This window comes from Mobula hypostoma, chromosome 24 (genome assembly GCF_963921235.1).
Source record: "Mobula hypostoma chromosome 24, sMobHyp1.1, whole genome shotgun sequence".
In the NCBI taxonomy this organism is placed as follows: domain Eukaryota; kingdom Metazoa; phylum Chordata; class Chondrichthyes; order Myliobatiformes; family Myliobatidae; genus Mobula; species Mobula hypostoma.
Window position 1 is genome coordinate 6,436,714 of NC_086120.1, and position 143,197 is coordinate 6,579,910.

The 143,197-nt window shown below is 43.3% G+C and overlaps 2 protein-coding genes, 1 long non-coding RNA gene and 1 other non-coding gene across 5 annotated transcripts; 3 read left to right on the top strand and 1 right to left on the bottom strand.

The window, feature by feature from the left end:
* Positions 1-233: 233 nt before the first annotated feature.
* Positions 234-9,673, top strand: LOC134337374 (elongation factor 2). Its single transcript, XM_063032332.1, has 15 exons — positions 234-370; positions 1,313-1,527; positions 2,059-2,240; positions 3,022-3,233; positions 4,506-4,684; positions 5,037-5,142; positions 5,395-5,508; positions 5,723-5,861; positions 6,834-7,029; positions 7,303-7,561; positions 7,641-7,748; positions 7,832-8,185; positions 8,325-8,507; positions 8,826-8,958; positions 9,300-9,673. Exons 1-15 carry the CDS (start codon positions 368-370, stop codon positions 9,491-9,493), a joined length of 2,577 nt encoding a protein of 858 aa, XP_062888402.1. The 5' UTR covers positions 234-367; the 3' UTR covers positions 9,494-9,673.
* A 10,571-nt stretch (positions 9,674-20,244) lies between these two features.
* Positions 20,245-36,853, bottom strand: LOC134337385 (uncharacterized). Its single transcript, XR_010015978.1, has 3 exons — positions 36,703-36,853; positions 25,769-25,949; positions 20,245-20,902 (listed from the first exon to the last, which is right to left on the bottom strand). It is a non-coding gene; the product is annotated as an uncharacterized LOC134337385 (long non-coding RNA).
* Positions 36,854-37,097: 244 nt separating this feature from the next.
* dapk3 (death-associated protein kinase 3) lies at positions 37,098-72,103 on the top strand. Of its 2 annotated transcripts, none has more exons than XM_063032742.1 (9): positions 37,098-37,159; positions 46,775-46,923; positions 52,168-52,528; positions 57,641-57,770; positions 61,915-61,963; positions 62,577-62,603; positions 65,169-65,321; positions 65,479-65,524; positions 66,763-72,103. In XM_063032742.1, exons 2-9 carry the CDS (start codon positions 46,838-46,840, stop codon positions 67,303-67,305), a joined length of 1,395 nt encoding a protein of 464 aa, XP_062888812.1. In that variant the 5' UTR covers positions 37,098-37,159; positions 46,775-46,837; the 3' UTR covers positions 67,306-72,103. The 2 variants fall into 2 exon arrangements, with proteins under 2 accessions (XP_062888812.1, XP_062888811.1); XM_063032741.1 differs by having other exon boundaries at positions 37,109-37,270; positions 66,763-72,102.
* Positions 72,104-89,812: 17,709 nt separating this feature from the next.
* Positions 89,813-89,884, top strand: trnag-ucc (transfer RNA glycine (anticodon UCC)). The gene has a single exon. It is a non-coding gene; the product is annotated as a tRNA-Gly (tRNA).
* The last annotated feature ends 53,313 nt before the right edge of the window (positions 89,885-143,197 follow it).

Genomic DNA, 143,197 nt, shown 5'->3' on the forward strand with positions numbered 1-143,197 from the left:
TTCAAGAGCAATGCACAATGTCCTAGAGAATCTCAGTAAGGGAATAAACAGTCGACATTTCGGGGTGAGACCTTTCGTCGGGACTGGAAAGGAAGGGGGCAGCAGCCGAGGGTGGGGAGCTATGAAGGAGTAGAAGTTATCAGTGATAATAAACTTGCTCTGATTCCGACAGTGGCAACAACATGCCCTTCCTGCCGGTAGTTGGCGCTACAGCCGGAGGACTGCGCTGGGGGAGGGATCACGTGACGCCGCTGCGGCTGGTAAAAAGCCGGAAGTTGCTGTCAGCGGTCCTTTCTCCATCCGCCGTCCAGCGAGGCGGATAGAAGCCGGAGCTTGACTGCCGCACAATCCACCGCAATCCGGCAAGATGGTGAGTCGCCGGCCGCCCGACCGGCACTGGACGGACTCGGGGCACTGCCTGCGGGGTTTTTACCGGCATATTGTCGGCAGATACGCTGGCCTGGAGCCTCTTCAGCGATGCGGGCCACCGGCGCAGGACAAAGAAGGGCAGGCGGCGGCCCGCCATGACGGTTCCCGGCTCTCCGCACTGCCGGGGCTGTGCGGGTCGGGCCGGGTCCGTCGGCCGCTGGGTGCGGTTGTGCGTCATTGGGAGGCCTCTCTGCCTTATCTCTCTCCCCCCCCCTCCCCATCTCCGACGGACCTCCGGCGCAGCCGCAGTGCCGCCACCGGCGTTGGTCGGAGTCGGTAACGGCGGCGCCGGCCCGCCCGCCACGTGGAGCGCGTTCCGCTCAGGCGTTCGTCCCCCTTGTGATGCCGGGGGGCCCCTCCCGTTCTCCCCGTACCCGCACTGCGGCCGCCGGCTGCACGAAGCGGCGCGGCGCGGCAGGACGTGGCCCCGGCTGCGACACCTAGCCTGACTTCGCTTCCAGTCTGAGTCATCCCCGGGGGGGGGGGGAGGGAATTGATTGCAGCCCGTGACGCTATCAACCTGATCGGGATTGTTGTTCAAACCTGCCGCTTGCCCTCAAATGCGGATCTAATCCCGAGGACTAATCATGGTATGTTATTACTGTCGGAGTGACGCGTGCGACATTTCTGTAACGTGGCCGGTCTGTGGATTAACACTAGCGCATCGCTGTCATTGCAAATTCTCATTTCGGCTCGTATTGAGAATAAATGCTGTTTTGGGATCTTGATTTGGCAGCCTGTCTGCTTTTTGATTACTTCATCATATGGCGAGACACAGCACTGTCCTTGGTTTTGGCTTGAGTATGAAGCAATCTTGTATGCTGGTCTGTGCCTCGGTAACGCGGTTAGTTCAGTTCTGGATGTTTATTTTCTCGTCCTTCAGGTGAACTTCACAGTAGACCAGATCCGTGCGATCATGGACAAAAAGTCCAACATCCGGAACATGTCTGTGATCGCACATGTTGACCACGGCAAATCCACCCTCACTGACTCTCTCGTATCGAAGGCTGGAATCATTGCTTCTGCTCGGGCTGGTGAAACCAGATTCACTGACACACGCAAGGATGAACAAGAAAGATGTATTACCATTAAGTCTACGTGAGTAATTTGGAATTTATTTAGTGAGTCACCGTTTGAGATGGCTGCCTTTTGTCGGTGTTCTGTTTTGGTATTAAGAGTTCTGAAAGCTGGATCAACCTAATCTGGTCATGACCTTGTAATGTCTGGGGGAAAAACATTGTTTTCGATGTTTAATCCTTGTGCTGGTGTACGTGCTAGTTCCACTCTACAAGAATTTGTAGCAATCAGCAGCAAGTTCAAGTCTAATTGTCATTCAACCTTGCGTGAATGCAACCAAACAAAATGGTGTTAGTCTGGGACCAAGGTGTAAAACACGGTCCCAACAGTCACAGAGAGCACAAGGCACCTAACACATAAAGTAGCAAGCACATATCAGTAAAATAGTCATGCTAAAAGTTTAGTTCAGGGTCCTGAGTAGGGCTTGCACCGTTGATTTGGATTGTGGATCAAGCCACAGGCTAATTTATCTCCATTAAGCTGCAGTCATTTTGCAAATTAGTTTCCTACACTAGTACAGAATCTTAACAATTTGACTTTTTGTCTATACAGTGCTATCTCCTTATATTATGAGCTCAAAGATCAAGACTTGGCTTTCATTAAGCAGTGCAAGGATGGCAGTGGCTTTCTTATCAACCTGATTGACTCACCTGGACATGTTGACTTCTCCTCTGAAGTGACAGCTGCTCTGCGTGTAACTGATGGTGCTCTGGTTGTGGTGGACTGTGTGTCTGGTAAGCTATTGCTTTGAGCAGCTGTGTGGTTGAAGTTTTCAACCCTCCACAACAGGAAATCAGTTAAAAGTAAAATTTGTAAATCATCTTGTGGCCAAGGAATTGGGCATATATCTTCTAAATGCAGGGGGTACAGCATGAATGTGGCTGAAAATTCTCAGAAATCACAATTTGACTTGTGGCTCCGTGTAGCCTTTAGTGTTCTGTCACTTGATGGAATAGTTTCAAACTCACCATATTGTAAACACATGCTGAAAATCCATGGTGGGGTGCACAAAATGCTAGAGGGACTTGGGTCGGGCAGAGTCTGTGGAAATGAGTAAGCACTGGAAGTTCTGGGCTGAGACCCTTCAAGACTGGAAAGGGAGGGGGATGAAGCCAGAATAAAAAGGTGTGGGGGGGGTGGGAAGCGGATTAGCTACAAGATGATATGCGAGGGCAAGTGGGTAGGGAAGGTAAAGATCTGAAGAAGGAATCTAGTTGGAGAGTAGAGTGGACTTGAATGAAATGGAAGGGGGGGTGGAAAATTCTTATTGAAAGAAATCAATGTTCCTGCCATCAAGTCAGAGGCTACCTTGCTCCTCCAACCTGGGTGGCTTAGTCATGGCAAAAGAGACGGCCATGGGCTGCCATGTGGAGATGGGAATTAAAATGATTGGCCACTGGGAATATCCATTTGTGATAGATGGAGTGGAGGTGCTCAAAGGTAGATGATTTCTAGATTCAAACTTTGTGTGAATTTGAGCCTGTCATTTAAGTTGGCATGGTTTCTTGTTCCCAGGGGTTTGTGTGCAGACTGAAACTGTACTCCGCCAGGCAATTGCTGAGCGTATCAAACCTGTTCTAATGATGAACAAAATGGACCGTGCCTTGCTGGAGCTGCAGCTTGTCCCGGAGGAACTGTACCAGACTTTCCAGCGCATTGTGGAAAATGTCAATGTCATCATCTCCACCTATGGTGAAGATGAAGGTGGTCCCATGGGCAACATCATGGTAAGAATAATTTACACTATTTTTCTCTTGCTGTTATCTGTAATATGACTGGCAATGAATCATTAGGTGCAATACTAAGTGCCAGCTGCAGTCCTGCTCTATCTTAGCTCCACACTTTGAAAATGTGGTAAAGACTATGCCTTCACTTCCATTTTAGTACTCCTGATTGCTGTCATTCTGACTAGATAATTCTTCTTTAAATATTGACTTTATAGTTCTGACTCTTCCCCATTGAAATTGCCTTTAATAAAATGCCTTCTCAGCTGTATCAGACATTTTGTCTCATTGTTAGTGTCTGAATAAAATCAGCTGAATTGCAGAATACTTTTTGCTCGAGCTGTAACGCAGTAGATTGTACATCTAGCTGCTTCATGCCTTCAATGTCAATGTTCTGCTGTCTTCCTATTTTAGAACTTTCTTTTCTGTTATTTGAAAAGATTGTCCACAGGATTTTGCAACAGAATCTCATCTGTACCTTTCAAGCTGGTTGACAAAATAAAAGCATTTGACTTGGGTTGGGAGCTGGCCAATATGTACATTAACTTCTACACTCTGGTAACTTTCTCACATGTATATACTTTGTACCTTTTACAGTTGTGCATGGCAACTGGTTACACAATGAATGTATTATTCTAGCAGGAACGGCTGTCTACATGAGCAGTGTCTTTGCATCTTAGTTTATTTGGCACTGTTTTGTATTGCACAAGATGGGTGTTTTGGCCTGGCATATTAGTACAACCTCGGCTTATCTAGCTGTTAGTGTGCTGCTGTTTGGAGTTCAATCCCAAACGTAAGGAGCCTCTATGTTCTCCCGTGGAATGCTTGGGTTTTCTGTGGGTTCTCCTGTTTCTTCCCACAGCCCAAAGACGACCAGGTGGGCTAATTGGTCGTTGCAAATTCTTTTGGTTAGGTCGGGGTTGAATCAGGGCTCTCGGTTGTTGCTAGGGTTGTACAGCTTGAAGAACCTGTTCTGCAGTGTATCTCTAACTAAAATAATATGCCTGTGCTGGGTCCATGTTTCAAATCCTTACCTTCCTAAATGCTTATTGAATATAATGATAGCTCCTAACTCCTCCACATCCTGTGGCATAGTTCCATGTAGGACTGTTTAAAAAGTGGTGCTTTAAAACTTACACATCCTTCCTCAGACCAATGCCCTCTTATTTTTGAGGTCCCTACCATCAGGAAAAGGTTTAGATTATCTATCCTATTTGTGCCTCATCTGGTATCTCACTAAAGCAATCTTGAATTTCCATTGCTTTGATTTTCCAGGTAGATCCAATTTTTGGAACAGTTGGGTTTGGTTCTGGACTTCATGGCTGGGCCTTCACTCTGAAGCAGTTTGCAGAAATGTATGTTGCCAAATTTTCTGCCAAGGGTGAGGCTGCCCTCTCTCCAGATGAGCGTGCCAAGAAAGTGGAAGATATGATGAAAAAATTGTGGGGTGACAGGTGAGTTTCTGTGGTTTGGGATTTAGGATTTTGTGTACATTAGGCATTTACAGCTGGAGGTGCTCAATTTGTAAAATAAAATTATAATAAAGTCTGATTGAAATCTCTAGTGAAGCCTGAGATGCAGTGTTGGCGTTTAATGAAGATGGTGTTTTACAGAGACTGGTACATGGTTACTGTGGTCAGATTAGTAGAATTGTGGATGGCGGGGGGGGGAGCATTCTTGTTACCTGTCCTGAGTTCTAAATTTTGCAGTTTCCCTCTATTGTGCCCCTCTGGTATGGGAATTAGTTCTGAAAGCTGAAAGGGTGTACTGTTGGCTGTAGATTAACAAGCTTTATTTCTGTACCAGGTATTTTGATCCTGCTGCTGGTAAATTTAGCAAGTCAGCCAGCAATGCTGATGGCAAGAAGTTGCCCAGAACATTCTGTCAACTAGTCTTGGATCCTATCTTTAAGGTAGGATTGGAAATTAGGGCATGAGAACAAATGGACCGCGCATTGAGCTGTGTGTGATGAATTGTTTGCGTTTTCTTCACTTTGACCTGACTGTTAAGTGATGATAACACATAACTGATGCTCAGTTTCCTAATTGATTATAAGATTTGTAGCCATTTCAATGATATCAAATAATCACTGAACGGAAGCAAGCATTGCACTTTAGACCATAGTAGTATAAATTTCAAGTAACATTGGGTGTTTTCTTTCCAGGTCTTTGATGCAATTATGAATTTCAAGAAGGACGAGACTGAAAAATTGATTCAGAAGCTGGATATTAAACTGGATAATGAAGATAAAGGGAAAGAGGGGAAACCTCTATTAAAGGTGAATAGCTCTTCCACAGATCGCACATTGGCACTTTGGTTTCTGTCTCACTTCACTCCATGCTACGAGTTTGAGATTCATTTTAACTATTATCATTGTTTAGGAAGTATGTTTCATGTTCTGGCTGCTAGTTGTATTTTTAAACTCAAAACATTTGATTTGATTCCTCTTAGCAAAATATTTATCCATTGTTTTGTTATGTTGTCTTGTGTAGGCTGTGATGCGTCGTTGGTTGCCTGCAGGAGATGCTCTCCTGCAGATGATTACCATTCACCTTCCATCCCCAGTCACTGCTCAGAGGTACCGCTGTGACCTTCTCTACGAGGGACCTCCTGATGATGAGGCTGCCATGGGTAAGTAAAATTGTCAAAGATGTCAGAGGCTTGTCAATTGTCCAGTAAGTCAACTGAATAAACAAGTTGTCTATAGCTGGTGTTAAGGTCATGAGGGCACGAAACAAAACGTTCAAATGGTAAGCCAACTGATTCTGAAACTTCTCCAATACCACTGGCTTTCTCTCCTAAGCACCCCCAATTTTTTTTTTTCTTTTGCAAACATCTTTGTAAATCCTCTCAATTTCCTTTTTTTTAATGCACTTGGCAGGTCTGTTTGCAGTTCTTTGTATTGGGTCTTACTTCCCATTTTGTAATGAACCTTTCTCATAATCACTAATTAGTGCTGCCTATGATGTACTGTTAGCTACCTTGTGGTTCCATTCTTGTTTCTAATCTGTAATCAGAGATAATATCAGCAGTTTTGCTTCTACTTGCATTATCAAGGGACGCATCACTGCTTAATTGTTATTTGGCTGCTAGTTCATGAGACTTGAGCTACTAATAATCTCTGCATTGATGAATAGCTTGTCTCTGATCTTGGAGAACAGTGACCACCTAGTTCATGCACATCTTTCAACACCGGGCTTGAAGGTTATTCGGTTCCTCATGTCCAAAATGTGTTCCCCTTGAATTTTAAATTGGTCTCCACCTTGCCTACAATCTCAGTCTTTTTTTGGATTTTATTTCTGTTCCTCATTCTGGTCTCCTTTGTGATTTCTGCTGTGGCCTTGATGGCTGAATCTCTCAACTTGATTTTTTGCCTCTCAAGCCATACTTTTTAAGATATTCCCAAATCCTTTCCATTCGCCCTAATTTCTGTGATTCGCCTCCAATTATGTAAACTTTCTGGAAGCTGGTTGTAAAAGATGACAGCTACATTAATAAGTTGCCTTAACTCTAGCTTCAGTTGTAAAACCTTAGACTTCAGAAGTTGTCAACTTTGCAGATGGCATTTTGGAGTCGAAGGATTAAACTTTTGTTCTTTTGAAGGCATCAAGAACTGTGACGCAAAGGGTCCCTTGATGATGTACATCTCCAAGATGGTGCCCACATCTGACAAGGGCAGGTTCTATGCTTTTGGCCGTGTCTTCTCCGGTGTTGTCTCAACTGGTCTCAAGGTCCGAATCATGGGCCCTAACTACACTCCAGGCAAGAAGGAAGATCTATACCTGAAGCCAATCCAAAGGTTAGTGATTTGGGCTCTCTTTTTCTTGCTTTTAAGTAGTAAAATAAATTCTTTTAGCTTTAAAATTTGGCATGAATTCAGCTGGCAGTCTATATCGTATTAAATTAAATGTAACAATCAGCTGGAGCATGCATTGGCCAAATTAAAAATTACACAATGGGGTAGAGATTAATCAAGAACAAAAACATTAGAGGCTGGAGATGGATCTACCACAATGTGCAGTAATTTTGCAAGTATTAGACATTTACCTAATTATTCTCCCTTGCAAAACAGAACCATTCTGATGATGGGTCGTTATGTAGAGCCTATTGAGGATGTGCCTTGTGGAAACATTGTGGGGCTTGTTGGTGTTGATCAATTCCTGGTGAAGACTGGTACCATTACCACTTACGATCAAGCTCACAACTTAAGAGTGATGAAATTCAGTGTCAGTCCTGTTGTACGGGTTGCAGTTGAAGCCAAGAATCCAGCTGATCTGCCCAAATTGGTTGAAGGCTTGAAGCGTCTTGCCAAGTCTGACCCAATGGTGCAGGTAGGTCCTTCACATAGTTTGTGTTTTTTTTGGTTGAGGATAAATAGGTAATATGCTAAGCCTCTCCTTGTTTGTTCAGTGTATAATTGAAGAATCTGGTGAACACATCATTGCTGGTGCTGGTGAACTTCATTTGGAAATCTGCCTGAAAGATCTTGAAGAGGACCATGCTTGCATTCCTATCAAGGTAATGCCTGTGGATTAACAGTATGATTAATATCTTTTATTTGATAATTTGGACTTCTCTAATGTTGTATCTTTTTGCCGTAGAAATCTGATCCTGTTGTTTCTTACCGTGAGACTGTTACTGAGGAATCCAACGTGATGTGCTTGTCCAAGTCTCCCAACAAACACAACCGGCTGTATATGAAGGCACGGCCATTATCTGAGGGCCTACCAGAAGACATAGATAAGGGTGAGGTCACTGCCCGTCAAGAGCTTAAACAGAGAGCCAGATATCTTGCTGAGAAATATGAGTGGGATGTCACTGAGGCACGCAAGATCTGGTGCTTTGGACCTGATGGCACTGGTCCAAATATCCTGGTTGATGTGACTAAGGGAGTCCAATATCTAAATGAAATCAAGGATAGTGTTGTCGCTGGATTTCAGTGGGCAACCAAAGAGGTGAGCTTATTTCAGACTTGGTACAATACTGTTAGAATTTGTTCATTGTTCTGTGCTCAAGTATGAGGCACGTGCAGATTGTGCAACTGGTATTTTCAATGTGAGTTTTGGTGTTAACAACAATCTTGCTCCTTCCTAGGGTGCTCTGTGTGATGAGAACATGCGTGGGGTACGATTTGATATTCATGATGTAACCCTACATGCTGATGCTATCCACCGTGGTGGTGGTCAGATCATCCCCACTGCCCGGAGATGTTTGTATGCCTGTGTCCTGACTGCCCAACCTAGAATCATGGAACCTGTCTATCTGGTTGAGATTCAGGTACGTTTACAGTTTGATTTGTGGGATGGGCAGGAATCAAAAGTGCAATGTGTTCATTAGTGATCATTTAGACGCTGATATTCATGACGTTAGTGTGCTTAACAGTATTTACTCTTGGTACTAGGCTTTATAGAGGTTCCTTGTGACTTGAGATGCCTGTAAGAACTAAACACCTATAACTGGGTTAAATCTGTTAATTTAGTCTGCCCCTATCCTATGATAATGAAATAGCATGTTCCTTGTTTGATTTGTTAACTAGGTTAGTATTTTCAAATATTGTACACTTGTGGTTTTAGCATGTGATTCCTTTCATTGCAGTGTCCTGAGCAGGTGGTTGGTGGTATCTATGGTGTACTGAACAGAAAACGTGGTCATGTCTTTGAAGAATCCCATGTAGCTGGCACACCCATGTTTGTTGTTAAGGCCTACCTCCCAGTAAATGAATCATTTGGTAAGTTTATTTTGTCTACCTGCAGACATTAAGCATTTGTTGAAAGTGGAAAATAATGGTCTTCAGCACAGCAGGAGTCATCTTGCATTTTGGGATTTGGAAATTTCCCATTTCTTATAATTCTTGGCTAATTTGACCCCATCCCCTTCTCTGTCACGTTGAGAGCTGTTATTAATGAAGAACAGGCAGTTGTTTTAATATGCTACATAAAATTTAAGCTTTCAAGGAAAAGTTTGATTTTTTAAAAAAAAAATTGAACTGGGCTTGGCTAAGCCTGTTTCTGCTATTAAAAAGTGATAATGAATTAATCTAAAATGAGCTGACATTTGTTTCCTGCCCAGGTTTCACTGCTGACCTGAGATCCAATACAGGCGGCCAGGCATTTCCACAATGTGTCTTTGACCACTGGCAGGTTCTACCTGGTGACCCCTTTGAATCAACCAGTCGCCCAGCCCAGGTTGTGGCTGAAACACGCAAACGTAAAGGTTTGAAAGAAGGCATCCCAGCTCTGGACAACTTCCTGGATAAATTGTAAAGTTCAGCTGCACATCATTGGAAATCTGACCAACACACCGTTGAATGGCTTTGAACTAATTAGTGAAGTTAACATTGCCAGATTAGATATGGTGGTGTATTGTATTGTACCTTTGCAATGAGATTCACTTTAAACAGAAAATGGACATAATACCGATAAATTAAAAGAATGTTTACCTCATATCTGGGTTTTTCATTGCATTGCTGTCAGAAATCATCTTGTGCCATGCTAGCTATATATGCATTCATTACTTTTCATTTCATGTGGTAACAACTTGTTACCTGTTCTAATATTTATCCAGTGCTTGAATATTAAGCTCAGTGCTTTGAGTTGGGGTATTCCAATTCAGGGTCTACATCCTGAACACGAAACACTAGGCCAGTATGGTATGCACAGCAAGTTTGTACAGCAGTGGACTTCATTGAAAGTCATTCTCACCAACTGAGACTGGGGCCAATGTGTATGGCGCCTTAGAAGTGAGTTTGACTGTCATTAATATTGTGAAGATGAAAATGCAATAGATTGTATTGGTGGTATGTAAACAATAAACTTTGCTACAATTGCAGTGGTGTACTTGCGAGTCAGCTTTGCCTAACTTTCCTATCTGTATTGCCCAGCTTTTCTTTCTAGTGATCTCATTGAGCTTGTGAACCATTTAAATGTGCTGCTAATGTCTAAGAAATGTCTTTTCTATCACTGTTCTGCTCTGATTTAAAGTTCCCTCCCCTAAACATGATCTAACATTGGGTATTTTGAATTAAATGGTAGTTCAGTGTAACTCTTCTCAGTAATGACATGTTGCATATATTTCTCTTGCTTTAAGCTTTGTTCTTGCTTCTAAGTATGGTATTTGAAATTAATTTCATAGAATGTTTTCTATGGTGCCATATCAGATTTCCCAGTTGGCAATACTTTCACTGTCAGTTATACTTGCACTTCATGCCAGAAATGGGTCTTTATAGTGTTTCCAAGGGTAGCTCTAATCATTGGATAAGGTATTAATGAGTGGAACTCCCATCTCTTGGGGACTTGGCTTAACAATTCCCATAACACTGTTAGTGGGAACTTGCTGTGTGTAAGTTGGCTATTGTTTCCTAAATAAATGTTTCATTGGCTTGAAAAGTGGGGCCTATGTGCAGATGCAAAATGATAAAAGCAGAAGTTCTAATCATCTGAGGAATTCTTCATTAAAGAAGATTTAATTTTATTTTCCCAAGTGAAATTTACTTGTCTACCTCATTTAATACAGGTCTTTGCTGGTCTTAAGAGTGATTTTTTTTTTAAGTTGGGCTCCTGTAAGGATCCCATTCATTACAATGGATAATGGCCATGATCACTTGAATTTACAAATGAGCTAGCATTTTTGCAGTTAGTGTGATAAAATTCACATTTTAACTGTTAAATTGTTCACTCAACTTGCTGTGTGGCAAATTAAATAAAAGCAAATCCAAGTTATATAGCTAATGCTAAATGTCCAGTACATGTTTTTTTAAATTGTAGATTTGGCAGGGATAAATTGAGTATTGCAGAGAATACTGCAGGGCATAGCTGCCTGTACTGGTGCAATTACTGTTCAGAGGGTTGTAGGGTTGCGATGGATGCCAAAAAACCAGGGTGAAACGAAGAGCTTAATTTTTAAGCAACAAACAAAATGCTGGAGTAATGCTTCAGGCCGGGCAGTATCTGGGGAAGTGTCTTGAAGAAGGGTCTTGGCTTGGAGTGTTGATTGTACTCTTCCATAGATGCTGCATAGCTTGCTGAGTTCCCTCCAGCATCTTGTGTGTGTTGCTTGGATTTCCAGCATCTGCAGATGCATTTAAACTCTTAAGCACCTCCAAGGTCCCACTATCCCTGATATGTATCCATACTACTACTTTTTACACTTGTTTCCAGAGGTAGTCTCTCCTTCAAAATAGGGTGCTCAACTTTTATTCACCGTTTCTAAAAATGAGATGGTTGATTCCACAATCATACAACTACTCTAGCACTTGTCAGAGATTGCTCATTCAGGAATGCTTTGGTTTACTTCCTCATACACAACAATAACTACTGGTCATCACTGTCCTGAGCTCTTAACAGGTATAATCTCATCTGTTAGTACCTTCCCATCTTGTAGACAAAATTGAGATTATACTAGTATTTACAATTCCGTGAATCCTAAACTTGTACAGTTTATAGTGTCTGGAAAATCCAATTGCTCAAAAATTTTCAATTCACAAAGACCACAGATTACTAATCACTGATTCTGAGCTGTTTGATGTCTCACACCTTTCCAATAGAGCCAATAGCAAACTAGTCAAGATACATTATATCATGAAAAAAAACTAGATGCTGGTAATATAAAAGAAAATGCTAGAAGTGACGGGCTTGATGTTTTATCGTGCAGAGTACACGCAAACGGCTTCAAGCTATTCAGCTGAACATTATTGACAACACTACAATATGCAAACTCTCATGTGGAAGCAGCATGGGATTAACTACCACATCTCCACATTGGGGGTGGGGGGCGGGAGCCAGCTATGTCGATAGAACTTTATTAACAGTCACTGAAATTGAGTGATTCAGTGTACTTTACCTGTAGCACACAAGAAAAAGCCAGAGCAGCCTCATTAGAATGCTTTAAAAAGCACCAAGTCGAATGAAGATCAGGGTAGACTTCCTGAACGCTGGGAAAGTGAGATGATTATTCTGCCTGTTTGGTGCCTTGCCTATGGCGTACATCTCTGGTGGAACAGATAAACATGTTTGGTATAGGCTCCTGAAAGTGTTGGAACTGATGGAGATTCTTGATAAGATGTGTCCGCTTCAGGTAAGTGGTCCTCGTCATAAGGATCAGGCCACTCTACTTCTTCCTCTACCTTTTGTGGACTTTGAAGGCGTATGAGTGCACCTTGTGATGTTCTGATCACAAACAATCAAGCATGTGGCTATTCCTTTGGTGGATTCATCTGAACCTAAGTGGCAAAAATTTTGCTGTGTCTGAGATCATGCATTATCTTTGTTTTCTTCTGCTGAGAAGGAAAGGAAGAACAGGCAGACTCATTCTCAGTCTCTGGCCCATTGCCAGCTCTGCCGTTCGCAAGATAAGTTAGCGGTGCTTTGTATGGGTCGTTTTCCTTCACTGGGAGAAATTCAATGGTTTGCACTGTTCTTTCCACTTCTTCATTTGCCTGTGGGTACCGTGGATGGCTTTGAATTCTGAGTAGTTGAATTGTGGACAGTTGTCTTGACACAAGTGCCTCTGGTATTCCATTGAGAGTGAATACAGCTTTCAGGTGCTGTGTAATCGCTGCTGAGAATATAGAGGACAGCTTGAACACCTCAACATTCTCTGAGTGGTAACACACAGTGATATTTGTCTCTTTTCAGCTCCAAAATGCCATGGAAAGTCTAGGAATTCAGTAGAACAGAGAGATTCAGCATGATTTTTTGTGCAGTTTTTTGCATGTTTTCACATTACTTTACATGATCTCCCAGCTGTGTGCTCAGACCAGGCCACCACAAGGATTGACTTGCTCTTGAGTGATGTTTTTTGATGCCTTGATGTCCTTGGTGGATTTGACTGATGATTTTGGAGTACATAGAAGCAGGAGTCTGGAGCCCTTCAACAGCAAGCCATCAAGAGTGATGAGTGTGTCTTTTTCAAGCCAGTAAGGTTTGTGAGCTCCTTTTGGAACAGCTGGCCATCCATGTACACAGTATTGCATGACCTTGCTGCAGATTTGATCCTTTTTCAACTCAGTGAATTCTGTCCAGTTTACACCAATGCAGGAAAGCTTTTCCATACCTGAGCTAAGTAGATGTTGGTATCTTCCATGAGGGCAGAATCAGCTTCTGTCCATTCATTTTTTCATGGCATTCTCAACAGAATGTCTGGTGTTGTGAAAAATTTGTTAGCGGCATGTTCAATTTCACAACAGCTTTGCATACGCTGAATTCTGAATCTTTGCAAACTTGGGGGTAAGACATCCAAGTGTTTCAAGCTGAGGAAGCTGACAAGTGGCTTGTGGTCTGTTTCAAGTAGGAATTTAGTACTTATCAAGTAGCAGCAAAAGCATTCATAAACTCACACAAGAGCCAGCTTCTCCTTTTTGATTTGGGCATAATGCAGTTCAGTGGGAGTCAGTGCTCTTGATGCACATGTCACCTGTTTCCATACACCACTGCAGTATTGTATGAGCCAAAGGAAAAAGTGTCTGCTGAGACCTTGGTTGCTTTGCTCAGATCAAAGAATGCCAATGTTGGCAGAAAGATAAGCTCTATAAGTGATGAGAATGGCTATTCCTGTGGTGCATCCAGTTCCAAACATTTCTCCAAGACAGGAGCTCACCTAGTGGCTTTGTTTTCTTTGCCAAATCTGGAACAAACCTCCCCAGCTGGTTTACCATGCCAATGGATCTCTGATACATTCATAAGTTGTTTCTTGTTTCAAACTGCAAGTTGGTCTGAACCAGATTGTACTCCCTCTGAGGTCAGTTGGTGGCTTACGGACTTTACCTCCAACTTTATAAATTCACATTTCTTTTTGTTCAGGGCGATTCCAGCCTGTGTCAGCTTCTCCAAGGCTGCTTCCACATTTTTTTTGTCATTGAGCTTGAGCTTAAGCTTCCAAAGACAAGCATATCATCCTGTGGCAGACTTCCAGTTCCTCCAAAATTTGGTTCATCCTTATCTGAAAGACTTCAGGGGCTGAAGAGATCCCAAAAGGAAGTCCCTTGAAGGAATAGTGTCCACATGGTGTGACAAAGGTTGCGAGCTTCTGTGACTTAGGAGTTAAACGGATCTGCCAGAACCCTGAGTTTGCACCTGGATTGGTGAAGAACTTTGCTCCACCCAGCATACCTAGTGTGTGCTCAGTAGAGGGCAGAATAAACTTCTCCTGCTTCACTGTATTATTCAATTTTGTTAGATCAACATAGATCCTCACCGTGCCATCTGGCTTAGGAACAGGAACAATGCCCGCACACCAGTCAGTAGGTCCATTCACTCTCGTTATGATGTCAAGCGCCCCCCTTCTCTCAAGTTCATCTTTGGGAAGGGTGTCACTCCTGGCCTCGGAACTTTTCTTTCAGTGCCCCCAGGCCTGTGAACAACTCTGAACATTGTTTAGTGAATCCAGCCATGCAATGAGGTTCAGTTTCTCGATGGCATGTCATCCCAGTAGTGGTGAGAAGAGATTCTGAACAACATAGATATCCTCTTTTAACTGCTTCTCATTTTTATGGATGGAAGTAGTAAACATACCTTTTACACTGAACTCACATTTCCCTGGCCCCATGAGCACTGTCTTTGTTGTGTTTAGCATAATGCCTGATTTCTTCACCAGTTTTGAGAACAGACATTTGGGGGTGGCTGTGATATCTGCCCCAGTCCATTTTGAACATCACTGCCTCATTTTGTAACTGAACCATAGTTCACCAGCCTTGTCTATTTGAATCTAGAGCCCCAGGAAAACTCCCTCTTTTTCTGAATCATGGTCTTCTTTGACCTCCTGAAGGACTTTTAATCTGCTCTTTGTTTTGTTTGAGCTGAGTTCTACTGTCACTTTCTGTAGTCTTTCTCATTGCACCTTGTTTGTACCCTTCTTTTCATACAGCTTCTAGCTTTACCTTAGCATTGTTTTTGTGTCTTGAGTCATGTTTGTTGCTGATGAATACTCTCACTCTGCCTGTCCATAGTAATAGCTTTCACTAGTGTGAGATTTGCCTGCAACTGAAGTCTATGACAGTTTGGTACCTAGTAGCCCGACAACAATCCTGTCTCCGATGAGCTCATCTCTCAGATTCCCATATGCACAGGGTATACAATACAGTGATTAAGTCACTTACACTTTCATCTGGCTCCTGTTTTCTGAAGTTGAACCCTCTCATGTATCACATTTTGCTTTCCTGTGAAATATTCTTTGAATTTGTCCTGCACTGTTTTGTACTTTCTTTTTTCTGAGCATCTGTTGGTCTTAACCCATCCATGATGTTGTCCGCTTTGTCACCCATGCAGTATATCAGTGTGCTTACTTGATGCTCCTCTGAAGTCTGAGTGAGATTGCTTGCAACCCTAAATCTCTCAAAGCACCAGAGCCATCTCTCAAAGTTCCCTGCTTTAGAGAAATCAAATGTTTTGCTGGTTATTAGGTAAGCAGATGTAGGTACTGCAGGTATTTTCCTGTTTGTTTCTTATTTTATTTATTTGGACTACAAAAGTCTTCTTGTCTCTCCCTGAGAGTTTGACTAACTTCTCTACTGTGTCTGTGTCTATGTGCACTTCCTCAGGCTAGTGGCCCACAGATTACAATGTATCCACTTTCAGGTGCAGCTTGGAGGCATTTCCTGGCCAGGTCTCAGCTCATGCAGTGCATACATTTTGTAAACTGAAATAGATAAGTCTGTGGATGTTGTTCATAAATTCTTTCTTCTTGGGGATCTCCTTTGGCCTCTAGCACTTCTGACACCATGTTGTGTTTGATATCGAGGGGGAGTGCAGAGAACACCAGGATGCCAGCAGCATGCAGGATATTTATCTGAACTTTATTGACAACACTGCTTGTACAATATGTGAACTCCTCCCATGGGGAAGTGGCCAGCCAAGCCCATTAGCTACCACAAAAGGTTGTATCTGATGTGGCTTGCCCTGTTGATATTAACAGCATTTTCCATTCATGTTATACTCTTCTGGACTTAGAATCGGGTTTAGCATTTTTGTTTTTCTTAACAGTGGTTTATCATTTGTTCTACTTCACCATCTTATCTGCCCAATCCTCTTTCACCATCTCTGATATTTCCATTTATTTCCCTTCAGTGTAACAGTTCCCCATTTTGAATAGTGATTTGATTTTGATGTTCTTCAGCATCTTGGGTTTTCTGTTCAGTAATGAATGTGTGCATTACTGGAATAAACACCATTTACTGACTAATCACCTCTAGGCCACCATTCTCATACAGGGCAAAGGATTGCCGATAAAAATTAATTGTTCCAGAACTTTGATGTAGGCTTCAAAATAAACTTCCAGGCCAGGATGCTTGAGGCGTGCCTCAAAGATGCTCGTTCAGCTGACTGCTCTACACACGCCTGGCTAAGCATAGCTCAAACACCCATAATTTTGCTGGGGACACCACTCCTGCTGCAGGATCTCACAGCAACAAGAGGTGAAGTTATCTGCTGGTTGAGGGTTGTCACAACAACCACCTCACACTCAGCATCAGCAAAACCAACGCATTGATTTTGGGCTTCGGGGGGGAGCGGGTGCAGTCAGAAGAATATACACCAGTCCCCGTCGAGGGGTCAGCTGTGGGAATGACGAGCAGCTTCCAGTTCCTGGCATCAACATATCAGATCTATTTTGGACCCAACACATTGACACAATCACTTCATTCGGAATCCAAGGGGATTTGTAATTGCTACAGATATGCAGTGGACAGCACAGGATCACACTGAGGCAGCCAGCTCTACCGTGGCCACAACCCTTCCCACCAGCAAGGACATCTTCGAAAGGCAGGTGCCTTAAGAAAGCAGCATCCATCATTCAGGACCTTCACCATCCAGAGGTGTTCTCATTACCAACATCAGGGAGGAAGTACAGAGTCTGAAGATCCAAACTCAACATTTTAGCAACAACTTCTTTCCCTCCACCATCAGATCTCGGAATGGTTCACCAATCCATAAACACTACCTCTTTATTCATCTTTTGTACTATTTATTTATTTTTATGGCTTATAGCAATTCTTTTATATTGCAGTGTAGTGCCACAAAACACATTTCATGATTTACGCCTGTGATAATAAACCTGATTCTGATTCTGACTGCAAGGGGAGCCTGCGGGATGGTTCCCTTCACTGCTGGCCTTGATCTTTGACATCAAGAATAAGGGATTGGCCGGTGGTACTGAAACCCTGATTTGTTGCTTCAGTGCATTCGCTAGTTGGTATGTAACGCACACAGTGGCACAATGTGAGGAGTGGTTGTTTATGGTGAAGGATGAGTTGCCAATCAAGCAGGCAGCTTTGTACTTGAAAGTTTGGAGCTTCACTTCTGTAGGCAACTGCAGAATTTTCCTTCACAGTCTGTTGCGGGTTCAGTGAGTGAGGACAGAAGACACTCACTACTGGTAAGTCAGTTAACTATTTATTTACAGGGCAAGACGGACACTAAACAATCAGTAAACCCTCCAAGTTACACTCAGTAATCTAAACTGAGCACCCAAAATGGCAGGACAAACAGACCTCAAATATACACACAGTGCTAAATACGCCAATAAAGTGTGTGCTTGGACCCCTTTTACTGCAGCACAATCCACTGTTTACTGTTTCCATGGCGCCGGCCACCCATGGTGGCCCGGTGAGCAAAAGGAGCGAGCGTGCAGTTTCCGCGAACTAGGTTTAAATCCTACCGGAGCCATGGTGTCATCGGCCAAACAGCAGCGAGGGGCTTCAATGCTCCTTAAACAGGTCAATCCCCAGCTAGCACGGTGGAGTAGCTTTTAATGAACAGGTAAGATGGAGACTTACAGCAACATTCACCTCTCGAAAGACACAACACTATGACCTATGACATCCAGCTTGCGGGCTATAATGATCCCAGTGGACACCCCACTATGTTAATATGAAACATATTATACACTATGATATCCAGAATTATTAGCCCACCAATTGCTGTCCTGTGTGCTACAGTAGTCCACCAGTCTTCAGTGCACCACTCTTTTAACACTTGGCCAAAACATACGCAAACATCTTAAAAGGTGTGCTTTTAATCTCAATTTACTGCCTAAATTCACAATCCACATTAAGAACTGAAGACCGATTCTTGCTTGAATTAGTATCTGCTACATTCACATACTCCCAAGCATACCTTACTCTTGGCCCCTGGACCAAAATCTGTCCCAGAAAGGCCCAAAAACTTTGAGGATTTTTGATTAAGCAGGACAGCAACAAATGCCTTCACTTTGGATCCCTCTCCCAATTCCAAACACATCAAGTCCCTATGTGTACCTACATATGTACAATCTAACATCACGAATTGGATATCTACCAGGCTGAGCAGAGATGGCAATAATGCACTCTAGGAATTTGATCACATCCTCCTGGGCACACTTGTCTTCTCGATTTCAACCAGTCTTGAAACTGCAACTTTGTCATTCCTGTGCTTTTTTGCCACCTTCCTTAATGGCCCATTTCGGTTTACATAGCCTCATCTTTGCCCTCAATCTCTGATAGCTAAAACCCAATAGTGGCTATTCGTAGTTACTCTGTGAGCAGGGGCACCGACAAGGTAACTTTGTTTCAGGTTCACGAGCAACAGTTCATATCCCACGCCACGACAGAAGGTTATCAGAATGATCTGACAACTGCAGTCTCTCTGATTGATCTACAAGAGGGTTTGGGGTCGTCTCTACCTGAATAGCCGCAAGGACCTTGCCCGGCGGTACCCCTTCCGAATTGTGCTTTCACTTGCTGGCACAACCAGTGAAAGGGTGGAGCTCATTTGGGTTCACTCCCCATTCGGGCTGCAGAGGCTGCCTTCAGGCACTCTTCTCCTTCTCAGGATGACTTGTGAAAACGAACGAGGGGTGGAACCTGATGACCCCGCCATAACTCTGATCCCTCCATCTATTTTCCCAATATCTTTCTATTCTGATCTATATAACGAATCACCTTCCTCAAGAAGCAGCCTTCATTACAGAAAACCAATACCATTAAATTCAAAGTGTTATTCACGGCTTGATCCATTCTGTGTCTTCTGCAGTCGCATCCCTGTTCCTTTTCATTCACAGGTCTTCTTCAATAAGCTTGATGGCCATTATTTAAGTTTTCCGAAATGAGATTGTTAGTGGGCTGCCTTCTCCCTCTAGTTCTCTACGGTCTGCAGTGGTGAACTCTTATTTACAAAATACCCGACATATGTTGCACTTCAACCACATTCCCCATGGCGAGGGTGACAGGAATGACCCAAATCTCGGCTACTCCTCTGCATTTTATGAGACACGCTATGACTTTGTCTCAACTTCGCAAAGTTCTTTCCAACCGAAATAAAGCATAACCAGTGTGTTGAGAATATGTATCTTAACTTCATGGAGCATTCTTGTTAAGAAAAGCAATGACTTCACTCCCTAAGTGCTTCCACCTCCAAAAAAACAAATTTCAAATTCCCAATCTGAGTATACATAAATCACCAATTTCCAAAGACCAATTCCAATCACCAATTCCTTCTGGAGTGTGAGATAGCATACGCAGATTTTTTTTTGTGTGCCATACTCTGCCAGAGCCCCGGCAACCACTTTTCGAGTGGTTGTCTTGGAGGAAAGATTCTATGAGTGGTCCACCATGTCCTTTTCATAGCGCAGTTTTTTTAAAACGAGGCCGAGTTGCGAGCTCAACACCTAACCCGGCACCGGTGGAAAGATTCGAACTCGGGAACCTTCGCTCTGGAGTCCGGCGCTGATGTCACTGCGCCACTAGCCGGCCTCCGGAGCGGAATAGAGACACTGATTTCTATTCCTGTTCCCCCTCTCCCTCTCTTTCCAATATCCATTGTGAAGCAAAGAAATAAATATACTGCCCATGAACTTAAAACACAGACAAAAAAAGATGCTTGCCTTCCCTTTCTTCTGAAGTTTTATAAACTGACATTAAAAAAACTTGGATAAAATATCTCATACTCGGCAAACACACATTTTGAAGAACAAAGGAAAAGAAAATATAGACCCCCATTCATGCAAATTCACACAACTTCTTATTTACAGGATGTATCATTTATTTCACATCAAGTAACAAAATCTTACTCTTGGATTAATTCAAACACCCTTCCAATATAGATTTAACAAACACATTACAGACTATTGCTGGTCCCACTGAGGGGAGCACTACTCCCTTTAAATGGGGAGCTGCTGCTCTAACTAAATACCGCACCATGTTCGAGGTTAACCTGTGACCCTCTGGTAAGATGCTGCTGTCATGATACATCTCTGTGATCAGAGCCCACTGGTGAAGGGGTCTGGTCCCTTCCTCCTCCCGGGGCTGCAAAACCCACTCGAAGAGTGAGGAATAGCTAACCTTAAACACCGTTATCACTTTGCCCCTGCGGGCATTTTTTTTTTGTAATTCAAATTTTTATTATTATTTATTCTTATTTTACAAAGCAGCACAGCATGTGATAGCACAGATAGAGTACAGCATATTTACACAGCCATCCCATGACAGGGACACAAGTAAAACTTACAAACGTAGAAACAGAAAGAAGTTCTAATTTAAGTTTAAATGAACATACAACCAAAATTGATCCCACACGTCTTGCACTTTTCCATCACTGTTAATTCTTCCCAACATGTGTTCATATGATGAAATATTAATCATTTCCTCTGGGACATCTGGGTTTTTTCCAGTTTTGCAATATAATTCTTGCAGCTGTGATGAGACCCACCTTTAAAATAGTAAATTTGTCATTGTTTACATTAGGTATCATTGTCCTATCACCCAGGAGACAAAGCCGTGGGCACAAGGGCAGTGTGGAACCCGACCAATTCCCCAATAAATCAAGAACTTCACACCAAAATGGACGAACCATGGAACACTCCCGAATCATGTGAAAATATGTGCCCACCTCATTTTTACATTTCCAGCATAAATTATTATCAACAATCCCCATTTTGTAGAGTCTAGTTGGTGTCCAATAATATCTGTGTACTATCTTATATTGAATAAATTTCCCTCTCACTTCCCTAATATGTCTACCCACATTTGATAAAATATTTGATGACTCATTATCGTCAATATCGCTTCCAAGATCCTTCTGCCAAGCTGCTTTGAGATTGTTACACGATTCACCCACACAGTGCTTGAACATTTTATAAAACACTGATGCTTTATGAACTTCCTGTGGTAATGGAAAGTATTCAGTTAAAGAGTTACTTTGTGGGTCACTGTTCTTGAATATGCTACTAATGCAATGTCTTATTTGTAAATACTTCCAAAAATTCCCTTTATCTACAAAGTTATATTTCCTCTACAAATCGACATATGACATAAAAATCCCATTCTCAGAGATCACCTACTGTATTTACACCTTTAATCTTCCATTCTTTCCAGGACACCATTCTTTTCCCAATGCATATCTCAGGGTTATTCCAGAGCAAGGAGTATAACTGGTTTAAATGCGACATTCTACAGGCTTTATGAATTGTACTCCACACACTTCTTGAGTGAAATAGTATAGGATTTAGATTAGTCTTGTTTTCCACATGTTGTGAGAGGATGTTAAGGGGAGAATGTGGTCCAGCCAGGCTCTGTTCTATAATTACCCAATCTATATCAACATCAGCCCTGACCCAATGTTTAGCTAACTTGGTCATTTCAAAGGATAATTTATATGCTCTGACGTCTGGTAGACTGAGCCCACCCATGTCCCTGGACTTACACATCTTACTCATTTTAATTCTGGGCTGCTTCTTATCCCATAGAAAATCACTGATCATTTTGTTGTATTGCTTGTAGATCAAATCTGATATATTTAAAGGAAGCATCACAGAAAGATAGTTAAACTGAGGTGCTATGACCATTTAACTACATTGACTTTACCCCAGACTGACAGTCTCAGTGAGCCCACTTATCCAGATTATTTCTTATCCTACTCAATAATGGATCATAATTTAAAGTAATTATTTCATCCAAATTCTGACTGAGTTTGACCCCTAGATACTTCATTCCATCTGGCACCCATCTGAAATTAAACTGAGATACTGAATTTAAATAACATAATTTTGACATTGGCATAGCCTCAGATTTATTGCAGTTGATTTTATAACCAGATACCTCAGAGTATAATTGAATTGTTTTCATTATTGGGGGTAAGGAGTTAGAAGGGTCGCTAATCAGTAATAAAATATCGTCAGCATATAACATCAGCTTATGCTCCTTTCTGCCTCCCTTCACTCCTCTGACATTGGATCTCCCTGTGGGCATTGTTAATCGTGTGGTGGGACGACTGCCCACCTCCCTGTTGGATAACCTCACTCCAGTACTCCCCACATTGCAGATCCTCAGCAACCACGTGGCAGAGGCTCCTCTGGCTTCTGCCAATGTCTGTCTCTGTCTCTCACTCTCAACTCCATCAGTTCCTTAGCAGAGAATTCTCTGAGTGTATTCATCTCGTTGAGGTACACTGTATTATCCTCCTCAGGTCCCCCTCCCTCACCCCTGTTCCATGGAGGCTGAAGGAGCTATGTTTTGGCTGCACCACCACACGGCTACGTCTAGCCCGTACTGTTGCGGGTGCATAGGGGGAGGGGCATTCACTTAGAGGGGGATCCCCAAAGCTCTCTTCTAGCCTCTCATCACCATCCTCACTATCTAACCAAGTATCCCCATCCCATATGGGGTCACCTCCTAGCAACATCAGGGCTCAGACCTTAACAGGGTTCGGTTGTCAGTCAGCCCTGCAGGCAGCTTCTAATTGCTGAATCTTCACTAGCCAATAGGGCAGCTCTGCGTCCTTATCATCCAATTCTTTAGCCTGAGTCTGCACTGACCGGGCAGCCTCTACCATGGTAACACATTGCTGGTTTTTCATTTCTCAAGCTATTTATCTCACCTTCTGTGAGATCGTCTTGTACCGCTGCTTTACTATGGCTGCCAGCAGCCAGAAAGCACTTCCCTGGCTCCCCTTCCTCTAGTGAAACCCTACCTCATTTAAGTACAAGGTGTACCATTTTCATCCTGTGGTTGTCCAACTTGTCTGTCCCATGGTCCACCAGTAGTGTTAGTGAGACTCCCAAATCCCTCACTGTTGTTGGTCCTGACCGTTTTATTTTTCCTTCTAAAGTTACTTACCCTCTCTTTAATCACCGAACCCTGCTCGCAGAGCCAATTGTGTGAAATCAGAGTTGTGGGTTCAGTGAGGGAGGACACAAGACACTCACTGCCAGTAAGTTAACTATTTACTTACAGGTCAAGGCAGACACTAAACATTCTGTAAACCCATCAAGTTACACTCAGATATACTGTAAATTCTTCTCTAAACTGGGCACCCGAAGTGACAGCACAAAACGGACAAATGTACACACAGTAGCAAATACTCATCTAAAGTGTATGCTCCGGCCCTCTTTACTGTGGCACATGTCCACTGTTTAGTGTGTCTCTGTTGCCGGACGCCGGTAGTGACCCGGAGAGCAAAACGAGCGAGTGGGTGGTTTCCGTACTCTGCATTTAAACTCTTAAAGCATGTGGCGTCATCAGTTAAACACCAGCTTTCAATGGACAAGTAAAATGGGCACTTAAACAGTCATAATGGGCTCTAAGAGAATGGCGTGGCTTTGGCAAATCGGGTTTCTCATCTTATATCTAACTTGCTCTTGCAGCCAATACCTCTGTACCGTAAGATATCGGAGTGAAACTAGAACACTTGGCCAATCGAGTCTGCTCTGCCATTTCATCATGACGGATCCAATTTCCTCTCAGTCCCAGTCTCCTGCCTTCTCCCCGTATCCCTTCATGGCCTGACCAATCAAGAATCTATCAACCTCTATGTACATTTAAGGTAATGACTTGGCCTCCACAGCAGCCTGTGGCAAAGGAATTCCACAGATTCACCACTCTTGGCTAAAGAAATTCCTCCTCATCTCCATTCCAAAAGGATGCCCCTCTATTCTGGGGCCGTGCCCTCTGGTCTTAGGTTCTCCCACCAAAGGAAACATCCTCTCCACATCCACTCTTACAAGGCCTTTCACCATTCGATAGGTTTCAATAAGGTCAACCCTCATTTTTCTGAATTCTAGTGAATATAGGCCCAGAGCCATCAAATGCTCTTCATATGACAAGCCATTCAATCCTAGAATCATTTTCATGAGTCTCCTTTGAAGATAAAGGATTTGCTCACAATAATCTAAGTGAGGCCTTATCACTGCTTTATAAAGCCTCAGCATTACATCCTTATTTTTAAACTCTAGTCCTCTTGAAATGAATGCCAACATTGTATTTGCCTTCCTCACCATAGATTCAACCTGAAAATTAACCTTTAGGGAATCCTGCACAAGCACTCCTAAGTCCCTTTGTGCCTCAGTTTTTTTTTGTATTTTCTCTCCATTGAGAAATTAGTCAACCCTTTCATTTCTTCTCCCAAAGTGCATAACCATACACCTCTTGATACTGCATGCCATCTGCCACTTCTTTGCCCATTCTCCTAATCTGTCCAAGTCCTTCTGTAGCTTCTCTATTTCGTTAAAGTTACCTGCCCCTCCACCCATCTTCATATCGTCTGCAAACTTGGCCACAAAGCCATTAATTCTATCATCTATATCACTGACATTCAAGGTAAAAACAATTGGTCCCAACACAGACTCCTGTGGAACACCAGTAGTCACTGGCAACCAGCCAGAAAGGGCTCCCTTTATTCCCACTCTTTGCCTCCTGCCAATTAGCCACTGTTTTAACCATGCTAGAATCTTTCCTGTAATACCATGTGCTCGTAGCTTATTAAGTAACCTCATGTGTGGCACTTCATCGAAGGCTTCTGAAAATCCAAGTATAAACATCAACCGATTCTTCTTTGTCTATCCTGCTTGTTATTTCTTCAAAGAATTCCAGCAGATTTGTCAAGCAAGATTTTTCCTTGAGGAAACCATGCTGACTATGGCCTAGTTTATCATGTGCCTCCAAGTACCCCAAAACGACACCCTTGATAATCAACTCCAACATCTTCCCGACCACTGAGGTCAGACTAACTAGCCTATAATTTCCTTTCTTCTGCCTCTCTCCCTTCTTGAAGAGTCAAGTGACATTTGCAATTCTCCAGTCTTCCAGAACCATTCCAGAAGCTAGTGATTCATTAAAGATCTTTACTAATGCCTCCACAATCTCTTCAAAGGTTCAAAAGTTAATTTATAATCAAAGTTTATAACTCTGAAATTCTTTTCCTCTGGGTAGCCAAAAAACCAAGAAAGAAAAGAAAGGCAGCACTATCATCAAACCCCCAATCCCTCCTCCTACACAAAAAAATTAACAAAAACAGAACAGGCACATTGAACCCCAAGTTCTGCGCCTCCCCCCCAACAAAAAAAAAAGGTTGGACGAAAAACACAGAATACAAAAAAAATTATAAGACTGAGAAAAGATCTGTATTCCAAATCCATATTCAAAATGCAGAAAACCTGGGCAACATTCTCTGGGCACAGCAGTAGGGTCTCCCTTCTCCAGTAGCACAGCAGAGCGATCTTCAGCGATCAAAAGGCAGTCTCCCCTCTCCGGCAGCAGAGCGATCGCACCAGCAATCAAAAGGCAGGCAGCCAGCACTCACCTTCTGCAGTCACCTCGATGCTTCAATCTCCCTCATCGCTCTAATCAGTGAACAATGGAAGCTTTAATCCCCGTACTGCAGCCTGCCCACCGTGAATCCTCTCGGACACTGCAGAGTGCTGGGACACCCAAACGATCTCCAAACAGCAAATCACAGACTCCTACAGTTCCAGAATCACATCCTAGACAAAAAACAAACGTAAAAGACACAAAAGTAGTGAAATATATGATTTCATGATCTATCCAGAAGATGTTGACTGAAGGAGCATTGTACACAGGTGCCATCTTCAATCACCTTTTTCAGAAGCCTGGGGTATACACCATCTGTTCTGGGTGACTTATCAACCTTCAGATCATCCAGCTTCCCCAACAGCCTCCTCTCTAGTAATGGTAACTTCACACATCTCATGACCCCGACACCTGGAACTTCTACCAAAACGCTAGTGTTTTCAACAGTGAAATCTGATGAAAAATACTTATTTACAAAATATATCTGTCATTTCTTTGTCCCCCATTTGTCTCTCCAGCATCATTTTCCAGTGGTCCGATATCCACTGTCGCCTCTCTCTTACACTTTGTGTATCTGAAGAAGCTTTTGCTATCCTCTTTCACATTATTGGCTAGCTTACTTTCATATTCCATCTTTACCTTCTCAATGAAGGTTACCTTCTTTATAACTGATCTGCTCTTAAAATTCTTGTGTCCCGTTTTAGGAGAGTAGTCATCAGCCCCGACTGTAGGTTTGCAGCTAGCTGTGTGCTACCTGCTTCGTTGTTCAAGGAGCTGTGAATGTCATTGTCATGAATGTTCACATGTCTAACTAAGATGCTCTTTAATTTATTTACAGTTGTGTGGATCAACCATTGCTGTGAGCAGGACAATTTTCACACGGCCTGAAAACTGCACGGCACCTTAATAGAACATGATATTAAAGGAAATTCCAGCTGCGGGGCGACGAAGGCTATGTGCGCGAGAGGATTTCAGATTCTGCACAGCTTAGAGCGAACAGTGTGTCTGACCTTACCGTAGACGGAGGGAGGGTTGCTGATGGAGCAGCAGAAGCTGACAGACCCTCAATGTTGCCCAGACAAAGTCTGATAATAAATGTAAACACAAGAAAAAACTACCGGAGTAACTTGGTGATCAGGCGGCTTCTGTGGATAAGGATCCTGATGCAGGATCTTGAACTGAAACGTCAAGCATCCCTCTTGCTTCCACAGCTGCTGCCTGACTCACTGAGTTCCTCCAGCAGTGTGTTTCTTGCTCTGGGAACAATATTCGGGGACTGAAGTGACATAGTGCACAAATATTCAAAAGTAGAAAGATGTTGATAAATCTCTAAATATATATCATTATTCTAAACTTTTTGTCCACTTTGGGGATAGATAAACTTGCCAAGACATCTACCGGGATGATGGGAAGATTAGTGTTTTTGACAGGATGGCAGGCAGAGATTTGGAAAGGCTTACGGGATATTGCTTCCTAGCTGCCTGTGTGATACACAAACCAGAGCAGTACGATATGGAGAGCAAGCATGCAGCCGGCCCCCTCTCTCGACGCGGATGATGAACCCAAACGGAATGCCATGGCCCGATACAGTTTGGCACCAGTGCGCTGCAGGAGCTGCCAGTCAGCGTTGGACTCAATGTCGGACCGCTCCAGATTTTTCCCCTCGGGATGTACTCATGAAGCCTTCCCCATAGGTGGGTGTAGCAGCAGAGGTTTGAGGTTGGAGTTCTCTTTCTCCTAGATGAGCTGCCAACCGTGCATGATTAGTCTATTCTGCCCAAGGTGACCGGTTTTAAGGTTCCAGTAACCCACCTTTGCCCCATCTTCAATCAGCAGAAATGGTTCCGCTGGGCTTAGCAGCTAAGCCACAGCTGAAGTCCAGGAGCTGGACTTGGTTGTCAGAGGCTATCTGAGATGCACAGCATTGGCAGCATTTAATACATGGTGAGAGCTTGTCCCCATTACCACCCCCAGCTATGACAACCTTAAGGGGATTATAATTAAATAAACGACAGGAAATTCGGTTACGGGGAAAGGATTTGAGGAGAAAAAACACTAGGGGGTAGAAGGAAGTGGTGCCAGTGTGGCACAGAGCTCTGCGGCCCCAGCACGGTGAAGTGTTGTGTGAACAGATGAGGTTGGTGCAGCACAGGCAGCATTAGAAAGAACTGCTGATATCGAAAGAAGTTGAAAGATTTTGTTTCAGAGAGTGATTGAAGCAGAGATCACATCAATGTTCATAAATGTCAGATGGGTGGTTGAAGGTAAAGGATTCAAAGGTTCAAAGGTCAAACTTAATGTCAGAGAAACGTATACAATATACATCCTGAAATGCTTTTTCTTCATAACCATCCACAAAAACAGAGGAGTTCCCCAAAGAACGAACGACAGTTAAATGTTAGACCCCCAAAGACCCTCCCAGCTCCCTCCTCCCACATGTAAGCGGTAGCGAACAATAATCCCCCCCCCCACCAACAAAAAAAGCATCAGCATTGCCACCGAGCACTCAAGTGTGGGCAAAGCATTAGCAAACACAGAGACTTGCAGTTTCTTCAGTCTTCGCGTTTCACCTGATATTCGACATACCAAAGGTTCTCTCTCTCTCCCCAATAAGGGAGGGACAGATGTCTCCATGTTCCCAGTGAGCGGGGAGACATAACAAACAATTTGCTGGTTTACGATGTTAAAAGTCTGTTACGTCGCTTTTTTCGAGCTCTGTGCCTGAAGGTCGCAAAGATCCCAGGTCTCCAGGCACACAGCAGATACCCTGACTCCCCTGAAGCCACACGGGTCTCCTATCGTGACACCAACCCTCGATCCGCCCGTCTCCAGAGCCCCGAGATCCTGGGCTTCTGAATGCGAGCCCGACTCTTAGGCCGAACAACGGCCAGTTATGGAACCTCGAGAGCGAGTCTCATTCCCGCAAAGAATCGTAGTCAGCTCGTAACTCCAGGTCAGGGTCTTCAAAAGAACCCTGAGAGGGAAAAATAGAGATATTAAAGATGGAAATAGGGTTGTTTCCAAAGAAGCAAGCAAAGGAGTCGTCATTCGGCAGCATTAACCCTCCTAAGCTCTGCCTTCTGTACGAAGATACAGAAATAGAGTTTGAGAGCAAAACAATGATTAGCTGGGGGTGAACGGCCTGTTTTGTTCAGCAATTTCTGTGTTAGACATGTGTTAAACTCCAGACTCAAGGCATCTAATTATATCTGATATTTTCTTTTACTTATGCCATCTGTCACAAGGTTAATTAGCTATTAACTGGTAAGCATTTTGATGATAACTTCTGTTTAAAAACATGCACTCCTGATTGGACATGCAGTCTCTGTTTATCCTTCAGCTAATATCATTAACACAGACAATCTGAGTACTTTTGTGCAAGGCTGCTGTGCATTAACTGATGGGTGTTCAGGAAACCTATTCACATGGTCTGACCTCTCCAAATAAACTAAGGTCAGTCCTTTCAAATACTTTGCGTAAAGGCCAATGTTCAAGCAAGAAAATGACGAAGTCTTGGCTGATAAAGTATCAGCTGTTTCTGGTTTAAGATGATGCTGGTGAGGCACAGTGATGACTTTCTGGAAATAAGCACAACTATTAACTACTTTATTGATTGATAGGTATCTGAGTAGCCAGGGCATCAAAGGTTATGGTGAGAAGGCGGGTGAGTGGGACTAAATGGGAGAATGGATCAGCTCATGATAAAATGGCAGAGCAGACTTGATAGGCTGAATGGCCGACTTCTGCTCCTTTGTCTTATGGTCTTTATTAATCACAATTTTCTCGATAACGATCGCTGCGATCAATTGCCTGTAACTTCCCTTTTGGAATTGAGCTTTTGAACTGCCTGTACGACCTGGCATTTTTGCCATGTGAACTGAAGACTCAAAGGTGCAGGATGGTTGTGGTGTGGCATGAATGGACCGAACTAAAGCGGTAGGGCCCGAGCCCTGGTGCATGAGCCAAGGTTTGGGTGTTGGAGCGGAAATGGATGTGGTTCGAAGCAGCAGCGGCTCCAGCTTGAGATTGAGGATCAAGCAGACATCTGGAAAGATCGGGAATGGGCCGAATGGAGACGGCAGGTTTGAGAGCGTACCGAAGCCGCAGGGCCCAGATCCAAGAGTGAGGACCAGCACCTGTTTGGCAGATATACAACACTGAACTTCAGTTCTGAATCTTATTTGCTTACTTTTATTGTTTGTGAGATTTATTTTCTTTCTGCACCTGGGATGTTTAGATTTTTGATTGTCTTCTTTATTTTAATGGGTTCTATTGTGGCTAACCGTAAGGAGACGAATCGCTGGGTTGTATATATTATACATATTACATGTATTTTGAACTTGAATAGCCTCACCATTATCTTACTGCCTTTTACAGGTGTGTGAATTTTTACCCATGCAGTGACACAGAGGACGTCTAGGGTGAAGTACAATCTGTTAATAGGCAAAACTGCTATAGGCAATGTGCTGTGAAGAATATTCTTTGTTAGGTTAAATAAGAATTTTTTAAAAATGCAGATGCTACACATCTGGAATATAACCAGAATGATGGAAGCACTTGGCAGGTCTGTGGCAGCATCTGTGCAAAGAGAAAGTTAATGTTTCATGGACTCTTCTTCAAAAACTGGGAACAGAGGTCTGAACCCGCGAAGTTGATCGTTCCTCTTTCCATGAATGCTGCCTGATCTTATGAATGTTTCCAGCATTTTCAGTTTTAATTTCTATAATAAAACTCCAGTTTGTACCCCTAAAGAGCAAGAGTTGTAGATGTCAAAAATAAGGGAGATGAGAGTGGACATAGGACTGTCAGAAAATGAGGCTGGAGAAATAATAACAGGGGGACAAGGAGCTGGCAGATGAACGACATGAGTATTTTGCATCAGTCTTTACAGTGGAACACATGAGCAGTATGCCCGATGTTGAAGGGTTTGAGGGAAGAGAGGTGAGTGCAGTTACTATTACAAGGGAGAAGGGGCTCAAAAAGCCGAACGACCTAGGGATACATAAGTCACCCAGGCCCTAGGGATCTGAAAGAGATAGTGGTAGACATTGTGGAGGCATTAGTAATGACCTTTCAAAAATCACTGGACTCTAGCATGGTGCCAGAGGGCTGCAAAATTGCAAATGCCACTCCACTCTTTACGAAAGGAGGAAGGTTATAGACCAGTTAACCTGACCTCAGTGGCTGGGAAGATTGGGGTCAATTGTTAAGCATGACGTTATGGAGTACTTGGTGACACAGGACAAGATAGGACAAAGTCAGCATTGCTTCCTTAAGGAAAAATCTTGCCTGACGAACCCATTGGAATTCTTTGAGGAGATTACATGTAGGATGGATGAAGGGGATGCAGTAGACTTTCAGAAGGCCTTTGACAAGGTGCCATACATGAGGCTGCTTACACAGTTAACAGCCCATGGCATTACAGGAAAGTTACTGGTTAGAGCATTGGCTGATTGGTAGGAGGCAGCGAGTGGGAATAAAAGGATCCTTTTCTAGTTGGCCGTCAGTGACTAATGGTGTTCTGCAGTGGTCAACATTAGGACTGCTACTTTTTAATGGTGTATATTAATGATTTTGATGATAGAATAGATTTGGCTTTGTTGCCAAGTTTGCAGATGATGCGAAGATTGGCGGATAGAGGGGTAGTGTTGTGGGAACAGGTAGGCTGCAGATTGACTTAGATTAGGAGAATGGGCAAGAGAGCGGCAAATGAAATACAATGTTGGAAAATGCATGTTCATGTTTGGTAGTAGAAATATACTGTATGTGCAGAGTATTTTCTAAATGGGGACAAAATCCAAAAATCTGAGATGCAAAGGGTCTTAGGAGTCCTTGTGCAGAACTCCTTAAAGTCTAACTTGCAGGTTGAGTCAGTGGTGAGGAAGGCAAATGCAATGTTAGAATTCATTTCAAGAGGTCTAGAATACAAGAGTAGGGATGTGATGCTGAGGCTTCATAAGGCCCAGGTGAGGCCTCACCTTGAGTATTACAGACATCCCACCCTGCAAAAACTTATTTCAGGGAGGTAGCACCATCAATTGGCGGGAGACTCCTGGAACTTCCGGGAGAGGTGGGATGTCTGCAATAGAGTAGCTCCTTAGCAGCTAGCCAGCTAGTTTAAATAACATTCGCTATGCTAAAGAACGAATGACACCTGTTAAACTCACCTCAACATGTCTTTTACAGTCTTAACCCACCATGGGCAATAGAAAAGTCACTGTTGCAAACAGTGCAGCGAGCAACACTGTCATTGTTTTGACCCCTATTAGGCAGTGGTACACTTTAGGGTAGACTGGGGTGATGTACGTTTTATATTTTCTTTTTTGGAACACTCTGTCATGGCACTCTCTAGCTCTCTCTCTCACACTCTCTCTCTCTCTCTCGTGGTCGCTCTCACGCGCACTCTCTCGCTCTCTTAAAAAAATTGATTTCTGGTATATCGTATGTAATTTGCGGGCATCAGGGAGCCACTATCAATATGCAGGAGACTCCCGGAACTTCCGGGAGAGGTGGGATGTCTGGTGTTATGAACAGTTTTGGGCTCCTCATCGAAGAAAAGATGTGCTGGCATTGGAGAGTGTTCAGAGGAGATTCACAAAGATGATTCCGGGAATGAAAAGGTGATCTCCTCTCAATCTTCCATGTTCTAAAGAATATATTTCTAACCTATTCAATCTTTCTTATAACTCAGGTGCTCCAGGACTGGCAACATCCTTGTAAATTTTCTCTGTACTCTTTCAACCTTATTTACATCTTTCCTGTAGGTAGGTGACCAAAACTGCACCAAATTAGGCCTCACCAGTGTCTTGTACAGCTGCAACATAATATCCCATCTCCTGTCAATACCTTGATTTATGAAGACCAATGTGCCAAAAGCTTTCCTTATGACCGTATCTACCTGTGAAACCACTTTCAATCAACTATGGACCTGAATTCCCAGCTCCCTTTGTTCTCCCACACTCCTCAGTGCCCTACCATTCACCGTGTAAGACCTACCAAAGTGCAAAATTTCACACTTGTCTGCATCAAATTCCATCTGCCATTTTTCAGCCCATCTTTCCAGCTGATCTACATCCCTCTGCAAGCCATGAGAACCTTCCTCACCGTCAACAACACCCTCAATCTTGATGCCATCCGCAAGTTTGCTGACACAGTTAACCGCATTATCATCCAGATCATTGATATAGATGACAAACAACTAAGGACCCTGCAATGATCCTTTCGGCACACCACTAGTCACAGGCCTCCAGTCAGAGAGGCAACCCTCTACTACCACACTCCGGCTTTTCCCACAAAGCCAATGTCTGATCTAATTTACTACCTCATCCTGAATGCCAAGCGACTGAACCTCCTTGACCAACCTCCCATGCGGGACCCTGTCAAATGCCTTACTAAAGTCCACATAGACAACAATTACTTTCCTAGTAACTTCCTCAAAAAACTCTTTAAGATTATTTAGACATGACCTACCACACACTGACAATCCTTAATCAATCTGTGTCTATCCAAATACTTTTATATCTGGTCCCTTGGAATACCTTCCAATAACTTTCCCACAACTCACCATGTCAGACTCACCAGACTATAATTTCCTGGTTTGCAGGTTTTTTTTTTAAAACAGCAGAACAACATTGGCTATTCTCCAATTCTCTGGTACCTCTACTGTTGCTAAGGATGTTTTAAATATCTCTGCTAGGCAATTTCTGTACTTGCCTCCTATGGGGTCTGAGGGAACACCTGGTCAGGCCCTGGGGATTTAGCCACCCTGATTTGCCTCAGGGTAGCAAACATCTCTTCCTCTGTAATCTGCACAGGGTCCACTTTCCCTCACTTCTGCAGACTGTATTCATCTCCCGAGTAAATACAGATACAAAGAATGGCGTTTAAAATCTCCCCCACCTGTTCTGGCTCCAACATGAATTACCGTTCTGGTCTTCCAGAGGGCCGATTTTGTCCCTTGCAGTCCTTTTGCTCTTAACATGTCTGTGGAATCCCTTAGGATTCTCCTTCACCTTGTCTGCTACAGCAACTTAATGCCTTCTTTTGCCCTTCCTGATTTATTTCTTTGTTCTCCGGCATTTCTTGGACTCCGTAAGCACCTCATTTGTTCCTACCTGCCTATACATGCGAAGCACCTCCTTTTTTTCTCTTATCCAGGGCCTCAATATCTTTTGAAAACCAAGGTTCCCTAGACTTGTTATCTTTACCTCTTATTCTGACAAACTTTGAACTCTCAAAATTTCATTTGTGAAGGCCTCCCACATGCCAAGCACACCTTTGCCAGAAAGCAGCCTGTCGCAATCTACACTTGCCAGTTCATTTCTGATCATAATATCAAAGTTTACCTTTCTCCAATTTAGAATCTCCACCCATGCACCCAACCTATCTCTTTGCATATTTACATTGAAATTAATGGCACTGCAAGTCACTGCATGGAGTGTCCCCCTACACAAATTTCTGTCTCATTCCCTAATAGCAGATTCAGTACTGTGCACTCTCTCACTGGTCAATTCCTTTCCCTGATAATCTACTCCAGTCTTCCATTTCCACCAATACCCATTTCCCTTCTCCTGACACCTTCCAGTGTAAAATGACACTTGTCAAACAAGCAACACACACAATGCTGGGGGATCTCAGCAGGCCAGGCAGCATCTATGGAAAAGAGTGGTAGTAGTCCTTCGGATTCGAAGAAGACACGAAACCTGTGTGTGATGGAGTTTTAAGTGGAACAGCCGTTGTACAGGGTCAATCCCACTCTCTGGGCAGAAGAGACCTTGATCCAGCGGCACGGACAACCGTTACGGCTGGAGACCCCTCCTGCTGCAGTGGATGACCAGGACGTCCAAATGTCTTGTCGTGCTCTTAGCGCTCCACAACACCTGCTGGGCCTGCCTTCTTGCCCGTTGGACCACTAATCGGTCTCCTCTGCTCAATCTGCCAGGGCCAGACTTCACACGCTGGGACAGGCAGATCCCCTACCTCACCAAGGGTCAAAGACCCGTCGGCTACCCTCAGCTGGTTTGGCCCGTCTGCCGAGACGGTTTACCGGGGGTGTGGCCACTGCACGTTACAGCTACTTGGAGCCACAGCTGAGAGCTGAACGCCAGGTGGGGACCAAAGGTGGACGAGCTGCCCTGAAAAGAGCGCGGCGGAACCCCCCCCCCCCACCAGAGGTGCTACCCCTCCCTAGACACCCCATGGAAAAAGAGTACAGTCCACGTTTCCGGCTGAGACCCCTCAGCAGGACTGGAGTAACAGGTGGGGGGAGGGGACGGGAGGGGGAAGCACAAAGTGATTGGCGAAACCAGGAGGGGGAGGGGGGAAGTAAAGAGCTGGGTAGTTGGTTGGTGAAAGAAGTACAGGGCTGGAGAAAGGGGGAGTCTGACAGAAGAGGACTGAAGGGGATGGAAGAAAGAAAAGGGGGGGGAGGAGCTCCAGAGGGAGGTGATGGGCAGGCAAGGAGATGAGGTGAGAGAGGGGAATGGGAATGGGGAAGTTCGGGAAATCGATGTTCATGTCATCCAGTTACAGAATACAAGATGTTGCTCCTCCAACCTGAGTGTGGCCCCATCGCGATAGCAGAGGAGCTCATGGTTAGGCATATCAGAATGGGAATGGGAAGTGGAATTAAAATGGGTGGCCACTGGGAGTTCTCGCTTCGTCCACAGGATGGAGCGTAGGTGCTCGGCAAAGCGTCTCCCAATCTACGTCGGGTCTCACCAGTATACAGGAGGCCACACCGAGAGCACCGAACACAGTACGTGACCCCAACAGACTCGCAGGTGAAGGGTCGCCTCACCTGAAAGGACTGTTTGGGGCCCTGAATGGTAGTGAGGGAGTAGGTAGTAGGGAGTGAGGGACTATGACAGGTGTGGCACTTGTTTCGTTTGCAGCAATAAATGCTAGGAGGCAGATCAGTGGGGAGGGTCGAATGAACAAAGGACGCGTAGGGAGTGATCCCTGCGGAAAGCTGAAATTGGGGGGTGGGGGGTGGGAGGATGTAAAGATATGCTTGGTTGCGGGATCCAGCTGGAAATGGCGGAAGTTGTGGAGAATTATGTGCTGGATTCGGAGGCTGGTGGGGTAGCAGGAGGATGTGGTGATAGCAGACTTGTGGGAAATGGAAGAGATGCGATTGACGGCAGCGTTGATGGTGGAGGAAGGAAAGTCTTTGAAGAAGGAGGACATCTCCTTCGTTCTGGAACGAAAAGCCTCACCTTGCGTGCAGATGCGGCTGAGACGGAGGAATTGAGAGAAGGGGATGGCGTTTTTACAAGTAACAGGGTGGGAAGAGGTATAGTCCAGGTATTTGTGAGAGTCCGTGGGTTTATAACAGACATCAGTGGACAATCTGTCTCCGGAGATAGTGACAGTGAGATCGAGAAAGGGGAGGGAAGTGTCGGCAATGGACCAGGTATATTTGAGGGCAGGGGGAAGTTGGGGCAAAGTTGATGAAGTCGACGAGCTCGGCATGGGTGTAGAAAGCAGCACCAGTGCGGTCGTCGATGTAGCGTCCGTCTGAAAAGTGGGGGGTGGGGGTAGTGTTACCAGTGTAGGCTTGGAACATAGACAGACAACGCAGCTTCCAAGGTTCGTTAATCCTAAACACGAGAGATTCTGCAGATGCTGGAAATCTGGATCAAACGCCCTGTTACATCCTTCCCTGTCATCCCAGAATCCAGGCGAAGCATGTTAGTGTACCGCATAGTGAAGTTTCTCGACCTCTTATCTCTGTGGTACGTTCCTTTAGTACCACTAAGTTAGTTTTAAAAATTAAAAAGAAAAAAAACGAAAATGCAGAGTAGCTGGAACAAAAAAAACGAGATGTTCCCTCAGATTTGTTGGCATATAAAGTTTGTACACTTTCACATCCACTCTATATAAATGCAAGAGCAGGTTTTCTGCAAGAGCGTATTCCCACAGTACCTTCGCTTTGATCCTCCTGTTACAGCTCCTGCGACTATCATCCTGACGCCACTCGCGCTCTTCCCCATCCCAGACAAACCCGCTGCACCAGCGGGCAGATTTGATCGATCACCTCAGGCCAGACACATTTCACCCGCGCTGCAACCCTGTGACATCATGGATGTCCAATCAGAGAGCAATCGTCCCTACTGCAGCCAATTATAAAGGAGGAAAGGTCGACCGTCCGCGAACCACTTACGTTAGTCTACTTGATGATTGACATGAGATCAGTCGAATCAGAAGCGTAGAAAGAAGCCGCGTGTGCGTCGCTGTTATTACAATATGCAGTCTAGTTGATTGACGTATAGCGTAGTCTGTAATAAGGCCAATCGCATGCGTAGGTGGGAGGTGCGTCCGTGACGTCGATTCCTCCCGGTTGTTCCGCCGGGTCTGGGTTCCTGACAGCGGTGAGCGAGTGGTGAGGCCCCTCATTCCGTCCCGGGAGAGACCCTGACGGGTTCCTTTCTCAGCCGTGAGCAGGTGGATGGCCGGGCGGTAGGGAGGCTCCGAGCGGCTGTATTATTGTCCGGTAATGCAGGCATTTTCTTCTTCAGGCGAACAATGAAAGTGGAGGCGCAGAGGGTAGCGGAGAGCCGAAGGCGGCCGACCGCTGCCTCACTCTCACCCTCACCCTACCCTACCCTCGCCATTCTCCCTTCCTATACCCTCTCCCCTCTCCTTACATCCTCATCACTCCTTCCTTCCCTCTCTCCCTCGCCACCCACCCTCATTCGCTCTCCCCCCTCACCACCCACCCTCCCTCCCTACCTCATCCCCTCATCACCCACCCTCCCTCCCTACCTCCCTACCTCATCCCCTCATCATCCTCCCCACCTCATCCCCTCCTCATCCCCTCATCATCCCCCCCACCATCCTCCCTGCCTCGTCCCCTCATCGTCCTCCCTGCCTCGTCCCCTCATCGTCCTCCCTGCCTCGTCCCCTCATCGTCCTCCCTGCCTCGTCCCCTCATCGTCCTCCCTGCCTCGTCCCCTCATCGTCCTCCCTGCCTCGTCCCCTCATCGTCCTCCCTGCCTCGTCCCCTCATCGTCCTCCCTGCCTCGTCCCCTCATCGTCCTCCCTGCCTCGTCCCCTCATCGTCCTCCCTGCCTCGTCCCCTCATCGTCCTCCCTGCCTCGTCCCCTCATCGTCCTCCCTGCCTCGTCCCCTCATCGTCCTCCCTGCCTCGTCCCCTCATCGTCCTCCCTGCCTCGTCCCCTCATCGTCCTCCCTGCCTCGTCCCCTCATCGTCCTCCCTGCCTCGTCCCCTCATCGTCCTCCCTGCCTCGTCCCCTCATCGTCCTCCTTCCCTCTTCACCTGTCTTGAGTCTTCCTAAACCTACTATTTGACTCTTCCTTTGCACTTCTGCCCCAACCCTCTTGCTTTAAGGTTAGAGATGTGGGTTCAAACCTGATCTTGGGTGCCCTCTGTGTGGAGTTTGCAAGTTCTTCCTGTGAGTAGCTTTCCTTTCAGGTGCAGGTTGGGAGATTAATGGGCCTCTATAAATTGCACCTACTGTAGGTGATGGGTCGATTCTGGGGGGATTGTAGAAATGTGGGGAAAACAAAACAATGGGATTAATGCAGGATGAATGTGAGTTGTGCTTTGTGCAGACTTTGGGCTGAAGTGCCTGTAACTGCTTTGTTTCTCTGAATTTTTCATTCAATGTTAGCCATGCTTTAGCAGATGTGGATATGTAATGATAGAAGTATTGTTTAAATGTAATTAAATACTTAGTCTTGTATTTCAAAATGCCACCCCTCTGCAGAAATGGACTGGGGAAAATTTGGATTAGGGTGTTGAATTGAGCATTGGTTTAGGGGAGAAGTCAGAGAGTGGCAGTAGGTGGTTGACTCTCTGTCTGGAGGCCTGTGACTAGTAGTTTATTGTTTAGAGAGGCAGTGTGGAATTGTCTCTTCCAGCCCTTTGAGCTGCAGTGCCATCAACTCCTGGTTTAACCCTAGCCGAATTACGGGACAATTTACAATGACCAATTAACCTACTAACCGGTACATCTTTGGATGCTGGGAGGAAACTGCAGGGCCTGGAGAAAATCCCTGCATTTCATGGGAAGGATGTACAGACTCCTCACATAATGTAGAAGTTGAACTCTGAGCTCTCCCATAAGGTCTGATGCTGGGTCTGTTGTTTGTCATCTATGGTCAGCATTCTGGATGGTACTGTGGCGAACTCAATCAGAAAATTTGTGAATAGTGAGGAAGGCTATTGTTGCTTGCAGCAGGATCTGGAAATGGGATGAAAAATGGCAGGTGGAATTTAATGCAGACTAGTGAGGTGTTGCATTTTAGAGGACAAACCAGGGTAGGACTTAGCATTGAGTGTGGTAGAACAAAGGGATCTGGGAATACAGATCCATAATTCCTTGAAAATGGCTTCACAAGTAGAGTTGTAAAAAGACAAAGAAGAAAGCCCTTAACTCCGAGTGGAGTCGTCGGGACGCCGTCATGATAGCTTTTTTTCTGCAGCCTTTCTTACTTTTACAAGGCCGAGTTGATGGCTTGATGCTCAACCCATCACGGATGGAAAGCGTGCAAGGGAGCCGGCTGGATTCAAACTCGGGAGCCTTTGCTCCGAAGTCCAGTGCTGATGCCACTACGCCACCAGCCAGCGTTATAAAAAGAGTTTTAATTATATTGGCTTTCATAATTGGAGTATTTAGTATAGGATTTGGGTGGTTACTTTGAAGTTGTACAGAACATTGGAAGTATTGTGAGCAGTTCTGGTCATTTACTTGCAGGAAAGATATCAATAAAATTGAATGAGTACCAAGAAAATTTAAAAGAATGTTGCTGAGACTTGTGTTATAGGGAAAGGTTGTTTAGATTAGGACTTTATTCCACCAAGCACGGGAGAATAAGCAGAGATTTGATAGAAAAATACAAAGCTCTAGCTGGGCGATGGTGGCATCCACACCGGACTTTGAGACAAGTGGTCCCAGGTTGAAATCCGGCCAGTTCCTTGCAAGCTTTCCATCCATACTGGGTTGAGCGTGGAGCTGGCAACTTGGCCTTGATTTTAAAAAAAGGCAGACAAAAAGCCCTAAGGAAATGGCAAGACTGCTGCTTAATGTGCCACGAGGCACTGAAAGGAACAACAGCAACAATACAAAATTATGAGGGGTATAGATGGGGAAAATGCAAGCAGGCTTTTTCCACTGAGGTTTGGTGAGACTAGAGATTATGGATTAAGGGTGAAAGATTTAAGGGGAACCTGAGGGAGAACTGAACTTGCATTGGTGCAGGTGTGGAATGAGCTGCAGCGAAAGTGGTTGATGTGGGTTTGATTTCAATAGTTAAGAGAGGTTTGGGCAGGGCCTTGAATGGAGGGGAATGGAGGGCTACGGTCCATGTGGAGGTTGATGGGACGAGGCAGAAATGCAGTTTGGCATGGGCTAGGATCTGTTTCTGCACTGTAGTGCTGCAATACTCTTATGACTATTGTTCAAAGAGTTTGAAGGGGAAAGAATTAATATTATTTCTGTAAAATAGAAATATTTCACGTGAGGTATTTGCAAAACCCTGAAAATGCATCCAGAGTCTAGATGTCCCTTACTGGGCTAGTTATGAAATGATGTACCTCTACTGAATATTCCCTTTCACCATTGTTATCAAGTTTTCAGTACAAAAATAACCTGTGTTTATCTCAGCTAAATTTATTTTAATGAAATATGGAAAATGTAACAATACTTTAACAAAACAGAATGTAACAAGTTAAATAGAGATTACTTTTAAATCCAGTACATACCTGTTAGACTTGTATCTATATCTATCTACGGAGTCACTAAATAATTTGTAAATTTTAAGTCCCTTTGGAATACTTTATCTCAGAATTTGACATATGGTACCAGGGCAAATGACCAAAAACATGAAAGAATGACAAATAATAGTACAGAAAGGTGGAGAGAATGTGGGAGGAATTTCAAGAATCTCTGACCCATTAACTGAAGTCTAATAAATGGGGTTGTGTGAAAACCAAATTGGCAGTAGGCCTGGATTGGGGGAGCCTGAAATATCGATGTTGAAGGCAGATGGCTCAGAGGGACTTGAAGTCAGTGATGAGAAAAGTACTTTGATGAACCAGTTTAGCTCACCAAACACGGAGGACTGAGTGAATTAAGTAAAGGACTACAAAGTTTTGGATTGGATCATGGAAAATGAGATTGGACAGGGGGAAATCTAATGTGGTGAGATTTTAGTACCAAGGGATCTGAAATGAGGACAAAGAGTAATGTTAGTATTCAGTGGAGGTAGATTATCATGATGGAGAGCATAGAGTTAAACTCTTCTCGGGGTCAAATAGGACAGTATGATTTCAGATGGTCTAATTCACCATCAAAATATTTTCTAGAGAGAAGTGGCGTTGCATGTTAACACAGTTACTGATAGGATCTATAGAAAACAGTTTTGATCTCAGTATTCAGCTGGAGGCTTGTATCTCAATTCAGATGCAAATGTTTAGGAATACTGATTTGTCAAAGTTCTTCAAGCTTTTATTTTCAACAAGAGACCAAAATAGTGGCATTTACTTAGTTGAACATAACAAAAAATCTACTTTTACCTACCTTCTACAGTAAGATGTACTCCTGTTTCTAGGATCAGGTTGTAGAACCAATAAGTCATTGTGTAGTAATGAAACGGGAGCTTATTTACCCATTATTTCTGTGCTGGTTTGTAAAAAGCCATACCATCGAATCCTACCTTGCAGCTTTGCCTGTAGCCCCCTGTTGCCCGAATGTTGCCTAATCCAATATTATCTAAATGTGATGTAAGCTTCTGCCTCTGTCACTTTTTAAAGGCAATGTGTTCCTGGCACTATTACCATCCTACTTTATTAGAACAACGCGTGGTGTTAATAAACCTGCAACCTTACTTTGCTGCTGTTGCAAACTCAGTGGATTTTGAGGAAAAGAGAACTGTTTCAAGAGTCAGAAGTACTTTCAGTCCTTGGGTTTTCTAATGGCAAGACATATCCCCAAGTTTATTAAACCATGTGCTATACTGCTTCACACAGCTGTTAAAGATCCTGTGCCACAAATAAGTTTGAAAAAGTTCCACAAGTGTCCAGCTAGGGATTCTTTACTCAGTTATTTTCCTTGCTGTAGTTTGTAAAATCTTACAGTACGTAAAAGAACTATGGTGCATATAACAGTAGTCACAGCTTGTAAAATGAGAAAATTCTTGTTAGCCACAGTTGGTGTTGGAGGTGCTACAAAACCTTTATGAATACTTGTATAAAACAGTAATGCATCAAGGAGCAAATGTGTCCTTTCCCAGAAATTCAACAATAAATTCTCATCTCCAAGTTCTGCAAAGCGTGATGAGGGAATTTTTTTGCTAAGGACTATTGGAAAGTGAGGACTAAAGGTGCTATTCAACTCCCTGGCTGTGGCTAAGCTTTGAGATGGAGATCTGTGCTTAGTTTTTTGTTCCTCAGGGGTAATTTACCACCTACTCAGCCCTGCAGTGTGCCTGGCCGGGATCAATTTACCTATCATAGATTAGGGTTTAAAACACTAACCTTTTCTGTCATTGTTCAGCTGACCATTAGGCCAGTGATCCTGTATACTTGCATACACCATTTTAATTTGCTTTCTGGGTCATCACTTATTACTGAGCAGAGAATTACCTGGTCTCCATATCATGTAGCAAAAACACATTCAAAACCTGTTTAGTGTAATGAGATTGTGATCAGCACTATTTCAGATGTTAGAAACTGACATTGTTTGTGTGCAATTAAGTACACATTCAGCTTGAAATGTAAAGGATGATGGTTTCAGTGCTTTCCTTTGTGGTTTTGGTTTGCTAATGGAATGTGTGCATCAAGATTCTACTCTGGAATGCGTTTACTTTGAACATTCTCTACAAATGAGTTATTGGAAGAAAATTGATTCCAGAAATAGTTGGGATGTTCTGTCAGAACTGATCTGAAAAGTGGTCAGAGTATAAGGGATCCATAAATAGCATATCGACAATTCATTACATGTTTCACCCCATACCAGGATGGAGGTAAACACAGATTTGGTTAATAATGAATGAGTAATAGTGGGAAATGACATGCTAAATCTTAATAAATCACTTTGTGTGGTTTATGGGAATTGATTTAATTTGCTTTCAGAGTGTATGGAACAATGAGTTCAGCTACAGTCTTGAAATTATTTAATGACTCAGGAATTTAAATAACATTTTATTGTGTTGGCCATGTGACCAAGTGGTTAAAGCATTCGTCTAGTTCTCAAGGTCGCTAGTTTGAGCCTCAGCTGTGGCAGTGTGTTTGTGCCCTTGAGCAAGGCACTTAACCACACATTGCTCTAGTCTCTGCGAGGAGTGGCGCCCCACACAGACTTCCAATCTGCGCCTTGAAAATGCCCGACGCAGGCCTCTCATGGTCTAAGTCGACGTTCCTTCCCTTCCTTATTACCTTCAAACACAAAGCAGGCAAAAGTGAATCTTGTAGTTCTGCCTAATGTGTTCCACAAGTGTGGGGACATTGGGAGCCATTGGTTAATTATAGGGAATGACTGAAATGTCTTTACTTGTAAATAAGATTGAATCGTAGCTGCATAGAGGAACGGTGTCTAATTGCTGTTCATTGAGCTGCTTTATTGATTACTGGGAACAATCCTTTTGGATAAGGTCAATGAATTTTTGATTCATCAGCTGTCAAGGGATGCTAACTGCAATGTGTAGGATTTGCTTGGAGCATTGAAGTTCGGTTTGTAGAAGAGTATTCAGCTTTGATCCATCATATCATCCACTGTGTGTGGATTACCCATTTTTTTTCTACACTCCAAGAAAACTAGTCAAGAAGTTTGTTACCTTTCTGAATACTAGTTTGGCTCCTGCTTTGCTGCAATTGAATATTGGCTTCTTAACATTTTAGTTTTTATTTTTGTGCAGAATTTTTGCATTGTAGACATGAACCATCGCCGCTGGGTTCCTGTCATTGTTCTATTCTAATACACCAAAGGCTTAGAATCATATGTAAAGTGGGAGCAGATTCAGGGGTTGGTGAGTGAGACAGAAAATACTGACTATGAATACGCATATTAATAACTTGTTTACAAGCAGTAAAAGATTCAATCAAACATTTGTCTCTTTCCCTCCCCCCATCAAGTTACATAAACAACAAGACTAAATATTTGACAAACAGATAACTTTGCTCCACACACGCACTCTTAGCTGACTTTCCCAATGGTTCTGTGAAGCGTGCCCTGGGAACAAAGGAAAGAGAGTAAGCCTCCTGCACGTGTGATTCTTTTACCTGGGGTGTTTGAAACCGGACAGCAGAGTTGTAGCACACGAAGCAACCAATGGGAAAGAGCTGCTACAGGTTTCAAACAGGCTAACCAACAACTGACACAGTGGAAGTGGGTTTTGACTGGAAAATAAGCCACATCCTCACACGACAATACATTATCATAGGAAGTCTAAGATGGGTGCATTACTAAGTCACGCAAACTTAACATTCAAGCTTCTCTGAAAGTTTGGAGCAATAAGCTTTAAGGAACAGTTCAAAGGATGAAAGAGTAGTAGAAGGGCAGAAGTTTATAAACAAGATTTCAAACATGGGATGGTGGTCATTGAGTATGTGGCCTTTGATAGAGGGATTTAACTTAAAATTGGGATAAAGTCCAAAATCAGCACTGTGGAGATATAAGACTGGAGGAGGCTAGAGAAAGTGAGGATAAAGACCATGAAGAAAATGGTAAACAAAATTAAGAAACTTGAATTGAGCAATATGGTCAAGCTGAGCTGAGATGGTGGATTAATCCAATATGGGGCTCTTTCGACTAATAGACTCTGAATTTTTTTTAAAAAATCTGTTTTATAAACAATACAGTGAGAAAGAACGATCAAGATTAGAGGATACAAAATGAAAACCAGACCTGGCACTGCCAATACAAACATTTGAAGTCAGGGAAGCAGCTGTACAGTGGAGTGGTATTAAGAAGAGGAAGTGCTTCCTGTGCTATCTCCTGGCAATTTGTTGGCAGTTAGCCCTATAACATCTTATATTTCTGAGCCTAAGAGTATCTGTTTATAAATAGTTGTCACTGCCAAAACCACAGGGGCTGAGAATATATGGTTTTAATACCCAACTTGTGCAGTCAGATCCCATTGCAAGTTCAGTTTAGGTTGTTGGACTCTGGGCAAGGGTGTGTTGGTATAAAATGTGAATTTCAATCTCTGCTGCATATGTGCCAGGCAATATTGAGGTGGTCCACATAGGCACTCTTGCTTAGAAAATGACAGTACTGTAGTAAGATTTGAAAAGTTTGGTTGAGGAGTAAGGAATAAAGACCAAAGACAGTAGCTTCAATTTTTTTCTTCCCCATTTTGCTGTAGAACTCTAATGTTATCAGACTATTTGGAAATCTCCAATGTTTTAGTATCTAACTTCATGGGGTCTCAGTTCCTGTGTTTCCTTCTATTCACTGTCAGAGGCCTCTGTTGGTCAGGGCTGAGCATGGATATTGTGTCCTAGCTGATTAGATACGCAAGCCAGTGCAGTATGATATGGAGAACAAGTTGTTGCCCATGTAGCAAGCTCCCCTTCTCCATGAATCCGGTGAACCCAAAGGAAAGGCATAGACGGATACAGTTTAGCACCAGCAATACTGCAGAAGATGCCAGTTGGCATTGAGCTCAACGTAGGACTGCCTTAGGGACTCCAGGTCTGGATTTCTCCCTTAGGGTTTAGTCCCGAAGCCTTCTTCATGAGTGATTATAGATGCAAGGCAGTGGAGGTTTGAGAGTAGAGTTTCCCTTCTCCTAGATTAGCTGCTAAACATGGCTGAGAGCTCCCACTTGCTGTAAGTTGCAGTATTAATCAGATCGCATCCAGTAGTCCAGAGAATCTACTTAAAGTACCCAAAGTCCAGAACATACTGGATTCAAAGCACATTTAGTATCAAAGAATGTGTAAGTTATACAACCTTTAGATTTGTTTGCTTGCAGGTAGCCACAAAGCAAGAAACTTGAAAGACAAAAAGACTAACACCCAATGCGCAAGAGAAAGGGAAGTATGCCCGCAACCTATGGACTCACTTTCAAGGACTCTTCATTTCATGTTCTCGATATTTATTGCTTATTTATTATTATTATTTCTTTCATTTTACAATTGCATAGTTTGTTGTCTTTTGCACACTGGTTGGATGCCCAAGTTGGGGTGTCAGTCATTGATTGTTATGATTATTATTCTATAGATATACTGAATATATCAGCAAGAAAATGAATCTCAGGGTTGTATTTGGTGACATATATGTACTTTGATAATACATTTACTTTGAACTTTGAGAAGGAATGCTTCAATTTTGAGGATAGACTGGATTGGCTTGGCTTGTTTTCCTGGGAGGTACCCAACAGAGGTAAACAGTATAAAGGTATAGGTCGGGTACATAATAGTCAACTTTTCCCATGCAATGGTACGTGAAACTGGAGGATACAAGTTTAAGGAAAAATGCAGTTAATTTAGAGATGTTCTGAGGATGTGGTTTTCCAGAGGGTCAGTGAAACCTGGAATGCACTGTTTTAGAGATTGGGGTGAATTGGTGGAGGCAGGGACTCTTTTACTTAAGTAAGCAATTGCATTTCCAAGGCATAGAAGGCAACAGACCAAATGCTGGTTAATGAGATGAGTATAGAAGGTTACACTGTGGTTCGCATAGTTGTGATGGGCCAGAGAACCTATTTCTCTGCCGTTTGACTCGTAGTGAAGAAGGCACTCTGCTTTTAATGGAACCATTTGCTCTTGATATTATAATAGTATAGAAATGTATAGATGATGGATAGCCACATATGGTGCACTGGAGAGCTTGTGTCATGTGTTGTAATTAAGCCTCAGTTACTGCTTAGATTTTAAAGACAACAAGAAAACATCATTCCAAGCTTTTCTTAGACACTAAGAAAATCAATTTTATGTACGTTGAAAGCAAGGCTTTTAATTTCCTGTAAATAAAATCTGAACTGTTCTGCATACTTTGTCTTAACTTCTAATGTATATTTTGTGTTCTAGACCATTGAAATTTGAAGGATTTGCCCAGACAATATCATCTCCGGCTGATAATTCTTGTGGATAATGACATTGGGTCTGACCTGCACTATGGCAGTTTTCAAGCAAGATAACGTAGAGAAGTACTATGAGATGGGTGAGGAGCTGGGAAGGTGAGACATCATTTCTTGTTCACTGTGGTTTTGTTGACATTTTCTTGGCCTGGGTGTCAAGTTTCTAGAATGCATTACTGGGAACACTCAAGTTTCCTTGTAAATTTTTAGTCCTCTAACAAATAATCTGATGGTCACTTTTGTGCCTAATCGCTTGCAGGATTGCGTAGTCTAAAGAGTAAATAAAGGCCATTATTTAATCCGGTGTCTTGCCGTCAGAAACTTCATTCATTGGTCAAAACATCATCTGTGATTCAAGAAACAGACAATGTTTCTGACTGATTAATCTCTCCTATTGAAAGTTTTTATCTGAATTATTAAGTCTTTGCTTTGGGATGTTCCATGTCATGAGTATTTATGAAATTTTCGAGTTTTTTGTTTCAGGATTTCAGTATTCATAATAGTTTGCTTGTGTAATATTGTCACTTGCACTCTTGGATGAGCAATAATTCTTTAGGAAGGAGTATTGATGAAAAAACATCATTGAACATTATGTTTAGTCAGTGAGTAAACCTGGTGGTGATCTCCATTTTGAAGCTTTTCGTTGGACTGCAGCATTGCCTCTGCTTTGAGTTTTAAATGTTTTGGTATTGGAAATCTTTTTGCTCCTTTCCCTAAAAATTGATACTCCACTTTTGAGAGCAATATTACTGAGCTGGCTATTTGATCTTGTCAATGCTTGGGTGGTTTCTTTTGCTTCAGATTGCCCAGTGGAAGCTGGGGCTATCATCTTGTCACCACCCTCTTCCCCCCCGGCTCATAAGATCACACCTCTTGCCTTCACTCCTTTGGAATGGGTATTAATGGAACACATTAAATTCTAGAAAACAAATACATGAATTAATATTTTAATTACTTGGGAGATTACATAGTTTCAGAACTCTTAAAAAGACCACAGCTGCAGGTATTGTTAGTCTTTGACTTCGAGTCTAATTCTGATTTCATGCCTTTTGACGTCAAAAACAGGGTCAATTTCTACTTGTAAGCTGATGACTCACTGCTCTTGACAAGAGGATGGAATAGTCATTTACTTAATTTGACCCTATGCCCAACACAGTTTTGAATGTAAAAAAATTGGAAACGCATCACTTCTCTCCCCTCACTGATCACTGCCTTGGTGTAGCACAAGGCTCCAAGATGAGTAAGATTCAATAAAACCTTTCTTTTTAGCTGTTTCTACCTTTTTAAACATAGGCCATCTCTGCCCCAGGCCTCAGCTGCTCTGTGGTCAAGAGCCTCACACATACTCTTATTGGTCCCAAATTGCCTATTGCAATGCATGTCTGGCTGACGTCACTTTTTCTACTCTTTAACTTTGGGCAATCCTAAATTACCTGCTTGCATCCTGACAATAAATTTGTGCAAAATCCTTGTGCTCCTGAGCACATTGGTTCCTCTTCGTAAAATCTCAGTTTACAAATTACTGATTTTCAAATTGCACTACCATTAACCTTTGGTAATCTCTGTTCCCTCCACAATATGTGATTCACGTCAGGCTTTTGAGCAATCCCAAGTTTAATTAAAGGGAAGCCTTATATAACTAAAACATTTCCCATGCAAACTGACTATGATTATTTAAGTGTTTGAGTCATTCCTAGTCAGTGAGTCATTGTCATTTAGACTAAGTGCAGACTTTTGCCTTTATAAGGATAAGTTTTTTTATTGTATATGCTTGTTCATAATTTTATTTACATTATATATCTCTATATAGGGGTTTTTGTATGAACTGGATATTTTTTGAAAGACTAAAGGCTGCTTGCAACTCTTTACAACTTTTCAGGACTTGAATTAGGTTTAATATCATTGATGTGAAGTGTGTTGCTTTACCGCAGTAGCAATACATAAAAATACTATAAATTTCAATAAAATGCATAAATATTTTAAAATTAAATAAATAGGGAAAAAATAGTGAGGTAGTGGTCACGGGTTGGTTCACTGTCCATTCAGAAATCTGGTGACGGGAAGAAGCTGTTCCTAAACAATGAGTGCATTTGTCTTCAGGCTCTTGTAAATCCTTTTCTGATGATAATAAAATGGGAGTCTGTTCTGGGTAATGGGGGTCCTTAATGATGGATGTCATCTTTTCAGGCATCGCCTGTTGACGATGACTTTAATGCTAGAGAGGCTGGTGCTCATGATGGAGCTGGCCGCGATTGAAACCGGCTTCCGCTTTTTCCAGTCCCCTCCAGTGATGCAGCTGGTTAGAATGCTCTCCACAGTACATCAGTAGACATTTGCTAAGAGTTTTTGGTGATGTACCAAATCTCCTGAAGCTCATGATGAAGTATTGCCACTGGTGTGCCTTCTTCATAATTGCATCAATACATTGGGTCCAGGAACTTGAAACTGCTCCCATATCCAGTGCTGACCTCCAAGAACTTTCGGAATTTGAGCAATTAAATGTTCCTTCCGCCTTCTTGCTTTCCTTTAAGTTGCATAGTTTTACTTTGATTTGGGTTTTGAAAGATAATCAAATGGAAAGTTGCACTAGTCTAATTTGTAGATTAACATGAAATCAAACTTTTTTCATCGGCTGTCAGTTTTCATCAGTCTTATCCTCAACTGAAACACCAATACCCTTGAATGCAAGATCCTACAAAAAGTCGTGGATACAGCCCAGCCCATAACGGGTAAAGCCCTTCCCACCATTCAACACATGTACACAGTGATGTTGCAGGAAAGCAGCATCCATCACCAGGGATCCCCACCACTCGGGTTATGCCCTCTTCTCACTAGTGCAATTAGAAGGAAGGTACAGGAGCCTCAGGACTCACGCCAACAGGTTCAGGACTAGTTATCAGGCTCTTGAAACAGATTTGCACAAATTTGCCTGCCAGAGCAACCGTCCACTGTAGATGCCATCTTACGTGCAACCCTGGAACATCTGGACAGCAGAGATTCGTACATCAGGATGCTCTTTATCAACTACAGCTCGGCATTCAATACCATCATCCTCTCAAAATTAATCAATAAACTGTAAGACCTTGGTCTCTATACCTCCTTGTGCAATTGAGTCCATGATTTCCTCATTTGCAGATACCAGTCAGTTTGAATTGACGGCATCTCCTCCACAACCTCTGTCAGTACAGGTGCACCATAGAGCTGTGCCTAGCCACCTGTTCTACTCACTTTACACTTATGACTGTGTGGCCAAGCACAGCTCCAATGCTATATTCAAGTGTTTTGATGACACCACTATCGTAGGCCAAATCAAAGGTGGTGATTGAAACGAGGGAGATTGAAAATCTGGCTTAGTGAAGCCACAACTTCCCTGTGTCAGCAAGACCAAGGAGCTGATATTGACTTCAGGAGGAGGAAACCAGATGTCCATGAACCATTCCTCATTGGGAGATCAGAGGTGGCAAGAGTCAGCAATTTTAAGTTACTCAGTTGTGTTTCAGAGGAGCTGTCCTGGGCCCAGCATGTAAGTGCAATTACAAAGAAAACACAGCAGTGTCTCTAATTCCTTAGGAGCTTACGAACATTCGGCATGGTGTCTAAAACTCTGACAGACTTCTATAGATGTGTGGTGGAGAGTGTATTGACCCAGCTGCATCATAGCCTGGTATGGAAACATCAATGCTCTCAAACAGAAAATCCTACAAAAAGTGGATATGGCCCAGTCTGTTGTGGGTAAAGCTTTCCCAACCATCTACCTGAAACTCTGTGGCAGGAAGGCAGCATCTATCATCGGGGACCCCCACCACCGGGGGCAAGCTCTCTGCTCGCTGCTGCCATCAAGAAGTACAGGAGCCTCAAGACTCTCACCACCAGGTTCAGGAACAGTTATTACCCTTCAACCGTCAGACTATTGAACCAAAGGGGATAACTTTGCTTGCCCCATCATTGAAATGTTCCCACAACCTATGGACTCACTTTCAAGGGTTCTTCATCTCATGTTCTCACTATTTATTTATTTTTTATTGTTATTATTTCTTTCTCTGTATTTGCACATTTTGTTGTCTTTGCACACTGTTCGAATGCCTAAGTTGGTGGGGTCTTTAATTGATTCTATTTTGGTTATTATGGATTTAGTGAGTATGTTTGCAAGAAAATGAATCTCAGGACTGTATATGGTGACATGTATGTACTTTGATAATAAAATTATTTTGAACTTAAATTATTTGAATTTCTCTGCTTCAGCCTCTCGAGATTCAGGTTTTCAGTATATTTAAAGTTGAGATTGGTGGAGATTCTGCTTGGGTAATTCTGCAGATGACTCTCAAATACACCTAGAATCACATCATAATCCTTAGTATATCACTGCCCCTTTCAGAGACATTGCTTCATAGAGCCAGAGAGCGGGTTCAATCCTGTTCTAGGATGCTGCCTGTGGAGTTTGCACCTTCTCCCGAAGATGATCTTAAACTTCGATTCATCCTGGCAAGTTCAACTTTTGAAAGTTTGGCCTTGAATTACAGTATTGAGAAGTGGGAATTCTGTTTGCAAATTCTTCATTCTTTGCATTGAAAAGCTTGCCCATTCCTTTTCCAGGTGCAGATAGATCTGTTGTATATTTCTAGCTTTGTACTTGAAGGCGGGAGGAGAAGATGGCGGCGCGACACAGCTTGCAGTGGCCACTCCGGTGAATGATATCTGTTATCTGTCAAGTAGGGTGCCGTGCACAATCCTGATTTGATGGAAACAGACGTGAGAGCACGGAGGAACATCTGTGAAACTTCTGAAATGCCTGGTTTGCTGCCGCTGCTACTGTGTGATCCAAACTCTGTGGAGGGGAAGGCCCGGAGTCCTCAGCTTTGCTTGCTGCTCGGAGGCCAGGGCGGGGTTGAAGTGCTCGGCAGAGATGGTGCTCGGTGTCAGAGGCTCAGAGTTTTCGGACGGGCTCGAGTCAGCTGTGGTCCGGTGCTTCCAATGCATCGGCAAGTTTGCGGCGCTTGGGGATTCATGGCAGGGAGAGTTTCTCCCTTCTACCGTCTACGTGAGATGATGGGGCTATCGGGAGTTGAGACTTTTTTTACCGTGCCCATGGTCTGCTCTTTATCAAATTACGGTATTGCTTTGCACTGTTGTAACTATATGTTATAATTATATGGTTTTGTCAGCTTTAGTCTTGGTTTGTTCTGTGTTTTTGTGCTATCACTCCGGAGCAACATTGTATCATTTTTTTAATGCATGCATTTCTAAATGACAATAAATGAGGACTGAGTGTCCTCATAATCTAAAAATACTGTGATCCTCATCTTTTGCAGCTTAATAACCTTTTTCTTTCCCTTATTCCCTTAGTGGCCAGTTTGCCATTGTGAGGAAATGCCGTGAGAAAAGCAGCAATATTGAGTATGCGGCCAAGTTCATCAAGAAACGCCGCCTCTCTTCCAGTCGCCGAGGAGTGAGCCTTGAGGAAATAGAGCGGGAAGTAAACATTCTGAGGGAAATCCAGCACCCAAACATCATTACTCTGCATGATATATTTGAGAACAAGACCGATGTTATTCTCATCCTTGAGCTGGTGTCAGGAGGGGAACTTTTTGATTTCCTGGCTGAGAAAGAATCATTGACTGAGGAGGAGGCAACTGAATTTCTTAAACAGATTTTGGATGGTGTACACTACCTACACTCAAAGAAGATTGCACATTTTGATCTAAAGGTACAGTTTCTATGTCTCTGTTACTGAAAGATGTGTGGATTCTATTTAAATAATTTAGCTATTGTCATTTGGCTTTTAAGGTGCAATCTTACTACACAGTTGTACATTTCTACCAGGATGATGCTGCTTGTCACTTAAGTTCTCCATTCCATTCAAACCTGGTCTTCAATCACAGCTCAAACTCTGATCCAAACTTTCCGAATACAGGCTTCAGCTTCACAATTTCACATGATCAACCAATCCAGTATCTCACTTCCAGTGTGTATTGTGATCTCATTTGATTTCATTTATTTCCTCATATTCACTCTAACTCTGGTTATTCACTTCCACAGCTCCCTTATCTCAAAACTTTAAACTTGATTCATTACTATTTTTCCCCATTTCTGAAGAAAATTCATCAGCTGAAAACATTAACTGTACCTCTCTATAGAATCTGCATAACCTGATATCAGTCTGGAACACTTTCTGTTTTGATTTCATATTTCCACCATTTTGTGGTGTTTTACTTTTGAGCCACAGTTTTGGTTCCATGTAATATTGGTGGTACCTGTAATCTAACAATCTAAAAGGCTTTGAAAAATCACCTACATATTGACTTTTACCAAAAGTTCTTTCCTAAAATGTTCAAATATGGAAGTGGCCATTCTCAAAGTTCAAGGTAAATTTATTATCAAAGAACATGTGTCACCATATTGCCCTGAGATACATTTTCTTCTGGGCATTCACAGCAAATGCAAAGAAGTGCAATATAATCAATGAAAAACTGCACAAAAATAGAAGTGGATAAACAGTCAATATGCAAAAGACAACAAATGTGTAAATATGAAAAGAAATATGTTCTCAGTATTTAGACTTATGAGGTATAGAGTCCGTAAAAATGAGTCCATAGGTTGTAGGATCAGTTCAGTGTTGGGATGAGTGAAGTCATTCACTCTGCCTCAAGAGCCTAATGGTTCAGGGGCAATAACTGTTCCTGAACCTAGTAGTGTGGGACCTAAGGCTCCTGTACCTCCTTCCTGATACCAGCGAGAAGAGATCATGGCCTGGATAACGATAGATGCTGCTTTCTTGCAACAGCATTCTCTATAGATGTGCTCAATGGTGGAGAGGGCTTCACCTGTGTTGGACTGACTGTATCCACTACCTTTTGTTGGCTTTTCTGTTCAAGGGCATTAGTGTTTCCATACCAGGCCATGAAGCAACCAGTCAATATACTCTCTACCACACATTTTTAGAAGTTTGTCAGAGTTTTAGATAACATGCCAAATTTTCATAAACTTCTAAGGAAGTAGAGGTGTTGCTGTGCTGCCTTTGTAATAGCATTTGCATGCTGGACCCAGGACAGATCCTTTGAAACGAAAGTACTGAGGAATTTAAAATTGCTGACCCTCTCCATTTCTGATCCCCTGATGAGGACTGGCTCATGGATGTCTGGTTTCCCTCCTCCTGTAGTTGATAATTAGCTCTTTAGTTTTGCTGAAATTGAGCGAGGTTGTTGTGGGACCATTCAGCCAGATTTTCAGTGTTTCTCTTATGCTCATTCATGTTGGCCTTGATTTGGCCAATAACAGTAGTGTCATCAGCAAACTTAAATATGGTATTGGAGTTGTATATAGCCTCACAGACATAAGGGTTGAGTAGGGAGCGAAGCACATAACTTTGTGGTGCACCTGTGGTGATAGTGAATGTGGAAGAGATGTTGTCACTAGTCTGAACTGACTGGGGTCTGAAAGTGAGGAAATAGAGGATCCAGTTTCAGAAGGAGGTATTGAGGCCAAGGTCTAGGAGTTTATTGATTAGTTTCAAGTGGATGATAGTGTTGAATGAAAATTTGTAGTCAATGAAGAGCATCCTGATGTATGCATCTTCACTGTCCAGTTGCTTCAAGGCTAAGTGAAGAGCAAATGAAATGTCATCTGCTGTGGACCTGTTGTGACGGTAGGCAAATTGGAGTGGATCTAAGTTGCACCTCAGGCAGGAGTTGATATGTTTCATCACCAACCTCTCAAAACACTTCATCACAGTGGATGTAAGTACAATGGATGATAGTCACTGAGGCAACTTATGACATTCTTCTTGGGGATTGGTATGATTTGAAGCCTGCTTGAAACAGTTAGCTATTTCAGACTGCCAAAGCAAGAGGTTTGAAGACATCTGTAAACACTCCAGCCAGTTGATTGGTATAGGTCTTCAGTGTTTGGCCAGATGCTTTCTGTGGGTTTACACTCCTGAAGGAAGCTGTCATGTCCGGATCAGTTTCCTGTTGCTATCTAATCCTCTGAATTTTTTCTTTGGGCTTGGATACTTTATAACAATAACTGTCAACCATCACACAACCATCAATAACTGTCAACATTGCAATTTTAGTAACAGACTAAGACAACTGCGCTGCTCCAGATGAAGTAATTCTTGCCCTTGGCCATTAGGCTCTGTAATGAGTCAACCTATAGGTGGGGAAGTGATGACCCCCTCCGGTTAGACCATTTGTGGTAACTTATTTTTTATTCTTTCTACTTCTCTTCTAATATTTATACCTGTATTTTTTGGAAAAAGTGTGAACCTGTGGGGTAATGCCTTCTACAAAAGCTATTTGGGGTCGGGTGTTCCAGTCAATGAGATGAGATTGGAGGTGTGGGTTGTAGAGATGCTCTGCTCTATTTAAAAGAAGCTGACAGAACTTGCTTTTCTCAAGAAAGATCTGTTTATGGGCACCGTGCCTCAATCACAACGTTTATAGGACCTCAGAAGAAGAATTGTAGAGATGTACGAAGCTGGAAAAGGCTACAAAGACCTGAGTGTTCATCAGTCCACAGTAAGAGAAATTGTCTACAAACGGAGAAAATTCAGCACTGTTGCTGCTGTCCCTAGGAGTGGGCGTCCTGCGAAGATCACACCAAGAGCTCAGCGTGCAATGCTGATGGAGGTGAAAAAGAACCCAAGGGTAACAGCAAAAGACCTGCAGAAAACTCTAGAACTTGCTAAAGTCCCTGTTCATGTCTGCACTATAAGAAAAACACTGAACAAGAATGGTGTTCATGGAAGGACACCACGGAAACCACTGTTCTTCAGGAAAAACATTGTTGCACATCTCAAGTTTGCAAAAGACCAGCTGGATGTTCTGCAATGCTTCAGGGATAATATTCTGTGGACAGATGAAACAAAAGTTGAACTTTTTGGCAGAAATGCACATTGCTATGTTTGGAGAAAAAGGGTACCAGACAGCAACACCAAACTGTCATCCCAACTGTGCAGCATGGTGGAAGGAGCATCATGGTTTGGGGCTGCTTGCTGTCTCAGGGCCAAGGACTGCTTGCAATTGTTGAGGGGACAATGAATTCAAAAATTGTATCAAGACATTTTGCAGGAGAACATCAGGGTAGCAGTCCATCTGAAGCTTTAATAGAAGTTGGATAATACAAGACAATGATCTAAAAGACAAGGGTAAATCAACAACAGAATGTTTTAAAAAGAAGAAAATTTGTGATTTAGAATGGCCGAGTCAAAGCCCTGACCGTAATCCTATAGAAATGTTGTAGAAGGACCTGAAGCAAGCAATTCATGGAGGGAAACCCACTAACATCCCAGAATTGAAGCAGTTTTGTAAGGAGGAATGGCCTAAAACTCCTCCAAGTCGATGTGCAGAACTGATCAGTGGCTATTGGAAATGTTTGATTGAAGTTATTGCTGTTCAAGCGGGATAATCAGTTACTGAAAGCAAAGGTTCACGTACTTTTTCCAACAAATATATTAAATCATTAAAATCCTTTACCTCGCTGTGGAAGTTTCATAGGTTGCATTCAAGACTGGAAAACTGGAATCGATAGCAATTGAGAAATATAGGGTTGAGGTAGAAGATAATCATGATCTTGTTGAATGGTAAAGTAGGCTTGAGGGATCTTGGGCCTGCACCTACTGTATTTTTGATTGGGCTGGGCTGAATGTCCTGGCAAGTTGGAGAAGTTAAAGCAATAGTTTTTATACAAAATAGTGGGTTGCATAGTGCCATTTCAGCTTGAAGTTTTAAAATTTAGCAAGGAAAAGATAATAGCACATTGACTAATGATAAGCAGAAGGTACTGTGGATGCAGAGATAATGCAATGACAGTTAAGGTCAAGGGAAAAACTGAGCTTAGAACTGAACACGATATTTGAATACATGATATCTGAACACATAAGACATAGGAGCAGAATTAGGCCATTCAGCCCATTTGCATCTGCTCCACCATTTGATCATGGCTGATCCATTTCCCTCTCAACTCCATTTTCATACTTTCTCACCATAACCTTTCATGCCCTGACTTACCAGAATCTGTTGACCTCTGCCTTAAATATACTCAATGACCTGGCCTCTAGAACTGCCTGTGGCAATGAATTCCACAGGTTCACCACCCTCTGGCTAAAGAAATTGCTCCTCATCTGTTCTAAATGGGCGTCCCTCTATCCTGAGGTCGTGGGACCTGGTCCTAGACTCTCCACTGTAGGAAACATCTCCTCTACATCAAATGTTCCTTAAGCCTTTCATTTCCGGAATCATTTTCGTGAACATCTTTTGAACTCTCCAGTTCTCTCCAGAAAATAAATAGCACGGTGATCATTGCCAACAGAAATGTTGTGATGGTTTTGCACTAGTCTGTATTAAAAATGGTAGTAATTGCAGAAACAAGTAGCTGGTAATGTATAAGATTGGAGAGCAAGCCACACATTAAATCACGGGAAAGGACGTACTGCCTCTTTAAAACCATCAGATGGATTTTGAAAACTTCATGATCAACTGCCAACTTAATTCATGCCTTAAATCTGGCTGTGCATTATTGTGTAGAATAAACTGTATGTTAAGACTACCTTTTTAAGATTTTGATATTGCTTGAACCTAGATTTCAGATCAACAACATTGCATTAATTAACCTGGTGAGACTTTGGAATTGTCCCAACCAGAGGTTCACACCATTTTTACGCTACGTACCCTTACCATTAACCTACAGGTCCATGGACCTTGGGTTGGGAACCCCGGTCCCATCTGCACTTGTATTATCAAGTAGAAATGTGCTTTCAAGGTTTTGTTCTCTATGTACAAAAATCTCCTATGTTAAACCTTTTTAATATCTCTTTCAGCCTGAAAATATTATGCTTTTGGATAAAAATGTTCCCAATCCCCGCATCAAGCTGATCGATTTTGGTATTGCACATAAAATTGAAGATGGGAATGAATTTAAAAACATCTTTGGAACCCCTGAGTTTGTTGGTCAGTACACCTGTTGGTTACTTGAGTTACTTCGCTATTCAAACAATTGTAATACAAATGTAAGTTGAAGTCAAGTAATTGAGTACCGTATTTGAGGGGAAGACTGCTTTATTAAGATAGTGACACAGTGATGAAAGGTTTGATAGAGATGGCAGTGGGAGCTTACTGCTTGGTGTTGCCAACTTGTTTGGAAACTGACACTTTCAGATGTTGCAAGATATGCCATGTCAAATTGTTGTGCTATCCCATGTTCATCATCTTGCTTTCTGTAAATTTCTCCTTCAATGTGAAGTTAACCCATGTTCGTGGCTACTGTGGTGAGAACATGAGGGATAGGCAATTGCACTGCTTTGAGCAGCATCACTCCTTTGATTACCCAGATATTGAGAATGTTCAACAGACACGAATGAAACATACAGGTGTGGGTCCCTTTGCTCCTCAAGCCTGTTCCATCTTTCAATGTGATAATGATGAATCTGATTGTAATGTCAACACTGCATTTCTGCTCAGCCCAAGTATCTGTTCATCTCTGTTAATCAAGAATCTATCTGCCCTGTTTTAAATATTGTTGGATATCTGCTATTTTTGATACGGGGTTCTTTGGAAGTCAAGAATGAGACATAAAACTTGTTGCTTTTGGTTATTTATTATGCACTCAGAGAACAACGTAATTGGGAAAGAGTAGCAGAAGCAAGGTCTAATAGTGAGGGAAGGTGAAGGCAGAACGTCAAAAGAGAAGGAATCCAACGTAGTTTGACCTTGTACCAATTTGCTAATTAGCAATAAATTCCATTCAAATTCCGTTGTTTGAATCAACCAATAAATTGGTTCCCATTCAAGTAATGTGATACACAAGACGCTTCCAGAAAGATAAAGGCACTGTAACCACTAGGAAACACACTGAACAATTGCATATACATAGATAACTATATAAAAATAGAAACAAGCATAAGAAAGTTAAACTACAAGACTGAAAGATTATTATTTGCCCAGTCCAACAACATATTCAAAAATTCTGGTCAGCAATGCTCTTTGAACGAGGATTCCAAAGGCCAACTTCAGAATTTTAAATTCTGTTAAATGAGTGACCCATCATTCTAAATAGCAAACTCTACTTCTAGATTCTCAACATTTTCTGTGTATAAACCATGTAAAGACTCTTAAGGATCTTGCTTTAAATCAAGCTGCAAGGCAAGCCTGTCCAATCTTTGCCCCAAGGTGACCTACTCACCCATGGTTCATGTTGTAACCCTTCCCTGAACTGCTAATGGATTTCCTTGTTTCCTTAATTAGACCAGTATTGTCAAGAGTATGTCTGATATGGGTTTCACCAAGGTCCTCCAATAACTGAGCCATAACTGCCTTTTATGTTCAATTATTCTCACAATAACAAATAACATTTAGTTTTCTTAATTTTTTTGCTGTATCTGAATATTAATTTTCTGTGAATCAAGCAACAGAATGCTTCTGTGTTTGAGCATTGCATTCTCCCAAAATGTGCTTTATTTTTCCTGCCAAAATGTACAACCTCATGTTTCCTGCCCATCATACTACACTTAAGTATTTAGTCAACTAATTTTATCTATGTTCCTTTGCAGCCTGTTACTCTCCGTACTACTGTACTTGCAATTCCACTTGGTAATCAAAAAAATTGTTAACTAAAATTTGTTAAATTTGTCTCGGTTCCAATCCCTATGGCACAAACCTGGAAAATATATCCTTCAGGCTGCCAGTCGTCTATCCAATAACCTTCAACACCATGAACTTTTACCTTTGATAACTTTTTGATGCAGCACCTTATGAAATGCTTCTTAAAGTCTAAATGTAAATGTTCCCCTTTACCCACTCACTGTACATGGTTGAATATTCTCTCAAAACCAGGTTTACTTTAAAATTTTCTAAGTACTCTTTTATTATGACCTTAGTAATAGCATCTCACATTTTCCCTGAGAGACATTAAGCCAATTGGCCTTTAGTGGTCTGCTTTGCCTTTCCTTTTTTTTTTGGAAAATGGGAAAAGTAGCAAACTTATTCTAACAGAGCCGTACCCAAATATTGAGAATTTTGGAAAATTAATACTCATGAATTTCTTTTGTGACCCAAGATGAAGAACACAAAGACCCAGGGAGTTGTCTGCCTAAAATTCCAATAATTTTCTGTGTATTACTTCCTTTATGCTAGTGAATATTCTTGACTTCCAGATCCTGAATTTACAGATATTTCTGCAAAGTAATTTGTATACTGAGGAAACCAAATCAAAATACTTGTTTAACTCATCTGCCGTCTATTCATTTAACATTATTCATTCCCAGAGTCACTTTCTATAGGACCAATGTTCACTTTGTTATTACAAGTCTCTGTAGAAACTCAAACACGAGGAAATCTGCAGATGCTGGAAATTCAAGCAACACACACCAGCAACTTTGATGTGTGTCTCTGTAGAAACTAATCACTTCTGCATTTCTATCTCCCCTTTTCAATTTTACCTCTCAGTTATTCTTTTATATTCTGTCCAGTCTTCAGCACATCCCGTCTGCTCAATTGTATATTTGCATTTTAAATGTTATTTTAACATTTGCCTAAAGATTCCTTGCTACTTTAAGCCAGTGTTGTCATCCCAATACTGTTTTTAAATCTCAAATCACAATCTTATTTTGCAAAGATTTCAGAGCTAAATTGATGGGCTTTCTTGATAAGCACTGCAATTTCAGCACAGACTATGAGAAACTTTGTTTCAAGAATTTAAATAATTGGATAAGGTACTGGGGTATGGAAGGCGGAAAGTTTGCTTGAGGACTCTGGATGAAGCGTTAGAGAATAGTACTTTAGTCGGGAGCTTGCTGAGGCACATCTGGCAGGAGATTACATGGGAAGTCTTGAAGGACTGGTATATGAATGTAGCCTATACAAGCCTGCACTTTGCAAATCTACTGACAATGTATGTCTTAAGGGCTGAAGGAATAAAATGGTTGTCTTTTATCCTTGAATATAGAGCTTAGCTGCTTTCACGGGGAGTAGCAAATTCTCAGATCTGATCTAGGTCAACAGTAGCAGCCTGAAATGATTCGGATCAGGAAGTTGAGAGAGGCTGTCATCTAGATCCTGAAGACAAAGTAGTCCAGACATGTATATGAAGCTGTATTTGAGGTCTTGAGCCACAACCTAGTGAGAACTAAACTTGGCCTGCATAGTTACTGTACCTTGGAGACGTCTAAGGAACATGGCCCCCTGTAAACTGAGACAGTCAAGGATTCTGAGCCCGACTTAGCCTTTCACCATGTGTTCTCTGAAAGTGTCTGTGATCCACTTCCATGCCATGCAGCGAGAGAGGAGCTAAGTGTGGATATACACCTGTTGGAAATCATTTTGCAGAGTAAAATAGAGTTGAAGGTTTCTTTATCTGATCAATATACTGAATGAGCAGTGAGTCTGCAGAATCTTGTGGAAAAGAGTGCAGTTTCAAGTCAAAGTCTTAGTTCTGTGAGTAAAAAGCAACTTGTTTTTCTGCCTAGTAAGAGATGAATATTGGGCAATAAACTATTGACATTTAAGGTGAGTCTTGCATCAAGTGCTTCCAGGGTTAACAAAGTTCTGCTAGAAACTGGATTTCCTGTCAGATTCTTCAAGGACTGGCAATAGGTGAGGTCTGATCTTTGGCATAAACATTATTTTTAATTGCACAATCTTTGTTTTTGACTTTAGAGGAATATCTGGGCCAATGTATGTGAGCATGTTTGACTTGTAATCTTTGAACTTGTTTTATCGGAATTTTTGTGTTTTACTCAAACAACAACCCCATTTAACCTTTGTTTTTAAACTTTCCTCAATTAATTCCATTGAATTCTTTATCTGTCTTTATCCACAAATCAGTTTCAAGTGTTCATCATGATGAGCATTAAACAAAAATAATCTGAACATCCAAGTATTGATGTCTGAAACATTCTTTGATTTTTAGGGAAGAATGAGAAGGAGAACTGCATCACTCCAAGTTTGTTGACCATTGTAATGATGTGTATGTTTGAGAAAAAAAACATTGTTTTGTGGTTATCCACCATACAGTCTGCACTATTTGTTCCTTCTCTCTCCCCTTCCTGTTTTTTGATAAATAGCAGCTTATTGAGCATCGTTTTGTCTTTTTTTTTAGCCCCTGAAATAGTCAATTATGAGCCTCTGGCTTTAGAAGCAGACATGTGGTAAGTTCATCCCACATTTGTAATGAAATTGTTTTTCTTTTTATAAAAAAAAAGTGGATATATCCTTCTGGAATCTCCTTTCCTGAAGGCATTATTCTACACTGTAATACAGATTCATGGGTATGAGTGTTGCGAATAATCACTGTGTTGGGAGTAGTATCTTAGCAGCGTTTCTAAGTGAGGCATTACTGGGGTTAAGCCATATCTTTGGGTTTCAGCTGTGCCATTCTTCAATAGTTTACATGAAAAATGGAGAATACTTCTGATGGCCTGCATTGCACAGTTGTTACCTACATTTCCACATTTACGGGCTTAAGGATTTCGGAAGTAGTTTGATGAACCTTGGTTGACTTTATTGTGAAAAGTGCCATAACATCTTTGCCACAGATTAAGAATCCTTTCTAACGTTAGATTAGCCCTGTTGTCTCATTTTGCTGCGCTGCTAAATTGATGCTGTCACCTATTGTCGCTGTATGTACAGAATTACAAGCATATTTGCCTAGATCTTTTTCTTAAAGTAACTTAGCATATCACACATCCTAGTACTGATTCTACATTGAGACTTGTGCAGAATATTCTAGACTAACCAAATCTTATTTTTCCTTTGCTACAGGAGCATTGGTGTTATCACTTACATTCTGTAAGTATATCAATGCTGTTATGCCTCAACTTGCGTGACTCAATCTGCAATTCGTGTTTGGTTTTGCAGAAGTATTTTCCTTGAGGGCAATAAAAACAATGAAAACAGTTGAGATCATGGAGCAATTTCAAAATTCATGACTGCAGCTCAAAAGCATTCCTGGATGCCCAATAGCATAACTGGATTTTGTACTGTGTTTTTTGTTCACTTCTCTCCCCATCTTTGCAGTTTTGTCACAGTCTTCTGCTTAAGCACAAGCCTGATCTTCTTTCCCTTTCCTGCATTTGACCCTGGATGATAATGACCATATCTAATCCAGTATGAGTAATTTCCTGTGGGAATCACTGGTTACAAGCTAGAAGTGTGAGGAATCTTCTTTTTATTTCACTTTCTGCCTAAAACTGTCAATGCCAATTATAGTGCTTTGTTAATAATCTTGAGGTTAGCTGAATCAAGTTAAACCAGAAATCATAACTGGGATGTTTTTTGGTAGGGGCTAAGTGCCAACCAAGGGTTATTTTAGTTCATTAGGTCACTAAGGTAATTTACTAGGTATTTACCCAATTTTGCTCCAATATTACTTGTGGGATGTGGTGTAATCTTGCCCTGTATTCCTGCAATTAGTTGAGAAGCAGCTGCTTCAAACAAATAGGGAAAATTAAGTGGGAATGATTGATGAGCAGTAATTGCCAGATTTGGTGGGAGGTCCTGTTTTATTAATTTATTAATGTTTACAAATGGGAGGCAGAGGGTGATGGTGAGCTATTGTTGTGAATGGAAGCCCGTGATTAGGAGTCTACCACAGAGATCAGTGCTGAGACCTTTGCTGTTTGTTATCTACATTGAGAACCTGGATGTGATATGATTAATAAACTTTGCAGAGGATATGAACATTGTTATTGATTATGATGAAAGTAATCTTGGGCTACAGAATAATCTTTATCAGTTGGTAAATTGGGCAGGGAAATAGCAGATGGCATTTAATCCTGATAAATGCTCTGACTTCTCATTAACATAGAAAACATAGAAAATAGGTGCAGGAGTAGGCCATTCAGCCCTTCGAGCCTGCACCGCCATTTATTATGATCATGGCTGATCATCCAACTCAGAACCCCGCCCCAGCCTTCCCTCCATACCCCCTGATCCCCGTAGCCACAAGGGCCATATCTAACTCCCTCTTAAACATAGCCAATGAACTGGCCTCAACAATTTGCTGTGGCAGAGAATTCCACAGATTCACCACTCTCTGTGTGAAGAAGTTTTTCCTAATCTCGGTCCTAAAAGGCTTCCCCTCTATCCTCAAACTGTGACCCCTCGTTCTGGACTTCCCCAACATCGGGAACAATCTTCCTGCATCTAGCCTGTCCAATCCCTTTAGGATCTTATACGTTTCAATCAGATCCCCCCTCAATCTTCTAAATTCCAACGAGTACAAGGTAGGATTTGTACCACGAATGGTAGGGGCCTTGGGGGTATAGTGGAATGAAAAAACCTTGGTGTACAAGTTCAGGGATCTTTGGAGGTGACAGTACAAGTAGATAGTGGTGAAAAATGGGATGCTTGTCTTCATTAATCAAGATGGAGTATAAGTGCAGAGAGATCTTGGTTCAATTTAAAAAAAAACAACACATATGGTTTTGGGTCACTGAAGTATCATGTACAGTTCTAGCCAGTACACTTAAAAGGAATGAAATTGTACTGGAGAGGGCGCAGAGGAGGTTTGCCAGGTCATTGCCTGGGGCGGAATGTTTCAGTGTGAGGAAAGACTGGAGAGGCTGGGTCTGATTTCCCTGAAACAGTGTGGGCTGAGGGGGGCACCGGATTTAAAATTGAGGGGCAAAGGTGGGTTGTAGAGAGCAGAAACCTTTCCTTTGGCAGAGGTGCTTAATAATATAGGGCATAGGTTTGCGGTAAGTGCAAAGAGGATCTTGAGGTAAGGGACTATAGAAGTGGTACATTGTAGATATTGTTAGTTGGGACTTCCATACAGAATTGGCTTGGGCCTGATTATGAAATCTGAAAACTGTCTGATTTTTTTAAATCTTCCATAGGTATGTTTGTTGATTGGCTTGGCTTAACCAAATACTTTGTTACTAATCCTTTGTTTTTCCTTGTACTCGTATTAAAACACTTAATCTTAGACTTTAATTTTTCTATTTCATGTAATCACTGTTGTGTTGGATTCTCTTGCTACTCCCCCATGAAACTAAATCACAAAGTAACTTCCATTTACACCAGTTTTTCACAATGCCCTGCTTGTGATTGTTAATACTTTTTACTGGTTGGTATGAAACAGTTGAAGTATTTCCCTGTCTCTTCTGTCTTTGAGGCAAGTTCTTTTTTCTGGCATGACATGTGATTTGGATTTCTGAAACCTTTACCAGAAAACTGAATTTTCAATATATTTTCCTTACAAATTAGAAGTGAATCTGCCATATTCCTGCTATATTCTTAAAATTATTTGTCTTTATGGTTCAAAGGTGTACTGTCCTTAATATTTTCAGAAGAGACAGCTGATGGAATGATGTGTTGATATTAAGTGCAATTCTTCCCTCTAATTTTCAGTTTGAGTGGTGCTTCTCCATTCCTTGGTGAAACCAAGCAAGAAACCCTGACAAACATTTCTGCTGTGAACTATGACTTTGATGAAGAGTACTTCAGTAACACCAGTGAACTGGCAAAGGATTTCATCCGCAGGCTTCTGGTGAAAGACCCCAAGTAAGAACCACCTTTTGCCAAGTTAATGGTCGGCAAATGCAAGTATCTGTAATGTGCCTGTAATGGACAGAGTACTTTGATTGATCAGTTAGGGAAAGTGGAGACCTGAGTCTCCATCAATACATGTGCAATTTTTCATCTTTTGCCTTTCTTTCAGAAAACGAATGACCATTGGCGATAGTCTTGAACATCCATGGATTAAGGTAATTATTTTGTGCTTGTATCCTAGAGGTCCAATAATTACATTTTGATATTCTGTGGGGAACACAGCTTACTTGGTTGTGTTGTTGCTAAATGACCAGAAAAGTACTAACAAAGGCCTGTAGTGATGTTCAAGCAGTATGATTCACCCCAGAACACTACCTCTGTTTAGTACTATCACTAAAGTATTACAACATGCCAAAGTTTTATCTCTTCCCCCCCCCGCCCCAACCACTATTTTAATATGGTAAGTCGTCTGCAAGTTAGTTATAAATATGTGGTTTCTAGTCACATAGAAGATTGCAAGATAGTTACTCAAAATTGAGAATGTAAAAGATGCAAAGTGTTAATTACCTGGTATGGAGAAAATGTCAGAATTTAAGTTCCAGTCATCTCAAACTATAAAAAAAATCTGAGGTGACAGAGTATAGTCCTGAAATTTGAAGCATTAGAAAAAGTTACAGATGGAATAAATAGATTTGAAAATAAGGATGTAAGTTTCAACCTGAGGAGCTCGATAATAAGTTTACTTTGAAGCTTGTCATTATATACTACCCTGAAATTCATTTCCTCAGCCAGAGTAGATCAGTAAACTAAAGTGAGTTGGTATTCAGGTATCAGAGCTTGTTTATACTGTTTGGACAGTATAATGATATTTAGAAATGTGGAAGTATGCAATGCATGCAAGTAGGTTCAGTTACGTGCCTTGCAATAGATTGCAAGTCTGTGGTGGCCAGTGCGATCATGTTTGCTGTTGTGTGCTGGGGCAGCAGGCTGAGGGTAGCAGACACCAACAGAATCATCAAACTCATTCGTAAGGCCAGTGATGTTGTGGGGATGGAACTGGACTCTCTGACAGTGGTGTCTGAAAAGAGGATGCTGTCCAAGTTGCATGCCACCTTTGACAATGTCTCCCATCCACTACATAATGTACTGGTTGGGCACAGGAGTACATTCAGCCAGAGACTCATTCCACCTAGATGCAACACTGAGCGTCATAGGAAGTCATTCCTGCCTGTGGCCATCAAACTTTACAACTCCTCCCTTGGAGGGTCAGACACCCTGAGCCAATAGGATGGTCCTGGACTTATTTCCTGGCATAATTTACATATTACTATTTAATTATTTATGGTGCAACTGCAAAGAAAACCAATCTCCCCCGGGATCAATAAAGTATGACTATGACTATTAATGATGAAGTACCCAATCTAACATCTGATGCCTCTTCACCCATCTGCAGGTGATCAAGAGAAGGAATGTGAGACGGGAGGATAACGGCAAGAAGCCAGAGCGTCGTAGACTGAAGACAACACGCCTCAAGGAGTACACAATCAAATCACACTCCAGCATGCCTCCAAACAACACCTACGTCAACTTTGAGAGATTCTCCAAAGTGCTAGAAGAAATCACTGCAGTAGAAGAAAGCATTCAGGAGCTGGTGAGAAACAAGAAGTCCTTCAAGGAGGACATTGATGCCCTTGTTTCTATTTATGATGAAAAGGAATCTTGGTATAAAGAAGAGAATGAAAGCATCAGCCAGGACCTTGGGCACATTAAAAATGAGTTACGTAAGACAGAAACCTTGAGGAAGCAGGCGCAGGATGAAGTCAAATCAACCATGCTGTCTACCAACATCCTAAAGCGAAAATATACTAAACTAGAAACCCGTTATGATGCATTAACTGCAGAACTGAAGTGGGTTGAGGAACTCTTGAAGTCTGTGGAGCAGGAGGGAATGAAAGGAGGGATTGGAAACGACGGCCGACATGGAGGAATGCGTTAGGTGCCATTCGGTTGGAAAAATGTGAACCTCCTGAGCCAGTTCATTATCTGCAACTCTGCCAAATTGGAATTTGGCTTCAGCCACAGTTCACAAACTAGAGTGTTTTCAGACTGAGTTTATCTTTATTCTGGCCCTCCTGAAGGGTTATTGTTAAATGAATTTTTTTGTTAAATCCCTGAGGAGTAATGACCTGTCAGTGGATTCCCAATCACTAGCAGTGCATGCTGCTATTGGCATTGCTTTTGCTACATTTGAGTATTTGTGTTCCAAGGTATTTGAGCACAATTTCCTTCCCAACACCTATTGGCAGGGAGGGCATTTATTTGTTCTGAGAGATGTGCTTTCTTTTGGACAAAATTCAAACACCCTCCTCACCCACCATCCCAATCTTTACTTTTTCTGAAATTATTTGGATCTTTTGCTGACAGGAATAACTAATGTAATTGGATGACTGAGTTGTTGTCAGGCCCGAGTCTTTTGAAGCAATCCCTTCTATAATCTAAAATGGTTACATATGAAACAGTTAAGAGAACTTCCTATTTGCATGAGTTGATATTCACTGGAGAAATAGCAAAATCTTGAGAAAAGACCAGATGCATGATTTGCATCAATGACTACAGTAGTGTGATTAGTGAAACTAAGGACCAAATGTACTTGTTTCTGATTTTGAAGGAAAATCTTCTTGTTTTACACACTGGCATTTGCTTCACTGCTTCAGTAGGGAGAGTAAACCTTTTGCAATACTCACTGCTAATTCTGATTGGCAGATTGAATTGTGGATGTGGGCAGACAGCATAAATGCCAAATTCTCTGAGCAGCTGCCTTGTTTTCGGTAGTGAGGAGATGATGGGTGTTGGGGCGAATCTATTACTGCTTCTGTCTTATTGCAAGTTCAGGTCCAATTCTCTAGAGTCCAACGGGCAGCTCTCTTGCATTTCCTTTAAAATATTCTGACATTGGGTTTATTTAGCTGGTCTAGGCTTTTGTTGCCTGTAGATCTCTTAATTTGGATGTTATGACACTGACTCGGTACTAATGAAGAATGAGTTGAAATGGGTTTTCGTTTGAATCTCAGTAATGAAATGCTTTGTTCATTGCTACACAAAGGTGTTATGGAAACGTTATTTAGACATTTATATAGTTATGAACAGCTTTAAGTTTTGGCAGCAAAGTTAATATTTCCTGTGCCTGGGACAATAGTCCAGCTATCTTTCAGCTAGCAGAAGTCGAGTAGCAGAACAAGCAATGATTTGATACCAAATTTAAATTCCACAAGTTATTGAACCTGACTACCTCTTGCAGAATGACTGCTGAGATCTCCAAAAATTCCATTGTTCCCTTTTAAGTGTATCAGAACATAGCATCCTCTGAAAAAGCATCCTCTGAAAAGGCATCCTTTGCTTATTTTCAGATTTCTAACATGTGCCTCCTTTGTGTGAAAGGGATGACCTTTGCTCACAAAATATAAACATTTTTCCACCAGCTCAATTTGTGGTTCAGTTTTCACTAAATATTTTAAAGGTTGTATTGACTAGTAACTTTGTGCAAGTTCTTATAAGAAAGAATTACCTGTAAGTAGCTGGTGTTTCAATGTGCCATGCATGAGAGGGGTCCACTGCAGTCAGTGGTACTGCACCTATTTCACTGAAACTATTGCAAGAGATATTTGCTGCCATTCCCTTCCCACCTCCTTTTGATCTTTTGTAACTTTAGTGGCTAAAATATTTCATTTTTTTGTACTATTATTTGTACAACAATATTGTCTTAACATTTAATATGGCATTAACTTGATTTCCTTTGAGCTTTGGTATAAGCAAGTTAAATCTTTATTTATAATTTGTGATGTAAAGAACTTCAGTGTAGTGCACTGTGCAACTTTCTTTTGATCTAGTCTTAATGTTTAAATGTCCAGTTAACATCATTTGCACGCAATGCATTACTTTCCATGCAATAATAAACAGTAACAATTCCAAGAATTTGAAGTTAGGAAATTAGTTTTGTTGATGGGTCTAATTTGTGGAGAGCAGCCACACAGGTATTAACTATTCTTGGACTGTTTGAGTAAAATATACTTGAATGCCAAACAGCGGGAAGAGAAAAATTTCTTCGAGTAATTGAGTACTCTTGTGGTAAGTCCATTTTGGTCACATTATTTGCTTTTGCATTGAACAGATTTTTTAGTGCAACACTCAGTTGTGATCAGGATTGATCTGTATTGTCAGCAATATCACCCTATCACTTTGTCTTGATGTTCAATACAGAGCTAAAACTGTTTAGCTTCTGGATGTTTAAAATTCTGGGTTTCCATTCTCTCTATCCTGGAATATATATAGCAAAATATTAATTTGTTCTGTGAGCTAAGTCACTGTACATTCCACATGCATACTTTGTTTTAAGACTTGAATCCTGCACAGTAGTATGAGGTAGTTGCTGGACAAAATGAATGTGACCAGATGTATTATATGCACATCAAGTCTTGGCATTGTCTACACTGCAAAGTTCATATTTATTCAGCTGAATGCTAAAAGCACCTTTAATTGTTTTAATGCATAATGCAGTTCTTGAAAATCACAGAACTGTGATCTTCATAGCATAGGTCAATATGGAAACATCTTAAACTCCAATCTATTAATGTGTGTTGATGTGCTAATTATCCCCCCAGTACTGGAGAATCATGATAGAATTAAAAATGACTGTTCAGTGTTGGAAAAGACCACCAGACTGCACATCTTCAACCGCCTACCCAGCACTCAGCCGGAGAGAATGGAAACGTACTAGATTGATTTGTCAGCAACCTACATGTCAAGGAGAAAAACTGAGGGAATATTCCAGCATCCGCTTTCTAGCAATTCCTGTGATTACGCCCATTTGGATATTAGTGATGTTACCTCCCTACAGTCAAATATCCTGACACTGGGTTCAGACCTGTTGAATAGCTGAGCTGTTCTGCCTGTATTCAATGCTGGCTGTTCAGAAGAGAAGAGCAGAATTCTATTGGGATGTTGTACTGGGATACTACCTCTGAGAATGAACTTTTCAATGCTGTAATTTTAAATCTTTGTACTGTTTTGTTTAAAATCACATTTTGTTTTCCATCCAATTGATCTGGCAGTACATTAATCTTGCCATTAATTTTATCTGATCAATAATCTAAATTCATTATTAGAATTCAGTTAATTAAAATTGAGGAAAATGATAAATTAGTCTACCCTGATACTTTGAATAGGAAAGCGTTAATTAGATTTCTATGGACCCTGTGCCCCATCCTCACCATGACAGAATCATTATAACCTTATCTGTGAAAGCATGCTACGCACAAAATGACTTCTGCATTTTCTATATTACAACAGTGACCTTCATTACCCTCAGATCTTTGATTTATTGATTATCCTGTGTAACCCAACCTTCAATAAAACGGATTTACCTAGTAATTTAATAGCCTATCAACTTGCAGCAGAATACTATTGGGATAATATTTTAAATGATTTGAAAAAATGCTTTGTGTATAAATTTAGACTAATGTACGAACCAGTTAAAGACAATTTGCGACAAATCCTGACTTTCTGTAGCTACAGCAAATCTTGCTATAGTTTGTTTCAACTATCCTGAGTTATATGAAATGACTTGGTCAGTCTAAGCAAGTCATGAGTTCCAGGATACAGTCTCATTCAGTGTCAAGTGTATTCTGTAACCAGTCAAGTTCATCCTGTTGCATTTTAAGCAGCTGTTTAGTACCAAGGTATACACTCTGGAATCAAACCAGCACTTGATGGGTTGCAAGTGTAACATACTTTTGAGGAACAAATTATACTTATTTGCATAATGAAAGAAAAAGTGGGCAACATTTTCACCCACCCAGCACTGGAGAAGTTATCTGTAGACTAGCATAGATAATTAAACCAATTCATATTTAATGAGCAGAGTCCAAGTCATTCAATACAGCAAAATAAGTATTTTTCTGGGCTGTAAATGATGTTTGATCTATCAAGTCTTTGTTTACACAGCAGATTGTCCAGCTTTTACCATCATTGAACCTTATCAACATGAGCTGTGCCTCTTATTCAGCTTCCTTTTTAAATATACGTAGAATCAACCTTCCTGCCGGTGTAGGTTCCACTTCTTCAATTTTCAGTGCAAATGGAAATGAACTTTTCTGAGTTGTATTTGTATACTTGAAAAGGTCACTTGAGGAAAATATTAACCACTTGTCCATGCATTTGCTTCAGTGAGTGGTGGTTAAAACTAATAGCTACACCCAAGAGGTTCTCCTATTTAAAACCCTTTTCAATGGGTGTAAGGCCCCACTTAGGGGTAAGCAGTTATCTGCCCTGTGTTTGGATGCTTGATGTCAGCTAGCTTCCTCACCTGACTACTGGTTATGGTGCAACAAAACTTGCCAATATTATTTCAATGAACACAACTTCTATGGGAGAAACTTTCTACATGTGATTAAACTTTCTACACTATTTGAAACAAATGGGACATTGACTAATGAAATATGCGATATTTACTAGGGATGATGGGGGAGAGAGACAAAGCTTTTTTATCTATCAAGCATTTAGTGTTTAATCTTGTGGCTTCACTGTCTAATGCATTAGTGGGCATGTTATACACCAACTAGTGCATATGATGCATGTATTTAAAACCACTTCGAATTTCCTTTACTGTAAACTTTGATCATTAGTTGCTATTTGTATGCATCACATTTTAAGAGCTATGAACAAAGTATTTTACTGTTTAAGGTGATCAAGGCTCATTTCTTTAACATTTTATAATAAACTTTTTACACAAAATATGGTGGCATTTTTATATTTGCATACTATTTATAATAGGTCACTAAGATGAGGTTACTGCAGATGTTTCATTGCTGATCCCTCCCAAAAATGTACCTTGTGATCCTCTGAGGACTTTTCATGTTCAGCTGATCAGTGGCATGGAACTTGTCTCCTGTCTCGGGTACTAGACACCACCTTGTACTTGTCTCTACATGAGCATCTTCATGAGATTACCATGCATCAATAAACTAATTTATTTTATATAAATTGAATGCTTTTGACATACAGGGCAATGTTGCAGAAAGAGGTGTGGAGAGCAAAGACTAATGGCTTATAAAGAAAATTGACAAACGGTGTATTTGGAGCAATAAGAAAAGGTGGACTGATGTTTAAGCTTGTTAAACTATAAGACTACTAGAATCTTGTGAATCTACTGAAATCTGGCATGTCTTAAGCAACCCTCACTGATTTTTTATCATTGCACCATAGAAATCACTGTATACAGAGGCAAGCAACACACATCAAAGTTGCTGGTGAACGCAGCAGGCCAGGCAGCATCTCTAGGAAGAGGTACAGTCGACATTTTTTGGGCCGCGACCCTTCGTCAGGACTAACTGAAGGAAGAGCTAGTAAGAGATTTGAGAGGGGGAGATCCAAAATGATAGGAGAATACAAGAGGGGGAGGGATGGAGCCAAGAGCTGGACAGGTGACTGGCAAAAGAGATATGAGAGGATTATGGGACAGGAGGCCCAGGGAGAAGGAAAAGGGGAAACGGGGGGAACCCAGAGGATGGGCAAGGGGTATAGTCAGAGGGAGAAAAAGGAGAGAGAGAGAGAGAGAGAGAAAGAATGTGTGTATATAAATAAGTAATAGATGGGGTACGAGAGGGAGGTGGGGCATTAGTGGAAGTTAGAGAACTCAATGTTTATGCCATCAGGGTGGAGGCTACCCAGATGGAATATAAGGTGTTGTTCCTCCAACCTGAGTGTGGCTTCATCTTTACAGCAGAGGAGGCAGTGGATAGACATATCAGAATGGGAATAGGATGTGGAATTAAAATGTGTGGCCACTGGGAGATCCTGCTTTCTCTGGCAGACAGAGCGTAGGTGTTCAGTCAGCTCATAATTTCCAGCATCTGCAGTATTCCTCGTGTTTGCATATACAGAGGCAAAACAGCTTGGTACAGCAACTGCTCTGAGAGATGTTGATATTACAGGGAGCAGCCTCCCCCCTGTTTATATTTCCCACTGCCTCAGTAAAATGTAAGGCTCACTCTCTTCTCTCCTCTTCAATTTCTTTAGCCAGAGAGTAGTGAATCTGTGGAATTCATTGCCACAAACAGTTGTGGAGACCAAGTCATTGAGTATATTTAGAGGTTGATAGGTTCTTGATTAGTCAGGGTGTTGAAGATTACAGGGAGAAGGGAAGAGAATGGGGTTGAGGGGGATAATAAATCAGTCATGATGGAATGAACTGCCTCATTGGGTCCTATATCTTCTTGTCTTACCTTCACTGAGTAATCTTTGGGAAACTCATGCAAATAATTACTACTCCTGCACCCCCCCCCCAAGATATTGTCAAATTTGTTCGTTACACAAGAAGCAAAATGGGGTATAACTGGGTAAAGGCCGTGAATTTCGACTGCATTTAATAATGAAAGGTTTCTGTGCAATGTGGAGTGTTTTGGGTAGGATATGGATAGAGGGTTGATCGAGTGACTGAAAATGTGTGGGGATAAAAGGGAGATATTTTTCTGCATGGCATGTTGTAACTGGTAGAAGCCTAGAGGGATCACTGCTGAACTATTTTTGTATTGCCTTTGAAGAATCATATGTATTATTTGCAAACTTGAATACTTAGAATGGAATGGGAACAGGCCCTTCAGCCCACAACATTGTGAGAAACCAGCTAAAGAGCAAATCACAAACATCCAAACACTAATCCCTCCTATCTACACAATGTCCATATCCCTCCATCTTCCTCACATTCACATGCCCATGTAAACGTCACATCCCTTTGAATCTAACACTCCCCCACCCCCCAATGCATATCATGAGGTATTAGACATTTCAACCCTGGGAAACAGATACTCCCTGTCTACTCTATCTATGCCTCTCATAATTGTATAAGCCTCAGTCAGATCTCCCCTCAGCCTCTGCTGCTCCAGAGAAAATAACCCAAGATTACCCAGGCTCTCATGATAGCACATGCCCTCTAAAGCAGGCAGCATCCCAGTAAACCTCTTCTATGCCCTCTCCAAAGCCTCAACGTCCTTCCTACAGTGGGCAACCAGAACACTTTGTAATACTTCAGATGTGGCCTAACCACATAGACACAAATAATGTGAAAGCAAATTGAGAATGATGTGCAATGCCTATAAAGGGCCACAGACTGAGTGAATTAATGGCAAATAATATAACCATATAAACATTACAGCATGGAAACAGGCCATCTCGGCCCTTCCAGTCTGTGCTGAACTCTTACTCTCACCTAGTCCCACCGACCAGCACTCAGCCCATAACCCTCCATTCCTTTCCTGTCCATATCGCTGTCTAATTTAACTTTAAATGATGACATCGAACCTGCCTCAACCACTTCTGCTGAAAGCTCGTTCCACACAGCTACCACTCTCTGAGTAAAGAAGTTCCCCCTCGTGTTACCCCTAAACTTTTTATACATTTAACTCTCAACTCATGTCCTCTTGTTTGAATCTCCCCCACTCTCAATGGAAAAAGCCTATCCACGTCAACTCTATCTATCCCCCTCATAATTTTAAATACCTCTATCAAGTCCCCCCTCAACCTTCTACGTTCCAGAGAATAAAGACCCAACTTGTTCAACCTTTCTCTGTAACTCAGGTGATGAAACCCAGGTAACATTCTAGTAAATCTTCTCTGTACTCTCTCTATTTTGTTGACATCTTTCCTATAATTCGGTGACCAAAACTGTACACAATACTCCAAATTTGGCCTCACCAATGCCTTGTACAATTTCAACATTACATCCCAACTCCTATACTCAATGCTCTGATCAATAAAGGCCAGCAAACCAAAAGCTTTCTTCACCACCCTATCCACATGAGATTCCAACTTCAGGGAACTATGCACTATTATTCCTAGTTCCCTCTGTTCTACTGCATTCTTCAATGCCCTACCATTTACCATGTATGTCCCATTTTGATTAGTCCTACCAAAATGTACAAGGTTACCTGTTTTGGTAAGAAGTATAGAAAAGCAGAATAATTAAGATTTGGGGTGAGCTAACAATAAGAGGTAGCATTAGGTAGTATTAGGAAGACAACTAGTGTGGAACTTTTTCTGCTAGAGCAATGGAGTGCAAATGTTTTTCTAGAAGAGGGCAATGCTGAGGCTAGGTACTATGCAGTTCCAGTCTCCTTGTTAAGGATAGAGTAATATTTGAGGTGAAGCTTCCCTGCATCACTGGATTGATTCATGGGATAATGATTTATGGGGAATGTGAATAGATTCTGGAGTTCCTTAATAGATTCAATTGGTGAATAGAATAGATCTGGAGTTTTTTAAGAATGAGAGGTAATGAGTGTTTCCAGACTTTGGTTTCTATTTCTGTTTGTTATTTAAGACTGATATGTGGAGGAATTTTACCTCTGGTTACGGATCTTTGGAAATGCCTGCTCCAGGGAGCTCTTGTTGAGTCATTAAGTGGACTCGAGGCTGAGGTAATAGGACATGAGTTTTGTGCCAGATTGGCCTGTGACACACTTATTAATATTTCCCCAGTGGAAGGCACCTAACTTCTGTTTAGTGTCTGTCAGCTTTGCTGAGAGAGAAGATAGATTGGAACCCATGTGTAGCACGGAAATCAGAGGAGCTAAGCTGGAAGTCAGGAGCTGAACCACTGCTGCTCCACCAACTGGAGAGTGTAGTGGTCAAGGGTCGAAACACTCTCTGAAGGTTGGGCACGACATGACGATATCTGCTCGTGGCCAAAGGCTACGGTCACCTCATCAGGTAACTGAAGAGAGTACCTGGTGTATGATGCAGCAAGTACCAATTTTGAAGTGGCTGGAATGATCAATTTAAACTAGTCTTGAGAGGCAGCAGGAACTGATATTTGCAGATCAACTGCTGGTTTACTGGGCAGGGTTACAAAAGGTGGCTACCCGTACTTGTGACCATTTGTTTCAGAGCCTAGGATGAGTTTCCCAGGGTGTTGCTATTGTCATTTACAAAGGAATTGTTTTCCAAATGCCACAGATTTGCAGCTCAAAGGTGGTGTCAATGTAACAAAGTGACCTCTAGTGAAGCTTCCAGATGTACGGACACAGAATGCTGGAGGGACTCGGCAGGTCAGGCAGCATCTATGGAAGAGAGTGAACAGGTGACGTTTTGTGCTGAGACCCTTTATCAGGACTGGAAAGAAAGAGGAGAAGTCAGAGTAAGAGGCTGGAGGGAGGGGAGGAAGAATTGCAAGGTGGTAGGTGATAAGTGAAACTGGGGGAGGGGGTGAGTAAAGAGCTGGGACATTGATTGGTGAAAGAGATAAAGGGCTGGAAGAGGAATCTGATAGGAGAGGGCAGAAGACCATGGAAGTAAGGGAAAGGGAGGAGCACCATTGGGAGGTGATGGGCAGGTAAGGAGATGAGAAGATAAGGTGAAAATGGAATGGTGAAGTGTGGGGGGGGGGGAGTGCAATAACTGGAAGTTCGAGAAATTAATGTTCGTGCCATCAGGTTGGAGGCCACCCAGATGGAATATAAAGTGTTGTTCCTCCAACCTGAGTGTGGCCTCATTTGGATTTCCAGCACCTGCCGATCTTCTCATGTTTGTGATCCTCCAGATCTGCCTTTTTGTGAAAATGGTATAACTGGAGTTCTCTCTTCATGGAAGACTGATTTTTCACAACAGAAAATAATACACCTTATACCCACACAATCCCCATTGTACACTTTCATTCAGATAAACCAGAGAGGACAAATTGCTAGAGGGAAACGTAATTGAAGGCACTCTGGGACTTTTATAATTACAAAAGGAGAACTAGAATGGACATTTGACACTGTTGCACTACTTATTATCGAACATGGGGCAGTCCAGCAGGGGAACTGGGCCTTCATCCCACAGTGTGTTGCTTATGTCAAATTAAACTAAATCTCTACTGCGTGTACCTGATCTGTCTCTCACTCCACCCAATTTCCTGCATACTATTGTCTAACTAACTGCCTCTTAACAGCATCATGGTATGTTTTTACCACCACCCCTGGCAACCCATCAAGCGCCCAATTTGCTCCACTCATCTCCTTTAAATTTGCCCCTTTCACCTGTGTAATGAGAACCAGGCTCAGAGGCCTTTTTTCATGGCCCGTTTAATCTGTGCTGCATTTCTTCAAATACTCTCTCTGCATCAGATTCAGCTTGTGTCATGAAATTTGTTAATTTAGCAGCAACAGTACCATGCAATACATGATAAATATAGAATTTAAATTAATTTAATTTCAACTCCACCCTGATTCTCCTATCATCCCGAAAATAAATGGTAATTTACAGGGATCAATTAACCTTTCAATCCAAATTTATACTGGTAACTAAACATGAGGCACCTAAGTAAAACAAGATGGGTTCAGTTTGTACCAGTGAATGTTTCAATAATTAGAAGCTTAAACCTGCTGAATATATGCAGTGAAAAGCCAGCATTGTTCTCAAATATATCTTTTCAAATGTGATGTTTCCAGGCTAAATCTGGAAAATGCCTTGGATGCTATCGTCTAGCAGGTCCAGGGCGATGCTCTCCCTTGCTGTAAGGAGGATGTGATTACGATAGAAAGGGTGCAGGGAAGATTCATGGGGAGTTTGGAGGCTTGAGTTAAAAGGAAAGGCAAGGACTGTTTTTCCTTGTGGGGGAAGTTGAGAGGTGATCTATAAAATGAGCCGCTTGATAAGATGGATTGTCATAGTCTTTCCACAGCACAGGGGAGTCAAACTAGAGGGCATAACTTTAAAGTGAGAGGGGAATGATTTAAAGGCTTCTTGAGAGGCAAACTTTTCCACATACCGGTTAGTGGGTACATTGAACAAGCTTTTCCACACACCGGTTAGTGGGTACATTGAACAAGCTGTCCAAGGAAACGATAAAGGCAGGTACAATTACAACATTTAAAAGACATTTGGACAGGCATGTGGATAACGAGCCTGTTTTGATATGGGTAAATTGCATGCAAATTGATTCAGGTCAGCATGGATAAACTGCACTGTATAATTACTTTACTGTATGCTCTTACAATTTCACTGAAGTTGTGATCTAGTGATAATCACCTGTATTACAAAGATCATTGTCAAGATACATTTTTACCTGTAAGGTGTTTTTGGATGTCCTGATGTGAAATTCACCTTCCTTCCATTTGAACATCAGCTATTCAGGGTACAAGGAGGGCTTAAGGAAGAAAAGAATGGGTCACAAAATACCCTCAGATAGGACTGAGGTAAATAATGTCATTTAAAAAAATCATTTTTAAGGGGAGAAGAATAATCAGTGGAGGAGTTAGCACTCATTATGTTCACCAGGAGCAATCTATTTGTAGAGGCAGAAAGTAGACGTAACATCCTAAATGAATATTTTCATTAAAATTCATAAAGGAAACAGACTTTATAGTTGGAAGGCTCAGTGAAGGTGAGGAAGAAATTCTCGTGCAAATTTTCAGAAATAAAGGGGAATTATTCAATACCTTTGAGGGTATTTAAATTGGGCTACCTTACGAAGCTAGGGTAAAACTTGCTGGGGTTGTGGTGGAGATAGATTTTTAAATCTTCACTGGCCATAGGGTATCAGATGGCAAATGGTCTGGTAGTGATCGACCCCCGAGACTGTCAGTAGTAGGGACGTGGTTGTTAAAAACTGACTGACAGGATTAATAACATCTTGGAAAGTTAACCAGAGAAGGCTGGAATGACTATATCAAGTGTAAACAAACTGCTGGAGGAACACAATTATAGGGGGAAATAAATTGTTGTTTCAGCTTGAGATCCTGCATCAAGACTGAGAGTGGAGAGGGAAAGATGAGATGGGCTAGTAAGACCATAAGACATAGGAATAGGATTATGCCATTTGGCCCATCAAACCTGTCCCGTCTTTCCATCATGGCCGATTTATTAGCTCTCTCAACCCCTTCTCCTGTCTTAGAACATAGAACAACACAGGAACAGGCCATCCGGCCCACAATGTTGTTCCAAACCAGATAAAAAGCAAATGAAAAACACCCAACACTAATCCCTTCTACCTACAGCATGTCCATAACCCTCCATCTTCCTTACATCCATGTCCCTATCCAAACATTCTTAGAAGTCTTTGCCTCTACCACCATTTAAAAAAGGAGGGAGAGAGAAACCGGGGAATTATAGACCGGTTAGCTTAACGTCGGTGGTGGGGAAACTGCTGGAGTCAGTTATCAAGGATGTGATAACAGCACATTTGGAAAGCGGTGAAATGATTGGACAAAGTCAGCATGGATTTGTGAAAGGAAAATCATGTCTGACGAATCTCATAGAATTTTTTGAGGATGTAACTAGTAGAGTGGATAGGGGAGAACCAGTGGATGTGGTATATTTGGATTTTCAAAAGGCTTTTGACAAGGTCCCACACAGGAGATTAGTGTGCAAACTTAAAGCACACGGTATTGGGGGTAAGGTATTGGTGTGGGTGGAGAATTGGTTAGCAGACAGGAAGCAAAGAGTGGGAATAAACGGAACCTTTTCAGAATGGCAGGCCGTGACTAGTGGGGTACCGCAAGGCTCAGTGCTGGGACCCCAGTTGTTTACAATATATATTAATGACTTGGATGAGGGAATTAAATGCAGCATCTCCAAGTTTGCGGATGACACGAAGCTGGGTGGCAGTGTTAGCAGTGAGGAGGATGCTAAGAGGATGCAGAGTGACTTGGATAGGTTGGATGAGTGGGCAAACTCATGGCAGATGCAATTTAATGTGGATAAATGTGAAGTTATCCACTTTGGTGGCAAAAATAGGAAAACAGATTATTATCTGAATGGTGGCCGATTAGGAAAAGGGGAGGTGCAACGAGACCTGGGTGTCATTATACACCAGTCATTGAAAGTGGGCATGCAGGTACAGCAGGCGGTGAAAAAGGCGAATGGTATGCTGGCATTTATAGCGAGAGGATTCGAGTACAGGAGCAGGGAGGTACTACTGCAGTTGTACAAGGCCTTGGTGAGACCACACCTGGAGTATTGTGTGCAGTTTTGGTCCCCTAATCTGAGGAAAGACATCTTTGCCATAGAGGGAGTACAAAGAAGGTTCACCAGATTGATTCCTGGGATGGCAGGACTTTCATATGAAGAAAGACTGGATGAATTGGGCTTGTACTCGTTGGAATTTAGAAGATTGAGGGGGGATCTGATTGAAACGTATAAGATCCTAAAGGGATTGGACAGGCTAGATGCAGGAAGATTGTTCCCGATGTTGGGGAAGTCCAGAACGAGGGGTCACAGTTTGAGGATAGAGGGGAAGCCTTTTAGGACCGAGATTAGGAAAAACTTCACACAGACAGTGGTGAATCTGTGGAATTCTCTGCCACAGGAAACTGTTGAGGCCAGTTCATTGGCTATATTTAAGAGGGAGTTAGATATGGCCCTTGTGGCTACGGGGGTCAGGGGGTATGGAGGGAAGGCTGGGGCGGTGTTCTGAGTTGGATGATCAGCCATGATCATAATAAATGGCGGTGCAGGCTTGAAGGGCCGAATGGCCTACTCCTGCACCTATTTTCTATGTTTCTATGTTTCTATACCAGGCAGTGCATTCCAGGCATTCACTACTTTGAGTAAAAAATTATCCCTTACATCTCCTTTGAACCCACCCTCCCTCATCTTCAATGCCTGACCTCTGGTATTAGACATTTCAACCCTGGGAAACAGATACTCGCTGTCTACTCTGTCTACGCCTTTCATAATTTTATAAACCTTTGTCAGATCTCCCTTCAGCCTCTGGAGGTCCAGAGAAAACAACCCTCTCGTGACAGCACATGCTCTCTGAACCGGGCAGTATCTGCTGTACGCTCTCCAAAGCCTCAACATCTCCCTATAGAGGGGCAACTAGAACTGTGCACAATACTCTAGACGTGGCCTCACCAGAGCCTTATAAAGTTGCATAAAGTTTTATAAAGTTTCTTCCCCGTAACCTTTGATACCCTGACTAATGAAGAACCTAGCAAAGCTGCTTTAAATATATCCAACGACTTGGCCTCCACAGCCAGCTGTGGCAATGAATTCCACAGATTCACACCCTCTGGCTTGGGAAATTTCTCCTCCTCTCCATTCTACTCATAGTCATAGTCATACTTTATTGATCCTGGGGGAAATTGGTTTTCGTTACAGTTGCACCATAAATAATTAAATAGTAATAAAACCATAAATAATTAAATAGTAATATGTAAACTATGCCAGGAAATAAGTCCAGGACCAGCCTATCGGCTCAGGGTGTCTGACCCTCCAAGGGAGGAGTTGTAAAGTTTGATGGCCACAGGCAGGAATGACTTCCTATGACGCTCTGTGTTGCATCTCGGTGGAATGAGTCTCTGGCTGAATGTACTCCTGTGCCCACCCAGTACATTATGTAGTGGATGGGAGACATTGACCAAGATGGCATTCAACTTAGACAGCATCCTCTTTTCAGACACCACCGTCAGAGAGTCCAGTTCCATCCCCACAACATCACTGGCCTTACGAATGAGTTTGTTGATTCTGTTAGTGTCTGCTACCCTCAGCCTGCTGCCCCAGCACACAACAGCAAACATGATCGCACTGGCCACCACAGACTCGTAGAACACCCTCAGCATCGTCCGGCAGATGTTAAAGGACCTCAGTCTCCTCAGGAAATAGAGATGGCTCTGACCTTTCTTGTAGTCAGCCTCAGTGTTCTTTGACCAGTCCAGTCCAGTCTAAAGGGATGTATTTGTATTCTGAGGCTGTGCCCCCTAATCTCAGGTTTCCCCACCATAGGAAACAGCCTCCCCACATCCACCCTATCTAGGCCTTTCAATATTTGATAGGTTCCAATGAGATTTCCCCTCTAAACTGCAGTGAGTACAGGCCCAGAGCAAACAAATGCTCATATGTTAACCCTTCCATTCTTGGGATCATTCTTGTGAACCTCCTCTGGACCCTCTCCTATGCCACCATATCCTTTCTTAAGGTAAGGACCCGAATCTCTCACAGTACTCCAAGTGGGGTCTGACCAATCCCTCATAAAGCCTCAGCGTTACCTCCTTGCTTTTACATTCTAGTCCCCTGGAAATGAATGCTTACATTGATTTTGCCTTCCTTACCACTGCCCACCCTGATAACCTTTAGTGAATCCTACATGAGCATACCCAAGCACCTTTGCACCTCTGATTTCTGAACTTGCTCCTAGTTTAGAAAATACATTCATTATTCATTCTTACGAAGTGCATGCCTATACGTTTCCTTAAACTGTGTTCCACCTGCTATTTCTTTGCCCACTCTACGAATCCAAGTCCTTTTGCAGCCCCCCGCTTCCTCAACTCTACCTGCCCCTCCACCCATCTGTGTATCATCTGCAAACTTGGCCATAAAGCCATCAATACTGTCATTCAAATCATTGACATATCATGTGAAAAGAAGTTTTCCCAACACAGACCCCTGCATAACACCACTAATCACTGGCACCTAAGCAGAAACGTCCCCCTTTAATTTTACTCTTCACTTCCTGCCAATCATCCAAACTTCTATCCATTCTTTCCTGTGTAAGGGTTTTTTTTTTCATGTTAACTGCTAAGGCTAATAAAATGGCTTCTTTGTAATATTCTCTATAGTAGCATATTTGGGTTACAATCATAGATAACTTGACTTTGGAATGCCATTGCTAAGCAACAAAATAGATGTTATTCTTTCTTGTGTGTGAAAGCTATTGTTTTTCGTGGGCTTTGGTGATGGAGAGAGAAGATGCACACGGAGAGATGCTGTGAGCTGGCTAGTGGAGCAGATGCCGAGAGAGGGCTCAGGACCCGGCGGAGTCCAGAGGACGTTGACTGGAGGAAAGGATACCTGATTTGTGAGCTCCAACAAATTATTTGTGCACAGAACTGACAGAGTTACTGACTTGGTGCCTTTATTATATTTGTTTCTACTAACCTATCACCAAGAAATAATCATAAAGTGTAATCATTTAACCACATATGGTGTACTGTCTGTTTTTTGGTGTGGTGGGGTACATCACACAGCATCCACACAAACTTGATTACCCAGTTTGGCGGGGCTGAAAGCTTCTCCCCTAGACGAAAGTGAGCTGAGCAAGCCTGAGGCTTGCCAGGAGGCTACACCAGTGATGCCATGGGCTCTTATCTTGTTTAACAGCCTCATGTGTTAACACCTTGTCTATCCCGCCTGTTATTTCCTCAAAGAATTTCAACAGATTTTTCAGGCAAGATTTCTCCATAAGGAGCCATGCTGACTTTGGCCTATTTTATCATGTGCCTCCAAGTACCCCAAAGCCTCATCCTTAATAATGGACTGCAACACCTTGCCAACTACTGAAGTCAGGCTAACTGGCCTAGGCCTATAATTTTCTGTCTTTTGCCTTCCTTCTTAAAGAGTGGAGTAACATTTGGAATGGTTCCGGAGACATTTGCAATTTTCCAGACCTCTGAAACCATTCCAGAACCCAGTGATTCTTGAAAGATCATTACGAGTGCATCCACAATCATTTCAGCTGCCTCTTTCAGAATCCTGGGACACAGTCCATCTGGTCTGGGTGACTTACCTACCTGTCTTGGTAGGTGAGGGTTGATGGGCAGCCACGGCAGGAGAAGGGTGGAGTTGGGAGTCTCTGAGCAACTTGAAGTAAGAAAAATATTGATGAGGAGAGTGCAAACAACAGGAATTCTGCAGATGCTGGAAATTCAAGCAACTCACATCAAAGTTGCTGGTGAACGCAGCAGGCCAGGCAGCATCTCTAGGAAGAGGTGCAGTCGACGTTTCAGGCCGAGACCCTTCCACATCAAAGTTGCTGGTGGACGCAGCAGGCCAGGCAGCATCTCTAGGAAGAGGAGAGTGCATTAGGTGTGGTTTAGACGGATTTCAGCAAGTCTTTTGGCGTTGTTCCACAAGGGAGACTGGTCCAAAAGGATAGAACTCATGAGATCCACGGCACATGGTTTAATTATATTTGAAATTGGCTTCGATAAGATGATAGCAGGGAGTTGTTTTTGCGACTGGATGCCTGAGATTTCTGGCATTCTGCAGGATGACGGCAAGAATGGATTTGGCTTGGGAGAGATGGGACGAGAGAGATTGTGGAATTGGAGCAATGTGAGAAGTTCAGGTAGCATGTGTGACAAACCGGGGCATGTTTGGGGCTGGTTGAAGTTAGTGTAATGGTGGGGTGTGTAGTTGGAGATAGTTGTTTTTTTTAAAAAACAATCTTCATTTTGATTTGTTTTCCACCTTCAGACACCCTAAATTTTCAATATCTGAAAGCAAAAGTCAGGTATGTGATACAATGATCTCAGTTTGACAGCAGGAGTTCATCACCAACAGCTCTCAAGAAGTTGTACACCATTTGGAATGGTGCACAACTGCCTGCCTGCCTGACACCCAGACTCCACCCTAACCCAAGATTGTTGCTACCACTGCCGTAAAATGGTTGAAGTGCGGACCACTGGTGAAAGGCAGCGCCCTTCTTAGCCTGGATTACTCCGAAAGCACCCCCCAAACCTACAACATCTACCACAGAGGGCAAGAGTAACAGATAATGGGAACTCCACCAGTTACAGAGCTCCCCTCCAAGTCAAGTATCACTGAATTTGGAAATATGTTGAAAGTCCTTTATTGTCACTGGGTCTGAAACTTGGAAAATCCTACTGAAAATCATCAGCTTTTCTAGGCATTTGAGAATGGGTGACAGATGCTGGCTTTGCCAATGGCACCTAGATCCTGAAAAAAAAAATTAAAATATTAATTGCATGGCAGGGTCAACCCCTTATTCTAATGTTATTGGGTTGTAAGATCACCCTAGGAATGAGAGGGAGAGCTGGATAAAGGGAAGATAGTATGGGGGAATGAAATGAGAAATGGAACAGAAGCAAATATGGGTCAGTCCACCCTTCATCAATCACCTAGGGCATGTCCTCTTCTCGTTGTGACCGTCAAGGAGGGTGTACAGGAGCCTGAAAGCACACACTCAATAACTTCTTCCCCCTCCGCCATCAGATTTCTGAATGGGCAATAAACTCCCGAACACTGCCTCAGTAATTTTCCTTCTCTTTCTACACTACTATATATATACTATACATTCTATTTGTAATTTACAATTACTATAAATTGCAATATATTTCTGCCACAAAATAACAAATTCCACACCTATTCATGTGATATTAAACCTGATTCTGACCTTCCCTCCCTTTCCACAGCATAGCTGTTCCAGTCTGGGTTGTACTCACACCCTCATGCTGTCCCTTGATTCTGTCTCCACTGGTTTTTGGGTTAGAGAATTCCAAAAATTCGAAGTCCTCTAAGAGAAGAACATTCTCCTCACCTCCCTCCAAAACAGACAACCCTTTACTCTGAAGTAATGCTACGTAATATAGATACCTCCAACAGGGGAAAGAAATATTATTTCAGCCTGTCAGATCTCTCTTCTCTCTGCTGCGTTTGGACAGAAAATACAAAAGCATGAGAGCATTAATTGCCAGATTCAAGGCCAGCTTCTATTCCACTTATCAGACTTTTAGATTAGATTTATAGAATAGTACAGCACAGTACAGGCCCTTCGGCCCACAATGTTGTGCTGACCCTCAAAACCCTGCCTCCCATATAAGCCCCACCTCAAATTCCTCCATATACCTGTCCAGTAGTCTCTTAAATTTCACTAGTGTATCTGCCTCCACCACTGACTCAGGCAGTGCATTCCACGCACCAACCACTCTCTGAGTAAAAAACTTTCCTCTAATATCCCCCTTGAACTTCCCACCCCTTACCTTAAAGCCATGTCCTCTTGTATTGAGCAGTGGTGCCCTGGGGAAGAGGCACTGGCTATCCACTCTATCTATTCCTCTTATTATCTTGTACACCTCTAACATGTCTCCTCTCATCCTCCTTCTCTCCAAAGAGTAAAGCCCTAGCTCCCTTAATCTCTGATCATAATGCATACTTTCTAAACCAGGCAGCATCCTGGTAAATCTCCTCTGTACCCTTTCCAATGCTTCCACATCCTTCCTGTAGTGAGGTGACCAGAACTGGACACAGTACTCCAATTGTGGCCTAACCAGAGTTTTATAGAGCTGCATCATTACATCACGACTCTTAAACTCTGTCCCTCGACTTATGAAAACTAACACCCCATAAGCTTTCTTAACTACCCTATCCACCTGTGAGGCAACTTTCAGGGATCTGTGGACATGTACCACCAGATCCCTCTGCTCCTCCACACTACCAAGTATCCTGCCATTTACTTTGTACTCTGCCTTGGAGTTTGCCCTTCCAAACCTCACACTTCTCCGGGTTGAACTCCATCTGCCACTTCTCAGCCCACTTCTGCATCCTATCAATGTCTCTCTGCAATCTTTGACAATCCTCTACACTATCTACAACATCACCAACCTTTGTGTTGTCTGTAAACTTGCCAACCCACCCTTCTACCCCCACATGCAGGTCGTTAATAAAAATCACGAAAAGTAGAGGTCCCAGAACAGATCCTTGTGGGACACCACTAGTCACAGTCCTCCAATCCTGAATGTACTCCCTCCACCACCACCCTCTGCCTTCTGCAGGCAAGCCAATTCTGAATCCACCTGGCCAAACTTCCCTGGATCCCATGCCTTCTGACTTTCTGAATAAGCCTACCGAGTGGACCCTTGTCAAATGCCTTACTAAAATCCATATAGATCACATCCACTGCACTACCCTCATCTATATGCCTGGTCACCTCCTCAAAGAACTCTATCAGGCTTGTTAGACACGATCTGCCCTTCACAAAGCCATGCTGTCCCTGATCAGACCATGATTCTCTAAATGCCCAGAGATCCTATCTCTAAGAATCTTTTCCAACAGCTTTCCCACCACAGACATAAGGCTCACTGGTCTATAAGTACCCGGACTATCCCTACTACCTTTTTTGAACAAGGGGACAACATTCGCCCCCTCCAGTCCTCTGGTACCATTCCCGTGGACAACGAGGACATAAAGATCCTAGCCAGAGGCTCAGCAATCTCTTCCCTTGCCTCGTGGAGCAGCCTGGGGAATATTCCGTCAGGCCCCGGGGACTTACCTGTCCTAATCTATCTTAACAACTCCAACACCTCCTCTCCCTTAATATCAACCTGCTCCAGAACATTAACCTCACTCATATTGTCCTCACCATCATCAAGTTCTCTCTCATTGGTGAATACCGAAGAGAAGTATTCATTGAGGACCTCGCTCACTTCCACAGCCTCCAGGCACATCTTCCCACCTTTACCTCTAATCAGTCCTACCTTCACTCCTGTCATCCTTTTTTTCTTCACATAACTGAAGAATGCCTTGGGGTTTTCCTTTACCCTACTTTTGACTGGACCTCACGCTTAAGATGAACTCTTGATCTTCATATGGTCCTTGTGCACTTGTTTTCCTTTTTACCACCTTGCTGTGCTTAGATGTAAGGAATGATCTGTCTGGGTGGCATGCAAAAAAAGCTTTTCACTGTGGATGTGACCATGATAAAACAACTCCACTACCTCACTAGGATTGTGATAGTTGCGGCTTTGAGTCAAGACTGCAGGATCTCCACGCAAAACATCAGTGATCCCTTTACCGCCACAGATGCTGTCTGACCGCTCAGCTCCTCCAGCAGTTTATGTTACCGCCAGATTCCAGCATCTGTCGTCTCTTGTGTCTGCACTAACATGTTCAATAACATCGGCCCACATTGTTCTAAATTTCAATGAGAAGACTCAATTTATCAACTTTCCCTCAGACATCAAGCTCTTCATTCCAAGAACTGAGTTGAACTTACTTTATTTCCTACATCCTTCACATACACGAGGAGAAAAAAATCTTTACATTACATCTCATCTGAATGTGCAATGTGGAAATTATAGTAATTTCTAATAAATAGTATGTACAACAGGGCATTGAAATACAATTGTATCAGAATGAATTAATCAGTCTGATGGCCTGGTGGAAGAAGCTGTCCCGGAGCCTGTTGGTCCTGGCTTTTATGCTGCGGTACCGTTTCCTGGATGGTAGCAGCTGGAACAGTTTGTGGTTGGGGTGACTTAGGTCCCCAATGACCCTTCGGGCCCTTTTTATGCACCTGTTGCTATAAACATCCTGAATAGTGAGAAGTTCACATCTACAGATGTGCTGGGCTGTCCACACCACTCTCTGCAGAGTCCTGTGATTGAGGGAAGTACAGTTCTCATACCAGGCAGTGATGCAGCCAGTCAGGATGCTCTCAATTATGTCCTGTAGAAAGTCCTCAGAATTTGGGGACTCATAACGAAGTTCTTCAATCGTCTGAGGTGAAAGGGGCTGTTGTGCTTTTTTCACCACACAGCTGGTATGTACAGACCATGCAAGGTCTTCGGTGATGTGGATGCCAAGGAACTTAAAGCCGTTCACCCTCTTAACCCCAGATCCATTGATGTCAATGGGGTTTAGCCTGTCTCCATTCCTCCTGTTGTCCACAACCAGCTCCTTTGTTTTTGTGACAATGAGGGAGAGGTTGTTTTCTTGAAACCACTGTGTCATGGTGATGACTTTTTCTCTGTAGGCTGCCTCATTATTATTTGAGATAAGGCCAATCTATGTAGTATAGTCAGCAAATTTAATTAGCAGATTGGAGCTGTGGGTGGCGACACAGTCATGGATATACAGAGAGTAAAGGAGGAGGTTTAGGATGCAGCCCTGAGGGGCTCCTGTGTTGAGAGTCAGAGGTAAGGGAGCCCACTCTTACCACCTGCCAGCCATCTGACGGGAAGTCCGGGATCCTGACACCAGACAAAAGTAGATCCAACAATACAGCAATACAGGATAAGCTGAAGTTAATTGGAGAGTTCAAAGTTCAAAGTACATTTATTATCAAAGTAGTATACTACCTTGACTCATTTCCTTCCGGGCGTTTACAGAACAAAGAAATGCAGTAGAGTCCATGAAAAAACTACATGTAATGACTAACACACAACCAGAGGGCAAAGGACAACAAACTGTGAATTAATTAATTAATACTGAGAATATAAGTTGCAGAATCTTTGAAAGTTAGTCTATCGGTTGTGAGATCAGTCCAGAGTTGAGACGGCCACGCTGGTTCGGGAGCCTGATGGTCGAAGGTAGTAATTGTTTCTGAACCTGGTGGTGCGGGACCTGATGCTCCTGTACGTCCCTCCCGCTGGCAGCAGCAAGAAGAGAGCATGGCCTGGATGGCGGGTGCTTTCTTCTGGAGATGTGCCTTTCCAGTGATGGACTGGACTGTATCCACCACTTTTTGTAGGCTTTCCTGTTCCTGGGCATTGGCATTTCCATAACAGGCTGTGATTCTATTGATGGAAATTGAAGTCGCTATGGGGGAATATACAGAAGGAAAATAGCATGGCCGTCGGGAGCTGCTCACATTTTGCATTCCCCGGTCTTTCCTGGTTCCTAGCACCACTTTTAATCGTAAATCCAGTCACTAATCCTCCAACAATAGTGATTGCCTGACGTGCTGCGCCTACGCGGTCGATGTAGGGAGCGCACTCCGCCTACTCCCCAGCGCTGCGATGGTGGTATAGTGGTGAGCATAGCTGCCTTCCAAGCAGTTGACCCGGGTTCGATTCCCGGCCATCGCAACTGTTTTACACAAAATCCCAGCCGGGCGCGGCCGTCGCTGTTTTTGCTGCTCCTCACTTCGCGGCTGATGTTTCATTAATGCGTGGAAGTGTCGCGGCGCCGCCCTCTGACAGTGCGCCCCGTTCACCCATCGCCGCTCCGGCTCCGCGCACTCCAGTTCTTATATTCCCCTTGCTTCTGACTTTCGTACGCTGCCGTTGTGAGTGTGCCCACCTGCACTTTCATCGGCTGGATACCCGGCCGCGGTATGTTGTCAAATAGCAAACCCGGAGCTGGAGGTTCATTCACCCTGCGCGCCGGAGGAATCAGCCCCGGAACGGAGCTGCTGCTCGTGGTGTCGCTTCTCCCCTCCGTTAGTGGACGGGCCCGGTACTGGTGGCGGGGCTCAGTACTTGCTGATCGGTGTTGGGGTGGTTCCCGATTCGGCCCATCGCTCTCTGTGTGTCACGAATCAAACATCACTCCCATTATTTATTCTCAGTGCCTTTAGCCCCACACGCATATTTTGCCATGGCAAGTTAACCTACTAACCGGGCTATGGGAAGAAAATGGGGGAAATCCGCACAATAATGGGAATGAAAGATGGCGCCAGAGGGCGAATCCTCCCGGCCCATCAGCGAAACGGTTATATTCTTCCTTTATTAATGTCTCTGATTTCCTTTTCAAGGAGGTTGGGATGCTGTCGGACTCCGTGATCTACAGCGGCCCTGTGGACACGAATTCTTGCCGGTGTGGCGTCGCGGGGAGCCGGTACGCCGCGACGGCGAGTGAGGCTGTCGGAGGCCTCTGAACTTGGGAGGCCTTAAATAAAACGACGCTTCGGACTGTGATTGTAACATCGAAACAGCCACTGTTTGTCGTGGAAGGAGTGATATCTGTCGCTCCCCTGTTAGTCAGAAAGAACGAGTCTGAGGCCGAATTATTAGAATGAACAGTTAATTTTTGATGGGCTGTAGACCATAGTCTCTGTTTGGGGGTGGGGGTTTTGCTTTTGCTCGCATGGTGAGTGGTGAGAATGCTGATGCTTTTTGTTAGAGTAACTGGGGAGAGGGTTGATGCTGTTTGTGCGGGGGGGGGTCAGGGTGCTTTGGGGTTCTTACGTTTTTTTGTCATTCATTCTTTGGGGGGGGGTTCTGTTTCGAGGATGGCTGTGTATAGTGGGAATTTCAGGATGTATATTGTATACATCCTCTGATATTAAATGGAACCATTAAACTCACAAACTCCACACAACAGCACCCAAGGTAAGGACTGAGCCTATATCTCTGGAGCTCTGAAGCAGAGGCTGTACTCTAACGGTCACCTTCAGCCTTCACTCCAGCAAAAGCAAGCCCAGCCTCTTGCCCCTCTCCTCCTAACTTTCAAACAACACCCCCATAAACACAAGAGATTCTGCAGATGCTGGAAATCCTGAGCAATACACAGAAAATGCTGGGGGAAATGCAGCAGGTCAGTGCCTGTGAAGGGGGACAAACAGTAGATGTTTCAGGCCAAGACCCTTCATCAGGACTGGAAAGGAAGAGGGCAGAAGCCAGAAAAAGGAAGTGGGGGTGGTGGTGGAGTACAAGCTGGAGGGGGTAGGTGAGACCAGGTGAGGGGGGAGGGGTGGGTGGGTGGGCAGGGATGAAATAAACTGGGAGATGATAGGTGGAAGAGGTCAAGGACTGTAGAAGTAATCTGATAAGAGAAGGACAGTAGAGCATAGAAGAAATGGAAGGATGAGGGGAACTAGAGGGAGGTGATAGCCAGGTGAGAGAGAGGGGAGAGAAGGAAACCAGAATGGAGAATGGAAAAGGAGAGAGGGGGGAGAAATAACTTGAAGTTAGAGAAATCGGACTTCATGCCATCATTTTGGATGCTACCCAGGTGGAATATGAGGTGTTGGCAAAAGGCAGTATCTCCTGGTGACTACCCATTTCATCTTGATTTCCTATTCCTATTCTGACATATCTGTACATGGCCACCTCTACTGCCACGATAAGGCCAAACTCAGGTTGGAGGAGAAACACTTCTTATACTGTCTGGATAGTCTCCAACTTTAAGTCATGAACCTAGATTTCTGTATAACTTCTGGCAACTTCCCCAGAAGTTAGAGAGATCTGTCAGGATTACAGTGGAGTAAAGGGAACTACAGAGGCCATGAGAGAGAGAAGCCAGCCAAAATCGATTAGAAAGGGATACTAGCAGGATGATGACAGAACAGCAATGGCTGGAGTTTCTGGGAGCAATTTGGAAGGTGCAGGATAGATACATCCCAAGAAGAATTCTAAAGGGTGGATGAGGCAACTGTAGCTGATGAGGGAAGTTGGGAAATTACAGTCAGCATGGCTTCCCTCAGAGGAAATCTTGCCTGACAAATCTGTTCGAATTCTTTGAGGAAATAACAGGTACCATAGACAAAGGAGAGTCAGTGGATGTTGTTTAATGGGATTTTGAGAAGGATTTTGACAAGGTGGCACACGTGAGGCTGCTAAGCACGACAAAGCTGCTGAACAAGTTAAAAGGCCATAGTGATACAGTAAAGATAGCAGCAAGGATAGATAATTGGCTGAATGGAAGAAGGCAAAGAGTGGGAATAATGGAGACTTTTCATGTTGGTTGCCGGTGACTAGGGCTGTTCTCCAGGGGTTGGTGTTGGTATCACTTCTTTTCACGTCGGTGATTCAGTCAGTGATTTCAATGATGGAATTGATGGCTTTGTCGCCAAGTTTTTGAATGATACCAAGAGAGGTGAAGGGGCAGGTAGTGTTGAGGAAGCAGGCGGTCTGCAGAAGGATTTAGATTAGGAGAATGGGCAAAATCTTGGCAGATGGAATGTAGGATAGGATAGTATATGTTCATGCACTTTGGTAGAAGGAATAAAGGCATAGACGTTTTCTAAATGGGGAGAAATTCAAAAATCAGAGGTGCAAAGGGACTTGGGAGCCCTCATGCAGGAATCCCTAAAGGTTAACTTGCAATTAAGTCACTGGTATGGAAGACAAATGCAATGTTAGCATTTATTCCAAGATGACTAGATATAAAAGCAAGGATGTAATGCTGGAGCTTTAAAAGGCATTGGTCAGACCACACTTAGAGTATCGTGAACAGTCTTGGCCTCTTATCTAAGAAAGGATGTTCTGGCATTGGAGGGGGTACAGAGGACGATCCTGGGAATGACTGTGTTAGTGTACGAGGAGTATTTATAGAGTTATAGAGTTGTACCTCAAAGAAAGGCATTCAGCCCAACTGGTCCATGCTAACCATGATCGCAATGGCTTGGGGCCTGTCCACTCTGGAGCCTAGAAGAATGAGGGCGGGGGGGGGGGGGCGCAGGGTGGATCTCATTGAAACCTATCAAATATTGAAAGAACACGACCCATCCAGCCAACACACTTTTCATCCCTCTTCCCTCCGGAAGAAGGCTCAGGAGCTTGAAGACTTGTATGGCCAGATTTGGGAACAGCTTCTTTCCAACTGTGATAAGACTGCTGAACGGATCCTGACTCCGATCTGGGCCGTACCCTCCAAATATCCGGACCTGCATCTCGTTTTTTTTGCATTACCTTACTGTCCATTTTTCTATTTTCTATTTATGATTTATAATTAAAATTTTTAATATCTTCTATTGATTTGTGATCCAGGGAGCAGGAAGCGCAGAATCAAATATCGCTGTGATGATTGTACGTTCTGGTATCAATTGTTTGGCGACAATAAAGCATAAAGTATAAAGTGGATATTTCCTATCGTGGGTTAATCTAGGACCAGAGAGCACAGTCTCAGAATAAAAAGATGTCCCTTTAGAACAGAGATGAGGAGGAATTTCTTTAGCTAGATGGTTGTGAATCTGTGGAATTCCTTGCCACAGATGGCCGTAGTAAACCAAGACACTGGGTATATTTAAAGCGGAGTTTGGTGGTTTCTTGATTAGTAAGAATATCAAAGGTTACAGTGAGAAGGGAGGAGAGTGGGTTTGAGAGGGATTATAAATCAATCATGATGGAATGTCAATGCTAAATGGCTTAATTCTGCTTCTATTATAAAAGAATAGCTGTGAAAGAGTTCCACAACTAATTGTTCATTGTTGTTGCCTGCCTCAGTGGAGAGGAGGTGTGGGTGGACCATGAACTGCGGAGCTGGGGAAGTTGCAAGCAGCCCATGTCTGCAACTATCCATTTTTCGGGCAGTGTCACGGTAGTGTAGACTCCCTGAGGAGGAAGAATTGAGCATGGTGGAAGTCTCATGCTTATGGGGAGAAACACTCCCTGTTAACGGAAAGATTGATTAAATTACGTACATGAGCTCAGCCGATGGTCGCCTATGGGGACCAGCAATGCACAAGGTGCAGAATGCTGTTTCAAGGAAATGGAAGGGGATGGAATGCGCGGTGCCTGAGGGAACTGCAGGTTGACAGACACGGCAACAATCTGTGTGAGCCACTTAGAAAGAACAGGTGGAACTGGATTTGGTTTATTATTGTCATGTGCATTGAGATCCAGTGAAAAGCAGAGTGTTCTTTCTTTTTTTTCAATCTTTTTATTAATTTCAAAATATAGAAACAAAACATAACAATATTACAAATAGTAGGAGATATATTGTTACACTTAAAAAAGTAGTTGCAAAACCAAATAGTGTAAATTAACAAAGCTCCCAAACATGTAGAACTAACAACGGATAATACAAAGCAAAAAAAAACTAGAAAAAAAAATCATGAAAAAGAAAAAAAAAACAAAAAAAAACAAACCCCATCCCCAAAGAAAAACAAAATTAATCAACTAAACTAAAAGACTTGGGCAAAACTAACAACTTAAAAATGGAAAAGAAGAAAACCTTAGTGTCGACGACTCCATTCCCCTCCAACAACAGTACAGAGAGATAAAACAAGTTTGGAAATGATCAAATTACATCAAATGAAAATGCTGAATGAATGGCCTCCAAGTTTTTTCAAACTTAATGGAAGGGTCATAAACTGCACTTCTAATTTTCTCCAAATTCAAACACACCATAGTTTGTGAAAACCAATGAAATACAGCAGGAGGATTGATCTCTTTCCAATTCAACAAAATGGACCTTCTAGCTATTAAAGTAAGAAATGCAATCATCCTTCGTGATGAAGAGGTTAAATTATTTAAATCTGTCATTGGTAATCCAAAGATAGCAGTAATTGGATGAGGTTGTAAGTCTATATTTAGGACCGTTGAAATAATATCAAAAATATCTTTCCAATATTTCTCCAACAAGGGACATGACCAAAACATGTGGGTTAAAGAAGCCATCTCAGAATGGCATCTGTCTCATATTGGATTAATATAAGAGTAATAACGAGATAGTTTATCTTTGGACATATGATCCCTGTGCGCTACTTTGAACTGTATCAACCTGTGCTTAGCACATACCGAGGATGAATTCACCAACTGAAGAATTTCTTCCCATTTATCAGTCGGTATATTAATCTCAAGTTCTCTTTCCCAGTCAGCTTTAATTTTATTAGAAGCATCAGGACATAAATTCATAATTATATATAATTGCTACTACACTTTTCTGAGAGAGATTTAAATCTAAATTTTTTTCCGAAGTGTCCATTGGATATGGGTGTGGAAAATTAGGGGAGACAGTAATTAAAAAGTTTCTAATCTGTAGATATCTAAAAAAGTGAGATCTGGGTAAATTATATTTATTAGAGAGTTGATCAAAAGACATAAAACAATTATCCAAAAATAAATCGCGATAAGATATTATACCTTTGATTTTCCAATCAAAGTAAACTTGATCCATCGTGGAAGGTTGAAAAAGAAAATTTGATATAATGGGACTTGCTAGAAAAAATTGATTAAACCCAGAAAATCTTCGGAATTGAAACCATATACGAAAAGTATGCTTAACTATTGGGTTGTTCATTTGTTTATATGATTTAAAAGAAGTAAAAGGAAGTAAAGTTCCTAAAACCGAACCCAAGGAAAACCCTTGTAATGAATTAGATTCAAGATTTACCCAATGAGGGTTTAAAGATACGTCCAAATCTCGTAACCAAAATTTTAAATATCGAATATTAATTGCCCAGTAATAGAATCTAAAATTCGGGAGGGCGAGCCCCCCCTCCTTTTTAGATTTCTGTAGATACCTTTTACCTAACCTAGGATTTTTGTTCTGCCAAAATAATGAGGAAATTTTTGAATCTACGTTATCAAAAAAAGATTTTGGGATAAAAATTGGAACCGATTGAAATATATACAAAAATTTGGGCAAAATGATCATCTTAATAGCATTAATCCAACCAATCAAAGACAAAGAGATTGGTGACCATTTAGTAAATAAAAGTTTAATCTGATCAATTAAAGGTAAAAAATTAGCTTTAAATAAATCTTTATATTTTTTTCGTAATTGTTATCCCTAAATATATAAATGAATCAGTAACCAATTTAAATGGTAAACGTCCATAAATAGGTACTTGCTTATTTAAAGGGAATAATTCACTCTTATTAAGATTCAATTTGTAACCAGAGAAGTTACTAAATTGAGCCAACAGACCTAGAATAGCAGGCATTGACTTCTCCGGGTTAGAGATGTATAACAACAAATCATCTGCATATAATGATAATTTATGTATTTCGTTTCCACGGGTAATACCAACAATATTTGGCGATTCACGAATAGCAATTGCTAAAGGTTCAAGAGCAATATTAAATAGTAAAGGACTAAAAGGGCAACCTTGCCTAGTACCACGAAAAAGACGAAAAAAAGGAGATCTATAATTATTTGTACAAACCGAGGCTACCGGGGAGTAATATAACAATTTAATCCAAGATATAAATGTCAAATTAAAATTAAATTTCTCAAGAACATTAAATAAATAAGGCCATTCAACTCTGTCAAAGGCTTTCTCGGCATCTAATGAGATAATGCATTCTGGGGTAGTAAGTGAGGGGGTATAAACAATATTCATTAACCTCCTAATATTAAAGGATGAATAGCGATTTTAATAAATCCGGTTTGATCCATGGAAATAATTTGAGGTAACACCTTCTCTAACCTAGTTGCTAGAATTTTTGAAAAAATTTTAGAGTCTACATTCAGAACAGATATCGGTCTGTATGATGCACAATCTTTATTCTTTATTCTTTTTAAGAATTAAGGAAATAGAGGCTTCATAAAACGATTGTGGTAATTTACCTAAACTGATTGCTTCCTTGAATATTCTAGACAACTTAGAAGAAAGAATGGAGGAAAAAAATTTTAAAAAATCCACTGTAAACCCATCCGGACCGGGTGCTTTACCGGAATTCAATGATGAGATTGCAGTTATTATTTCTTCCTCTGAAATGGAAGTTTCTAATGATAAGCAATCTTCGGGTGATAGTTTCGGAAAACTCAATTTACTTAAAAAATCATGCATGAAATTAGAATCATGAGGAAAATCAGAGTGATATAAAGAGGTATAAAATTAAAGCAGAGTGTTCATACAGATCCGATCATTGCACAGTGCATTGAGGTAAAGCAATAACAGAATGCAGAATAAAGTGCAGTACAGGCAGACAATAAGATGCAAGGATATAATGAGGTAGATTGTGAGGTCAAGATTTCATCTTAATCATAGCAGGTAACCATTATAACAGAGAGATAGAAGCCAGCCTTGATGGTGGTATGTGTTTTCAGGGGTTTTGTATCTTCTGCCCAGTGGGAGAGTGGAGAAAACAGAACATCCAGGGTGGCTGGAGGTTTTGATGATGATGGCTGTGTTACTGAGGCAGAGAGAAGTATAGACAAAGCCCATGAGAGGAGGCTGCTTTCTGGGAACTGTGTCCACAACTCTCTGCAATTTCCTGCAGTCACTTCCCCATAACACTCTCTAGTGATAGATTATCGTTACCTGTGTTACCAGAGACACTCACTGAATGAACATTTCAGCAGCTCAGTGCTGGAGAAGACACCCTCTGCTTGCTTCATCTCACGTTTTGAAAGGTTAAAAGTCAAAGTAAATTTATTATTGTATTATTATATTACCATCTAAAATGAGATTCATTTTCTTGCAGACATTTGTAGGAAAATAAAGAAATGTCAATAAAATTTATGAAAAACTATATATAAGCAAAGAACAACACATACTAAAAACTGGAGAACTTAGGAGGTCAGGCAGCATCTATGGAAAAGAGTAAACAGTCAACGTTTTTGGATGAGACTCTTCATCGGGATTGAGAAGCTAAACAAAGACTTACAACCACCAAAGTACAAATGAAGACAAATTGTGCAGATAAAACAAACAATACTGAGAACATGAATTGTAGAGTTCTTGAGAGTGAATCTCCAGCTTGTGGAATCAGTTCAGTGTTGAGGTGATTGCACTTATCCACGGTGGTTCAGGAGCCTGATAGTTGTAGGGTAACAACTGTTCCTGAAGTGGATGATGTGCTTACAAAGGCTCATATTATCTCCTGCCTGATGTTAATAGTGAGAAGGGAGCATGGACTGGATGGTGGGTGCCCTTGATAATGGATGGTCCTTTCTAGTGGCTGTGCTCCCTGTAAATGTACTCAATGGTGTGGATGGCTTTGCCTGTGATGTTGCAAGGAAGCAGCATCCATCATCAGGGATCCCCACAACCCAGGTCATGCTGCTACCATCAGGAAGAAGGTACAGGAACCTCAGGACTCACACCACCAGGTTCAGGAACAGTTACTGGACCTGAACCATTGGGAAAACTTTACTCAAATTCACTAGCCTCATCACTGAAATGTTCCCACAACCTATGCACTCACTTTTACAGACTCTACCTCTCTTGTTCTCGGTACTTATTGCTTATTTATATTTATTTATTTTTTCTTTTTGTATTTTCACAGTTGTCTTTTGCACAGTGGTTGAACACCCAGTAGGTGCAATCTTTTACTGATTCTATAATGGTTATTATTCCTTAAGGTTATTATAGGTGGTAATGGGGACAAGCTCCCACTACCTATTAAGTGCTCCCAATGGCGTTTGCCTCAAAGAGGCTCTGACAACCAAATCCAGCTCCTGGCCTTCACGTGTGGCTTAGTTACTAAGCCTGACAGATATGTTTCTACTGACAGGAGAAGGGGCAACCGTGGGTTGGTGGAGCCTTAAATCCAGTCACCTTGGGCAGATTGGCAGCTCACCTTGGAGAAGGTAAACTCTGACCTCAAACCTCGGCTGCCTTGTGGCTATACCCACTCATAGGGAAGGCTTTGGGAGTAAACCCCGAAGTTGAAGTCCTTAAGGCAGTCATACATTGAGTTCAATGTTAACTGGCAACTCCTGTACCAAACTCTGCTGTTCCTTTGGATTCATGAGATGAGGGCAACAGTTTGCTCTCCACATTGTACTGCCCAGGCTTGCGTATCTAGACAGCTAGGAGACAATATCCATGGCCAACTCTGACCAACAGAGGCCTCAGACTCTGACTCAGACTCTATTATGGATTTATTGAGTATGCCCACAAGAAAATGGCAGGCTATGTGGTGACATATATGTACTTTGACTTTTAATTTTGTACTTTGATGGTGTGGATGGCTTAGCCTGTGATGGACTGGGCTGTATCCACTTTCTGTAGACATTTTTCATTTCTGGGCATTGGAGTTTCTAGGCCAGGCCATGATGCAACCAGTCAGACTACTGTGTACTGTGAATCAATAGTAGTTTGTCAAAGTTACAGATGACATGTTGAATCCATGCAAACTTCTAAGAAAGTAGAGGTGCTGTCATGCTTTCTTTGTGATGGTGTTTCTGTGTAGGTCCCAGGACGGATCCTCTAATATGATAACACAGAGGAATTTAAAAGTTCCTACCCTCTTCACCTCCAATCCCTCAGTGATGACTGGCTCACATACCTCTGGCTTCTCCATCCTTTTTCTGGGAATTGAATTCCCTGAGTCACCCTCATGTTGGACTCTGAGACTGAAATTAGACCATAAGACTTAGGAGCAGAATTAGGCCATTGGGCCCATCGAATCTGCCCTGCATTCAGTCATGGCTGATCCTTTTCCCCCTCCTCAGCCCCACTCCCCGGCCTTCTCCCTATTACCTTTGATGCCGTGTCCAATCAAAAACATATCAATACATTAAATACACCCAATGACCTGGCCTCCACAGCTGCCTGTGTGATAAATTCCATAAAGTTACCACACTTTGGCTAAAAACGTTTCTCTACATTTCTGTTTTAAATGGACACTCCTCTACCCTGAGGCTGTGCTCTCTTGTCCTAGACTCCCCACCGTGGGAAATATCTTTTCCACATCTACCCTGTCTAGGCCTTTCAAGATTCAAAAGGTTTCAAAGAGATACCCCTCATCCTTCTAAATTCCAGCGAGTCGGACCCAGTGCTGTCAAACATTCCCCTATGATAACCCTTTCATTCCCGAAACCACCCTTGCGAACCTCCTCTGAACTCTCTCCAATGCCAGCACATCTTTTGTTAGATGAGGACCCTAAAACTGTTCACCTGGGCCTTATAATCCCCTAGCATCACATCCTTCTCTTGTTTTCTAGACCTCTTGAAACGAATGCTAACATTGCATTTGCCTTCCTCACCACCGACTCTACCTGCAAGTTAACCTTTAGGGTGTTCTGCACAGGACTCTGAAGTCCCTTTGTATCTCTGATTTTTGGATTTTCTCCCCATTTGGAAAATAGTCCGCACGTTTATTTCTTCTACCAAAATGCATGAACATGCATTTTCCAACATCCTATTTCATTTGCCACTTTCTTGCCCATTCTCCTGAACTGTCTAAGTCCTTCTGCAGCCTTCCTGTTTCCTCAACACTACTTGCCCCTCCACCAAGCTTCACATCATTTGCAAACTTGGCAACAAAGCTATTTATTCCATCATAGAGATCACTAATATACAGCAAAAAAAGAGAAGTGGTCCCAACGCCTACCCCTGCAGACCACCACTAGTCACTGGCAGCCAACCAGAAAAGGATCCTTTTATTCCCACTCGCTGCCTCCTACCAATCAGCCAATGCTCTAACAATGCCAGTAACTACTGTAATACCATGGGCTCTTAACTTGGTAAGCAGCCTCACGTGTGGCACTTTGTCATAGGCCTTCTGAAAGCCCAAGTATACAACATACACTGCATCCCCTTTATCTACCCTATGTGTAATCTCCACAAAGAATTCCAACAGGTTTGTCTCCCTTAAGAAAACCATGCTGACTTTGTCCTATCTTGTCCTGTGTCACCAAGTACTCCATAACCTCATCCTTAACAATTGACCCAACATTTTTCCAACCACTGAGGTCAGGCTAACTGGTCTATAAATTTCCCTTCTGCTGTCTTCCCCCTTTCTTAAAGAGTGGAGTGACATTTGCAGTTTTCCAGTCCTCTGGCACCAAGCCAGAGTCCAATGATTTTTGAAAGATCATTACTAATGCCTCCACAATCTCTACCGCTACCTCTTTCGGAACCCTAGTGTGAAATTCATCTGGGCCAGGTGACTTATGTGCCTTTAGGTTTTCCAGCTTTTTGAGTACCTTGTAACAGTAACTGCACCCACTTCTCTTCCTTTACACACTACGACATCAGGCATACTGCTAGTATCTTCCACAGTGAAAACTGATGAAAAATACTCATTTAGTTAATCTGCCATCTCCTTGTCCCCGTTATTATTTCTCTGGCCTCATTTTCTAGCGGTCCTATATCCACTCTCATCTCTCTTTTTTTTTACATACTTGAAAAAGCTTTTACTATCCACTTTGATATTGTTTGCTATCTTGCTTTCATGTTCACCTTTTGCCTCCTAATGATTCTTTCATTTGCTCTTTGCGAGGTTTTAAAAGCTTCTCAATCCTCTATCTTTCCGTTAGTTTTGCTTTGTTGTATGCCCTCTCTTTTGCTTTTACATTAGTTTTGACCTCTCTTGTCAGCCACAGCCGTACGATTTTGCCATTTGAGTATTTTGTTTGTTTTTGAAATATATCTATCCTGCACCTTCCTCATTCTTCCTAGAAACTCACACCATTTGCTGCTCTGCTGTCATCCCTGCCAGCATCTCCTTCCAATTTACTTTGGCCAATTCCTCTCTCATTTCCAAATATACCACTGTAATTTCCTTTACTCCACTGAAATACTGCTATGTCAGACATTACTTTCTTCCTATCAAATTTCAAGTTGAACTCAATCATATTGTGATCACTGGCTCCTAGGGGCTCTTTTACCTTAAGCTCCCTAATCACCTCCAGTTCTTTACATAACGCTCAATCCAGTATAGCTGATCCACTAGTGGGCTCAATGACAAGGGGAACGTCGACTCAGACCATGAGAGGCCTGCGTCAGGCATTTTCATGCCTTACAAGGCGCAGATTGGAAGTCTGTGTGGGGCGCCACTCCTCACACAGACACTAGAGCAATGTGTGGTTAAGTGCCTTGCTCAAGGACACAAACACGCTGCCACAGCACTTCAGATCACTAGACGAACGCTTTAACCACTTGGCCACATGCCCAACCCATACTGCTCTAAAACGCCATCTCATAGGCATTCCACAAACTCACTCTCTTGAGATCCATTTCCAACCTGATTTTCCCTATTCACTTGCATGTTGAAATCTTCCATGACTATCATAACATTGCCCTTTTGACGTGCCTTTTCTATTTCCTGCCATAATCTGTGGTTCATATCCCAGCTACTGTTATATAACTGCTTATATAACAACTACTTATATAACAGCCTCCAGAGTCCTTTTACCCTTAACTCAACCCCAAGGATTCAACATCTTACTATCCTATGTCACATCTTCCTACTGATCTGAAGCCATTCTTTACCAGCAGAACCACACCACCCCATCTGACAACCTTCCTATCCCTCCAATACAAGGTGTAACCCTGGAGATTCAACTCCCACATACAACCATCCTTCAGCCACGATTCAGAGATGGCCACAACATCATACTTGACCATCTGTAACAGTGCAACAAGATCATCCACATTTATTTATACTTTGTGCATTGAGGTATAACACTTCGAGTGCTGCATTTGCCATCCTTTTTGATTCAGCATCTCTAATTCAAATTAATTTAAACCCTCCCCAACAGCTCTAACATACCTGCCCGTGCAATTACAGGGTTGCCAGGGGCTGTGGGGGTTTGTGAGTGTGCGTCCATGTTTTGATGGTCAAACTGACCATAAAAGGCATTGAGCTTATCTGGGAGCAAAACCTTGTTGTCCTTGATGTTGTTTGGTTTTGCTTTGTAGGAGGAGATGGCATTCAACCCCTGCTACAACTGACAAGCATCTTTCTATGATTCTAGTTTAATCTGGATTGCCACTTTGCACATGAGATAGGTTTCTGGAGGTCATACCTGGACCTCTTGTACTTGCTGGATTACCTGTCCTGAACATCACCAACAGAGCCCTTAGCAGATTGTGATTCTCTTGTTTTATCCAGGGCTTCTGGTTGGTGTAGACTCTAAATGATTTTGTGTGGACACAATTGTCCATGAATGTCTTTATAAAGTCTGCGATAATTGTGGCATATTTATTCAGGTGCTGTGATGTGTCCTTGAATATGTCCCTGTCCACCTACTGAATGCAATCCCATAGCCGCTCCCCTCCCTCCCGTGACCACTGTTTTGATGCCCTTATCTCTGGAGCCTTACTCTCAGTCTCTGCCTTAATGCAGGTAGGCGGAGGACAGCCAGATGATCAAATCTGCTGAAATGCGGTCGAGGGATGGTACGGTAGGCAATCTGGATAGTAGTGCAGCAGTGGTTGAGTGCTGGGTCATCTGGTGCTGAAGGAATGTGCTGATGATAGTTGGGCAGAGATTTCTTCGAGCTAGCCTGATTGAAGTCCCTGGCAAGGATGTGAAAGGCACCAGGGTAGGCTGTTTCTGGTTTGTTAATCATGACACCTAATACATTGAGCACTTGATTAATATCTGCCTTTGGTGGTATGTAAACTGCAGTCAGGATCACAGCAGATAACTCTGTTGGTAAGTAGAACAGTTGGTGCTTAATATTTAGACGTTCCACGTTGGAAGAACAAGAGTGAGACAACACTGCTACATTGGAACACCGCCATGAATTTATCATGAAGCAGATGCCGCCACATCTGCCCTTTCCAGATGCTGCCATATGATCCATCTGGTGGATTGAGAACCTCTCGGGCTGGAGTGCAGTGTCCAGTGTGTTGGAGGTGAGCCATATCTCAGTGAACCAGAGAATGCAGCAGTGCCTCATTTCTATCCCATGCAGTAATCTTGCCCTTAGGTCCTCTATCCTGCTTTCTAGTGACTGCACATTGGCCAGGAGGATGCTAGGGAGCAGTGGTTGTGTTCCCCGTTGTTTTAGTCTGGCCTGAAGTTTAACCTGGTGCTGGTGGACATCCATTTGCTTCCGGATGCTCCACCTGCATTCCTGAGAATCAAGTTTGCTCAGTCCTTCAGGACATCGTCAAATTGCTGGTTTATTTATGTGGTTCAAAAGTACCTTTCTTAAAGGGAAATCACAGGCTGAAGATTTCAGTGATTACGGTTCAGAAGAACAGTTTTGAGAGCTGCTGCTAATTGTCACCATGTATTGCCAATGCCATCTTGATAGCTAATTAAGATTTTATTGTTTTATCTCCCAACACCCAAAAGCCTGTTCCCCATCTACAAGACTAATGTCAGAAATGTGATGGACACTCTCCAGTTGTCTGGATGAGGGCAGCTTCAACAAAACTGAAAAAGCTTGACTCCATAGAGGACATAGCAGCCTACATGATATTCACCTTACCCACAACCGTTCACTCACTCCACCACTGACACATGATAGCAGCAGTTTGTATCATCTACAGGATACACTGCAGCAACTCACCAAGATTCCTTAAGCAGCACCTTCTAAACCCACCACCTCAACCAGCTACTAGAACAAGGACAGCAAAGGCATTGGGCTGGCAACACCTGGATGTTGCCCCCTGAGCCACACACCTCCCTGACGTGGAAACATATCGCTGTTCCTTCCCTGCTTCTAGGTCAAAACCCTGGAACTAACAAAACCAAGAATGAAGTTCACTACATCTTCTCGGGGCAGCTAGAGTGAACAATTAAATGTTGGCTCAGACTGTGGAGCCCACATCCCTTTAATGAAAATATATTTGAACAAACCGAGTATTCTACAGTTGATTCAAGTGCTGCCTAGTCATTTCCTGATATCAGCAGATTGCTTACTGTAAAATTACCGTAAAATTTAGCTAATCCATATTCCCAAGAGCATTTCAAACATTGCCTTGTCTTTCTGCTCTCGTTGTGCTGAGAGTGCGCACTTTAATGTCTTCGAGGTATATTCGACTAAAGTGTCCTAAAGCTTTGGCTTTCTGGCACCTTTCCTGCCATACCCAATGGAATATTCCATTTCTTTAGTGAAGGGGAAGTGTAAATGATGTGTATATATTGTTTGCTTACTGTATTTAAGGTAGAGACTTCTGTTTATTTTGTAATATGATTATAACTACATTGTGGAGTGCATCATATTCCGATTCACGTGTGGTCTTCAGTTAACTGCGTGGATAATTAAAGATGGTATGACCTGGCAGATCACTCTCAGTAGGACAGAGATTGAGCTGCCAATATTGGACATTCGCACTGGACATAACAGACATCCCACCTCTCCCGGAAGTTCTGGGAGTCTTCCTCATATTGATAGTAGCTCCCTGACACCTGGAAATCATATACAATATTCCGGAAATTGATTTTTTTGAGAGGGAGAGCGAGAGCGAGCATCCTGATTGGTCTCTCTTCGTGTTAAGAGTGGTGCCCAACAAGGAAACGATACGATTTGGCGATATGAAATGATATGAGTCAGCTGCACCTTTCCTCATTCCCTGTCACGCCCACTGTTGAACTTGAACGCACATGAGCTCATTACCCACGCGTCATCCATGTCAGCACGGGAAGAAGATCAAATCCTCAAGTTTGCAAATGGCGACGGGCAGAAAAGTATGTTTGACATAACATCTTTGCCGGCATTCTGGATCAAAGTCAAGGCTGAATATCCCGAGACAGCCACGGAAGCACTGAATATGCTGCTTCCATTTCCAACATCATATCACTGCGAAGTGGGATTTGCTGCAATGAATGCAGCGAAAACTAAATTGCGGAATAAACCGAACATAAGGAACCTCCTTTGGGTATCGCTGTCTCCCATCACCCCTCAATGGGACCGTCTTGTTGCAGGGAAACATGCCCAGGGCTCCCACTGATTCAGCGATATTGGTGTGTTGCAATGATTTTATATGTTCATACGAGGAGAATATGCGCTGTGTTTAATATTCAAATGTTACTTAAAATGTTATGATGCTATTGACTTATAAGTGACTTATAATTGACTTATCACTATATTCATGCGAGGAAAATATGTGCTGTGTGTCTAATATTAAATTCATTAGATAAACCTTTTTAGAAACGAAATCGAGTGTATTAGCCGCTTATAAATGACTAATCACCTATATTCCGGTTGTGATTAACAACCACTCCCCCCCACCACCGTCCGTCGGCTGGTCTGCAAAATTTTAACCTGAGGGTCCAGGGTTCAAGTCCCTGTTCAGATGTTGCCTTTCACACAAGTTGGTGTGGTCTTTCATTGATTCTATTATGGTTGTTATTCTATTGTGGATTTATTGAGTATGCCTGCAAGAGAATGGACCTCAGGATTGTATATGGTGTTGTATATGTACTTTGATAATAAAATTTTTGAACTCTTGTACTTTGAACTTTTTTACCGTGCCCATGGCCTGTTCTTCATCAAGTTACGGTATTGCTTGCACTGTTGTAACTATATGTTATAATTCTGTGGTTTTTGTCAATTTTTCAGTCTTGGTCTGTCCTGTGTTTCTGTGATATCACACCAGAGGAATGTTGTATCATTTCTTAATGCATGCATCACTAAATGACAATAAAAGAGGATTGTGTGTCCTCATAATCTAATCTAAATTATTTTGGACTTTGAATAATCTGGTTGCCAAAGTGCTGAGCAAGTGTACTGCACCCAGGGGCAGAAGAAACAGAGTAACCCAGTGGGAGCAAACTGTGAGGATGTTACATTGCCAGAGCAATTTATCAGCTGTGCCGTGCTCTGGATCTGAACTCCCTATGTGCCATCCAGAAGAAAACTGAATCTGCCCTATTTCACATTTTTTTTTAAACAGGACTTATTTCCCTATCTTAAAAAAAATACAGATGTTTAACTCTGTAACCAGTTTCTCTTAATATTAACTCTGATCTGTCCCTACAGATACTGCCTGACTTGCTGAGTACTTCCAGTCTGTTTGCGTTTCTTGCTTTCCCCTATTGGTTCAATATGGCCTCTGACATACATCAATGGCCACTTCATTAGCTACAGGAGGTACTTAAAGAAATAACCATAGTCATAGTCATAGTCATACTTTATTGATCCCGGGGGGAAATTTGTTTTCGTTATAGTTGCACCATAAATAATTAAATAGTAATAAAACCATAAATAATTAAATAGTAATATGTAAATTATGCCAGGAAATCAGTCTAGGACCAGCCTATTGGCTCAGGGTGTATGACCCTCCAAGGGAGGAGTTGTAAAGTTTGATGGCCACAGGCAGGAATGACTTCCTATGACGCTCTGTGTTGCATCTCGGTGGAATGAGTCTCTGGCTGAATGTACTCCTGTGCCCACCCAGTACATTATGTAGTGGATGGGAGACATTGTCCAAGATGGCATGCAACTTGGACAGCATCCTCTTTTCAGACACCACCGTCAGAGAGTCCAGTTTCATCCCCACAACATCACTGGCCTCACGAATGAGTTTGTTGATCCTGTTGGTGTCTGCTACCCTCAGCCTGCTGCCCCAGCACACAACAGCAAACATGATAAAACTGGCCACCACAGACTCGTAGAACATCCTCAGCATCGTCCGGCAGATGTTAAAGGACCTCAGTCTCCTCAGGAAATAGAGACGGCTCTGACCCTTCTTGTAGACAGCCTTAGTGTTCTTTCACCAGTCCAGTTTATTGTCAATTCGTATCCCCAGGTATTTGTAATCCTCCACCATGTCCACACTGACCCCCTGGATGGAAACAGGGGTCACCGGTACCTTAGCTCTCCTCAGGTCTACCACTAGCTCCTTAGTCTTTTTCACATTAAGCTGCAGATAATTCTGCTCACACCATGTGACAAAGTTTCCTACTGTAGCCCTGTACTCAGCCTCATCTCCCTTGCTGATGCATCCAACTATGGCAGAGTCATCCGAAAACTTCTGAAGATGACAAGACTCTGTGCAGTAGTTGAAGTCCGAGGTGTAAATGGTGAAGAGAAAGGGAGACAAGACAGTCCCCTGTGGAGCCCCAGTGTTGCTGATCACTCTGTTGGACACACTGTGTTGTAAGCACACGTACTGTGGTCTGCCAGTCAGGTAATCAAGAATCCATGACACCAGGGGAGCATCCACTTGCATCGCTGTCAGCTTCTCCCCCAGCAGAGCAGGGCGGATGGTGTTGAACACACTGGAGAAGTCAAAAAACGTGACTCTCACAGTGCTCGCTGGCTTGTCCAGGTGGGCGTAGACACGGTTCAGCAAGTAGACGATGGCATCCTCAACTCCTAGTCAGGGCTGGTAGGCGAACTGGAGGGGATCTAAGTGTGGTCTGACCATAGGCTGGAGCAGCTCCAGAACAAGTCTCTCCAGGATCTTCATGATGTGGGAGGTCAATGCCACCGGTCTGTAGTCATTGAGGCCTCTGGGGCGCGGCATCTTTGGCACAGGGACAAGACAGGACGTCTTCCACAGCACAGGAACCCTCTGGAGCCTCAGGCTCAGGTTGAAGACATGGTGAAGTACTCCACATAGCTGAGGGGTACAGGCTTTGAGCACCCTGGTACTGACACCATCCGGTCCTGCAGCCTTGCTTGGGTTGAGACGTTTCAGCTGTCTTCTCACCTGTTCAGCTGTGAAGCCCACCGTGGTGGTTTCGTGTGGGGAAGGGGTATAGTCATGAGAGCAGGGTGGGGGACTGTGAGGAGGGGTAGGAGGGGAGAGTGGAATATGTGTTGGTTGGGGGCTGACAACAGATGGCTCATGTGTGGGATGGGCAGGGGCCACAATGTCAAATCTGTTAAAGAACAGGTTAAGTTCATTGGCCCAGTCCACACTGCCTTCAGCTCCTCTGTTGTTAGTTTGCCGGAACCCAGTGATGGTCCTCATCCCCCTCGAGACCTCTCTCATGTTGTTCTGCTGGAGTTTCCACTCAAGCTTCATCCTGCACCTGTCTTTAGCCTCCCTGATCCTGGCTTTCAGGTCCCTCTGTATTGCCCTCAGCTCCTCCATCTCCATCTCTAAATGCCCCCTTTTTAGCGTTCAGGATGTCCTTAATGTCCCTTTTGTTACTCATGGCAGGACAGTTCTTGTCGGAACATTGCAGTCCACACAGAAGTCGATGTAATCAGTGATGCACTCTGTGAGCCCATCAATATTCTCTCCATGTGGCTCACAGAGTGCCTGCTCGTCTGTCACCTCAAAACAACCCTGGAGTGCCTCATAAGCCTCCTCCGACCATTTTCTCACTGTCCTCGAGGTTGCAGGTTTACTCTTCACCAGAGGCACGTAGCAGGGTTTTAGATGCACCGGGTTGTGATCTGACCTTCCCAGTGAGGGGAGGGGAGAGGAGCTGTATGTATCCTTAACGTTAGCGTACATCAAATCCAGAGTCCTCTCCCCTCTGGTTGTACAGCTCACACACTGTGTGAAGTTGGGCAGTGTTCTATCCATGGTAACCTGGTTGAAATCACCCGAGATGGTAATGAGGGCACTCGGGTGCTGGGTTGTATGGCCACTGAGTGTATGTTCACGGCCTTCTTCTGTAGCCCGTCCACTCCCAGGTTTGATGTGTTGTGTGTCCAGAGACGCTTTTCTCCACACCGTCATTGTAGAGACATGGTTTATTGAGTTACTGTTGCCTTCCTGTCAGCTTGAACCAGTTTGGCCATTCTCCTCTGACCTCTCTCATTGCAAGGTGCTTTTGCCCACAGAACTGAATGTTTCTTTGCTTCACGCACTGCCGTCCCTCTGTGAACTCAAGAGACTGTTGCATGTGAAAATCCCTGGAGAACAGCAGTTTCCGAGATTCTCAAACCATGCCTTCTGGCAGCAACAATCATGGTCAAAGTCACTGAAATCACATTTCTTCCCTATTCAGATGTCTGGTCTAAACAAAACAAAGATCTCTTGAGCAGGTCTGCATGCTTTTATGCATTGAGTTGCTGCCACATGATTGGCTGATCAGATAGTTATATTAATGAGCAGGTGTACAGGCGTACCTAATAAAGTGGCCATTGAGAATATTCCGCCTTGGACCGTGTTCCGTGTTGTTTATTCCGTGTTGTTGGCCTATCTGCTCTGGGTATCTCCTCCAGCCCGACTCTGCACTCAGCAGTGTGAACCCTGTAGGCCTCTGTGGCTTGGGGTAATGCATTTCTTGAGTACCTGTATTTACTCATTGTTGTCTTAATGAGTGTTGTTAAACCCTTGTGGTTTCTGTTTAATCTTGACAAGTTAATTGTGACTGGCACAGGGTTTTTGATTATTTGGTATGGACTCTCATTTAGCGCTCGGGGAAGAGTCATTGTGTGAAGAATGATTTGTCTCACAGTGTTGCTTGGTGGTAGCACCAATGCTTTGTTGGTATTCGCATGTATAATCTCTCGTTTCCGTATCTCCATAGAAGTCTGCTGTTCCTCTACACCTGGGTTCGGTCACTGCCAGTGTTCACTGTGACAGAGTCTGCTGTTCATCTCTGTGCCTGGGTTCAGTCACTGCCAGTGCTCACTGTGACAGAGCCGGCTGTTCCTCTGTGCCTGGGTTTGGTCGTTGCCAGTGTTCACTGTAACAGAGCCGGCTGTTCCTCTCTGCCTGGGTTCGGTCACTGCCAGTGCTCACTGTGACAGAGTCTGCTGTTCATCTCTGTACCTGGGTTCAGTCACTGCCAGTGCTCACTGTGACAGAGTCTGCTGTTCCTCTCTGCCTGGGTTCGGTCGTTGCCAGTGCTCACTGTGACAGAACCTGCTGGTCCTCTGCACCTGGGTTTGGTCACTGCCAGTGCTCACTGTGACAGAGCCGGCTGTTCCTCTGTGCCTGGGTTTGGTCATTGCCAGTGTTCACTGTGACAGAGCCGGCTGTTCCTCTCTGCCTGGGTTCGGTCACTGCCAGTGCTCACTGTGACAGAGTCTGCTGTTCCTCTGCACCTGGGTTCGGTCATTGCCAGTGTTCACTGCGACAGAGCCTGCTGTTCCTCTGCACCTGGGTTCAGTCACTGCCAGTGCCCACTGTGACAGAGCCTGCTGTTCCTCTCTGCCTGGGTTCGGTCGTTGCCAGTGCTCACTGTGACAGAGCCTGCTGGTCCTCTGCACCTGGGTTTGGTCACTGCCAGTGTTCACTGTGACAGAGCCTGCTGTTCCTTTCTGCCTGGGTTTGGTCGTTGCCAGTGCTCAACATGACAGGTGTCAGGGCAGTAACCCAGACTGTTTTAGTTACTCCCCCGCCCCCAACTGATCTGGATGAACTAAACCGAGTCAGCTCAACACTGACTGCAGTAAGGTTTCACTGCTAATGTAATAGCTTCTCTGTAATGTTCCACTGCTGAGGTAATGGTTTCCCTGTAGCAGCAATGTTTGGGTTATGACTAGAGATAACGGGGCATGTTAGCCAATGAGCAGGATGTTGTTCTTTCTTGTGTGTCTGGGAGCCGGGAATTCGTGGTCTTTTGCTGGGGAGAGATGAGGAGAGAAGATGCGAATGGAGGGAGTTGTTAGACCACCGGACTGAGTGGACTAGGAGTGAGGGTCCGAAGGTCAGCGATGATCAGAGGAGGTCGATGGTGGACGACCGGTTTATCAGTGAGCTCCAACATTGCGCAATAGACTGTTTCATGTGAATGGGCCCCTTATCTGTTTTTGTTTTCTTTACTTACCACATAGTCAAATTAAGAATTATAAAGCTCAATCATTTAATCACATATGGTGTACTGTTTTGTTATTTTGTGGTACTGATTTGTAACAGGGGACACATCGCGCAGCATCCACCCAAATGAGATTTCTTAAGTTTGGCTGGGCCGGGGGGCTATTAAGCTGCTAGCTGAAGCGAGACTTACAGATCTTAGTCTTAAAATGGAAGGGAGATTCCTCCTGTTTAAACACGGAGGTGGTGTGGAATAAATTTCTTCTGATTCCATCTGGATTTGGTTCATTCATTGAAGGTGTGATATAAATGACAGTTGTTGCTGCAGTTCTGGCAAGTGCCTGCAGGTGTCCTCACGCCTCCACACACCGCCACTAAATACTGACAACTGCCCATGGCCCAGACACAGCGGAGACTGAAAATGGTAGCAATCTCAAAGCTTAAAGTAAATCTAATATCAAAGAATGTGTACCGTATACAATCTAGAGACAGGAAAACACAGAAATACAGTAGAATCCATGAAAAACCACTCGTACCAAAGACTAGCAAACATCCAATGAGCAAAAGAGGGGAAATTGTGAAAAATAATGAAAAGATAAGCCAATAATACTGAGACGCGAGCGGTAGACTCTCTGAAAATGAACCCGCAGGCTGGGGAGCAACACCCACAAAACCCTGAAGGAACTCAGGGGGTCAGGCTGCATTTATGGAAGGAAATGAAGAGTCGATGTTTTGGGCCCAGACTCTAGACACCGCCTGACCTTGAGTTCCTCCAGCATTTTGTGTGTGCTGTGGAGACTTCCACAACCCAGCCCACAGCCAACAGCCCATTCCATGCTAGTTTATTTATTTCATTAGCTTTCAAAAGGAGGGAGATTCCAGTGTGAAAGCGGCAGCAGAAACACAAGGACCAGCCATGGAAGGAGATGTTGCTGCGGGCTGCCCTGTGTCATGGAGCACAAAAGGAAAGCAGTGGTCATGATACTTTCTTCCCCTTGACGTGGGCGGCCATTTGGTCCATCAATTGCGTCCCTTCTCTTCAGAGTAACCCGTACATTTTGGTAAACTAAGTGGAGTCTCACCCAAGGCCTGAACAATCTGAGTGAGATTTCTCTTCTGTTGTACTTCAATCCCCTTTTCTGTGAAGGTCAACATTTCATTTGCCTGATTCACTCCTGCCTGCTTACTTTCCCTATCTCGTGAATCAGCTCTACACCAATATTTACACTTTCAGCACCTTTTAAGAAGTATCTGGCTTCTCTATTCTTCAGACCAAGTATAAGAGAGTGTGTTTTGAGAATCTGAACAATGTGATTGCTCGTATCTAGGGCCTCAATACTGGGTGATGAGAGAGGATCCCAACCTGGGCTTGTTTATCCTTCCAGTGGCACTGGAGGAATCTTTATTAATTTAATTTTAGAGATACAGTACGGTAACAAGCCATTTCAGCTCAACAAACCTGCACCGCCCAATTACACCCATGTGACCAATTGCTCACTTTGTTGGGGGCACACAGCGGAAACCCACTCGGCCACAGATTCTGCAGAGGCAAAGTTGGCGATATCTCCCCCGTGTCCTGAGCTGCCAGCTGCAGAGAGTCGAGGTCTCAAAAACATTCCAAAGGTTTGGACTCACTGCCTGGTGGATCGCAATTTTTTTGGCCAGGTTTGATCTTCACTCTTTCTCCTTAAATCGACCAAAGGTTGTGTTGGCACATTTTGTCTTTGAAGAGAGTTGGCTCCTGAGATATGGGACATGGTCCACAATCTCCAGAATCTTGTTGTGAACTTTATGTCGAGCAGCGTGGGGCAAGTTGGTTGAGGACCTTGGTCTCATTGATGTTGCATGGAAGGCCCAAACTCTCATACTTTGCTGGATAAATCATTGATTACAGTGGTGTGTTACTAGTAACATTCCCTCAATCTGAAAACAACCTGTGGATCCCCACTCTCTGTTTCTCCCCTTCTATCAACCTGCTCGCCATAATGATGTTTAACTTCCAAACTCACAAGGCTGCATTTCACACAATAAATTTTTTAGTGGTATCTCTTCAAATGCATTTGGAATATGATCTTTAATAATTTTCTTGTATTAATATACTTGTTGGCATAGGGATTTAGAGCCGGGGAGAAACTGAGACTCTCAATGATCTTCCAGGGTAAGGTGAGGATGCAGAGCCAATAGATGGGACCCCGTCTATGGTTTGAGTTCAGATCAGCTTTTAACTTTGTATCCAAGCAGAAAGTTTAGCAAAGATGATTACCTAAGAGCTTGGTGAGCAGGAATTGTGGAATAGTCACAGGGTTCACTACTTATCTCACCCAGTGTCAGGGAAGTGTGGGAAAACTTATGAGAGAGACAACTTTGCTTAAGCTAATTGCATGCTGTTTGAGTGGCCAAAAGAGGAAGCATTCATCAGCTGACTGATCATCTGAGTTTCATCACGAGGGTGGTGGTGGTTGCAAAATGTTAGGGTTGAATGGGAGAAGCTGATTTAGGACAAGGGCAGCAGAGTTTTGGATGACCTATAGTTTGGATGGGATAAAAAGGAAGAATTTGCACAAATACGAGAGCAATAATAGTAGGTTTACACAACCAATAAATAACACAATTGTAGACAGAGTGGGCCTCACCAAAGCCCTGTGGAGCTGCAGCAAGACATCCTTGTTGCTATACTCAATCTTCCTGCTGCCTACATAATGGGCTCTTCAGGACTGTACAGGGAATCCGAGAGCATTGGTCTCCGATGTTTTTAAAGCACCTGAAATGATTCATTGCTGTTTAATGAGAGTCACTAATATGGTCTCCTGGTGCTTTCTGTTTAAACTTGTTCAGTTTATTTTGTTGGGCTCATGGATTCATGTCTCTTGTACTACTTAAGCAGACACCCGATCAGCACGAGTTGCAGTGTTGTAATTTTGGGAATGTTACATCGCATGGTGTTGCTCGGCTGAGACACTGATGATCCATTGGATTTCTCATCAATCATCTCTGCTTGCCACCTCGACATTTAATCTGACTTTTCTCAGCACTTGGTTTCCGACTTGGCAGAGCACATTGTGACAGAAAGACCCTGGCAAGTAATGGAACCAACAGAAGTTCATCAGTGGTGTTTTGACATTCACAGGCTTTAACTGAGAAAGCTATCTATTCTCAAGTCCATGTTCTGAAGTTCTCAAATTTACATTCCAAGTGTCTCTAGTCTACATTCCCTGGTTCTCAAGTCCACGTTCCAAGTGTCTCTAGTCTATGTTCTGAGTTTCTCAAGTCCATGATCGAAGTCACATTCTGAAGGTTTCTTGTCTACATTCCTAGTTTCTCAGCTCCATGTTCTGAACTTTCCTTGTCTATGTTCTGAGTGTGAACAGTGGTCTTAGCTGTTTCTTGATATCACCTGGGGGTGGGGGGAGGGAAATGAATCAACAGAAGACCTGTTTCTGTGATGGTTGGCATTTCAGGAGGAGACTGAGACAATCTTCCACTTGACACTTCTGACTGATCATTGCTGTGAATGCTTTAATGATTCAAGAGGTTATTAGCACTGACAGACTGGGCTCCACTGTGGCTGAGGATGGGGATGTGTTCGGGTCCTCCTTCTCCAATTAACTACTTAAGGGTTACCACTATTCACTGCTTGATGAAGAGCTTCGATCTGAACCACTGGATGTGAGGTCCGCCCTCAGCTCTGTCCAGCAAGCACTGCGTTAGATGTTTATTGTGCACGAGGTCCTGTCTTGCAGCTTTCCCCATTCTGACAGACGCTGGGTTCAGCTGGTGCTGCTCCCAGGAGCCTTCCTGCTCTCCTCATTCAACTGGACTTCATGCCCTGGCTCGACAGTGAGGGCAGGGAGAGCGATGTACCGGGCTGGGAGCTTACAGATTGTGTTGGTGGACATATCTGCTGATACTAATGGTCCACAGAGCCTCACAGATACCCAGCTTTGAGCTGCCAGACCTGTTAGCAATTGTAGAGCCGCACACCAGGATGGAAGGGGTCCTTGGTGCAAGGATGAACATTTGTCTCCCCAAGGACTGTGCGGGGGTCACTTCTACTAATGGGTGCACAGGTAGACTGATGAGGGTCAGGTCAATCAGGTTTCACTGACTCTCTGTCTGATAGCTCTGTCTCTCAGGTCTTGGCTAGCCCAGTCTGTGGAGGTGCTCCCAAGCCAGCCTTGGTGAAGCCCCCATCCAGAACACGTTCTGGACCCTTGCTACTTTCAGTGTTTCATCCACGTACTGTTCAACCTGGAGCAGAACGGATTCACCACCTGAATGGAGGATGTGGTGGTACTCAATTACGAGACTGTTTATTGTCATTCTTCAATACACAAGTGTAAAGGAGAACAAAATGATTGTTACTCTGGATCTGGTGCAGCATAAAATAAAATACATAACAAGCATAAAACACAATCAATATCAATATAACAACAATCCTTCAAAACACAATCTATAGTACTGTGTGTGGCTGTGTAAATATATAATATATATATATAAAAGGCATCTGTTAGTCTTGCAAGACCGTGGATCTGTGCCTGGAAAGTCTTCACTCTCCAGGGCGCAGGCCTGGGCAAGGTTGTATGGAAGACCGGCAGTTGCCCATGTTGCAAGTCTCCCCTCTCCACGACATCGATGTTGTCCAAGGGAAGGGCATTAGGACCCATACAGCTTGGCACCAGTGTCGTTGCAGAGCAATGTGTGATTAAGTGCCTTGCTCAAGGACACAACACGTTGCCTCGGCTGGGGCTCGAACTCACGACCTTCAGGTCGCTAGTCCAATGCCTTAACCACTTGGCCACATGCCCACATCATGGCTGTATAAAAGCTAATCTTATGTATATACAACCACACTCAGTACTATAGATTGTGTTTTAAAAGATTGTTGTTATATTGAAATTGATTGTGTTTTTATGCTTATTATGCTGCACCAGATCCAGAGTAACAATCATTTATGAACATACAGTCTATATATATACACATCGACTGTATGTTCATAAAGTGACACTTTAAGAAACACTGTAGGACAGTGACTGTGTCAATGTAGGTATGAGGTGTGGATTATAAGTGCAAAGTGGCATTACATGGGGAGATGAGGGTTCTGAGGAGCTGTGGAGAGGAGTGGATGTAGTGGTGTTGAGGGATAGTGGGATGGGTTACTGGTGGAGGTGTTCTTAAGACCATAAGATATAGGAGCAGAATTAGGCCATTTGGGCCATCGAGTCTGCTCCGCCATTTTGTCATGGCTGATCCATTTTTTCCTCTCAGCCCCAATCACCTGCCTTCTCCCCATATCCCTTCATGCCCTGACCAATTAAGAATCTATCAAACTCTGCCTTAAATATACACAGAGACTTGGCTTCCACAGCGGACTATGGCAATGAATTCCACAGATTCACCACTCTCTGGCTAAAGAACTTCCTACCCATTTCCATTCTAAAAGGATTCTCTCTTGTCTTAGACTCTCCCACCATAGGAAACATCCTCTCCACATCCACTCTATCGAGGCCTTTCACCATTCAATAGGTTTCAATGAGGTCACACCTCATACTTCTGAATTCTAGTGAAACAGGCCCAGAACCATCAAAACCTCAAACCACCAACAAACTGTTCAATCCTAGAATCATTTTTGTGAACCTCCTTCGAACCCTCTCCAGTTTCAGCACATCCTTTCCAAGATAAGGGGCCCAGAGCTGGCTGCTCACAATACTCCAGGTGAGGCCTCACCAGTGCTTTGCAAAATCTCAACATTACATCCTTGCTTTTATATTCTAGTCCTCTTGAAATGAATGCTAACATAGGATTTTCTTTCCTCACCACAAACTCAACCTGCAAATTAACCTTTAGGGAATCCTGCACAAGGACTCCCAAATCCCTTTGCACTTCAGATTTTTGTATTTTCTCTCTATTTAGAAAATAGTCAACCCCCTTCATTTCTTCTACCAAAGTGCATGACTATATACTTCATGACACAGTATTCTGTGTGCCAGTACATTGCCCATATTCCTAATCTAAGTCCTTCTGTAGCCACTTTACTTCTTCAAAACTACCTGCCCCACCATCTATCTTTGTATCATCTGCAAACTTTGCAACAAAGCCAGCAATTCAATAACCTGCATAACACTGACATATAACAAAAATAATCAGTCCCAACAAAGACCACTGTGGAACACTACCGGCCACTGGTAGCCAACTAGAAAAGGCTCCCTTTATTCCCACTCTTTACCTCCTGCCAATCAGCCACTGCTTTATCCATGCTGGAATCTTTCCTGTAATACCATGATTATTAAACAGCCTCATGTGTGGCATTTTGTCTAAGGCCTTCTGAAAATCCAAGTACACAACAGCAACAAATTCTCCTTTGTCTATCCTGCTTGCTACTTCTTCAAAGAATTCCAACAGATTTGTCAGCCAAGATTTTCCCTTGAGGAAACTGTGCTGATTATGGCCTATTTTATTATGTGCCTCCAAGTATCTCGAAACTACATCCTTAACAATTGACTTCAACATCTTCTCAACCACTGAGGTCAGACTAAACGGGCCTATAATTTCCATTCTTTGGCCTTTCTTCATTCTTGAAGAGTGGAGTGATATTGCAATTTTCCAGTCTTCTGGATCCATTCCATAACCTAATGATTCTTGAAAGATCATTTCTAATGCCTTCATAATCTCTTCAGCCACCTCATTCAGAACCCTGGGGTGTACACCATCTCTTCCAGGTGACTTAGGTCATGGTCTGGTCCATAAAGTCCGCATTCCGTTTCACAATCCGGTCCGTCGATTCCTTATTCTGGGTTTTCCTGTTTTCCCGTGTTCCATTGGGTGCCTTAATTGAGGCACCTGATTCTCATTTTGGGCTGGCACATAAGTACTTCTGCAAACCAAGGATCCCTTGCTGGACTGTTCCCTTCCTCTTCTTTCTGAATCCTCACCTGCTACTTTCGTCTGCCACTTCGTCAGAATTCCCTGTCAAGTTAACCTGCTGGAGACAGACTGGAGCCTTGTCACATCAAGCTAAGGAACAATCTATCATTGACTTTGGAACTGTCTCTTTGTGTCCTCATATTTAGTGTTCTGTGTCCAGAAGAGTCCTGGCCCTATGTCCTGTTCCCAAGGACGGGTCCTGACTCTGTGTAGAGCCCCGGCTTTAAGTCCTGTTCCCAGGGAGGGGTCCCGGCTCTGTGGTCTGTGCTCCTGCGTTCCAAGTTCCAAGTACCATGTTCCAGTCCTGTCCAAGTCAAGGCTTTGTGTTCTCCTCCTGCGCAGGAGTTTCTCTCCTGTGCTGGATTGTCCCCATCTGAATCCCCGACAGTTACCTAGGCAGTTTACCTCATCAGTTCCCTCAGCAGTCATCCCGGCCCAGTGTCCTAGAAAGGGTCCCGGTCCAGCACCCAAGAGCCTAACCAAGCAAGGTCCAAGAGCCGAGGCAAACCTAGTCCAAGAGCCACGTCGGCCTTGGAGTCCCTCACCTAGTCCAAGTCACTTCCAAGAACCTCATCTAGTCCAAGCCACGTCCAAGTAGCTCGTCCAGTCCAAGGCTACTCCTAGAACCTCATCCAGTCCCAGTCCAGGCTTCGTATTCCCAGTACTATCTAGTGTCTAGTCTGTTCCTTGTCCCAAGTCCTCGCCCGGATCTGGGTTCCGAGCCCGAGTCAAGACCCATGTTCCGGGTCCCTGTCCAGTCTCTGGCTCAGACTCCTAGCCCAGGCTCCTAGTTCCTAGTTCCTCATCCAAGTCCCGCTTTCCTAGTCTTAGTCCTAGCCCAGGGCTGGTGTCCTTGTCTCCTCCAATTGTCGCCAAACAATTGATACTAGAGCGTACAATCATCACAGCGATATTTGATTCTGCGCTTGGCGCCCCCTGGTGGAGCACTTTTGCTGGTGGACAGACTGACTCACCTGTCTATCTCTTCTGGCATTAGAGATGGACCGTGCCTTTTTATGCCGTGATCCTTTTACTCAGTATTTATTCATTTTATTTAGAGACGGTATGGATCGGGCCCTTGCGACCCTTTGAGCTGCACCACCCAGCAACCCACCGGTTTAACCATAAGCTAATCACGGAACAATTTACAATAGCTAGTTAACCTACTAACTGCTACGTATTCGGACTATGAAACCTGTAGGAAACCCACGTGCACACAGGGAGGAATTACAAACTTGCTTACGGAGGATGCCAGAATTGAACTCCGGACTCTGGCGCCCCGAGTGGTGATAGTGTTGTACTAAGCCAAGTCAGTCAAAGTCAAGTTTATTGTAATATGCACAGGTGTAAAGATAAACCTATTTACAACAGTATCGCAGACAAACATAAACCATATGCCATTTTTTTCCAAAGAAAAACGTAATTAGAACAAAAAATAAAGTGCATTGTATTGCAAATTGATGAAAGTGGTCAGAGTGTTGCTATACTGACTTGTGAGGCCGGTTGTGCCAGTTAGTTCAGGAACCGAATGGCGGAAGGGAAGTAGCTGTTCTTCATCCTGGTGGTGTGGGGCTTCAGGCTTCTGTACCTCCTGCCCGATGGTAGCTGCGAGAGATAGAGTGGCCCAACTGCTGGGGTTCTTTGTTTGGTAGATGTTGTCTTCTTGTGGTAAAACCTCCTGTAGATACTAGCAGTGGTGAGGAGGGATGTGTCCACTACTCTCTGCGGCTTCTAGCCCTGCGATTTCAAATTGCCTTCACACACTATCATGCAACCAGTGAGATACTTTCAACAATACATTTGTGGAAGTTTGCATGTATGTGCTATCTGCCCAAGATATCAGAAAATAGTTTTAAGAGCGTCAAGGCAAACTATAGGGGAGCATCTTTGATGTGGTTTCCTTCAGTTCTGCTTAGTTTGTATGGTCACACGCTACAATTCAGTATCTGGATGACTTCCACTCAACACGTTTAACTTCTAGTTAGCTCAAGATTTCAAACAGTTTCAGAATGAATGCTGGTGTAAGACTCTTTCTACATCTCCATTTTTTTTGTCAATCCTCATATTGCATCACTTTTGGGAAGAGGTTTTAAGTTTGAGTTTCTGCCTCGAGCACTCAAATCAGCACTCAGTGATTATTGCTGACTCTCACTATTTCCTGTCGGTTCTAGTGATTGTGTAACAGCGTCATTGACTACACCAATGTGGAGAGAGAGTTGCACTACGCTTTATGAAGCCAATGGAACATTTGTCTCTCAGGTTTTCTTTTGTTTACGGAGCATATGTCTCATGAATAGGGGTTGCATTTACCCCTCCCTAATTGCCATCAGTGGGGGGGTCCAGCTGAGCTTTCCGACCCAGGGCTGCGTTCTGGTGAAGGGACTCCCACACTGCTGCTGGGATGGGTGTTCCAGGATGGTGGAGAAGGGGAGGTCTTTCTCAAGTGACAGTGCGTGACCTTGGGGGGAGTTTGAAGGGGGTGGTGTTCCCCAGCAGGGAATTTTCCCTGGTGTCCTGGCCCATTCCTTCTGAACAATATCACGGAAAGGGTTTGTCTGTCCCCCTGTCCACTCTGCAAAGGGCAGCCAATTACTTATCCACCTTATCGAAGCGCCCTCATGGAGGAAACAGTTTGCTTCATACACCCTTATCCATAGACTTTTCACTGCAAGGAATGAGGGGAGTTGTGCTGATAGAAGAGTGGGGCAGGTGAATGGCCTACTCCTTCCATTCTTTATGGGGCAAGGTGGCCTCACAGTCGGTTTTGTCCTTTGCTGTTGGTTTATCCTGCCTCCCCTCATCTTCTCTTTCTTCTAGTCACGCTGAGTTTATTGTCATGTGCACAAATACAGTGAGCTACAGGTACGATGAAAAACTTGAGTGCAACAGCATTACAGGCATCCAGACAACACACTGGATATAAATGGTAGATAAGCTGACAAAACAGACCGTACAAAAGCAAGGGCTCAGTGCACAATGAAAAGCAAAGACAAATCCATTGTAGTGGAAGAGTGTTCCATTGTGGAGATAGGGTTAGCAATGTGCAGCTCAGTTCAAGAACCGGGTGATTGAAGGGAGTCGTCTATTCCTGAACCTGGTGGGGTGTACCTCCTGTCTGATTGCAACAGTGAGAAGATGGCACGGCCTGGTGCAGGGGATCATAGCTGCTGCCTTTTTGAGGCAGTGCCTCCTGTCGGCGGTGTGGAGGGAGTGGGTATAATGACTCTAACTCTGTGTCAGAGGAAGATTTTCCTGGCTGTGCACCCTTCTTTTGTTGTGGAGCAGAGGAGTTGATCTTTATTTCACTGGCTCAGAGCTGATGCTGTGCAATGATAATGAAACCCTTTGCTAGCTTGAAATCACCCAGCAGCTGATGCCACTGGGACGTAAGATGCCCAAGGCAGCACCCGCGGAGAAAGAAACAGATTAATCTCAGGGTGGTGATGGTTCGACAAAAACCGGGAGAAATCGTCCACATAAAAACATGAAAAGTTGCAGAGAAAAGAGAAGAAGGGAGAAAAAAAGTCTGTGGCAATCAGAAAATAACTGGACATCTGGAATCAGTAGATGAAGCAACATCAGTGGGAAGAGAAACAGGTCACATTTTAGGTCAAAGAAAGGCTGGTGCTGGGTGAAGGGGAAGTGTGATCAATAACGTAAGTGGCGGAGGGTGTAATTCACACCTCTGCAATCGCTTTCAGATAGTTGTACTAACTCTTGTGTCATTCCCTTTTCATCCCACTGCCGAGGTTCAGAATTAGAGAGGCGAGGATGACAAGTCCTGTTTTGTTCTCTAACCCACCCTCCAAATGTAATATGAAGCTAGATTATGAAGACACGTGGTTCCCTTTTATTGCCATTTAGTAATGCATGCGTTAAGAAATTATTATTTCATTAAACATTACTTCCTCTGGTGTGATATCACAAAACACACAGGACAAACCAAGACTGAAAAAACTGACAAAACCACATAATTATACATATAGTTGCAACAGTGCACAATACCATAACTTCATGAAGAAGTCCGTGAGCACAGTAAAGTTCAAAGTTTCTCAAATTTCCCACATGTCATGCAGACTGGAGAAAAACTCTCCCTGCCATGCCGACCACAGTCCGACTCTGAGTCATCCGAAAACTTCGAGCTCTGATCAGCTCTCCGACACCGAGTACTGAGCGCCATCTCTGTCCGAATGACTTGACCTCTTTCTCGGTCGCCAAAAGCAGGTAAGGCCAGGGATTTTGAGGCCTACCCTCTGAAAGATTCCCGACCCCACAGTAACGACAGCAGCGGACGGGCGTTTCAGCTTTCTATATCTCCAACTTTGCTCTGTTCAAATGAACAGTTTGGGTACCATTTTGGGGGGCAGAATGCCTCTCAGGGACAGCAGCAACAGCCAGATCAGTGCCACGGCATCTGCTCCATTGTACGGCAGGGCAGAGCCCTGAGAGAGACTGCTGTTTCCTCTTTGGTTACAAGTGCAATCACAGAAGACTGGAGAAAAACTAATACTCTGTTGAAGAAGTGCAAAAAGGATGAAACTAACAGCTAGCGAGCCCTATGTCAGTGGTAGGGAAACTATTGGAAAGGGTAACAAGGATGAACCCTATGTCCGCGTTAGGGAAACTGTTGGAGAAGATCTTTACAGACGGGATTTACTCATGTTTGCTAAAAGATGGACTTACTAAGGAAAGTCAGCATGTCTTCGTGTTGGGGACATTCTGTTTCACCAATTCTATTGGAGGATCTTTTGAAGAAGTGACAGAAATGATTGATGAGGCAGGGCAGTACATGAACTCCAGTAGAGCATTTGACGAGCTCCCCTCTGGTTGGCTGGTCCAGAATATTAAGTCACACGGGATCCATGTGGGTTGTTAAGTTGGAAACCAAATTGGCCTGGTTATCGAAGACAGAGTGTAGTAATGGAGATCAGAAACACGAGAAAATCTGAAGATGCTGGAAGTCCAAACAACACACATGAAATGCTGGAGGAGCTCAGCAGGCCAGGCAGCATCAATGGAAAAGAGTACAGTTGACGTTTCAGGCTGAGACCCTTCATCAGGACAGAAGAAAAGAAAATGAGGAGTCAGAGTTGGAAGGTGATGGGAGGGGAGGAAGAAACACCTTGTGTTTCTATTGCCTCGTGTTTCTTCCTCCTCTCCCCCGCACCTTCTAACTCTAACTCCTCACCTTTATTCCTCCAGTCCTGATGTAGGCTCGGCCCGAAACTTTTCCATGGATGATGCCTGGCCTGCTGAGTTCCTCCAGCATTTTGTGTGTATTGTGTAGTAACGGAGATGTTTCTCTGACTGGATGTCTACAAGGATCAGTGCTGGGATCTCTGTTATTTGTGATGTATATAAATGATCTGATGACGATGTACTGCAGGGGTCTGGTAAGTAAGTTTGCAGATGGCACAAAATTGGCAGTGTCATGTGACCAACAACAATGAATATAGAATTGAGTCAGGTTTTATAAAAACAACAAACACTTATTAAACTCTGATCAACAATAGCGAAAAATATTCAAACTACTAATTTAACTGGAAGTTAACTGCTATACGGCAACTCTGGAACAGTTCTTAAAAGGGTGAATGCGAAAACAGTTCCTGCTGTACTCACTGTACACCCATGATTGTGTTGCCAAATTTCCATCAAACTCAATATATAAGTTTTCTGATGACACAACAATTGTAGGCCATATCTCGGGTAATGATGAGTTTGAGTATAGAAAGGACATTAAGAACCTGGTGGCATGGTGCGAAGACAATAACCTATCCCTCAATGACAGCAAGACGAAGGAATTGGTTGTTGACTTCAGAAGGAGTAGCGGACCACATGACCCAATTTACATCAGTGGTGCGCAAGTGGAACAGATCAAAAGCTTTAAGTTCCTCGGGGTCAATATAACAAATACCTGACTTGGTCTAACTAAGCAGAGTTCACTGGCAAGAAGGCCCACCAGCGCCTTTACTTCCTGATACAGCTAAAGAAATTTGGCCTGTCCCCTAAAACCCTCACTAATTTTTATAGATGCACTGTAGAAAGCATTCTTCTAGGGTGCATCACAACCTGTATGGAAGTTGTCCTGTCCAAGACCAAAAGAAGCTGTAGAAGATCGTGAACGCGGCGCAGTACATCACACAAACCAATCTCCGTCCGTGGACTCACTTTACACCGCACGCTGTCAGAGCAGTGCTGCCAGGATAATCAAGGACACGACCCACCCAGCCAACAGACTTTTCACCCCTCTTCCCTCTGGGAGAAGGTTCAGGAGCTTGAAGACTCGTACGGCCAGATTTGGGAACAGCTTCTTTCCAACTGTGATAAGACTGCTGAACGGATCCTGACCCAGATCTGGGCCGTACCCTCCAAATATCCGGACCTGCCTCTCGGTTTTTTTCACTACCTTACTTCCCATTTTTTAATTTTCTATTTATGATTTATAATTTAAATTTTTAATATTTACTAATTTTAACTATTTTTAGTATTTTTAATATTTAATATTTGTAATCCAGGGAGTGTGAAGCGCAGAATCAAATATCGCTATGATGATTGTACGTTCTAGTACCAATTGTTTGGTGACAATAGGGTATAAAGTTAAGTATAAATTCGAAAGTCAAGGAGATTTATACAGTCAATTAGGAGAGACTTTCCGGAAGTAAAGAATTCCTTGAAGACGTCACATTACTGCTGGTCGCAGCCGGAACCTGACTTGTCCACAGGATTCACGACGGTGGAAATAAAACAGTTTAATGGAACCAACCTTTTCCTCTGGCGAATAGACACTGCACTATCCTTAGGGGATATCTCAGTTGCAGGTCACTTTTACCTGAACGAAAATTCAATAAAGGTCGATCCTTTCCAAAACCGCCAAATGATATCAGCTTTACTCGACTTGGTGAATTCCTGTATTTTGGTAAGGTCTTCACTCTCCAATACTACTTACAATAGAAAGTAGAACTCCACTGTAAAACAAAACTGCGTCATAAGCCGAATATGCAGCAAAACGGAATATCTAACACAAAACTAAACTGAAAACTAACTGCGTCACCAGGGGTCTCCCTTTTATATACCTGTTGAGAGCAGGTCATCATGTGACCTCACTGGCGGGAAAATTACATCATGTGACCTCCGCAAGACCATTACATCATCCTCATAAGACAGTCACAAGATATCCATGAGGTATGTAACAGCTGAGTTGTGGATAAGAGGGTATTTGTCAAAGACACAGCAGGATATGGTTCAGTTGGAAATTTGGGCAGAAAATAGCAGATGGAATTTAATCCAAACGAGTGTGGGGTATTGCATTTGGGGAGGTAAAATGCAAGAGGAAAGTATGCAGGACCCATTGCAGCATGGATGTAAAAGGAAATACTGGAGTGCAAGTCCAGAGCTTGCTAAAAGTGGCAACACAAGTGAGCAGGGCAGTAAAGAAGGCATGTGTCATGCTTGCCTTTGTTGGTTGGGACACTGAGTATAAAAGTTCGTAACTCACGTTGCAGCTGTATAATAACTTTGTGGTACTGTGTACAGTTCTGAGCACCAGGTTATAGGAAGGATGAAGGCTTTGGAGAGGAGAAATTCACGAGGATGTTGTCTGGTTTGGAGATTATTAGGTATTAGGAGACATTGGACAAACTTGGATTGGTCAGATTGCTGAAGGGATTGGGAGTCTGAGGCCAGGGCCAGCAGCAGGCTACAAAAGAACTCTTGGAGGCAGCCGTGCGAAGCAGCCACCGGTTATGGATGAAGAGAAGTGACAGCAGCCAGACCCTAAAATGACCCATGGGTGGCCAGATGTGGAGGGGAGTGCACCTGGGACACTGGATCAAACTGTTGAGCCCTCTGCAGATGTGGTGGGCTTAAACTGGTGAAACATCTAAGGGGGAGGTGCCCACCTGATGACCCCTGGGAAGCATCTCAAGCCCCACCTCAAGATCCCTATGCTGTGACCAGAGCTAGGATCTGTTTGTCAAAGGCATTGAAACATCTAGTCCTATAAGCTCGAACTTTAACCCCTGTGGAATACTGAGTGGCGACCTGATAGAAGTATATACAATTAAGTAAGGCATCATTAGGGTAGATGATCAGGGCATGACTACGCAAGTACGCGGACGTCAGCCAGTGAGAACAACGAGAAGAGTTTAAAAGGAGACAGCCTTATGAAGCGGGCACCAGAGGAACGGGAGACAGAGTAGGAAGGCTTTGGCTCAACAGGGCTTTGGCATTAATAGGTCAAGGTGAGGTAGGTTACCTGAGTAGAATACAGACAGGAAGTATGTGTGTGAGGCTGGTTTTCTGTGCTCAGTGTCAGATGTGGGAAGTCCGGGAGACTCCCAGCCTCCCGGACGGCCACATCTGCATCAGTTGCTTCAAGCTGCAGCTCCTAAGGGACCGCGTTAGGGAACTGGAGATGCAGTTCGATGACCTTTGACTGGTCAGGGAGAGAGAGGAGGTGATAGATGCAGCTAGTCACACCGGGGCCTGGGGAGACAGATAAGTGGGTATCAGTCAGGAGAGGGAAGGGCTGGGGTCAGAGCCTAGAGAGCACCCCTGTGGCTGTAGCCCTCAACAATAAGTACTCCTGCTTGAGTACTGTTGGGGGAGATGGCCTACCTGGGGGAAGTGTTTGTAACAGTGGCCGTGCCTCTGGCACAGAGTCTGGCCCTGTGGCTCAGAAGGGTAGGGAGAGGAAGAGGACGGCAGCAGTGATAGGGGGTTAGGGGGTCAGACAGGCGATTCTGTTGATGCAGGAAAGAAGCTCAGATGGTAGTTTGCCTCCCAGGTGTCAGGGTTTGGGATGTTTCTGATTGCATCCAAGATATCCTGAAGTGGGAAGGAGAATAGCCAGAGGTCGTGCTACATACTGGTACCAGCAACAGAGGCAGGAAAAGGGAGGAGGCCCTGAAAGCAAACTAGTGGGAGGTAGGAAGGAAGTTGAGAACCAGAACCACAAAGATAGTCATCTTGGGACAGTGAGTATAGGAATAGAGTGAGGTGGAGGATAAATGCGTGGCTGAGGGATTGGAGTGGGGGCAGGGATTCAGATTTCTGGATCATTGGGACCTCTTCTGGGGCAGGCGTGACCTGTACATAGAGGACAGGTTGTGCTTGAATCCCAGGGGGACCAATATCCTGGCAGGGAGATTTGCTAAAGCTATTGGGGAGAGTTTAAACTAGAATTGCTGGGGTGTGGGAACCAAACTGAGGAAACGGAGGAAGAGGTGGTTGGTTCACAAATAGAGAAAGCTTGGAGACAGTGCGAGAGGGAGGGTAGGCAGGTGATCGAGAAGGGACACGCTCAGACTGATGGCTTCAGATGTGTCTATTGTAATGCGAGGAGTATTATGAATAAAGTGGATGAGCTTAGAGCGTGGGTCAGTACTTGGGGCTATGAGGTTGTGGCCATTACAGAGACTTGGATGGCTCAGGGGCAGGAATGGTTACTTCAAGTGCCGGGTTTTAGATGTTTCAGAAAGGACAGGGAGGGAGGCAAAAGAGGGGGGGGCATAGCAATGTCGATCAGCGATAGTGTCATGGCGGCAGAAAAGGAGGAAGACATGGAGGGATTGTCTACGGAGTCTCTGTGGATGGAGGTTAGGAACAGGAAGGTCAATAACTCTACTGGGTGTTTTTTATAGACCACCCAATAGTAACAGGGACATCGAGGAGTAGATAGGGTGACAGATTCTGGAAAGGTGTAATAATACAGGGTTATTGTGGTGGGAGATTTTAATTTACAAAATATCGATTGGCCTGTCCCTAGAGCGAGGGATTTAGATGGGGTGGAGTTTGTTCGGTGTGTTCAAGAAGGTTTCTTGACACAATATGTAGATAAGCTGACAAGAGGAGGGGCTGTACTTGGTCTGGTATTGGGAAATGAACCTGGTCAGGTGTCAGGTCTCTCAGTGGGAGAGCATTTTGGAGATAGTGCTCTATCTCCTTTACCATAACATTGGAGAGGGATAGGAACAGACAAGTTAGGAAAGCTTTTAATTGGAGTAAGGGGAAATATGAGCCTATCAAGCAGGAACTTGGAAGCATAAATTGGAAACAGATATTCTCAGGGAAATGTACGGAAGAGATGTGGCAAATGTTCAGGGGATATTTGCGTAGAGTTCTGCATAGATACATTCCAATGAGACAGGGAAAGGATGGTAGGATACAGGAACCGTGGTGTAAAAAGGCTGTTGTAAATCTAGTCAAGAAGAAAAGAAGAGCTTACGAAAGGTTCAAAAAGCTAGGCAATGAGTTAGAGCTAGAAGATTATAAGGCTAGCAGGAAGGAGCTCAAGAAAGAAATTAGGAGAGCCAGAAGGGGCCAAGAGAATGCCCTGGTAGACAGGATTAAGGAAAACCCCAAGGCATTCTATAAGTATATGAAGAGGATAGGACATGAGAGAATAGGACCAATCAAGTGTGACAGGTTGGAGGTATTGTGGACAGTGTGGAGGGCTGTCAGAGGTTACAGCGGGACATTGATAGGATACAAAACTGGGCTGAGAAGAGGCAGATGGAGTTCAACCCAGATAAGTGTGAAGTGGTTCATTTTGGTAGGTCAAATATGATGACAGAATATAGTATTAATGGTAAGACTCTTGGCAGTGTGGAGGATCGGAGGGATCTTGGGGTCCGAGTCCATAGGACGCTCAAAGCAACTGCACAGATTGACTCTGTGGCTAAGAAGGCGTACGGTGTATTGGCCTTCATCAATCGTGGAATTGAATTTAGGAGCTGAGAGGTAATGTTGCAGCTAATGTTGTGAAGGAAGGCAGTTTTTTTTTAAAACTTCGAGTGCAAGAAGGGCGAGACTGCGCAGGCGCGTGATGTCGGCAGGACCGCGCGGAGAGTTTAAAAAGGCGACCACCCTATACAGCGGGCAGCTGTCGGAGCGGGCAGCAGAGTGAGCGGTAGCAGAGTGTAGGGCTTTGGCTTCAACGGGCTTCGGCGATAAACGGGAAGAGGTGAGAGCGAAGCACCAACTCTTTTTTCTCTACCCCCCCCACCCCTTTCGCGAATCGGCCCGGACAGACAGGAACAGCAGGGCTCTCACAGCTAACGGTTTAAAAAGTTTGTTTGTTTGGCGAGGTAAGTGGGTGAGTAGACACATTTTTCCTGTTTCATTCGTGTAGAATTAGATAGCATGTCTGCAGGGTTAGTGCTTTGTTCAGGGTGTCAGATGTGGGAATCCTGGGAGACCTCCAGCCTCCCTGATGGCCACATCTGCGCCAGGTGCACCGAGTTGCAGCTCCTCAGAGACCGTGTTAGGGATCTGCAGCTGCAGCTTGATGACCTAGTGCTTATCAGGGAAAGTGAAGAGGTGATAGACAGGAGCTACAGGGAGGTAGTCATCCCTAGGCTACAGGAGTCAGAACACTGGGTCACTGTCAAGAGAGGGAAGGGAAATGCCCAGATAGTGGAGAGCACCCCTGTGGCTGTCCCCCTCAGCAACAAATATCTTGTTCTGGATGCTGTTGAGGGGGATGACCTGACAGGGGATGCCCACGGTGACCGGGTCTCTGGCACTGAGCCTGGCGCTGTTGTGCAGGAGAGAAGGAGGGAGAAGAGGAATGCGGTAGTCGTAGGGGATTCTGTAGTCAGGGGAACGGACAGGAGATCCTGCGAGCCTGATAGAGATACCCGCATGGTGTGTTGCCTTCCAGGTGCCAGGGTACGGGATGTCTCGGATCGGGTCCAGAATATTCTGAAGGGAGAGGACGAGCAGCCGGTTGTCTTGGTACATGTTGGTACCAATGACATAGATAGGACAAAGGAGGAGGTCCTGAAGAGAGATTTCCGGGAGTTAGGAAGGAAGCTGAGAAGCAGGACCTCCAGGGTAGTAATCTCGGGATTACTACCTGTGCCACGTGCTAGCGAGGGCAAGAGTAGTCGGATCAGGCAGATGAATGCGTGGCTGAGAGACTGGTGTAGGGGGCAGGGCTTCAGATTCTTGGATAATTGGGATCTCTTCTGGGGGAAGTATGACCTGTTCAAAAAGGACAGGTTACACCTGAACCCGAAGGGGACCAACGTCCTGGCGGGAAAGTTTAATAGAGCTGTTAGGGAGGGTTTAAACTAATTTGGCAGGGGGATGGGAACTGGAATGATAGAGCGGAGGAAGGGGAAAACAGAAATAAATCTAAGATAGTGAGCAGTAAAGATGTCAGGAAAGACAGGCAGGTGATGGGGCAAATGTGTAGCCATTGGGATGAGTTGCAGTGCAATAAAGTTGCAGTGAAATCAAAGCAAAAAGTATCAAATACTGGTCTTAAGGTGTTGTACTTAAATGCACGCAGCATAAGAAATAAGGTGGATGATCTTGTTGTACAGCTACAGATTGGCAGGTATGATATTGTGGCCATCACTGAGACCTGGCTAAAGGATGCATGTCTCTGGGAGCTGAACGTCCAAGAATACACGGTGTATCGGAAGGATAGGAAGGTAGGCAGAGGGGGAGGCGTGGCTTTATTGGTAAGAAATGATATTAAATCATTAGAAAGAGGTGATATAGGATTGGAAGGTGCAGAATCTTTATGGGTTGAGCTAAGGAATAGCAGGGGTAAAAGGACCCTGATGGCAATTATGTATAGGCCTCCAAACAGCTGCAGTGATGTGGACTACAAATTACAACTGGAAATAGAAAAGGCTTGTCAGAAGGGCAGTGTTATGATAATTGTGGGGGATTTTAACATGCGAGTAGATTGGAAAAATCAGGTCGGCAGTGGATCTCAAGAGAGAGAATTTGTAGAATGTCTGCGAGATGGCTTTTTAGAACAGCTTGTTATTGAGTCCACTAGGGGATCGGCTGTACTGGATTGGGTATTGTGTAATGAACTGGAGGTGATTGGAGAGATTGAGGTGAAGGAACCCTTAGGAGGCAGTGATCATAACATGATTGAGTTCACTGTGAAATTTGTAAAGAGAAGCCGAAATCCGATGTGTCGGTATTTCAGTGGAGTAAAGGAAATTACAGTGGCATGAGAGAGGAACTGGCCAAAGTTGACTGGAAAGAGACACTGGCGGGAAAGACAGCAGAAGAGCAGTGGCTGGAGTTTATGCGAGAAATGAGGAATGTGCAAGACAGGTATATTCCAAAAAAGAAGAAATTTTCGAGTGGAAAAAGGATGCAACTGTGGTTGACAAGTGAAGTCAAAGCCAAAGTTAAAGCTAAGGAGAGGGCATACAAGGAAGCAAAAGTTAGTGGGAAACATAGAAACATAGAAAATAGGTGCAGGAATAGGCCATTTGGCCCTTCGAGCCTGCACTGCCATTTATTATGATCATGGCTGATCATCCAACTGAGAACCCTGCACCAGCCTTCCCTCCATACCCCCTGATCCCCGTAGCCACAAGGGCCATATCTAACTCCCTCTTAAATATAGCCAATGAACTGGCCTCAACTGTTTCCTGTGGCAGAGAATTCCACAGATTCACCACTCTCTGTGTGAAGAAGTTTTTCCTAATCTCGGTCCTAAAAGGCTTCCCGTTTATCCTCAAACTGTGACCCCTCGTTCTGGACTTCCCCAACATCGGGAACAATCTTCCTGCATCTAGCCTGTCCAATCCCTTTAGGATTTTATACGTTTCAATCAGATCACCCCTCAATCTTCTAAATTCCAACGAGTACAAGCCCAGTTCATCCAGTCTTTCTTCATATGAAAGTCCTGCCATCCCAGGAATCAATCTGGTGAACCTTCTTTGTACTCCCTCTATGGCAAGGATGTCTTTCCTCAGATTAGGGGACCAAAACTGCACACAATACTCCAGGTGCGGTCTCACCAAGGCCTTGTACAACTGCAGTAGTACCTCCCTGCTCCTGTACTTGAATCCTCTCGCTATAAATGCCAGCATACCATTTGCCTTTTTCACCGCCTGCTGTACCTGCATGCCCACTTTCAATGACTGGTGTATAATGACACCCAGGTCTCGTTGCACCTCCCCTTTTCCTAATCGGCCACCATTCAGATAATAATCTGTTTTCCTATTTTTGCCACCAAAGTGGATAACTTCACATTTATCCACATTAAATTGCATCTGCCATGAATTTGCCCACTCACCCAACCTATCCAAGTCACCCTGCATCCTCTTAGCATCCCCCTCACAGCTAACACTGCCGCCCAGCTTCGTGTCATCCGCAAACTTGGAGATGCTGCATTTAATTCCCTCATCCAAGTCATTAATATATATTGTAAACAACTGGGGTCCCAGCACTGAGCCTTGCGGTACCCCACTCGTCACTGCCTGCCATTCTGAAAAGGTCTCGTTTATTCCCAACTCTTTGCTTCCTGTCTGCTAACCAATTCTCTATCCACATCAATACCTTACCCCCAATACCGTGTGCTTTAAGTTTGCACACTAATCTCCTGTGTGGGACCTTGTCAAAAGCCTTTTGAAAATCCAAATATACCACATCCACTGGTTCTCCCCTATCCACTCTACTAGTTACATCCTCAAAAAATTCTATGAGATTCGTCAGACATGATTTTCCTTTCACAAATCCATGCTGACTTTGCCCGATGATTTCATCGCTTTCCAAATGTGCTGTTATCACATCTTTGATAACTGACTCCAGCAGTTTCCCCACCACCGACGTTAGGCTAACTGGTCTATAATTCCCCGGTTTCTCTCTCCCTCCTTTTTTAAAAAGTGGGGTTACATTAGCCACCCTCCAATCCTCAGGAACTAGTCCAGAATCTAACGAGTTTTGAAAAATTATCACTAATGCATCCACTATTTCTTGGGCTACTTTCTTAAGCACTCTGGGATGCAGACCATCTGGCCCTGGGGATTTATCTGCCTTTAATCCCTTCAATTTACCCAACACCACTTCCCTACTAACATGTATTTCGCTCAGTTCCTCCATCTCACTGGACCCTCTGTCCCCTACTATTTCTGTAAGATTATTTATGTCCTCCTTAGTGAAGACAGAACCAAAGTAATTATTCAATTGGTCTGCCATGTCCTTGCTCCCCATAATCAATTCACGGGTTTCTGTCTGTAGGGGACCTACATTTGTCTTTACCAGCCTTTTCCTTTTTACATGTCTATAAAAGCTTCTATAGTAAGTTTTTATGTTCCCCGCCAGTTTTCTCTCATAATCTTTTTTCCCCTTCCTAATTAAGCCCTTTGCCCTCCTCTGCTGAACTCTGAATTTCTCCCAGTCCTCAGGTGAGCCACTTTTTCTGGCTAATTTGTATGCTTCTTCTTTGGAATTGATACTATTCCTAATTTCTCTTGTCAGCCACGGGTGCACTACCTTCCTTGATTTATTCTTTTGCCAAACTGGGATTAACAATTGTTGTAGTTCATCCATGCAATCCTTAAATGCTTCCCATTGCATATCCACCGTCAATCCTTTAAATGTCATTTGCCAGTCTATCTTAGCTAATTCACGTCTCATACCTTCAAAGTTACCCCTCTTTAAGTTCAGAACCTTTGTTTCTGAATTAACTATGTCACTCTCCATCTTAATGAAGAATTCCACCATATTATGGTCACTCTTACCCAAGGGGCCTCTCATGACAAGATTGCTAATTAACCCTTCCTCATTGCTCAAAACCCAGTCTAGAATAGCCTGCTCTCTAGTTGGTTCCTCGACATGTTGGTTCAAAAAACCATCCCGCATACATTCCAAGAAATCCTCTTCCTCAGCACCTTTACCAATTTGGTTCACCCAATCTACATGTAGATTGAAGTCACCCATTATAACTGCTGTTCCTTTATTGCACACATTTCTAATTTCCTGTTTAATACCATCTCCGACCTCACTACTACTGTTAGGTGGCCTGTACACAACTCCCACCAGCGTTTTCTGCCCCTTAGTGTTACGCAGCTCTACCCATATCGATTCCACATCTTCCCGGCTTATGTCCTTCCTTTCTATTGCGTTAATCTCATTTTTAACCAGCAACACCACCCCACCTCCTTTTCTTTCATGTCTATCCCTCCTGAATATTGAATATCCATGAACGTTGAGCTCCCATCCTTGGTCACCCTGGAGCCATGACTCTGTGATCCCAACTATATCATAATCATTAATAACAATCTGCACTTTCAATTCATCCACCTTGTTACAAATGCTCCTTGCATTGACACACAAAGCCTTCAGGCGCTCTTTTACAACTCTCTTAGCCCTTATACAATTATGTTGAAAGACAGAGGGTTGGGAAGTCTTTAAAACCTTACAAAAGGAAACCAAGAAGGTCATTAAGAGAGAAAAGATTAACTATGAAAGGAAACTAGCAAATAATATCGAAGGGGATACTGAAAGCTTTTTCAAGTATATAAAGAGTAAAAGACAGGTGAGAGTAGATATAGGACCGATAGAAAATGATACTGGAGAAATTGTAATGGGAGATGAGGAGATGAGGAGATGGCAGACGAACTGAACAAGTATTTTGCATCAGTCTTCACTGAGAAAGACAGCAGGATACCGGACACTCAAGGGTGGCAGGGAAGAGAAATGTGCGCAGTCACAATTACGGCAGAGAAAGTACTCAGGAAGCTGAATAGTCTAAGTGTAGATAAATCTCACGGACCAGATGGAATGCACCCTCGTGTTCTGAAGGAAGTAGCTGTGGAGATTGCGGAGGCATTAGCGATGATCTTTCAAAAGATCCTGGCATGGTTCCGGAGGACTGGAAGATTGCAAATGTCACTCCGCTATTTAAGAAGGGGGCAAGGAAGCAAAAAGGAAATTATAGACCTGTTAGCTTGACGTCGGTGGTTGGGAAGTTGTTGGAGTCGATTGTCAAGGATGAGGTTACAGAGTACCTGGAGGCATATGACAAGATAGGCAGAACTCAGCATGGATTCCTTAAAGGAAAGTCCTGCCTGACAAACCTATTACAATTTTTTGAGGAAATTACCAGTAGGCTAGACAAGGGAGATGCAGTGGATGTTGTATATTTGGATTTTCAGAAGGCCTTTGACAAGGTGCCACACATGAGGCTGCTTAACAAGATAAGAGCCCATGGAATTACAGGAAAGTTACATACGTGGATGGAGCGTTGGCTGATTGGCAGGAAACAGAGAGTGGGAATAAAGGGATCCTATTCTGGTTGGCTGCCGGTTACCAGTGGTGTTCCACAGGGATCAGTGTTGGGGCCGCTTCTTTTTACATTGTACATCAACGATTTGGATTATGGAATAGAGGGCTTTGTGGCTAATTTGCTGACGATACGAAGATAGGTGGAGGGGCCAGTAGTGCTGAGGAAACGGAGAGTCTGCAGAGAGACTTGGATAGATTGGAAGAATGGGCAGAGAAGTGGCAAATGAAGTACAATGTTGGAAAGTGTATGGTTATGCACTTTGGCAGAAAAAATAAACGGGCAGACTATTATTTAAATGGGGAAAGAATTCAAAGTTCTGAGATGCAACAGGACTTGGGAGTCCTCGTACAGGATTCCCTTAAAGTTAACCTCCAGGTTGAGTTGGTAGTGAAGAAGGCGAATGCAATGTTGGCATTCATTTCTAGAGGAATAGAGTATAGGAGCAGGCATGTGATGTTGAGGCTCTATAAGGCGCTGGTGAGACCTCACTTGGAGTACTGTGGGCAGTTTTGGTCTCCTTATTTAAGAAAGGATGTGCTGACGTTGGAGAGGGTACAGAGAAGATTCACTAGAATGATTCCGGGAATGAGAGGGTTAACATATGAGGAACGTTTGTCCGCTCTTGGACTGTATTCCTTGGAGTTTAGAAGAATGAGGGGAGACCTCATAGAAACATTTCGAATGTTAAAAGGCATGGACAGAGTGGATGTGGCAAAGTTGTTTCCCATGATGGGGGAGTCTGGTACGAGAGGGCATGACTTCAGGATTGAAGGGCGCCCTTTCAGAACAGAAATGCGAAAAAATTTTTTTAGTCAGAGGGTGGTGAATCTATGGAATTTGTTGCCACGGGCAGCAGTGGAGGCCAAGTCATTGGGTGTCTTTAAGGCAGAGATTGATAGGTATCTGAGTAGCCAGGGCATCAAAGGTTATGGTGAGAAGGCGGGGCAGTGTGGACTAAATAGGATAAAATGGATCAGCTCATGATAAAATGGTGGAGCAGACTCGATGGGCTGAATGGCCTACTTCTGCTCCTTTGTCTTATGGTCTTATATAGGAAAAACTCCACTTGGAGTACTGTGCTCAGTTCTGGTCGCCTCGCTACAGGAAGGATGTGGAAACCATAGAAAGGGTGCAGGGGAGATTTACAAGGATGTTGCCTGGATTGGGGAGCATGCCTGATGAAAACAGGTTGAGTGAACTTGGCCTTTTCTCCTTGGAGCGACGGAGGATGAGGGGTGACCTGATAGAGGTGTATAAGATGATGAGAGGCATTGATTGTGTGGATAGTCATGAGAGGGCACAGTTTTAAGGTGCTGGGGAGTGGGTACAGAGGAGATGTCAGGGGTAAGTTTTTTACGCAGAGAGTGGTGAGTGCATCGAATGGGCTGCTGGCAGCGGTGGTGGAGGCGGATACGATAGGATCTTTTAAGAGACTCCTGGACAGTGGTACATGAAAAATAGAGGGCAATGGGTAACCCTAGGTAATTTCTAAGGTAAGGACATGTTTGGCACAGCTTTGTGGGCCGAAGGGCCTGTACTATGCTGTAGGTTTTCTATGTTTCTATGATCAGTCTTTTTCCCAGTGAGGAAATGTTAAATACTAGAGAGCAGAGCTTTAAGGTGAGAGGGTAAAGAGTAAATAAGAATTATGAGGGAAGTTTTTACGCAGAGTGTGGTGGGTGCCTGTAATATGCTACAATGGAAAAGTTGCGACAGGAACGTTTGAGAGGCAGATGAATAGACAGGGAATAGAGGGTTAAAGACCCTGTACAGAGGGAATTCACCATGTCAGTACAGGGTGAAGGACCTGTCTCCGTGCTGTTCTCTGTTCTCTAACCTGAAAGATTAACGCTTTTTCTCTCACCACAGACACCACCTCACCCTGAATGCTTCTGGCATGTTCTGTTTTAATTTCCACTTTCTGGAAGTGACTTGAGGAGGAGTGAAGAAGTTGTGAGGTTCTAGCAATGGTGGCAGCAGAAGCCAGGGTTGTCAGCAAAGGGTACTGGAATATGGAAGTGGCCAAACATTTAAGATTAGATTTAATCTATGGTGACTAGAATGGGGAAATAACCTTCACGCTAGTTACATTTCCCCTTCAAAATTCATTGCATTATATTTAGTAAAAGCTTAAAATATCTGCCAATGTAACCAATTAAAAGTTGTATCTAATTTTGCTTTCAGATGGAGAACAGTAGACCCTGGTTTTCCCTAGTGCTGGGATGAATATTATCTACAGCTGAGAAAACTGGTGTCGAGAACTTGAGTTCATCTATATGGACCTTGAGATGACACAGGGCACACTGAGAGACCTATTAGCAAACCAATTTGGCTTCATAGATAGAAACCTGTTATCTGACCATCTGGAAGGCCTGATGGCTGGGCCACTGGCTCAACAGGTAATGATTATGTAATCCTTTTCCACCGTTTGTTCACAGGCCATCCTGAATCCCACACCCTCTGTCCACTTCCCAGGGCCCCAAATTTCCTGGCACTGTTTCCACATTGCCCTTAATCTTATCGGCTTCACTGAAACGTTACCATGAAACCTCCTTAAACATAATTAAATATGTGTAACATCATTAAAAGCATAAACCTGAGATATTCCTCAGATGATGGAGGAAAAGCTGGAGGAACTCAGCAGGTCAGGCAGCATCTAGGGAAAAAGGTAAACAGTTGACATTTTGGGCCGAGACCTTTCTTCAGCACTGGAAAGGAGGAGGGGAAGGTGACAGAATGAAGAGGGAGGGGAAGAGGCCGAGCTAGACGATGATAGGTGAAGCTCGGTGGGTAGGAAAGGTAAAAGGCTGGAGAAGAAGGTATATCATTGGAGAGGAGAGTGGAACACATGAGATAGGGAAAGAGGAGAGAACTAGGTGGAGGTGATAGGCAGGTGAGAAGAGGTAAGAGGCCAGAGTGGGGGATAGAAGTGGGGAGGGTGGGGGAAATTCTTTTTTAAATAAAGGAGAAATTGATAGTCATGCCATCAGGTTGGCAGCAACCCAGATGGATCATAAGGCGTTGCTCCTCGTCATGGCACTAAAGGAGGCCATGAACCAGCATGCTGGAACTGGAATGGGAGTTGGAATGAAAATCTTTAGCCACCAGGAAGTTCCACTTTTGGCAGATGGAATGAAGGTGCTTGGTGAAGGAATCCTCCAATTTTCATTAAAAGTATGTTGCAGATTTAATAGAATAACATTTAATAACCCAGAAAAATCCACTAGTCCATCACCATCAAAGTCTCAATTCTGCCAGATTAATGGAGTTTTACATTACTGAATATAAATTGGGTAAGTTATTGTGAATCTTCATAAAGGTCTGGTAGAGCACAAGGAGTGTATTGTGACAAGTTTTGGTCTCCACACTTGTGGGAAGATGTGAAGGTCTTTGAAAGGTGCAGAGGAAATCTACTCCAATGGTTCCAGAGGTGAGTGATATCAGTTACAGGGTTACACTAGAGGAGCAAAGGAGATGGGGGTGAGATTTGATAGATGATAGATTTAGGTGAAGGAGACAGAGAAAAGCTGTGTCATAGAAGCGCACAGGACAGAGAGTTTTGGGCAAAGAGATGCAGAGAGGTTTGACGAAGAACTTCAACCACCTTGAAGAATCGAACCTGTAATTGTGATGGAGCAGGAGAAAAGGGCTGATGGGATTGCTCATAGAGAGCTGTCACGATCTGGTCTTATTCCGTGCCTTGATGACTCATTAGGTGGAACCTCCTCACATGATCCAAGGCTGGAGAAGTGGTTTCACTTCTGTCACAAAGCTGACTTTGGAAAGGAAATGGTAGTTTGAATCAGCAATAAAAACTGGATAGGTGACAAAATTCCTGGATCTGGTAAGGCAGAAAATGGGCAAAGGGCGTAAACTATCTTGATTTGTTATCTTCAAGTTCCTCTCATTTTAAGCAAGACACCCACAAGACCTAAGATTGCTTCTTTATTAGCTTGAAACATATTTAGGAGAAGTGCAAGAGTCAAATAACAGGAAATGCCTACCATTGGTAGAGCTTTATGCAAGGTAGTTGCAAAAGGAAATTGAAAACAAGCTCAGTAGATCAATTTCACAAACAAGAGAAAATCTGTTTAATTTGATTAGTATCATAGAAATCTACTGCATATTACAGGCCCTTCAGCCCACAATGTGGTGCTGACCATGTAATCTACTCGAAAAACTACCTAGAGTTTCCCTACTGCATAGCCCTCTATTTTTCTAAGCTCCATGTACCTATCTAAGTGCCTCTTAAAAGACCCTATTGTATCCACTTCCACCACTGTCACTGGCAGTGCATTCCACGCACCCACCACTCTTCTGTGTGAAATATTTACCTCTGACATCCCCTTTGTACCTACTTCCAAGTACCTCAAAACTGTGCCCTCTCGTGTTAGCCATTTCAACCCTGGGAAAAATCCTCTGGCTATCCACATGATCAATGCCTCTCATCATCTTATACACCTCCATCAGGTCACCTCTCATCTTCCGTTGCTCCAAGGAGAAAAGGCCAAGTTCACTCAATCTATTCTCATAAGGCATGCTCTACAATCCAGGCAACATCCTTGTAAATCTCCTCTGCACTCTCTCTATAGTATCCACATCCTTCCTGTAGTGAGGTGACCAGAACTGAACACAGTACTCCAAATGGGGTCTAACTAGGGTCCTATATAGCTTTAAGATTATCTCATGACTCTTGAACTCAATCCCATGGTTGGTAAAGGCCATCACACCATATGCCTTCTTAACAACACTGTCAACCTGCACAGAAGCTTTTAGTGTCCTATAGACACAGGCCCCAAGATCTCGCTGATCCTCCACACTGCCAAGAGTCTTACCATTAATATTATATTCTGTCTTCAAATTTGACCTACTGAAATGAACCACTTCACACTTATCTGGGTTGAACTCCATCTGCCACTTCTCAGCCCAGTTCTGCATCCTATCAATGTCCAGCTGTAACCTCTGACAACCCTTCAGACTGTCCACAACACCCATAACCTTTGTGTCATCTAGTCTACTCTTATACTTCCTCATCCAGGTCATTTATAAAAATCAGAAAGATGAGGGGTCCCAGAACAGATCTCTGTGGAACACCACTCATCATCTCCTCTACGTAGAATACAAATAATCTACAACCACCCTTTACCTTCTGTGGACAAGCCAATTCTGGATCTATAAAACAAGGTCTCCTTGGATCCCATGCCTCATTATTTTCTGAATAAGCCTTGCACGGAGAACCTTATGAAATGCCTTACTGAAATCCTATAGACTACATCCACTGCTCTACCCTCATCAATGTATTTTGTCACGTCCTCAAAGAATTCAGTCAGGCTCGTAAGGCATGACCAGCCCCTGACAAAGCCATGCTGACTATCCCTAATCAGATTATGTCTCTCCAAATGCTCATAAATCCTGTCTCTTAGGATCTTTTCCAACAACTTGCCCACCACTGAACTAAGACTGATTGGTCTATAATTTCCTTGGTTATCTCTACTCCCTTTCTTGAAGAAGGGAACAACATTTGCAACCTTCCAATCCTCCGGTACTGCTCCCATCCCTATTGACGATACAAAGATTATTGCCAGAGGCTCAGTAATCTCCTCCCTCGCCTCCCTCAGTAGCCTGGGGTATATTTCACCCAGTCCCGGCAACTTATCTAACTTAATACCTTTCAACATTTCCAGCACATCCTCTTTCTAAATGTTTATACACTGAAGCATTTCAGTCCGCTGTAAGTCATCCGACAAGATAACATCTTGTTGAACTTTCTATATGGAAAGGTGGAGGGAAAGAAAGGAAGAGGGAGGCAAGGAACAACGTGGATGGACTACCTCAAGGATTGGACCAAGCTGGACAAGACTAGGGATGTTGTGGACAAGTGTCGGGACAGAGCGGCGTGGAGGGAAATCATCCGCCAACTGGAAATCCCAGAAGCGACCTAACAATGATGATGACATAAGTCATCCCCACAATTGCCAAGGTCTTTTTCCCTGGTGAATACTGAAGCAAAGTATTCATTAAGTACCTCCGCTACCTCCTCCAGCTCCATGCATGTTTCCTCTATCACACCTGATTGGTCCTATTCTCACATGGCTCATCCTCTTGCTCTTCACATACTTGTAGAATGCCTTGGGGTTTTCCTTAATCTTGCTCGCCAAGGCTTTCTCATGGCCCCTTCTAGCTGTCCTAATTTCATTCTTGAGCTCCTTCCTAGCACCTATAATTTTCTGGAGCTCTAACAGTACCTAGTTTCTTGAACCTTTCATAACTTTTCTTTTCTTCTTAACTAGATTTTCTACATCCTTTTTACACTTGGTTCTTTTACCCTACCATCCTTTCCCTGCCTCAATGGAACATACCTATGCAAATGTTCCCTGAACATTTGCCACACTTCTGCCATGCAGTTGCCTGAGAACATCTGCTCCCAATTTATATTTCCAAGTTCCTGCCTAATAGCATCATATTTCCCCTACCCCAATTATATGTTTTCCTAAATTGTCTGCTCCTATCCATCTCCAGCACTATGGTAAAGGAGATAGAATTGTGGTCACTGCCTCCAAAATGCTCTTCCACCAAGAAATCTAACACCTGACCAAGTTCATTTCCCAATACCAGACAAAGTATAGCCTCTCCTCTAGTTGCCTTATCTACATATTCGGTCAGGAAACCTTCCTGAAAACACCTAACAGACTCCACCCCACCTAAACTCCTTGCTCTAAGGAGATACCAGTCAATACCAGGAGATATTAGTGGTTTGGATTCAGCTAATATAAAGATCCAAGAGACTGGCTCAAATCTAATATCAAGAATGGTCAGAAAATTTGCCAGTGTATTGGTGATTGTCTTACAGAACAGCATTGGTTTCTACTGACTCTCACTGAAAGGAACTTGACAGTGAAGGTTACACACTTTTTAGAGTATGGTTCAGGTACATATACAAGAAAAAGGAAGAAAACGAACAAAGGATTTGAATGACTTGCAATGATTTTTGGGTTGTTGTAGCCCAGGTGACACTGTAAGTTCAAAGCACAAAGTAAATTTATTAATTAAGTACATATATGCCACCCATAGGGATGGCGCAGTAGCATAGGGACGACATGGTACTGTAGTGGTTAGCGTACCGCTTTACAATGGCAGTGACTCGGGTGCAATTCCCACTTCTGCCTGTAAGGAGTCTGCGCATTCTCCTCGTGACCACATGGATTTCCTCCAGGTGCTCCGGTTACCTCCAACATACCAATGATGTTTGGGTTAGTAGGTTAATTGGTCACATGGGGTAACTGGCTGTCATGGGCTCGTTGGCCAGAGGGGCCTGTTTCTGTGCTGTTTCTCGAAGACTAATGTGACGATGCACTACCCTGAAGTTCATTTTCTTGTCAGCATTCACAGTAAATACAGAGAAGCACAATAAAATCAATGAAAAACTGCACAGAACAAAGACAACCAATGTGCAAAAGA

What these genes read in the sequence shown, in the direction of transcription:
- LOC134337374 (XM_063032332.1), top strand. An exon ending in TGATGATGAGGCTGCCATGG is followed by an intron (nt 5,862 to 6,833) that starts GTAAGTAAAATT and finishes GTTCTTTTGAAG; the next exon opens with GCATCAAGAACTGTGACGCA. An exon ending in TCTATCTGGTTGAGATTCAG is followed by an intron (nt 8,508 to 8,825) that starts GTACGTTTACAG and finishes CTTTCATTGCAG; the next exon opens with TGTCCTGAGCAGGTGGTTGG.
- dapk3 (XM_063032742.1), top strand. Translation starts at nt 46,838, where the DNA reads ATGACATTGGGTCTGACCTGCACTATGGCAGTTTTCAAGCAAGATAAC. An exon ending in TTGCACATTTTGATCTAAAG is followed by an intron (nt 52,529 to 57,640) that starts GTACAGTTTCTA and finishes TATCTCTTTCAG; the next exon opens with CCTGAAAATATTATGCTTTT. An exon ending in GGTGTTATCACTTACATTCT is followed by an intron (nt 62,604 to 65,168) that starts GTAAGTATATCA and finishes TCTAATTTTCAG; the next exon opens with TTTGAGTGGTGCTTCTCCAT.